Below are 101,913 nucleotides of genomic sequence, written 5' to 3'. Positions count from 1 at the left end.
CATGGGTAAGTTGGCAGATGGATTGATGGGTAAAAAGATGGCTGGGTGGATGGATAGCTGGATGAGAAGATGGATAGATGGATGGATGGATGGACAGAAGATGGATAATCATCATGAATAGATAATGCTACAAATTTCAAAAATGAATAAATACTTGGATAACTGAATTTTGATCTCCACCAGGAACTGTTTCCGGAGTTGGAAATATAAAATGCTTGTGAAAACTAGGCAGGTATTACCAAATTATAAGCACCTAGACACTAGAGAAGTCAAGATAGAGCTGGCAGCAGCACACAGGACATCAGTAACTCTCACCTCCCTCCCCCGCCCCGCCCTGCGCTCAGTCACCAGCACCCACTTGTGGTAGAACAACTTCCATCACCAACGCAGAGCTCACACTTCTCCATGATCAAAGGGACACTTGTGGTCCCCAAAACGTTCCACCAGGAGGTGTTTGGGGGGCAACTAATGTGGTCCCCAAAACGTTCCACCAGGAGGTGTTTGGGGGGCAGCTAAGTAAGAGGGGGCTCTTCTAGCAGAGGGAGGAGTTGTCCCACGTGGTGGGACCGAGCGACTGGGTCCCCCTTCAAAAGGAAGGGCTCTCGATTTCCTTCAGGGTCTACAGGAAGCTGGCCGCGTCCCCTCCCCTCCCACCATGTGGCTGGTCGTCCTCAGCGCGCTGTTTTGGTTCCCCTTACAAGGTAAGCGCTCAGAGCCAATGTTTTTCTTGCTCAGCTGAATCTACCTGTGGGTCAGGCAGCAGCATTCACACAGCTGGAGCGGCTAATGCGCTTAGAACCATGCCCAGACCACGCATCAAAGGGAAGTTACTGCCTTTGTGTCTCCTCTGGTTCAACTGCTAAAGGACACAGGAGAGGAAAGAACTGTGTGTGTGTGTGTGTGTGTGTGTCTGTGTGTGTGTCTGTGTCTGTGTCTGTGTCTGTGGAATCTATGGTGGCAAACGGTAAAAGGTTTCCTAGGGGTTCTTGTTAGGATTTACCAATTAAGGGCTCCAATTTACCAATTAAAAGATTTTAAAACTTCTTTCTGTGTATGTCTTAGCTAAATAATTTGTGGGGGGGTTCCCCCTAAAAACCAATTTTTGTATCTTAAAGAAGATGGTAACAAATATGATTTGCTCAAGCAAACATCCAGATTATGATAAGGATCAAGTTTCAGATGTGAAAGTGCTTTCAAAATGTTAATATTCTTACTGTGTTCTTCCTTCCTTCCTGTTTTCTTTTTTCTGCCAGTAATGGGACTTGAACTTGGGGCCTGGGCTCTGTCCCTTAGTTTTTCTGCTCAAGGCTGGCACTTTACCACTTGGGAAACAGCTCCACTTCTGACCTATTGGTGGTTAATTGGAATAATAGTTTCATAGCCTTTCCTGTCTGGACTGGCTTCCAACTGCAGTCCTCAGATCTCAGTCTCCTGAGTAGTAATGACTACAGCTATGAACCACCAGTGCCCACTGGGGCGTTTTCTGATTTCTAGAAGAAATATTAATAAATGGTTGAATGAGTGAAGTTGCGTTGAGAGCAAGTCCCTGCCACCTCCTCCACAGGACTCAGCCCCAGCAGGCTGACCGCCGCTGCCATGCTCTTTCCCCACAGAGGCCCTGATGATTCACCACACGGGCACCGTCACTGTGGAGGAAGGCCAGCCGCTCACCCTCAAGTGCTCCACCTCTCTCCAGAAGAATGCCTCTCTCCAGTGGCAGGCCCCCTCGGGGTTCACCATCTTCTTCAATGAGCATCCTGGTAAGAGGAAGAAGGAAGGGAGGAAGGGAGGAAGGAAGGAAGGAAGGAAGGAAGGAAGGAAGGAAGGAAGGAAGGAAGGAAGGAAGGAAGGAAGGAAGGAAGGGAGGGAGGGAGGGATGGAGGGAGGGAGGGAGGGAGGGAGGGAGGGAGGGAGGGAAAGAAATAAAGAAAGAGAGAAAGAACAGGAGAGAAAGAAAGAAGAGAAAGGGGCTGGGAGGGTAGCTCAGTGGGAGCTATGTAAAACAGCAGAAATCAAATATGCTTGCTCTTAAAAGGATTTTCATTTAGTTTGATACATAGTTTTTGAAAACTAAAACTTCAAACTTCACTTTGTTATTTTTTGTACAATTATCAAAGATCTGGATTGAGGGAGCTGGGCAGGTGGCTCAGTGGTAGAGTGCTTGCCTCGCATGTATGAGGCCCAGGGTTCGATTCCTCAGCACCACATAAGCAGAGAAAGCCAGAAGAGGCGCTGTGGCTCAAGTGGTAGAGCGCTCACCTTGAGTTGAAGAGCTGAGGGACAGTGTCCAGGCCCACAGTTCAAGCCCCACAACTGACAAAAGAAAAAAGAAAAGAAAAGAAAGGAAGAGAGACAGAGACAGAGACAGAGACAGAGAGACAGACAGAGACAGAGAGAGCTGGCAAGCTCTGGGGACTTCCAGCCAGGCAGGTAGTGGACGGAGAGTCCATGTGAGTCACACAAAGGTGGGCTCAGCCACCAACCACCGCACATGAGTCAGCCTGGTGAAGCCTGTGTCTGACACAGTCTGAACATGGTTGTTCTCGGGGGGCAAACAGTCTGGAATGGAAACCCCAGCAGGAGTATTAAAGGGGACTCAAAATACACTTTCCATGGCCCCACCCCACCCCCACATCGCCTTTTGACTCTCTGTGGCCAAGAAACAGCCTAGAGCAAAAGGGGGAGTAGGTAGCAGGCTGACTTGGGGGGCTTTGTCCTTGTGCAGCTCGTGACACCCCACAGCCACAGCCAGCTGCTGAGTTGGCCACCTGAGCCATCCCAAGTCACATGACAGAGCTCCTTTCCGGATATTGCTCTTCATATCAAGTCAGAATTTCTAAATGACCGAAATTGACAGGATGTATTTATTCCTTAAAGAAAGAAGACAATCCTTCCTTGCCTCATGATTGCACAGGAAGGAACTGTCTGATGTCTGAAATGGAAAGAAATTCTCAAACGTCTATTTCATTCATGTTGGACACTGGACGAGATTTTTACTAAGCATCTCCTTCATGATGAAACCATTTTACATCTCTAGTTAAAAAAATTCCTAATTGCTAAATGCTTAAAAAAGTCCAAGTCAGCATATTCTATTCCAGTTTACAAATCAGAGCCCTTAAAATATTGATAAGCTTTGCAAACATTATTAAATATTGATAGGTTACATATGAGATAACGCAATGCATTATTTCAAACTATGTCAAAGGGTGTTGGGGAGAAAGGCTATTGGCTGGTACTCTTTGGATCTTGCTTTTATGTTTGCTCGTCACTAAAAATCTGGAAAGACTCGGTCATAATCTATCTTCAACTAGTCATAAGAAATTAAAAATCAAAACCACCTAATAGATGCATTCATCAATGCATTCTTGACATTTATGGTAACAAGATGACCTCAGAGAAATCCACTTTCAAAGAGGTAACTCACAGGGAGACTTACCTACAGAAAATACAACTTTAAATCCTCTGTGGCTTGACTGTCTCCAGTGGAGCCATCTCTGTTTCCTACAAGGACGAGCAAAGGCCAGGTGCTCATTTCACAGATGCCAGGATGCAAATATTCCCTTCCGTAAGCCGCCTGCAGGCGCGGCCCCGCTGCCGGCGCCCGCGTTGGAAGGCAGTGCAGCTGAGGACGTGGCGAGCGTTTCTTCCAAGCGTGGGGAGTGAAAGCGAGGCCTGTGTGTGAGCAGCCCGCACTTGCGGGGTCTCTCTCCTCCTCACCCTTTCATTTCCCCCTTGGCAGCTTTGAAAGATTCCAGATACCAACTTCTTCACCACTCGGCCACGCAGCTGTACCTCCGGGTGCCCCGCGCAAGCCTGCAAGATGAGGGCGTGTACACCTGTCTGCGCTACAGCCACACCGTGAGCACTCAGAGCGTGCAGGTGGTGGTGCGTGGTAGGTATCCAGCAACATCACCTCTGGCGAGGGCCGTGTGGTTCGGTGCACGCGGCGCCAGTTTTGAAACCTGACATTTGGTTTTCAAATGTTACCTATCACGAGACCATTTCTTGAGGTTATCTCTACTCGCTTTTATTCAAAGAAAACAGAACACAGCATTCTATGTGGCGGGCTCTAGATTCAAATCTAAACTTGTGGATGTGCCTTTGGCATCAGTTAAATTTCTTTCCAAGAAACTAAGAGGAAAGAGGGGCGCAGGGGTGTGTGTGTGCACGCACACTAGGACTTGAATCCAGGGCCTAGGCTCTATCCCTTAGCTTTTTCAACTTGAGGCTGACATTCTAGCACTTGAGCCACAGCTCCACTTCTGACTTTTTGGCGTTTAATTGGAGATGAAAGTCTCACGGACTTTCTCGCCCATGTGGCTTTGAGCTTCTATCCTCAGATCTCAGCCTCCTCAGTAGATAGGATTAGGGATGTGAGACACTGGTGCCTGGCTCAAGGAAAGAGAATCAGTATGTGATAAGCAAATAGAATACACCCAGAACTAAGAGTTCAGAGCAGAAGCAGGCATTATCCATCGCAGGGTGCACATTGCTTAGGGAGGCAAAGCACAGGTAAGAATAAAATAGCCCCTGTGACAGCATGCCCAGGGAAGGGCACAGCGGATCAGCTCCCTTCCCGCATCCAGTGACAGCTCCCTTCCCACGCCCTGTGGCGCACTCGGCCCCTGCCTCCAGGCAGGCAGCATGTGCTCTGAGTGACAGCCTCTGATCATCAGGGACCCGCTCCGCTCCATAGCTGGGCAGTGATGTCCAGCCTCCGTCTTAATGTCTTGTTTTGCTTTTTATGGCAGAATAGATCGATTTAAAAAATGCTTTTTATTGATCGTTAAATGACATAATTGCATGAATGTTTCTCCTGGTTGCTGCACTGAAGTCAGCACTGAAGGCATGATGGGAAAGTGGCTGAGAGGGAGGGACTCTGAGGACCTACATGACTTCACCCGGGCCTGTCTGCTCTGTCTGCTCGGTCCTCTGAGGACCTACATGACTTCACCCGGGCCTGTCTGCTCTGTCTGCTCGGTCCTCTCCAGTGCAGCTCTTTGAACACCCCATTGTCTATCTCTACCACACCACTCAACACATGATCTTTTCTTTGTTTATGCCAGTATTGGAGCTTCAACTCAGGGCTTGGGCACTGTCCTTTAGCTTTTTCTATTCGAGACTAGCACTCTACCACCCGAGCCACAGCTTGACTTCCAGCTTTTTGCTGGTTCATTGGAGATAAGAGTCTGACAGACTTCCCTGCCCAGGCTGGCTTTGAACCATGATCCTAAGACTCAGCTTCCCAATGTGTTGCCAATGCCTGGAAACACATGATTTTGGGGGGATTGTGTGTGTGTGTGTGTGTGTGTGTGTGTGTGTGTGTGTGTTACTAACGATTGAACCCAGGGCCTTAAGCATGCTCAGCACAGACTCTACCACTAAGCTCCACCACCAGTCCTAATATGATATTTAACAGTTTGAAACTAAATATAGCACCAGTTGATTAGCTCCTAGCAGAGCCTAATCTTTTTTATCTTTATTTTGCCAAAGTAATGCATCTAGTCATACTTGAAGCGTAAACATGTTTCTGATATCTTGGCAGCACACAGCTGGGCTAATAGATATTGAAGAGTGTGGTTGTGGACTTGTATCAGGGAAGAATGGGGGAAAAGATGTATTTCCAAGACAGAACTACAGAGGAAAAGAAGACCAACAGGCCATTTACACCCTTTTGGTATTAGAGAGGGACAAATGTAACTGACTTGAGTTGAGTCAGACTTAAAAGTCTGCAAGCTGAAAAAGGCCACTTTATTGCCCACTCCTCCTTAGCATGGAAGAGGAAGCCCTGGCTATCCCAAGAAGCGGAGGGCTCCCCAGAGCTCCCCCAGCTAGCCCGCAGCAGCGGTGAGACCTGAGACCGGGAAGTCAGGTTTCTCCTAGGCCTAGCGCTCTACCAATCAAAGAATCGCCATATGCCAAGTCAAGCTGCTGCTGGGAGACTGCTGCTCAGGCATTTTCAAAGACATCACACAGCAGTCACGGCCATTCTGATTCAGCCGGAGTATCTTTGCAAGTATATGTAAGTCATTAACAACCCAGGATTCTGGGCAAAGTCGGGTCACAAACACCGCCCGCTCATTAGGCTGTGTGGGCCACTGAGCCCACGAGCTCTGAGCTGTGCTGAGCTGTGCAGCCCAACACAGGAAAAAAATAATCATTGTCTTCTAGCAACTCCTTTCAAGCCAACCCTGGAAGCGTCCGTTATCAGAAGGCCAAATGGAGACTCCCATCTGGTGCTCAGGTGCTCCACCAAGGGCAGCAAGCCCCCTCCGCAGATCACCTGGCTGCTGGGGAACCACCTGGAAATCGATGGTAGGTCAGGAAAACGGCTCTTTGTTTCCGTCTTAAATTTTCAAGGGATTTTTTAAGTGTTCTGGCGCCCTCTGGTGACAGGAAGTACCCAAAACACCACCAAATAACATCTGCAGAGAACTTATCCATATAGACCATCAAAACTCTTTCTCATATTGAAAGGATAATCGCAAATAATGACAGTTGAAACACAGCTAGTACACCTGGACATAAACTTTTTCATGGCATAAGAGTGAAAATACATTTTATATAGGAATATACACTGTGTAGTTGGTCATGTGTTACCTTGCAATGAGCTTACCAAAAAATTGAAGAGATCCCGACTATTATGCATTGTATATACCTAACAGTAAATATCCAAACAGCTTCACCTCCACTTAACATGCTTAAGGATTTACACTAGTCTATAGTTAAACTAACCCATATAACAGAAGGATATGTGTGTATGTGTGTGCGTGTACACTGACTCTTTTATGTAATGTATTGAATTTTGTACTGTCTGTGAACAGCACTCATGTGAACACACTTCCACATTGTTGTAAGCCATAAGACTGTAAAGGAAGAGATGAGATCTTCCTTAGATGATGTAAGACTGTGTTACCCCCAGGAGGACAAATTTTAAACATGGTAGGAATAAAGATACATTTTGAGGTTTTGCTTGAAACAATGTAACAAATATGATGGTTTGCTTCCATCTCACCAGGAATGCCTTCCCTATCTGTAGAATCACACATCTTTCAGAGCTGCAAGAGGCCGTATAGAGTTGAGAAAAGTGAGGGCCAAATGGAATTGTAGAGAGAAAAATCTATGCCTGAAACCCAGCCCGGCACCAATTGTACTTTAAGAGCAAGACTCCTATGTCAGGAGCAAGTAGCTCACGCTTGTAAGTCTAGCTACTCAGGAGGCTGAGACCTGAGGATCACAGTTCTAAGCCAGCTGAGGCAGGAAAGTCTCTAAGGCTTTTATCTTCAATGAATCACCAAAACGCCAGAATTAGAGCTATGGCTCAAGTGGTAAAGCACCAGCCTTGAGTGAAAAAGCTAAGACACAATACCCAGGCCCTGAGTTCAAGCCCAATACTGGCACTAAATAAAAGTGAACAAACAAAATCAAAACAAGATTCCTTTAACCTATCTAATTCATATAACCTGGGCAAGTTCCTGGTTCCAGTTATATGGATATAATCCAAGCCCTCCTTGCAGGACCCGCTACAAGCTTTGAATTTTGTCCCAATAACAAAGGATTTGAAGAAACCTAGCTATTCTCTCCTTCACCCACTTGCTTTTATGGCCACATCCTGCATAGGAGAGGCCACCCGCTGAGGTCAGAGAAACTTAGAAAACTATTCTTTGCCATGATGTCAAAGCCCTGGGTGACTAAAAGAACCGAGACCATGCAATATCACCAAGGAGCCAAACCCTTTTTGATCTCCTTGTATTGCTCCCTAGGGGCGACCCACCATGAATTTGGCCCGGACAGGAAGAAGTGTAACACCACCAGCACACTGGTAATCCACGCCGCAGACAAAAGCTCACAGGTGAGCTGCGTTGTCCAGCACGAAGGGCTGCGGGGGAGAAAGCTGGTCACGCCCTTCCGGTTTGAAGACTGGGGTAAGAACCCGCCATTGTCTCTGTTTTTAATTGACCTTAATCCTGTGCTATCAGATGAAACCCAGTGACTTGAGTATAGTCCTTCAGGGTGCGATTACAGGGAAGCCAGCTTTCCCTAACAGCAGGTCCCTGCAGTGAGTTCCAGTGGCAACGCAGTGGTAGAGCAGGGCTGCAGCCACAGCCAGTCGGGAGTGAGGCCTAGCAGAATGCCGGAGCCTGGTGCCGGGCTTTCTTCTGGACGAAGACTGCCAGCGTCACGTGACTGCAAACAGCTCTGCCTGGGGGGCTATCAAATCAAGCACACTACCCCAAAGGAAACAACATGACCTGAAATACCTTTCAAGGTGTCGATATTATTTTAGGTCCTTAAAAAAAAAGAAAACTCATGCAATTGCATTAGACGTGATTGCTCTTTTTAGATCTGCTTTGTTGTGACTGTTTTGAAGATTCCCCCCAGAGCCCAAGCTATAATTTAAAAACTATAAATAACTCTTCGAGTCAAGATGGATCTTTAAGAAGCTGCGTGAACCGTGGGTCTAATTAGCAGAGCCGTGAGTCTCGTTTCCCAAAGAATGTCTGGGTGTAAAACAGTACAAGGGTATCACCTCAGCAGAAAGGTTGGATGACAGAATTAACTGGAAACCTTCTTTTATCAAAGGTTAGAATAGCCTGCAAGGAGAGACGTCTGCAAAGGGTGAGCTGGCACAGGAAACTCTGGCCCCAAGGGCAGCGGCTGTGGCGGTCAGGGTCCCTGGCACTGCCAAATGCTTCCCATAGGACCCTCCCTCAGCCAACCAAAAGAAGTTTATGGAGACGCTGCCATCAGTAGAAGACACGGGGCCCCAGAGACTGGTGTGCCTTGTAATGTCTCCCGCACACATCCCACACCACACCTCTACCTGCCCGGGAGAGACAGGAACGCAGGGCAGGCGAGGATGAGACCTGAGACGGAGGCTTACTAGAGTCAGAGGGCCACCAGCCAGAGGCCCACGCCTACCATCCTAGCTACTCAGGCGGCTGAGAGCTGAAGATTGTGGTTCAAAACCAGCCCAGGCAGGAAAGTCCTTGAGACTCTTCATGTCCAATGAACCACCAGAAAACCAGAAGTGGTGCTGAAGTTCAAAATGGTAGAGTGCTAGCAAAAATGCTCAGGGACAGCATCCAGGCCCTGAGTTCAAGCCCCATGACCAACAAAAAACAAAAAAACATAGAGGGGCGGGCACTGTACTCACCTAGCTAGTTGGTAGGAAGTCTCATTTCATTGTTTTTCTTCTCTTTCTTTTTTTCTTCTTTCTTCCTTCCTTTCTTTCTTTCTTCCTTTCTTCCTTCCTTCCTTCTTTCCTTTTTCTTTCTTTCTTTCTTTCTTCCTTTCTTTCTTTCTTTCTTCCTTCCTTTCTTCCTTTCTTCCTTTCTTTCTCTCTTCCTTTCTTCCTTCCTTCCTTCCTTCTTTCCTTTTTCTTTCTTCCATTCTTTCTTTCTTTCCTTTCTTTCTTTCTTTCTTCCTTTCTTCCTTTCTTTCTTTCTTTCTTTCTTCCTTCCTTTCATCCTTTCTTTCTTTCTTTCTTTCTTTCTTTCTTTCTTTCTTTCTTTCTTTCTTTCTTCCTTCCTTCCTTCCTTCCTTTCTTTCTTTCTTTCTTTCTTTTGAGACAAAGTCTCATAGCCCAGGCTGGCCTTGAACTCTCAACCCTCTTGCCTCACTGCTGGGATTACTGGCATGTACCACCCAACTAGCTTGATATTCAGATCCTTAAGTAAGAAAACCAACCATGTTAAGGGAAATGTGCTTTTTTTATTGTTGGGTTATTTTTTGTTTTTGTTGTTGTTTACATGGCTGAAAAGTAGCAATGTTGCAAACACCCCCTCTCTTCTGTGGCTATAGATCCACATCTCATGTTTAGTAACAAGACAGATAGAAATAAGTTAAAACACCTGTCTCCTCTATAGCCACCTGTGGGCTGTTTAGTATTTATTAACTTTTTTTTTCTGTTGAGCAGCTAGGTTGATATAACACATTGAAAAAATTGTGTTTATTCACTTGGTTTACAGTGTTGATTATCTGAGGTGGCTGTGACACACAGTTACAAATAAGAGCTCTAAACCTTTGTGGGTACACTCTGTGGGGCAGGATCCTGAGACTCTCCCCAAAGGAGGGCCAAGACTAGGACAGAGAAGGGAGAGGAAGAGCAGGGGAGTCTGCTGTTATTGGGGTGATGGATTGCATTCTCTAGTCTCTCAATGAGAAAGAGCCATGTCCTGTTACTAACCTGTGGCTGGGAGTTTCACAAAGTTGAGCAACAGTTCTCAAGCTTTTCGATTTTAGTGAACACACACACCCACCCACCCACCCACCCACCCACACACACACACACACACACACACACACACACACACACACACACACACACACACACACACACACACACACACCACTTATTTAAGTTTACATGGACCATGTGAATTCATGGATCCCATTCTGACCACCAGGGAGATCCATCTCAGACTGGCCGGCATCCATCCATCCAAAGTAATATGTAGTCTAAATATGACTACTTAGCAGCTGGTTGGGAGGATAAATTAAAGTATGTGCGAACTCTAGTTTTAACCATACGTAATTAGTCTAAATGCATACAACTGGTTTTGTACTTAAACACGTAATTATCTGAATTCATGTGAACGTGATGATGGAAGACTGTCATCGTTCAAGAGCTCTCAATATCCCCCAGATTCTGCACCTCATCATTTCTATGTGATTCACTTTTGAGGTTTTCTCTCTTTCCGTTACCACTAGCCGTTCCTCTTCCTTCAACTTTCTCTGTGGTCACTAGCCTTCGTGGTTTTAAAAACAAAACCTGTTTTGTTTTTCCTTTTCTTTTTTTTTTTTGGGGGGGGGGTCTGGTCATGGGGCCTGAACTCTGGGCCTGGGCGCTGTCCCTCAGCTCTTCAGCTCAAGGCTAGCGCTCTACCACTTGAGCCACAGCACCACTTCTGGCTTTTTCTTCTTATGTGGTGCTGAGGAATCAAACCCAGGGCCTCATGCCTGCAAGGCAAGCGCTCTACCACTGAGCCACCTTCCCAAGCCCAACTTTTTAAAATCATTCATTGTTTTTACCAGTCCTGGGGCTTGAACACAGGGCACTGTTCCTGGACTCCTTTTGCTCAAGTCCAGCACTCTCACTTGAGCCACAGTGGCTCACGTGACTAGCTTTTTCAGTGGCTAATTGGAGATAAGAGTGTCACTGACTTTCCTGCCTTGGCTGGCTTTGGATCACAATCCTCAGATCTCAGCCTCCTGAGTAGCTAGGATTCCAGGCGTGAGCCATCGGCACCCGGGTAACTTTGACTTTTATATTGTTGTGATTTTATCAGCACTTTTTCTTGTTCATCTTTTACTGCAGCTAATTTATTCATTTAACTTTACCAAGCAGAGCTGTGTGCACCCAGCAGTTAATAAGCTGTAGAGGCGGGGCTGCTGGGGCCGAAACACACCTGAGCGTGTGAGCGTCTCCTAATGCTTCCTGTGATCCTTCCTCCTCTCCTCAGCGTTTTTACCCACAATTCAGGCATATTCCTTCGTACTTTTCAAATTGTTCATGTTCAATGAGTAAAATAAGGTTTTGCTTAATTAGGTAAGAGAAATCTTTCATTAAAGGGGTGTCCAAGCAGCCCTTGGCATCTCGGCATGTCTCAAAGGCCTGGGGCACATTCCCAGGCCCAGCCGCCCCCTCCCCACGGCTGGCCTTGTCCCAGGCGGTGATCGCTGCTCGGGTCTCCATGCCATGACATTTTGTCAGCCCTGTGCTGAATAACCAGCCAGGCTCTATGCTAAACATTCTATGAATAAACTCATTCGTGCTCTCCAAAAGAAACACAAAGAAGAAAATGCCATCAGTGCCCCCCAATCCACAGACAAGGAAACGCATGAGGTTGGATGAGTCAGGCCTCCTGCGCAGGCCCAAGCAAAGAGCGTCACTGGAACTCAGCACCGCCCAAGGCTGGCTCTAGAGCTGCCTAGCTGACGGACAGATGGGCAGGGTGGACGGATCTGGAAAGGAACGGTGAGTGGCTTTTGCCCACTACCGCAGAGGCCCAGCCTGCAGGCCTGTCACGCTGGCCAGCGGCAGATGGCGGTCTGCAGGATGCCAACACAAACGCCAGGCTGGGAGCTGCACACGCGGCATTCTGGAGATTCACACACAGTCTCCACACACCACCAAATGCCCCACCACCGAGCCCAACGTGGGGAAAACTGCGCTCCACCATTGCAGAATTCTGTCTTTCCCTTTCCTAGTTGCTGACCAAGGGACAACAGCAGAGACCCTGCAGAGAAACCCCCTCTCCTCCCACACGTCCCAGCGCACCACGGCTGCCGGTCAGTGTCCAGCTCCTCTAATGCTACAGTTTAAGAGTATTTTTTTAATGTTATTATTCTGTGTGTGCGTGCATGCACACGCTGGTACTGGGGCTTGAACTCAGGGCCTGGGCACTGTCCCTTAGCTTCTTCTATGCTTGAGACAGGGCTCCACTTCTGGATGTTTTGGTGGTTAATTGGAGGGTCATTTTATGGACTTTCCTGCCCAAGCTGGCTTCAAATTGTGATGCTCAGATCTCAGCCTCCTGAGTAGCGAGGAGGACAGGCGTGAGCCTCTGGTGCCTGGTACTGAACACCTCTGAAAAGTCCCACCCCTCGGCACCATCCCCTGGAAAGCTGCTATCAGCCAGAGTTTGGGGGTGACCAGGGGTTACCCATGAGTCATGTGCATGTGATAGCTCATTTCCTTTCACTTTAGTCTCAGTGATGGAAAATTCCACTACACCAGAGCCCACCCAGGAAGAGGAGGAGCAGCCCACTCTGGACTCCGGCTTGACCACCGGTAAGCGTCACCTACTGAAATGAAATCAAACACTTGACATTATAACCTCTTAGTCGATAAAAAAAAAAACCAGTGACCTTTTTCGGCTCTCCTTTTTTCTTGACCTTTCTTCCTTTTCTGACATGATTGGCTAATTGCTCCCTTGCCCCCCCTGACGTCCTTTGCCGGCTGCTCTCCTTGACCTACTTTGCCTGTCCTGTTATTTTTCTCTAACCGCTGCTTCTCTATATCCATTAGCTAATTACACATCCTCCCTAACTTCTTAAATGAGATGTACTTCTGATTTCACTGCCTTATCTCCCTCCCTCCCTCCCTCCCTTTCCTCTTTGCCTCCTTCCTTCCTTCTTTCCTCCTCTCCCCTTCCTTCCTTTATTCCTTCTTTCCTCCCTCCCTCCTCCCCTCTCTCTTTCTCTCTCACCTTCCCTTCCTCTTCCCTCCCTTCCTCTGTCTTTCCTCTCTTTCACTTTGCTTTTCTCTTTTCCTTTTTGGTAGTGCTGAATATTGTACCCCAGCTTCCCACGTTAGGCCAGGACTTTCCCATGGAGCAGCCTCCCCGGCCCAGGGCACCTCAATTCAAACAAACAAGTTTAACCCGCTTCCGACATTGTTCTGGCTGTCCTAGCCATGCCAGAATAGCTCTAGAAGATCTCACTGTTTCCAGGATGTTCTGTGAGCATTAGAATATCCTACTTACTGCTCATTCCACTTTCTACATATCGCTAGCAGAATTTCCTGCCAACTCTTCAAACTGACACTGCTCGAAACGAGAGCTCCTCCCCCCACAAAATCCGCTCTCCCAGAATTGGGCTCCCTCGGCAGCATGCACCCGCAGACACCCCTCATCCACACGCACCCGCAAACACCCCTCATCCACACGCACCTGCAGACCGCCCCTCATCCACACGCACCCGCAGACCACCCCTCATCCACATGCACCTGCAGACACCCCTCATCCACACACACCCACAGACCGCCCCTCATCCACACGCACCCGCAGACACCCCTCATCCACACCCCTCATCCACATGCACCCGCAGACACCCCTCATCCACACCCCTCATCCACACCCCTCATCCACACCCCTCATCCACACGCACCCGCAGACACCCCTCATCCACACTCACCCGCAGACCACCCCCATCCACATGCACCTGCAGACACCCCTCATCCACACGCACCCGCAGACACCCCTCATCCACATGCACCTGCAGACACCCCTCATCCACACCCCTCATCCACACGCACCCGCAGACCACCCCTCATCCACACGCACCTGCAGACACCCCTCATCCACACGCACCCGCAGACACCCCTCATCCACACGCACCCGCAGACACCCCTCATCCACATGCACCCGCAGACACCCCTCATCCACACGCACCTGCAGACACCCCTCATCCACATGCACCTGCAGACACCCCTCATCCACACGCACTTCCACAGCTTATATGTGGAAGGGCTCCGGTTCCTCTCTGTCAGGCACTTGTCCAGCTCTGCAGTCACCCACCTGATGCAGACCCGCCATCTCCCATGTGGAACATCACAACTCCGGTCCTTCTTTCTGATCCACTTTAGCACCTGCCAATCAAAGTATCCCTTTGCACACTGCACACTTAGGAAAGCTTCCTGTTTCCCATGGTCCACAACTAAGAACAGGACCCCCCTCATTATTCCCCCCATGAGGTGCAGCTCACCCCTCCCTCCACAACCCTACCTCTAAAAAGTCCCCATGAAATTCCAGATCTCCACGGAAAACTTAGTGGACAAATTCAGCCCTCAGGGACCCCTGTGTCTGAGTCCCTCTGTGTCAGTGTATAAATACGTGTGGTTCTAGAATTTGACATCCTGTCTCTTGCTTCTGTTTGCCTTTATTAGTATGTTGCTTTTCTTAGTTTTCTTGCTCAGCTGGTGCTCTACCACCTGAGTCATGCCTCCAGCCCCACTTTTGGTTGGCCCCTTTGAAGATGGAGTCTCACACACGTTCCTTGCCTGAGCTAGCTTTGATCCACAGTTCTCTGGATCTCAGCCTCCTGGATAGGTAGAGTTACAGGTGTGAGCCACTGGTACCCAGCAAGAAATACGTGTAAGCTCATTTGGTTTATCCTCAAATGCCTTCCCATTAGAGCCACTTTGAACCAAGTCGAGATCGGTGAATTTTCATGTTATTTGGATATTTTCCAAACTCCTTGGTCATTTCTTTTACTACTTGAACTACATGTTGCTAAAAGGCATGGCTTACAGCTAACTTGGATCCCCTGACTATAATTGAGTATTTATGATTCAATATTCTTTCATGCTTTCTCTAGCAATGAATAATAATGGCTTTCATGTCTCTGTCATTAGAAAAATAGCCTTTTGGATTTTTTTCTGCCAAGGTTCTCGCTTTGGTTGTTTCTATGCCTATCTCATTTTCAGAGAAAGGACTTGGAGGAGTGACCTCTGGCCCTTTCCTTCCCAAGGGCCATCTCTGAGCCCGACCGAGCACGGATGTGTAGTACATGTCCTCACCAGAGCCTCCTCCTTCTCCCTCCAGAGACAGACCCTCAGCAGGCGGGGCTGATGCGGAGAAAAAGTGGGATTCTACTGCTCAGCCTTGTGTCTCTCCTCATCTTCATCCTCTTCGTCATCGTCCAGCTCTTCATCATGAAGCTGCGCAAGGCCCACGTCATCTGGAAAAGGGGTGAGCGGGGAGCCATGCCATCCGCTGGACCACCATTCCCACACACGGCTGCACAAGCTAGGCAATCCAGGCAACTGGTCACCCTCAGAACCACTGGCCTTCGAGTCATGTGGGTTGTGTCTCTCCAGACACTGTGACCCAAAGACAAGTGAGCAGCAGAAAACAGAGCAGCTCTTGGTTTTTGTTTTGTTTTGTTTTTTTGGGTCCAGTCGTGGGGCCTGAACTCTGGGCCTGGGTGCTGTCCCTCAGCTCTTCAGCTCAAGGCTAGCGCTCTACCACTTGAGCCACAGCGCCACTTCCAGCTTTTTTCTTTTTGCTTATGTGGTGCTGAGGAATCGAACCCAGGGCCTCAGGCATGCAAGGCAAGCGCTCTACCACTGAGCCACCTTCCCAGCCCAGCTCTTGGTTTTTGTGCTGCAGGACAGACAGGACAGTCACAGGAGGGCGCAAAATGCAGAGCTCAGTCTCCCTGTAAGCATTTGCTGAGTGTCTGCTGCGTGCCGGGCACCACCTCCGGCTGCTAGGGGCTCACCTGTCAACCAAGCGACGAGCAGATCCCTGCCGTCCAGGGGTTCGGGCTCTCACTGAGACTGTATTGGCCCCGTTGGTGCTCAGCACCAATGCGCGCAGCCTCACTCATCTACCATAGATTTGCCATTTTTCCCTGAGCACACCAACAAGAAGAGTTGCTAAAAAACAAAAAGAAAATTATACAGCTAGTGTCGGAGGTGCCTAAGTTAACAGCAGCCTCGGCGGGGCGTCGGGCGAAGGGACGTCAGGAGGGACACAGAGCAGCGTCGCATCAGTTCACTCTGGGGTTTGAACCTGGGGCTTTGCACTTACTAGGCAGGTGCTCTACAACTTGAGCCGCTCCTCCAGTCCTTTTTCAGATAGGGCCACATGCTTTGGCCCATGGCTGACCTTGGACAGAGGTCCCCCTACCTTTGCCTCCTACTTAACTTACAGAGGGATCCCTCATGCCCTGCTTATTTGTTGAGATGGAGTCTTGCTCGCTTTTTAGTCTCAGAATGGCTTGAAGTGCAATCCTCCCAAGCAGCTGGGATTGTAGGCAGAAGCTGTAGCAGTCAGCTCTACAATACTTTAAATTACACATATAACTTAATCGTGGTCATCTGTGGTAATTGTGGTGCTGATCTGTTACATATGGGTCAAACAGCTCCAGGGGTAGAGAACCATTGACCTCTCAAGACAAAACACTAGATCCTCTAATGGCTTTGAGTAGCATTGCTCTTAATTGTTCAGTATCTGTCTCTACACAGTCAGATGCACTAACATCCTCATTATACATCAACCTAGAGACAAGGTCTGATAGTTTTCAGGTGTGTCTGCCTGCAGCCTGGTGAATATCTATTTCAAAAATCTTCCACTAATGACTCAGCCCCACTCTCCCATTGTTCTTTTAGAACTATTGCAAATGAATAGCTATGTCCATCCTGCCTTTAAAGCTCCTGTGGTAGCATGCAGAGAGCATGCAGAACTGGGTCCTCATAGTGTTAAACTGATGAGGGCTGGAAATACAGGAGGGTAGGAACACACGGCTACAGTGCAGTAAGGTAACGAGGTACCATCTTATTAAACACAGCTTCCTGTGTATAAATGATGTCTGTGGCACCAGAGATCAGTGTGTGAACTTGCTTTTCTTGCAGAAAATGAAATTTCAGAACACACCCTAGAAAGTTACAGATCAAGGTCAAATAATGAAGAAACATCTTCTCAAGAGAAAAATGACCAAAGTAAGTCAATCTGCAGACTTGTAGTTTGGGGTATTTTGATTTAATGTGCACAATATTTCTTCCAGCAGTGAATAATTTGATTTAGTCTGTATCCTGAGATCCTAAGGTCTTAGCACAAAAAAAATTGATATTTGTATTAAATAAATGAATGTGAAGCTTTCCATTCAAAAAGAAATATTTCAGGTCTTTTGAATGGCTTCATTGTTATTTTTCAAGTGAAATAATAAAGAAAATGAAAAGAAGCTAAATGAGAAAGAGTAGGGAGAGATAGTGTGTGTGTATGCCTGAGTGTGTTCACGTATGTATATATGTGTGAACATGTGCATGTGTGTATGCCTGAGTATGTTTGTGTATGTATATATGTGTGAACATATGCATGTGTGTATGCCTGAGGGTGTTCATGTGTGTGTGAACATGTGCATGTGTATGTGTGTGTCTCAGTGTGTGTTATGAATGTGAGTGTATGCCTAAGTGTGAGTGTATATGTGTATGTGTGTGTAATTGTGTGTGTGTGTGTGTGTGTGTGTGTGTGTGTGTGTGTGTGTGTGCTGGTCCTGGGGCTTGATCTCAGGGCCTGGAAGTTATCCCTGAGATTTTTCACTCAAGGCTGGCACTCTACCACTTGAGCCACAGCTTCACTTCTGCCTTTTTGCTGGATAATTAAAGAGCCTTACAGTTTTTCCTGCCTAGGCTGGCTTTGAACATCATTCCTCAGATCTCAGCCTCCTGAGTAGTGAGGATTACAGGTGTGAGCCACCAGCACCCAGTGTGTGTGTGTGTGTGTGTGTGTATGTGTGTGTGTGTGTGTTCTTGATCATCATTCACTAGGCAGAAACTGAGTCTATAAAAAATAGGAATTGTTTTTCTTTTTAACTGTTTCATATCCAATATGGACATAGATTTCTTCTTACTGCTGGGAGTTGTGCAGAGTGAAATGAACTTTGCTGCTTGATTCTCCTGGTTTGCTGGAAATAAGAAGCTGATCCTTTGTAACACCCCTGCATTTTTGTTTTAATCTCCTAGGATGTGCAATGGAAAGAGAGAATAGATGCACTGACATATACACACAGACACAGACACACAGACACACACGGAGTGAGCTGGCTATGTGAAAACTGTAAAAAGGGAGAGAAGAAGATAGGGAAGGGGTGACATGGCTCAAAAAGAAATGTACTCATTACCTGCCATGTAACTGAACCCCTCTGTCCATCACCTCTACGACAATGATCAACGAGGGGGCTGCAGTCTGGCGGGGGACCAGCCAAGGCAAGGCTGTCAGCTCTGTGTGCCTTGGGCTGCTCCGGTGTGGATCCGGCACAGCGGAGCTGACACCGTGAGAGTCCAGTTCTAATACTTAGCAGGGAAAGAAAAGCCCTCAGCTCAGATGCTAAACAAGTGGGAGTTCCTACAGTTCAACTTAAAGGAAATCCAACGTGAGGACTGGGATTCAGGACCCATCCTCAGAAAGGGGGCTGGGAAGGTGGCTCAGTGGTAGAGCACTTGCCTTGCATGCCTGAGGCCCTGGGTTCGATTCCCAGCACCACATAAGCAAAAAGAAAAAAGCCGGAAGTGGCGCTGTGGCTCAAGTGGTAGAGCGCTAGCCTTGAGCTGAAGAGCTGAGGGACAGTGCCCAGGCCCAGAGTTCAGGCTCCACGACCGGACCCAAAAAAAAGAAAAAGAAAAAGAAAGGGACGGGCGGGCGGTCGCCAGGCCAGCAGGAAGTTGCATCTTCTCACACCTCTCCTCCATCTGTGTTGCCTCTGCACCTCACATCCAGCTGTACAGCCATATTCTGAACAATTAAACGATGACTCTTGCCGGGCATGGTGATGTGTGCCTGTGAGTCCAGCCCTTGAGAGGCTGAGTGAGGAAGTTTGAGGCCACCCTATGCTACATAGCAAGTACCTGTCTCAAAAATAGATGATCCAGGCACCTGTGGCTCGTGCCTGTAATCCTAGCCACCCTGGAAGCTGAAATCTGGAGGATCTTGGTTTGAGTCCACCCCAGAAAGAAAATTCTATGACATTTCATCTACAACTAACAAGGAAAAAGCCAGACTGGAGACCTGGCTCAACTGGTAGAGCACCAGCCAAGCAAGCAAGGCCAGCCAATGCAAGACCCCATATGGATGACATAGGTAGACAGACAGACAGACAGATAATTCTCTGCAGCTGTTTCTAGTCTTTGTGTGCCTTTTCATAGTCTTTGAGTGGTCTGTCCATAAACCCTACTATGTTTTTGTGCTTTTTCTGGAGTTGGAACTCAGGGCCTTGCACCTGCTAGGCAAGTGTTCTACCACTTGAGCCACCATTATTTTTTAGTATTTAATTTTCTGAAGGCCATATAGTGTTTTCTGTAGTACATGTAACGGAACTGTCTCTGAATTTTATTTCAGACTCATTTGCATGTTGCTTATGTAACAAGATGGTTGTTGTTTTTTTTTAGTCTAGGGTGTAACAATACATCCCAACTGTTCATACAAGTCGGGGAATTTTAGGTCCAGTGTTATAAGACATTAACAGAGGGGCTTCAGCCACCATGTCCAAGTGAGTGGATGCAGTGTTGGTCAGAGTTGATACTCACGCTGTTTGCCTTTCAGCATCCCTGTCTTGGGGCTGCCTGGGTCACCTCTTGCATTGGTGTTCAGAAGCTAAAACAGACAGGAAGGGAACTATCCAGCCCCTGTGCCTGGAGGCAAAGCCGGCTCGGGTCCCAGTGAGCATCGTGTAGCTGTCTGCTTGTGGAGGTAGGCCTGCAGCGTGACCTCTGGGCACAGCTTGGGGAACAGAGCCACATCCGGGCACGGGGGGGGGGGGGGGGAGCGGATGGGGGGGCGGGAAGAGCACAAGGTTCTCTGAGACAGGGCAGCAGCAACCAGGGGAGACCAAGTCATGCTCAGAAAGCTCATAGGAAAAAAAGAGAGAGGAAGGGAGGGAAACAGGGAAGAAAGGAGAGGGAGGGAAGAAAAGAGAGGGAGGAAAAGGAGGGAGGGAAGAAAGGGGAGGGAGAGAGAGGAGGAAGGAAGGAAGGAAGGAAGGAAGGAAGGAAGGAAGGAAGGAAGGAAAGAAGGAGTCAGCCTTGACAGGGTAGAGCATGTGACCTACTAAGCCTGTGTGACCAGCTAATGTCCTCTCTCCAAGGGAACAGGGGGTCTTAGATAAGAGACTAGAGTGAAACTACTTAAGAAAAAACAGCAGGGCGCTGGTGGCTCATGCTCATAATCCTAGCTACTCAGGAGGCTGAGATCTGAGGATCGAGGTTGGAAGCCAACCTCAGCAGGAAAGGCCATGAGACTCTTATCTCCAATAAACCACTAGAAAACCAGAAGTGGTGCTGTGGCTCAAGCAGTGGAGCATAGGCTTTGAGCTGAAGAGCTGAAGGACAGTGCCCAGGCCCAGAGTTCAAGCCCCACGACCAATGAAAGAAAGAAAGGAAGAAAGAAAGAAAGCAGCATTATATTTATTTTTTGATATTTTTTCCCTTTCGATCATGAAGGAACTTTGGGATGAATGGGACCTTACAGACCAATCCTAGGAAATTCCTTCCCAGTTGGACTTTCAGAAGGTGACACAGGTACTGAGGAGGTGGAGGCTGGAAGAGCCCAGATTTGAAGCTGGCCTGGGCAGAAAAGTGTGAGTTTCATCACCAACCAACAAGCAAAATGCTGGGCTGGAGATGTGGCTCAAATGATCAAATAACAGCTGAGTGAAGAAAGGCTCTGCGTTCTAATCCCAGTACCAGCACCCAAAAGAAGGTGATGCCCGTGTGGGTGTGGAGACAAACCAGTACACATGATGGAGGGCAGAGAGGAAGGCCCTGACCCACGGCCTGGAACAGGATGGGGATCCAGAGAGGCTCCACCATTCCCATCGACGACTTCTGGCCTAACGAATGGCTTCTTCCGTTCTTCAGCAAAGGGCAGGGTGTACATCTGAGGTTCTAGAGCCTGTCACCCTAGTTGCGCCTCAGAGTTTTGCATGTGAGTGACATGGAGCGTGTCTTTATTTCCTTCCATCAGTTTATGTCTGTCCAGCAAGCTCGCGTTGCTTGGATCGGAACAAACCCCTTCTCAGATGACACGGGTATGCGTTTTCGTCAGCACGCGTTAGCTGCACACACGTCCACATGCGTATACAGTGTGTCTCAATCACTCCTTCTCCTCATCCCACCCCCTCCTGAAAACAATTTCCACGGGTTTCATGGTTGTTTTCATACGTGCAAATAAAGTGTGTCACCATATTCATCAGTGACTCTCTTCATTAGCCCAACCCCCTTCCCTGGGATTCACCCTCCCCGCCCCCCCAACAACAAAATCTATTTTACTTTCCTGTCGGTTTTTTTCAATGTATACTAATTATGCCAAGAGGTTTCACTCAGACTAACTTCCCCTCAGCCTGCCCTCCTAATCTATTGACCACCAACTTTGAGGTTCCTTACACATCTTCATATGTATGTGAACTGCATTCCAAAATTATTCGCTCTTGGGGCTGGGAAGGTGGCTCAGTGGTAGAGTGCTTGCCTTGCATGCCTGAGGCCCTGGGTTAAATTCCTCAGAACCACATAAGCAAAAAGAAAAAAGCTGGAAGTGGTGCTGTGGCTCAAGTGGTAGAGCACTAGTCTTGAGCTGAAGAGCTGAGGGACAGCGCCCAGGCCCAGAGTTCAGGGCCCACGACTGGACCCAAAAAAAAAAAAAAAAAAAGACAAAACTGTTCACTCTCCATATTTCCTCTTCCCTCTCTCCGTGGTGAGAATCCTGCTGCAATCACATTAAAGTCACAGCCCTGCCATGTAGAAGCCCTTGGGTGGGTGGGGGTGTTGACTCATGCACATGTACATGCACAAATATGTTCATGCACACACACTGCCCTTCCCCCAAATGTTAAAACTGCTAATGATACCCAGCGCCATCAAGGGATCTGAGCGGTTGCCACGGAACTCGGGCAGAGTGGGTTTGTCCTTGGTGGTCTTGTTCAACTACTGCGTGTTCCACAACTTGGTCCAGGATCCCTCACTGCTGTTCAGTCCAGGCAAACTGGATTTCTAATTACCTTCAACAACCCTGCAAAGCACGTTTTAAGTGATCATGTGACAAACTATGATTCTAGGAAACACACTTTGTCCAACATTGATTTGGAGCAATGCGTTTTATAGATGAAGGAGCAAAGGCTCAGAGAGGCTGAAGACTGCAAAGCTAATGAGCAGCCAGGATTAGAACCTACCACTCTGAGATACCAAGGCAGCTCCTGCTTTTTTTGGGGGGGGGATGGTATTGGGTCTTATGCCAGTCCTGGGCCTTGAACTCAGGGCCTGGGCTCTGTCCCTGGGCTTTTTTGCTCAAAGCTCATGCTTTACCATTTGAGCCACAGTGCCATTTCCAGCTTTTTGTTAATGAATTGGAGATTAGAGTCTCACAGACTTTCCTGACTGGGCTGGCTTCAAACTGCAGCTCTCAGACTTCAGCATCCTGAGTAGCTCAGATTATAGGTGTGAGCCACTCCATTTTTTCTTACATGCAGCCTTAGACCTAGAGGAATCCATTCATGCTCACTTCCTCTTACTTATTGCAAGATGGAGCCAAAGAGCCACTGGCACATCTCTATTTACTGATTCTATTTGTTGTCTTTTAGGAACTAAGTTTTAACATGTTTACATTACTCTCATGTTACTTTAAAAAATTTGTCTGGCTCCAAGCACCAACTGTAGTATCTACCTATCATTAGGTGAAAATATCAAACAGCAAAGATTATAGCACGGAGACCAAGCGCCCTGTAGATGAAGAGCGAGGTTTGAACTACCAATCGTTAATGAACCCATTAATTTAACCCAACAACATAATCTCCTGGTACTTCCCCTGGCTGAAGTAGTGGTGATTTTATATTTATAAGGGAGTTTTGATCTAGATGAAATATAGCTCTATTTTTATAATCTTGTACCTTCTAAAGGAGAAGCCAGCTTCCTTCCAGTAATATATTCACAGATTTATCACCACTGCTCATTATCTAGATCTGTGCAAATATGTTAACTTTTTCCCCTACATTTTTTTTTTGCTCCAGAATTTAGACAGCAAAAACCTCTTACATTTTCCCCAATGCCTCACACTTACTTGTAAAAAGATTCCTTGCCTAATGTCTATGGAGGCCTAACCATAGTGAAAAACCTGTATTGACTTTTAGAAAATAATTCTACTAGGTCCTTTTACAGTTTAATGAGACAATGGGTCATTTTATCTATTTTGTTAACAGCATCTCCCCAAGTAGCTCCGGCTGGCTTCAAACTTGCTGTAACCAAAGCAATCTCCATCGTGCAACCCTCCTGTTTCCAGCTCTTGATTGCTGAGATTACAGGTGTGTACCACCATGCTCAACAAGGCAACAATTTTTAGTTCAGACAGGAAACAGATTTGAATTAGGTTCTGATTTGTGGGACAAAGTATGTCCCCGTAGAAAAAGGAAAATTCCCAGTAGTGACAAGCTATATGCAACTTCCCTTCACACGTTGTGTGAGGGAGACCAGTAAGCCTAGAGATCCAGACCCAAATTTCAACCTGTTACCCCACTTTGGATAGTATTATTGCATAAGTATGTAAACAATGGTAGTGTTTCTTTCCTCCACCTGGACCAGCCTCAGGGTGACTGGATTTATTTATTGAGAATTGCCTGATCATATGCCGAATTTTTAACTTCAAAATTAGTACAGCATACGCTAGGCATAGTGATACATACCCATAGTCCCAGTACTAGTGATACACACCCGTAGTCCCAGCACTTGAGAAGAAGGGCTGTGAGTTGAAGGGCAGCCTGGGCTGTCATTTGAAGGACAGCCACATAAACTAAGCTTTTCATAGAAAATGAAATCCAAGAACTCCAAAGACAAATAGAAAAGATGAAAGCTTTTTAAAATAAGATGCTAGGAAAAATATTTGGACATTTTACTAGTGATAAGCAGGAAATCATATTTTAGTGTAACTGTAATTTTGTTAACTTTTCCTTCTTTTTGTACTGTTAACAACTTTAAGAGCTGTATTTTTTCACTGTCTTTTTCCATGATCTTTCTTCTTCATTTTAATGCATCTTGCATATGTTAGAGACTTGACCCTTTGAGATTTAAGTTGAAATCTGGACATTTCTATTGTACTGGTGAGTCCCTGGCAACGGGAGCAAGATTAGCGGTTGCCAAGGCCTGAAGGTCGCCGGGAATGGAGATGAAGACCGGTGTTCACTGGCGCCCGGGAGGTGGAGAGGACCGGATCCCACAGGAATGGTTACACGACCTCACGCATGTACTGCATGCCACTTATGTCCTTTTGTTACTGTTTATTAATTCAGTAGATATTTATCTAATGAGCAGCTTTGAGTAATGGGGGGTGGGGGTTATGTAATGTGAAAGAGCAAATTGTGTGACATGAAAAATTATTCTCAGTAAGGCTGTTTTCTTGTTCTTTTGGATACTAGGCCACTGGGGCTTGAACTCAGGGCCTGGGTACTGCCTTTCACATTTTTTTTTGCTCAAGGTGGGAGCTCTACCATTTGAGCCACAGCTCCACTTCCAGCTTTTTGGTAGTTAATTGTAGGTAAGAATTTCACAGACTTTCCTGCCTAGGCTGGCTTGGACCCTAGATCCTCACCTCTCAGCCTCCTGAGTAGCTAGGATTACAGGTGTGAGCCTGTAGGACTAACCTATGTGTTTTTTTTTGTTGTTGTTTAAAAAACCAAAACTTCTTTTCCTCATTCTTGTGTGTGCTTGTGTTAAATCAGGGTCAGGCTGAACTCAGAACACATAATATATGCAAAAGCATTCTGCAAATCCTGAGAGGTGCTATTCATATGTAAAGTATCTGGTATTTCCATGACATCAGGTGGAAACAAAGCACTTGATAGCTTTTTCTGTGCACTCTCTCTACCCTGCTAGGATGCTGAAGAACAGAGCATGACAGCATCACTGACTAAGCTACTGTCTCTGCTTTAAACACATGCTCCTCCTGGGCTGACAGACTGAGCCCGGCCTCCTTCGCCTGCGCCAGCCGGCTCTGCCAGTCGGGGGCAGTAGAGGGAGACAGTGAGGCCTGGGAAGGGGAAGGGCTTGCTCCTTCCTCTGCTTCCCACTCCTCTCAGGGTCCCCTTGGCAATGCTTCCTCATCCCAGCAGCGAAATTTGGTTCCTAGCTTCAACTGATTTCAGTTTTTCTAACACTCCCAGAACCAGCACCTTCAGATTGTTTTCAAGGACACAGCGGCCACCAGGCCTGGGCTCTCACACTCCTCAGAGGCCTGGATTCTAGCTCTGACGGTCCCTGCTCAGAGCTTAAGAATTGCAGATTCCCCCGGGTTCTGCCATGTCAGGCAAGCATCCTTGCCACCGAAAGAGTGTTGTTTACATCCAACACTACTGAAAATCAGAAATGACAAAGGGAGTAGTGAGGATATTTTCTGTGTGTCTTATCATTCCAGAAGCAACTGGTACGGAAGCATTCTTGTGGTTTTAATGATGTCATAATGTGCATATAATTCCCGATGATTTGCTCCTCTTCTTTTTTCTTGAACTCAAGGTCTGGGTGCTGTCCCGTAGCTTTTTCTCTCAAGCCTAGTGTTCTGCCACTGGAGCCATTGGAGATGAGAGTCTTACAAACATTCCTGTCCCAGCTGACTTCCAACCATGACCCTCAGACCTCAGCCTGCTGAGAAGCTAGGATTACATGTGCGGGAGTCATTGCACCCAGCTCTCTTTGCTCGTCATAAAAAATCTTACGATAGTGAATTAACCTATACATACATGACTGTCCACCTTAATGCCGTCTTGTGCGATGAACACGTGGGTAGCTGTGCTTAAGATCAGATCGGCCCACCCGTGTACAGCGCCAGCCCGGGGCCGCGCGGGGGTTGCATTTCGCTCCTCTTTCCTGCGCTCCGGTTGTCCGGGCCGTGCAAGACCACGCTTAGCGGCGATCCCCATTTCCTTCGGTCTGCCCGCGTGGGGCACGCCCCCCAGCGGCCCGGCCTGCGCCTCCCGGGCAGGGGGCCCCCGGACCCTGCCGCCTGCGGACTGACGGAACCCCGGCGGTCTCCACCGCTCCCCTGAGCGCTGACCACACGCCTTTCCAATAAGCCACGCGTTGGTCGGCCACTTCCCGCCCCGAGGGCCTGCCTTTCCTTGGCCCTCCACCTCTAGGAGGTCGGGATGGCGGACTGCACCCTCTGTGAGCCCCGGGGGCCGTGGACGCGGCCGTTTCCAGCCTCGGCATCGTCCCCACGCGGGACTGAGCCGGGAGACAGCGGCTCGCGCGGGCCTCGGGTCTCCGGGCAACGCGGAGTGGGCGGGGCTTTGGGGCGCGGTGTCGTGGGCGGGGCCGATGGTGGGCGTGGCGCTGTTTGTGGGCGTGGTCGGTGTAGTGGGCGTGGCGGGGTCGTGAGCGGGGGCCTTGGTGTGGGGCGGGGCCGGTGTTCTAGGAGCGGTGTAGTGGGCGGGGGCCTGTGGGGGTGGGCGGGGGCCTGTAGGGGTGGGCGGGGGCCTGTGGGGGTGGGCGGGGCCGGCGGCGGGTGGGCGGGGCCGGCGGCGGGTGGGCGGGGCCGGCGGCGGGTGGGCGGGGCGGCAGCCCGGGCGGCAGCCGTGCTGAGGCGGATGCGGGGCCGGGGTCACGGCCGGGAGCGCCGGGCAGGTGACGGGAGCCGCGTCCGGGGAGGGCAGAGGACGGTCAGGACCGCGGGGAGGGCCGCGGGGAGGGCCGCGGGAAGCCAGCTGCGGGACCTGGATCGGGGCCGAGCCCTCAGGCAGGCGGGAGGACCGGGAGGCCGAGGCGGGGCCGGGGCCCGGGGGCCGGGCCGGTGCGGCCGGTGAGGACCTCGGACTCCCGGCCGGTCGTTTTCGTGGACGTTAAAACAGTCCCCGGGGACGGCGGTGAGGGAAACCGAGCGTCGCTCCTGGCAGCTGCCTCCCGGCAACTCGCCTTTGCCCGGCGTCCTGTGAGCGGGCCCGGCTCCTCGTCACCCGGAGTGGGCTCGGGGCCCGAGGTCGGGCCGGACCCGAGGCCCGGGGTCCCCGGACCCGAGGTCGGGCCGGACCCGAGGCCCGGGGTCCCCGGACCCGAGGACGGGCCGGACCCGAGGCCCGGGGCCGGAGGTCGGGGTCCCCGGGGCCCCCGGGGCCGAGGCCGTCACAGCCGTGTCTTGGTCCCCAGACACTATTAGGTGGCAAGAAGGAGCCGAATTATTTTATGAAAGGACAGGCGAAGCCACGAGTTCGTTCTTTGTGGTGCTGGGAATTGAACCCAGAGCCCCCCATGCTCTACCACTGAACCACACACACCTCACTCTCCAAGCTGATTATTTTACGCTTGTTTTTCAAGATCTCTACGGCAGTGGCATTTAATTTTTATGGTAAAACTGGTGTGCATGGAGACTTTCAGTTAAGACGTGTTTGTATTTACCCCTTTCTAAAAAAACACCCTAAAAGGCAAGTTAATCAGCTTATTGGTATTAAAATAAATCGGCGGAGTGTAATATGTGTTTGTTAAAATGAGAGACTACAGCAAACCAGCTTGCAAAATTAGGCAATGATGTGTTAATCTATTAACAGCTCATGTGTGCTTGTGAACATTCCCTTTTGTCTGTGATGTTGTTAGTCTGTTTCCCTCAAGGAGTGTTCCTTAGCATCCTTAGCAACAAGGTCAACATACCAAGTAATGCTAGGGAAAGTTAGGCTTTGCCAAAAGTACATGAGCAAGCCAATGAAACCAATTTTACAGTAATCTCTAACGGTAAAGTTTCTGTGACCTGATTTATGGGGGAGGGGGAATTGGCATAAAGGTGATGAGATAAAAATAAACTGAAGTAGAAATATTAGGTAGAAGCCGGGCGCTGGTGGCTCACGCCTGTAATCCTAGCTACTCAGGAGGCTGAGATCTCAAAGCCAGCCCGGGCAGGAGAGACCGTGAGACTCCTATCTCCAATAAACCACCAGAAAACCAGAAGTGGCGCTGTAGCTCAAGTGGTAGAGCGCTCGTTTTGAGCTGAAGAGCTGAGGGACAGCGCCCAGGCCCAGAGTTCAAGCCCCATGACCGACAAAAAAAAAAAAAAGAAAAGAAATATCAGGTAGACATGCAAGGACACACGATCTAAACAATCATCTTTCAATCCTATGTGAACCCAAAGCATCTTTTCCATAAAGCATCTGAGGGGTCATGGGAATAACCCTTTGAAACATATAGCAAGATTTACTAGGAACCAAACTCTTAATTTAGGGGGTCCAATTAACTCTTAGGTTTGACTCAAGCCAAATCTCCCCCACTCCAGTTTTCCCAAGATGGCATCCGTTAGGTGGTCAGCTAGCCTTGCTGTGAGTTGCTCGGTGGCAAGATTCACATTGCCACCAAATCTTTTGTTGACCGGTTTTTATTCTTGTTTAGTACTGAGCAAAGATTGGTCTTCCTATAATGTCAACTAAAATATGTTCCTCTTCCAGTAGCACTCTTTGTATCAAAGAAGTCATTTGTCTTTTTATCTTTTTCAGTAGTAGGGCTTGAACTCAGGGCCTGGGTGCTGTCCCTGAGCTCTTTGAGCCACAGCACCACTTCCAGTTTTCTGGTGGTTAATTGGAGTCTCATGGACTTTCCTGCGCAGGCTGGCTTTGAACTGCAATCTTCACGTCTCAGCGTCCCAAGTATCTAGGATGACAGGTGTGAGCCACCAGCACCTGGCAAAGAAGTCAGTCGTTTTTCAAATTTTATAGCTGCCCAAGATAAGATCTAGGAACAAACACAACCCCCGTTTACAATTCTAGCTCTGAAAAACACTCTCTTCTCTCTCCTTCCTTTACTTTCCAAAAGGTGGACTCTGAACCTGTTTTATTCTACCCATGGCTCCTACTGAGCAGGATAATAGGAGGCAGGTAGGTAGATAGATAGGTAGGTAGGTGGATATTCAGAGGAACGGACAGAAAGATAGACGATAGATAGATAGGTAGATTCATCCATCCCTGCACATCTGAAATACAGCCATCAAAGTACTGTCCATAATTATCCCCTATTTGGCTTTATCCTGGCTTGTTTATAACAAGCCCTTGGAACCTGGAAATAAGAATCTGCTTTCAAGCAGCCATTTGATTTCCTCAATAAGCTGCATTCAATTACTCAGGCTGTTTATGAGCTCTAAATCAGATGTATTTCTGTACAGAGAAAAGCAATCATTTGTCCAATTGGCCTTGCTCATACACACAAAAGGATGCAGTAAGAGCCTGCAGATAATATAACAAGGTTCTTACTTGTTGAAATTTTTGATAAACAGCAATGTCAAGATTTCAGTAGTCACAAAAATAACAGAAATGTAATTTTTTTAGGTCATGCTTTTGCAAGTCACACGTGTAAATATCAGCCAACTGCTTCTATTAACAAGAGTATCCCCTGTTAACTTTTATATTTTTTCAAGATGAATAATAATAAACTAATTCCCAAGCTTTCCGTTCACTCTCCTGTCCATCATGCCAACTTAAGCATCCAGTCTTCAGATCCACCTTCTAAGAAAGACTTAAATCAGATTTCAAAAGACTCCTTAGAATCAGATTCAGAAAGCCTCACCCAAGAGATTAAGTCCCAGTCTGAAGTTGAGGGTCAAGACCAGAGCAAAGATATGGAGCCTGACAGCTTAGAGGAAGACAACCCTGGCCAGGAAAGCCTGAGTGAGACAGAAGAGGAAGCAAGCAGAAAAGCAGCTCAGATGGCCAAAGAGAGAGACTTCCACCTTGGGGACAGGTAAGGAACTGGCTTGTGTTCGGCCGTGTTCAATAGTTGCTGGCACTGTTGCTGATGCTCTCCCAGAGTGTGTGACACAGCTCTCCAAGCATCTAGGGACAATGTGGCTCTCTGTTTTATGCCACATTCTTTTACTTCTTAACTTAAAAAGTAGAAGCTGGGTTCTGGTGGCTCAAGCCTATAGTCCTAGCTACTCAGGAGGCTGAGATCTGAGAACTGAGGTTCAAAACCAGCTTAGGCAGAAAACTCTTATCTCCAACTGACCACCAAAAAAAAAAATCCAAAGGTAGAGCCATGGCTCAGGTGGTAGAACACATTGCTGTGGATGTCAAAAAGTACAAATAATTGGGGGCAGAATCCTACCTCACTCCCTTCTTCAGGCTAGTGGAAGTCCATCTCCAGGTCTTGTCTGATCATACACAGATTTATTTTAATAATCAAGATGCATGTATGAGACTTAACTTTATGCCATGAGCTGCCTAACAATGGAAGGGAATATAAAATAATGCAGCAATATCTCTTTGTTTTAATAAAGTGCTAGATGATATGATAACGTGCAGAAGGTATTAAAAACTATTGGCTAGAAAAGGGGAGAGAAGTGTGTAGAATATGAGGCATACCTTATGAGTTTAAATACTGCTTCTGCAACTTACTAGCTGTGTGGCCTTAGCCAACAGCACTTAATGCCATTGCGTCTGTTTCCTTGTCAGTAAATATGGGGTCCTGATTACCTTACACATGTAACTGTAACCCCTCTGTACATCACCGTTACAATAAAAAATGGGAACAATAATAATAATAACATTTATAGAGATACCATAAGGAAACACACACACACACACACACAGAGTTGTGCACACCTTTTGTGGCCCTTAGAAACAGAGTTTCATTAAGGTGTGTGCATCTAGATGTTTGCAGGCTGATTCCCAGGAGAACAAGCATCTTCCACAGCACCCACAGTACCTGGGAGTTCCCATGCCTCACAATTCCCCAGACTTTTTGACATCTGCTACTCTGTCAAGCTAGAAAATCCTGTCTTTTCTCTGACAACTTACACTCATGTGTATAGTCAGAGGAGATCAATATATCCACATTCTTTGGCTACTGGTTCATTTTAGTTAACAAAATATTGTGGGTTTATTTTCTTTCTGTATTTGTAAGTGAATTTGCATTGTGCTACAGTATTCCACTGCCTAGAATATGCCATGATGTGATCATCCAGTTGCCCAGGCTGGACATTGTAATATTGGAATACCCCCAGTTGTGTTTTGTGGGGTGTGCTTTAACTTTGGTACTCATGAAGAGATTGGCAGAGCCTGATTAAATGTGAAAGTTGAAGGAATAAACCAAAGACGGCATAGGCCTAGCCTGGCGCCCGTGGCTCACGCCTGTAATCCTCGATACTCAGGAGGCTGAGATCTGAGGATTGCGGTATAAAGCCAGCCCAGGCAGGAAAGTCCATGAGACTCTTATCTCCAGTTAACCTCCAGAAAACTAGAAGTGGCACTGTGGCTCAAGTGGTAGAGCACTTGCCTTGAGCTGAAGAGCTGAGGGGCAGTGCCCAGGCCCAGAGTTCAAGCCCCACAATCAACCAACAACAATAACAGAATGTCTGTCAGGATGTCATCTCTGTGCTGAACACCACAGGTATTATCTCATTTAATCCTTATGCCCCAGCCGGGGAAGGAAGATACTGCGACAATCCCATCTGAGAGGTTTCAAATGAGGTTTCAAGAGGTTGTATTAATGCCCACCCCTTGCATCTACTGAGGGCCCAGGCGGAAAGCTCAGGTGGTCTGACTCATGCTCTCAACCTGTTTTCATCCTGGCTCTAACCAAAGAGCTTCATCATCTCCTCCGTAGTAAATGGTAGTCGCTTTATTTACAGAAATGGGAGCATGAGAAAGAAAAAAAATCCCCTGCCTTGTACAAAGTATTTCTTATCTGTACTTTTAAAATGAAGAAACCAAAGCAGGAATCCATTAAATGACTTTACTTCCCCAGGAGTTCAGAATGGTTTTCTTTTGTGTATTGCTAAGGGACCCGACTTTAGTCCTGTCCTTTACCAAAGGTCAATTTACTACTTAATGTTTCCAAAATAGAGACTAATGCTTACAGAAATAAAATTTCCAATTAGATTCTTAGTCTTCTGATTCAGAGGTCCTTGGATAATGCTGTTTTCTTCCTCCTGACTTGCCTTGGAAGTGTTTAATGATAGCCTTTACGCCACAGGGCAGGGTTAAAGTGGATTTTTAACTCTAATCATTGTTAAAGGGTCGTGCTTTATTCATTGGACTTGGGAGGGTCAGCTCCATATGAGGAAGGGACACAGAAGCAAAGCATTTGGCCAAATACTGAACGTCTCACAAATGTAATTCAGATGCAGTTAGATATTGGCCTTTTTCTCTGCCTTAAGTCTAAGGAACCTTAGGTGTATTGTTCATGTCTGAGTAGTTATGAGCTGTGATACAAATAAATTGATCTCAAGCTCTCAACGTGAAATTCAAGTAGGCTTTCATTTCTGTAAGGGTAGGTGGCATTCTGGGGATTGTAGTTCAAAAAGAATTAGTCAAAGCCTGGCCTTAAACCCAACAAATCTCTTTCTTCTTGCTTTTATAAGCAATAATTTTAAAAGCTGCCTGGCAATTCACTTAGTCCTACTCTTGTGTTTTGATGTTACCAGAACCTCCCAAAGTGAAAGCTATAGTTCGGTGTATATGGATTATAGAAAACCTTTTACTTAATAGAAATTGGATCAGCCTGGACACTACTGAATGAGGGAAGAGTGGAGAGAGGATCTTCATGTGACAGTCCTTAACCCACTCCAGAACAAGCCTTATGACACTCAGCACTCATGAAGAAAGAGCTCCATGTAGTGCCTAGGGCACCAAAATAACCTCTTCAGATCTGGAGCCATCTGAAGGCTTCTACTTTGGGTTCTTGTTGTTTTGGGGTTTTTTTTGGGGGGGGGGGTCCAGTCGTGGGGCCTGAACTCTGGGCCTGGGCACCGTCCCTCAGCATTTCAGCTCAAGGCTAGTGCTCTACCACTTGAGCCACAGCACCACTTCCCAGCTTTTTTCTTTTTGCTTATGAGGTGCTGAGGAATTGAACCCAGGGCCTCAGGCATGCAAGGCAAGTGCTCTACCACTGAGCCACCTTCCCAGCCCCACCTTGGTTTCTTTTTATCAGCAGCAATTCACTGCCCAGGGTGTGTCTAAGGCATCTTGTCAATAGAAATACATATATAATTACTAATATTTGTAAGACAGTTTATACTACATATACAATCTTGTTCTCCTTCCACAAGTCTCTGAGAAAGGTACATGCAGAGTATGCACTCTACCACTGAACCCTGAGCCATTACTAACCCCTTTCTATACATAATGAACTAAGACTTCAATACGATGTAGTACATGTAGTTGCAAAATGGCAAAGCCAGACATTGAATTGAATTCTGTCCTAACCCCAAAGCCTGAACTTCTAAGTATCAAAGTAGGTAGTCGTGGATTGAGCTCATAAAGGATTTTTTTTTTTTTTTTGGCCACTCAGGGCCTGGGCACTGTCTGTGAGCTTCTTTTGCTCAAGCCTAATGCTCTACCACTTGAGCCACAGCACCACTTCCGGTTTTTTCTGTGTGTATGGTACTGAGGAATCGAACCCAGGGCTTCACACATGCTAGACAAGCACTCTACCACTAAGCCACATTCCCAGCGTAAAGGATTCTTGTGCTCTCTTGTAAAGATTAAAGCTACAACAACCCCAGTGCCAACTAAATATGCATGTGATATTAAATCTTGGTGAAGAAATGCAATTGTTTGAAGGATACCATGTCCTCACAGTAGACATTCATGCCATTTCACATGAGTGCTGACGTCCTGCTAGCCTTTGTCCTTCAGCCCCTCCCACAGGAAGCAGACCCATTGGCTTCCAGTGGGCTCTGCCAGGGTCCACAGAGGGCCTTATCCTTTCCAATAAACCTCCTCATGCTAGAAATTGATGGGAGAAGGGACAGGAAGGAGGAGAAGGAAATTATGGAAGGTGAATGATACCTAAACTCATTGCATCTGTGTATGTGAAACAAGAAATGGGAGGTGGATAGATACAGTGAAGAATTGTTTGCTAAATTGAATCTATGAGCATTGTCTGAAAGTAAAAAAAAAAAAAAAAAAGATGGTAACAGTAATTTGCATTTTTATTGTTTTATTTGTTCCTCTCAAATGCTTTTAGAATGTGTTTCTGATTAATCATGTGAGATGATTTATGGGCCTTGAGGAGGAGTGCTGGAGAATAAACTCCTGTCGCGATTCTGAGCAGGGCTTCCTGAGCACTGAAGCTCAAGGGTTACATTCCTTCCCAAGTTTCCCAGGAAGTTTAGTAGAACATTTTGAACATTTAACATTTAAACTCAGGATAGATCACTACCCTTTACAGGTATTGTAGATTTGTCTTTGTTTCATTTTTGTTTTGAGAGAGAGCAAATAAGGAAAGGCAGTTGAGGCCAGTTCTAATACTCTAGGCCATATTATTACCTTGAGAAAATTATTATATCTGTTGTTGTTATTAAGAACATTCTAGTAACTTCCAGAAGTCAGCTTTCATTCTTGTTGATTCTTCCATGTTGATCTCTCATTCCTGTTATTGCCTGTAGATTTTCGACTTAAGGCCATTGTTGGCTAAGCTTTTCTAATACATGAGGTGCCATGTTCCAGGAGATTCCATACAGTATTTGGGGAATAGCTGCTAGCCTTTAGATTATCTATTCATGTCACATGAAAATACTCAAAGTGACTTTTGGCCTAGGTTTTGGGTATTTCTGCTTTATGTTCATTCTGCATTATGTTCCTTGCAAACGACGCCTTAGTTAAACCCTGGCACCTCCTTGGGGCAGGCGTGGTGCCACTGTGACAGATGAGCAGTCGTGGGGAAGGAAACGGTGTGCGTGGGCATGAGTTGAGTCTATTAAAGGCAGAGTCCCAGCCAGAAATGCTAAGGCCATGGTGACTCCTGGGGCTTGCTGCCCCCAGGGACAGCCACTAGCTCCTTATTTATTGCAAAACTAGGTTGCTTGTTTTTTTCCTTTCCTGTTCCTGAGGCTTAGACTAGGCCTGGGTGCTGTCCCTGAGCTCCTTTTACTCAAGGCTAGCACTCTACCACTTGAGCTACAGTACTACTTCTAGATTTCTCTGTGGTTAATTGTAGATAGGAGTCTCCTGGACTTTCTTGCCCAGGCTGGCTTTGAACCACGATCCTTAGATCTCAGCCACCTGAGTAGCCAGGATTACAGACATGAGCCACTAGTGCCCAGCAGGTTGCATTTTGTGTGTGTGTTAAAATAAGAAAACAGTACTGAACCTCACAACCTATAAATTTATTTCACCTATGGGTTGGAAGAACGCCTAACAAACACAAGGTTGTGAGTTAAACCCCACTGCAGCCAAAACAAAAACAAACACCCACAACAATTTACAGCACCCACAACACCGTGAGTTTACAAGAGGAAAGAGAAGATTGTAAAGAAGTTCCTAAAGGAATCATTTAATGTATGATCTTTACATCTTTATTTAGTTTCATACCCTGACAAGTTAGAAAAACTGGACTGGTATAATTTTTTTGATGTGTTCAATTGAACCTGAATGACTTTCTAAACATGTACTGACATTGAGGAGTTTTTCGTGAAGGACCCAATCCAGTTAATAAAGTAAGGGTTTCTTAGAGTGGTTCAGGCCTTTCCAGGTCAGCCCACTTCCTTATGGGCCAGACCTGTCCATTGCATTTCCTATGGTGTTGCAGTGGAGTTTCAAAGCCGTTCATCTGACCTTTAAAGCATGAGAAACTCTAATGAAAGGGAGTGTGACCACCTGTAAGTTTTAGAAATGGAGATCTCCATGTCTTTGCCATTGCTTAGTAGAGCAAAGGGAACTCCAGCGCCTTCTGTGTGTGTGGAATGAGAGGGATTATACTGTAAATACCGCGTTACCCTGCACTTCTTCATGAAGACACAGCCTTGGGGTTGCAGCACGTAACTTAATACAAGCGCGGCATTAAGTTTTTCATTTGCCATAACTAACACATGCTCTTTAGATAATTCTTTTTGTTGTTGTTGTTTTGTTGTTTTGTAAATCACACATTGTCCTTGAATCAAGATTGATCCTAAAGAGAATTTGGGACGAATATCTCATTATTTTGCAGTCAAAATTCTGTTGTTGAAGAAAAAGAAAGGATTTTTGTTGCAATTTTCAACAAGATGTAATTATTGTAAACAAAATTCACTGAGTAACGGTTCGGTCCCTTCACTGCAGTGTGCCTCTGTAGGCAGACTTTGCTCTCCAGTTCATAAACCATCTTTTTTTCTATTAAACTGTTTTAATTTTTAAATCAAAACTCATGCCTTCATTAAATGAAATTTTCTTTCTAGATTGCAAATAATTTCCACAAAGCATTTCAGTATACTTTTGGAACTGTTTTATTTCACACTTATAAAAGTGAATTTTTAATCTTTTGGATGTATTGCATTTTATTTACTTAAAAAGCCATTGATAGGAAGATTAAGATGAGCATAGAATTCAGAAATCCTTGGAAACAATTGTCAGTTTTCTTGTTCCTTAGGGAAGCACTAAAAACTTTACACTTAAACAGAAATTGAGTTTGCTGCTCATATGCATAAAAGATTTAATGGCATATAAATTAAGAATAATTGTTCTTTTTAAAAGGATTAAATTAAACCTAAATCAGTAATAACATGTGCAGTTTCAATCTAACTGCCTACTTAAAATAAAGTGGCAAATAAATAACAGCTAAATGATTAATAGCAATGCTTTTATTCACCTCCTCAACAGGCAAAATGGCCAGTTATTGAATATTTTATCGTGAGTGCAAAGGATGTTAATTGTACGAGAAGCATGCTCTAATTTTACTAATTTTTTGATTGCATACAAAACTGAGTATGAGGCTCTTCATTAAGCGGAGATTTGATTTTATTTTGTTTGAAGTTATCACAGTGAGTACTCAACTCGGGTCCATTAAAGCCAGCAAATATCCTGGCGTGGGCTTGTGAGACTGCCCCCGCCCCCAGCCCACACCCTCACTCTCTGCATCCATTTCTAACCCAGGCCTCTGAAGAGGATACCCGGCATCTGTTGTCTGAGCTGTAACAAAAGGGTTGTGGACTCATTGTCTGGGTAACCTTTCTATCAAATGGGGAGGAAAGAGGCGCGTGCTTTGTGTGTGGATGATTATGGATGAAAAGGCTCTTCACACTCATTGTGTCCCCCAGGGTTGACCTGGACCACACAACACAATTGAGCTGCTTAGCACACAAGCCCAGGACAATGGGGTTCTTTAGTATCATGTTCTGTTTCAACCCTTAGATTTGTTCCTGTGAAGTGTTACAGTTTTCCATACTCACAGTTTTGCAAAACATCACCTCCCATTTGCTCCAATATGTCTTCCATCTAGACAGGATTATGGAAGGTTTTAAGACAGTCATCTTACTTAGAGTCCAGCATTGTTAAAGCCTTCCTAGAAGCCATGTTTTCAAACTCTGTCCTTGTATGTAGTCATTTATAGGCCTTCTCCTCCAGCAAGCCATTCAAAAACTCTTTTTTTTTTTTTTTTTGGTCGTGGGGGCTGAACTCTGGGCCTGGGCACTGTCCCTCAGCTCTACCACTTGAGCCACAGCACCACTTCCGTTGTTTGTTTGTTTGTTTTTCTGCTTATGTGGTGCTGAGGAATCAAACCCAGGGCCTCATGCATGCAAGGCAAGCGCTCTACCACTGAGCTACCTTCCCAGCCCACAAAAACTTTTTTTTTTTTGCCAGTCCCGGGGCTTGAACTCGGCTTAGGTGCTATCCCTGAGCTTCTTTTGCTCAAGGCTAGCACTCTACCACATGAACCACAGCACCACTTCCAGCTTTTTCTGCTTTTGTGGTACAGAGGAATTGAACCTAGGGTTTCATGCATGCTAGGCGAGCACTCTACCACTGAGCCACATTCCCAGCCCTCAAAAAACATTTTTTCTCAGCCAAAAGCAACTCGTGGTGTTTGGTTTGTTTTCAAATCTTCTCTTTTATCTAGTTCCCACTCAAACTGTCATTCTATGTAATGTGTGAATGTTTCAGAAGCTACCTAAGAAAGGATATTGGTTGAGGCTAGGTAGTACAGTTTTTGGTGTTTGTTTTTGAAGATCTAAAGTAATTTAATTCCCCCAATTATATCTTCCTCATCCTCTTCCAACAGTTGTTAAACTACTTGAACAGGTAAGAATGCTGACATTTCTCAGCTCCATCCCCTAAATTATGGCCCAGAGATTCCTCACACAGGCCAAGTCAAGATTCAAATTGAGGGTTCAGAAAATGGGCCTCTAGGTTACCATCCAGATCACCACAAAGCAACTCAGTGCCCTTGAAATAACTTCAGCCCTGGGGAGAGAGGAGTCTCCTGAGTTCTCTCAGCAGGAAGCGTGGTCCACACATGGGAGGGCGAGCCATGACAACAGAGTAACACAGCAGGCAGAGACTGGGGACAGAGCTGGCTGACTACCTCCACTTTAGGTCCCTATTCTGAGGCATAGTATTCCATTCTAGGACACTAACCTGGGCTTGCCTGGAACTACTGCTCTTCCTTGTAGCAGGGTCAACACTACCATACATGGCTACTAGTTGAGATGTGGGTCTCACTAACCTCTTGCCCAAGTCAGCATCAAACTACGATCCTTCTGATTTCCTCTTCCCAAGTAGCAGGAATTGTAGCGCGAGCTTCATGAGTCGTGATTTGTTTTGTGCTCTGTTGGTTTGTTCTTTATTTTCAATACTAGGGATTGATCTCGGTGCCTCACAAACAAACACTGTACCACTTGAACAACTACCCCCCAACACCAGTCCTTAGTATTGGTTTTAATAAATACCTAATACTATGTTTGTGTTGATGGGTGGTTTTTTTCTTTTTTAGAAATATAGTTATTTTCTAGAAGCATCTATTCATTTGTTGCTTCTTGTGCCTATGGCAGGCACATTGCAGAGTTTGGAACATGACCTGGTGCTGCGGCCCAGTCAGGAGAGAAGATCACAGTACAAAGTTAAGTAAGTGTGAAGCAGGTCCCTAAGACATGCTGCCTTGTGTGGGTCATCGTGCAGCCTTAAGAAACAAGCAGCGCCAATCAAGATGCATTGTACTTACCAACTCCTGAGCTGAAGCTCTCGTACAGCTACTTAAAGATAACTTAAAAGAAAAAAAGAAATAAAACCCATTTGAGGTACTCTATGCAAGTGAGACGAACTGGTTCAGAGAGAACATGATTGGCCAACTGAGGCTGCATCGGGAGTGACAGGTCCTCGCAAGAGCCCGGGCGTGCCCATCCAGTGTAGATTGTACCCTGCCAGCAACGCCTCGTGTCCCTTGGCTTTTTTTTTTTAATGTTTTTATTTATTGTAAAGATGTTGTACAGAGAGGTTATAGTTACATGAGTAAGATAATGAGTACATTTCTTGTAGAACATTGTTACCCCCTCCCATTATCTATTACCCCCCCCCACACACACACCATCCCTTGGCTCTTAAGAGTTCATGGGGTTGGTGACATGCAGGAGAATCCTCCTGACAAAAGCCCTGAAGGCAAGTCACCCGGGTGCCAGGGCAGGTCACCCGGGGACCAGGTCATCTGGGTGCCAGGGCAGGTTATCCAGGGTGGTAGGGCAGGGTGGGGCTCAGCTTGATGTCCTATTTCCTGACCATTCTCCTCCAGACATTTTGATGTTGAAAAACAGCATCTCAAAAAGTTTTCCATTTTAATATGCAAACTAAAATAATTCACAATAGCAATTTAGCAAGGCCTGGGACTTTTGGCTTTTTCTCCAGTTTTTTTTTCTCTCAAATCAAAGAAATCCAAGGGCCACATTAAGATGAGTAAATCAGCATTATGGGGACCATTAGTTTGTTTACCGGGCATAAAATTATGTCCTCTGCAAACAGGAATACCAAATAGCATAAAAAGCCAGGGGTGATTTACATTTTCTTTTTGATTAGAAGATTTCATCCACTGTAGTCAGGAAGGAAAATCTCTCCCATTTAGCTTTTGAAGATCAAAGAGGCTATTAAATATGCTATATTACCAGCATTTTTTTCTTCCTTCCTTTTTTTTTTTTTTTGTAAAGACTAGGGGATGCCACTTTTCAAATTGAAATTGTCGTGGGGGAAAAGAAGAGATTTGATTTGGGGTCATGAGGACAGGACTATATGTTTAACCTTTTATTCAAACAGGTCTTTCCTATAGCTCTCATGTCACAGTAGCCTGTCTAGTGAGTTTTATATGCATCTACTTGATGACCAGCAAACTCTAGGAATCATTCAGTGAACCACAGTCTGATTCTAAGCCTTGGGATCTTTCTGTAGCACATTTGATAACCTTTGATAACCTCTTCAAAGACAAAATAAAGTGAAAAAAAATTACTGGAAAGAAGGATGAGCCTATGTAGGCATTCAGTTGGGCTAGAGCCTGGCTTTCCTCCCAAAAGGAGCAGGCTGAGGTGAACGTTGCCTAGGCAACAGACCCCACTTCCCTTCCGAGATAAATAAGCAAATGTGCGTATTACTGGCTATACTTTCTTTCCTAGATAAATAAGCAAATGTGCATATTACCAGCTGGCATGGGAATTGCACTTCTATTTTCCCCAGCTGAAAGCCTGGGCCTTTGCTGATGGCAAGTACTAACACTCTTTGAACCACAGTGCTTCACTGGATTAATGTTGCAAACATCCATCCTCATCTGTTTTCTGGCATTTAGAATTCAACTGTCCTGCCAGGCACCGGTGGCTCATGCCTGTAACCCTAGCTACTCAGGAGGCTGAGATCTGAGGATTGCAGTTCAAAGCCAGCCCTGGCAGGGAAGTCCATAAGACTCTTAATTCCAATAAACCACTCAGAAAACAGGAAGTGGCGCTGTGGCTCAAGTGGTAGAGCGCTAGCCTTGAGCTGAAGAGCTCAGGGGCAGCGCCCAGGCCCAGAGTTCAAGTCCCACGACCAACAACAACAACAACAAAAGAATTCAACTGTCCTCTGTCTTATGGCATATTTCAAATGAACTTGAGGAATTAAAACTTACTCTGTATCTGTAATGCATGGGTTTCCTTTGAGTCTGAGATAGGTCCTTAGCCTGTAGATGGTAGGAAGAGTGAAGTCAGCAGCTGAATGCAGTCAGTGGATTGCTTTTGATTGAGGACTTGCCATTTCTTTTCTGCTTTGAGCAGTCAACAACCGACAGATGACAAATATTCAGACTTGCGATATGATCCGAATTGGAAGAAGAGGAAAGAGGCGGTGCAGTTGTTGGCAGTGGAGGGACTGCCCCGGTCTGCAGGGAGTTCTTCGGAAACCCTGCCCTCGGCTCCCCTCTACCCGTCCAAGGAGCCGTCCATGGAACTCTCGGGTGGAACCGACAAAGAGAAGAGAAGCTCTCAGAGCGCAGTCTCCTTACTCGGAAGTGAATTTTTAAGCCCAAACTATGAGCAGGGAGACCGTCGCAATGAGTCCTTTTTAGAGCTAAGTGACAGTGACCGGGAGGAATCCAGCAACCTCTCTCAGAACCTGAAGAGTTCAAGTTCACATAACGAGGTTTTCCTGCCAGGGACACGACATGGCCGTCGGAGAAGGAAGTCCAAACAATACTTTGTGGAAAAGAACAAGCTGACTTTGGGGTTACCCATTCCTAAAACAGATTCCTACCTTCAACTTCACAATAAGAAAATGGGGGAGCTTCACCTAGAGCAGGTAAGTCATGGCTACTTACACATCTCTTCCCAAATGCTGGACCTGAATTTGCCTTTGTTTGGAATGGCTTTCTGTTGGGATGATGTCATGGCAACCGCACTTCACTGCAGTCTTTATGTTGCCCCTGCTTGTACGACAAAATAAAAACTATCAACGGCTTCAGTGCTGAAACCAGTATCCCCACTCAAAAAAAAAAAAAATCATAGAGTTTGTCAGTGTTAAGATTTGAACTCAGGGTCTTGGACTTGCTTGCAGGTATTCTATAGCTTGAGCCAGGCCCCAGCTCTTTTTGCGTTAGTTATATTTGGAGTAAAAACATTTCTCAAGTTTATGACAGGACCAGCCTAGGTGGTAACCCTGCTAGGTACGCTTCTGAACAGGTTCAGGACACCATAGCCAGCTTTTTAAATTGGCTGATGTGGAATCTCAAGAACTTTTTACTCAAGCTGGCTTCAAATTATGATCCTCTTGCTCTCTTCCTCACAAGTGGCTAGGATTACAGGAGTAACCAGTACACCCACCTATTTATTTGGGCAGTACTGAGATTTGCACTCAGGGCAACTAAGTTGCATAATTTTGCTTGTATGTGTGTGGACCACAGTGGAATCATTTGGTTCTGTGTTCAATAGTTGCACAGTCTTTTTGCTGTTCTTCATAGCTCTGTTGATTATACATGAAAAAGCCCTTGGAATAAATATGATGCCAGTCTCATGACGTGTGAAGCCAGGAACTGATGTTCAAGGCAAAACCACTAGAGGGCAGCTGATCATCGCGGTCGGACCCAGCCTTGCTCTTACTGTTGGCTGGGGAGCCAAAAGTATTTGTCTGGACTCATTAGCATTTGAGTCAAACTTATGATCTGCCATTAAAGGAAATTGTATTTTGAAAAATGAGCCACCCTTCTATCTTTATTGTAACATTTCTTTGAAGATGAAATTTAGTTTGGGTTCAGAAGAGCTTTAAGTGCTTTATACATGTTATTCTGCTCCTTCCTAGTAATTTCTTGGAAAGAAATTGCAGATATTTTGCAAATATAAATATAGAAAAGGTTATTCAATCATCTATAGAGACAAGAGAAGGCTCTAAATGGAGTCCACCATCTACCCAGGGGGTCCAGAGTAGGCAGCCACCATGTGGCTCTTACAGAGACAATAGACCAACCAGGGATCAAGCATGATTGGGCACTACCCTTGTGCGGGGTGCCCTGCTCTACAGCCAGGATTTAACAACATAAGACAGCCTGAGCTCCCACTAGGCATTTACCTTCCAGACCTGGGGTGCAGACAAGAAGCAGGTAACCATTTCAGATGCTGATCAATACTTCAAAGGAGAATGAGAAACTTGATTCACTAAATTACTATGAAATATAACTAAGTAGCTAAGTACCTGGGGAAGGTCTCTTTGGAAGTATCCTTTCAAGTTGAGATGTGAATGGCTGAGAAGAGAAACTCACAATCTGGCAGGAGCTTTGGCCCAGCCCACCGTGGTGGCTGCACTCTACAGGAAGCATCGCAGTATGGGGCAGGTGGAGAGAAAAATCCAAGCCAAGTACTGGCTGGGGAGTCAACTCTGCCTCTTCCACATAGATATTTGATATATCACTAGATATTTGAGGAAGTGGCTTCCGAACCTTATCTTCCTCGTCTATTATATGCACCAACTTCTGTCTTGGAAAGCTGCTTGAAGAATCTACACAAAGCTCCTGACAGGTGTCAGACCCTAGGGAAAGGGAAGCTATGACCATGAGAAACAAGAGGAATCTACCAAATGACTAGGCCCTTCTGAGCAGCTTGTCTGTCTGTCCTTGTACAGTGGCCTGCCGTGTCACTCCCACGGTGGCATGGCTCCTCAGAGACTGTGTACGAACAGGATCCGCTTCCTCAGCTTTCATCATTGTGATCAAACACCTAGCAAAGCCCTTGAGGGAGGGGAGGAGAAGCTCGTGGTGGCTCATCCTTTCAGCCCTCTCAGCCTACCGCTGAGAGGGAAGAACAGCAGCTCACCTCCTGGTCACCTGGGAGAAAGAGAGAGAGAGAGACAGAGAGGGACAGGGACAGGGAGAGAGAGAGGCCTATGCTAGTTGCCTGCATTTATGGCTTCTTTTTCTGTCTGGGCCTACAGCCTGTGGTTCAGGCAGAGATTATCGGGGTTAATCTCTACAGATGCCCTCAAAGATATGCCTAAAGAGACACCAAATGGGCTTTACTGGTCCCAGGTGTTTCGACTCCAAGTTGGCAAGATTCACTAAGCACACTTCCCATTGGTGCTGCTGTCCCCAGGGTTACCATATGCCAACTAGTTGACATATTTGTTTCAACGTCTGTTCAGGTGCTGTAATCAAGCCTGTAATCCTAGCTACTCAGGAGGCTGAGATCTGAGGATGGCAGTTTGAAGCCAGCCCAGGCAGAAGAGTCTATGAGACTCTCATCTGCATTTAACCACTGAGAGATAGACAGAAGTAGAACTGTGGCTAAGTAGTAGAGCACTAGTCTTGAGCATAAAAACTCAGGTACAGCACCTCAGCCCTGAGTTCAGGTCTCAGGACCAGCACCCCAGCCCCCCCCCCCCAAAAAAAACAGTTATTCAGATACAGCTTTAAACATTTGTAATTCATAATTAAGTTACTTATATGTAACTTGGATTGCACACACACAGAATTTGGTGCTTTGGTTTTGAAGTACAATTAGAGAGTCTCAGCTCAAATGTCTCTAGTTTATGAAGATGTAAAGTTTACCTCTTTCATACTTGAACATCTGCCATGGAAGCTAAATACTTGATGAAGAAATGTCATTTAAAATATTTTTCTTTAGTCCAGAAATAAAAAAGATCTTGTGCTATTAATTTAAACAATGGAATTTGTAGTTAAAGACTTTGTTTTGAGCCTCATTTATTAGAACTATATATTAGAACTCACACAGTCTTGTAGACAGTGATGGCTCACACTTACAATCCTTAGATCTCAGGAGGCTGAGATCTGAGAATCGAAGTTGAAGGACAGACAAATCCATGAGACTTTTCTCCAAATAGCCAGCAAAAACAAAATTGGAAATGGAGATATAGCTCAACTGATGAGCAGAAAAAGGCCAGCGATAGAATGAGGACCCAAGTTCAGGCCCAGGTACTGTTACACACACACACACACACACACACACACACACACACACACACACATACACGCACACACACATGTCATACTGTTACACACACACACACATGTCATACTGTTACACACACACACACACACACACACACACATCATATAATCCTAAGCCGTATATTTCCTTATTTAAGTAAACATTTGCTTCAGAATTATTAAGAACAACACAGGAGATGCTATATGTAGAAGCTTTTCATAATCGTATAGCTTTAGTTAAGTATGCATTACATTCATCGTTGAATGTTTGGCTTGAATTTGTAGCCTCTTACTGGATAAGATTAGTTTCTAAGTAGCTATTCTTTCTCATCATTTTGAATTTACTAGAACTTTGGATGGTCCATAAGTTAAGCTGTACCTTTATTTAAATTATCATCCTTTTGTAATTATATTTGATTAGAAACAGAGTTCCTTTTTATGTAGATCTTCCAGCTTGATGGTGCTTTTCAGTTCTACCTTTATTACACTTGTAAAAATTATTCTTCACCAGAGTGGGAACTCCGTAGATGCTCATTGATTGATAGATTTTCTTATTTTGTTCAGTGCTACCACAAGAGCACTTATGATAGTGTAATTTCAATTGAACTTTATGGTTTTTTCAATACCAGACATTTCTTAAGGCATCTTTATGAGCACTGTCTGGTACTTATTTGCTTCAACTACCCATTTGTATGACTTACAGACTTAGAGAGTGACACTTCGTTAAATCCCCATTACTGAAGAGGGTTCCATGGAAAGAAAACTTCCCATGGAACTAAAGCATGCCCTTTCACAAACTGGACATTTCACATCATTAATCACTTTTCTTCTGTGCTGGTCCTGAGGCCTGAACTCAGGGCATGGTCTCTGTCCCTAAGCTTTTCTGCTCAAGGCTAGTACCCCACCCCTTGAGCCACAGCTCTACTTTTGGCTTTTGGGGGCAGTTAATTGGAGATAAGAATCTCATGGACTTTCTTATCTTCAAACCATAGTCCTTACTCAGCCAGCTGAATAGCTAGGATTACAGGTGTGAGTCACTGGCACCAGCAAAAGGAAGTATTTTTAAGAAGGTAACTGCTGTTATTATGGGAGGGAGGTTGTGAAATGCTTAGGATTCTTAGGCTGAAAACAAATTGTGTGCGTGTGTGTGTGTGTGTGTGTGTGTGTGTGTGTGTGTGTGTGTGTGTGTACCTTGAGCCTCCAAAGGTTCCACTGTTCTCAACTTCTTACTGAGCTCACACAGGCTAATTACATTCTTAGTAGCTAGTCGTAGAGTCAAATAGGTCATGTGTGTTGTCCCCAAACATCTGTGTGATACAAGCCCATCAATAATTAGGACAGCTGAGCTTGCTGGGCACCAGCGGCTCACGCCTGTAATCCTAGCTATTCAGAAGGCTGAGGATCACAGTTCAAAGCCAGCCCGGGCAGAAAGTCCAGGAGACTCTTATCTCCAATAAAGTACCAGAAGACTGGAAGTGGCTCAAGTGGTAGAGTATTAGTTAGCCTTTAGCTGAAGAGCTGAGGGACAGCGCCCAGGCCCAGAGTTCACGCCTGATTACTTAAATAAATACAGCTGAGCTCAATATCAGCAGTGGTAGAATAATTTTTTGAAAGATTTAGGAATGATTTATCTTAGTCTAACAGGATTAACGTGGGGAGAATTTTCCTGTGCAGGAAAAGGGAGTTAAAGACTCAACATGGCTGCTCCTATCTGGCTTTTACACTCCCTGACTGGCGATTACTCGAGGCCGGGCCTGTCTAGTGACTGCCAGTCTGTAGACCTCGGTGGGGGGGGGGGGGGGGGGCGGGAGGAGGGGGATAGGTGAGTTCCACCCAGCCCCACGTAACCGGTAGGACTTCCTTCCCCCTGCTGTGTCTTTCTTTCATTCTGCCTTTGCCCATTCAGGAAGTTCCCAGAATTTTACCATTTCAAAGGTGATGGTAAATTGAGATGACACTCATCCTTTTGTGTTGGCTCTTTTTTGCTGACCCTGTATAAATACAGCTGGCAGGTTAGCTGACACTGACGAGCATAAAGGTATTAGAGAGATGTACTAGAAAATAAAACAGATAGGGGCTTGGAAGGTAGCTCAGTGGCAGAGCACTTGCCTTGCATGCCTGAGGCCCTGGTTCGATTCCTCAGCACTACATAAGCAGAAAAAGCCAAAAGTGGTGCTGTGACTCACTCAAGTGGTAGAGTGCTAACCTTGAGCTGAAGAGCTCAGTGACAGTGCCCAGGCCCAGGCCAACAACAACAACAAAAAAAATAGCAAAATGTATTAGAAATAAGTGGCTCATGCCTGTAATCCTAGCTACTCAGGAGGCTGAGATCTGAGGATCAAAGCCAGCCTAGACAGGAAAGTCCCTGAAACTCTTATTTCCAATAAACCACCAGAAAACCAGAAGTGGCGCCATAGCTCAAGTGGTAGAGCGCTCACCTTAAGCTGAAGAGCTGAGGGACAGCGCCCAGGCCCAGAGTTCAAGCCCCACGACCAACAAAAAAGAAATAAGAAAAATAAATACTTTCTATCACTCATTAGCCAAGTGAATAAAGAAGCGCTCATTGTATCCACTGACTGTCCCAGAGAGAGAGAGAGAGACTCCCTCGAGTGCACTTATTTACCTTGGGCATGTGTAAGTAGTCAATGCATACCATCAAGGAATAACATCAAGCCTAACAAAGAACCTACATAAAGTCAGGAATAAAACCAAAATGTAGGGGAAAATGGGGGCCAGGCACACACACACACACACACACACACACACACACACACACACACAGTAAGTTTGAGTGTGTACACCTAACACACACACACACACACAGTAAGTTTGAGTGTGTACACCTAACACACACACACACACACACAGTAAGTTTGAGTGTGTACACCTAACTCACTTGCATGACAGCTCTGGGGAAAGCATGAACTGTTTTCTGTGGCTCTGTCTGATTCTCTAAGAACCCGAGTTTCTTTGAGAGAAGTGGGAGTCCAGTCTAGCTCAGCTGTACTCAATCTGAGTTGCTTTTCCTACCTACAAACCCTCACTTCAAAGCAAGGAACATAATGTACAATTTTTTAATGGCTCTAGACCCAGGCACTCCGACTCTCTGCTCTGCGCCTTACCTCAGTGTAAACACCTAATCAAGATTGCCTGCGCTTCAACAATAGCAGCCAAATGCAATTCGAGAACCGCAAGCCTTTGAAGTCCTCCCGGCAAAGGCCGGTTTTCTAGTCTGGGATAATGGCATGCCATGATTGCTGTCTTTGTTGTATCTTTTCAGTAGAGAAGCAATTATAGGCCCCAATTTAACAGAATAGACATTACACAGCTTATGATGCTCAAAATGCAATTTCATTTGATCATTTTCTCGATTTGATTGGTATTAATAGAATGGTTCACAAAAAAAAAAGTATATAGCTGGCAGAGGTTGTGTCCCATTCCACTTTCAAAGAGATAATGTAGAAGTATGCTTTACCTGCCCAGCAAGTCCCCTGGGGAGCTCCAGCTACAAGTTCCACCAAAACAGCCTGTGGATGGAAATATCCAACTTCCTCTGTCCCCAGCAAAGGACATGTCAGATACTCCATTTTTAATTTGTAAACTTTATGGCAGAACTATATGAGATCTCCCGGTTGTGAGTGTACAAATTTACGGCACTAGTGGGAGACTGAATTAATAAACCAAACCCTCTTTATTTCTATGGCCTAGACGCAGATCTATAGAAGAGCTCAACTTCTGCCGCCTCCCTTCCTCTCCCTCTTCCCCTCTCTCTTCTTTCTCTTTCACCACTTCTTTAAGGTTGGAAAGGGATTTTTCCTGGCCTGCTTAGTTAGCCTAGTTATATTTTTTCACTCTCTTGACCGTCATTTCTCCTCCAGGGCACAGCTGATTTTTCTTTCTTTTTTCTTTTTCTTTTTTTTTTTTCAGGTAAGGGGTAGGTTTATTCATCGTTCCGGCTGGCACCAGGCCATCTTGGTCCTGATTTTTCTTTTAAGTGAATGATGTGTCTGTTTTAACATTGTGGCAGGAATTGGACCAAACCTTTGCAACTCCCGTGAAACCTAGCGTTTGGTAACTGTAGGTAGGTTTTTCTGGGACTGCTGAGAGGCAGTTCCTAGCCTGGAACACCAGCATCCATTCTAAAATTTCTTCTCAACACAAGTTAGACGGTTGAGTGGTGTGAGGGCTTCCATTTGCAGAGGAGGCTGTGCATTGCAAACCTAGTGATTCCCTCTGCTCAATTTCAGAATAAGTCCATGATCAAATAGTACTTTCTTGTTTCCTTCTTTTAGCAGTGAAAATTCAAGCAAAACCCCTGTTTTCCTCCCACATTCAGTCCAACTTTTAAATCTTGAAACATCTGCCAGATCTACCTGTAGTACCTCCATATGTGCAGTAACAGTGAGTTATCTCAGCAATTGTTCACAGACAAATAAGATAGCACTTGAGATAAAGGACAGACAACTTGTCTGTTTTGTGCCAGGGAAGCTGTGTTGAATGGTATTTACTTATCACTTCGTATTTAATGAATACTTTTTGCCCTTTCTGTATTGAACACCAGGCTCCATTACTAAAAGTAAACAGTAGAGGGAAAATGTGAGCAAAAGCGTAACAGAGTCCAAATTCCAGATTCTTTCCAGTTGCACATCTGGCTGCTTCTCAGCCTACCCAGAAATTTAACAAAATAAGAGCAAAGCCCTAAAGCTACACTTACAAACTAATTTCACCAGCTCAAAAAGGGAGAGACTGGACTGAGTCACACATCACAGGAAGGATGGTAGAGAAACCTTGAAACAGGCCCTCTCAATAAGAGACCCCAAGTCAGAAGCTGCAGGTGTTTTCTGTTTTCTGTTGTGTGGTTCTCCAGAGAGCAAAGAGACAGGGAATGTGGGGAGACACACTCATGTTCCCACAGGAAGAACTTTCTGGCATTTAGGTTGCTCAGTGGTGGGACACTGCACATGGTGCATGAAACAGAGATCCTTTCTCTCTTTTTTTTTTTTTTTTGGGTCCGGTCCTGAGGCCTGAACTCTGGGCCTGGGCGCTGTCCCTCAGCTCTTCAGCTCAAGGCTAGCACTCTACCACTTGAGCCACAGCACCACTTCAGTTTTTTTCTTTTTGCTTATGTGATGCTGAGGAATCGAACCCAGGGCCTCAGGCATGCAAGGCAAGTGCTCTTCCACTGAGCCACCTTCCCAACCCAGATCCTTTCTCTTACCGTGGCTTTTCTTTGTTTCTCTTCTCCTTCATTGGAGGAAGTACGTTGTACCGTACCCTCGAAGAGATCCTGATCCCAGGCCCTTCCTGTGTCTCTCTTTGCTTTTTTTTTTCAATTATTATCTACTTTATTGTTACTCTAAAGGTGATGTACAGAGAGATTGTAATGACATGAATCAGGGTGTGAGTACATTTCCTTTTGTACAGTGTCTTCCCTTCCCTCATTCTCTCTCAGCTCCTCCCTCCCGTCTCTTCGCTTTCTGTCTGCCAGGAAGTGAGCATCTTTGTCCCCATGTCCCCTCCCCAACACCACACACCACACATGCAAGAGTTCCCCACCATGCTAGATTGCCTCTTCACAGGCCCAAAACAATAGGGTCAAGTGACCTTGGACTGAAAGCTCAGAAGCCATGAGCCTCTTATTAGTTGTTTATTTAAAGTATGTTCCTACCGCACTGGGAAGCTGAGGACTGAAGAGATCCAATAAACTAGCCATAGAACCTTCCCTTACAGGACTTCTTCCTAGAGGACAGAGCCCTGAGCCTGTGACTCTTATGCTGTATATGTTTTACCCTCTCAGGTCTCCTACCCCATCAGAGTCGCTGGCAAGATGACTATTGAGCACGCCAAAGAGACTGAAAACACTGCCATCGATGCAGAGGACAAATGGCATCAAAGAGCCAGGCAGCTAAAGGTTACTTGCTAGATTGCATGCTAAGTGTGTTTCAAGTGATTCTGCTTGAATATAAGTAATGTCAGTGAGTTCTTGTCACTTATGGGTTTATTTTTATGTCTGAGAATAGCTACCCACCATTGTGTGAAAGAGACTGACTTCTGCCAGAGAAACCAGGGCTTTCTCAGCAGCCGCCTTTCCTGTGTTCCCAGAGGTTCTGCTTTCTTGAAGAACATCATCCTAGCACACTTGCAACACAGACTGCAAACCTCGCCCAGAAGGAAGGCCTGGGGACACACAGGGAAAGGCGAACCTCAGCTCCAGGGTGCCCACAGGGCTGTCCTTGTCAGAGCTGTCAGCCGCTCTCCATGATGGGGACACCTTCCCCAGCAGGGGGTCCCCAGAGCCCGGCCTGAACGCTCACCGGCAGAACACAAAAGCTGCTCAGCTGGCAGCACCCTTTCCCTCCATGGTTTACTACTCTTGAAATCATCATCGTAATATTGAGGGGAACATTTCTGAAATCGTTTCTCTAGGAAAACAAACCAACAGTAAAAGCCTGTAGCAGCTGACGTAGTTCCTGAGCCGGGGTGTGGGGGTTTTGTGGAGTCAGTCCTGCTTCAGATTTCATCCTTATTTAGAAAGGATAAGATCATGAAAGCCACCAAGCCTGTAGAGCTGTTGGCGTCATCTGCTCAACTCATATACACGGCAACAAGAAACTGGAGAAATTTGGAAATACCCTAAATCGTTTCCTTTTTCCCCAGTGGCCGCCAGGCTGCCCTCACACTTGAACATTTAATTAATTAAATTATTTAATTAATTAATAGCGTTCTTTAGAGCTTCCTAAATGCTGAAGCCAGGGATACCTGGAGCCGACAAGGTAGAGTGAACTCTCCTGGCACAGGGCTGTGGAGGACAGGATCTGATAGCACATCGGATACAGAGCTAGGGCATGGCAGAGAGCACTTTAAGGCATGTCTCGCATTCTGGGCACTGGACCAGGTCATAAGGAGAATTCTGGGGCTCCACCTGCCATGCACTTGATGCATGACCTTGGCAAATGGCAACTTCACCTATAAGCCTTAAGTTTCCTTGTTATGAAAAAAAGAGTTGGTCTAAATGACCTTCAAGGTAAATTACAGTTGCTAAATCTTATGATTCTATGGCCCTGTATTCCTAAATCATTTAAATAATCATAGAATGCCCGTTTGAAACATGTTGTGACCCAGAGCTCTTTTAACTGTCACTAAAATGGAACAAAATAAGAAGAAAGGTAAGAGAATGCTTTCTGTTGTCCAGGCATACTAAGTATCATGTCTGTAACTCTCCTGAATGAAGACAAAACAGCACAGGACATTTAAAGTCATTTTACACAAAACACAGCAACACAGAGGCCCCAGGAATGGTTCCCTTTCCTGATTCCATTTTTACCTGGTGCCCTGGAAGAAGCGATTAGCAAAGTGTGCACTGGTGGATGGCATAATCCACCTTGCCTGCCTGTGAGAAAAACAGCTCTGTGAATGGGACTAAGGGAGAGTCCCATTCTCCTTTTTCAGAGGAGAGATTAGCACATTTACATGCTAGACAGAATACAGGTGGATCCATTGTAACAATGAGATGTACAAGACACTATGTTGAAAAACGAACTTCATAGCTTTCGCGGGGAGTGGGGGGAAGGCAGGGAGTTGGGGAGAGGTGGGGAGGGAAGGGATAGTAGGGGGAAAACAAAGGAGGGGGTAATAGTGCTTGATAGGAAATGTACTCATTACCTTACTCACGTAACTGTAACCCCTCTCTGTACAGTATCTTTATGATAAAAATATTTAGAAAAGAAAGAGAAACTATAACTAGAGGAGGGAAGAGAGAAAATAGGCCAGGTGCAATTAAAAAACCCACACATCTTCTCTCTTAAAATTTTGGGAATGGTAATGAGCGGGTCACTGAGTGGTACGAACCAGCAGGGGAAAGGCACTGGGTTCCAGCCTAGCAACATTGGGAAGACAAAACCTTAAACAGATGATCATTTGTGATGTGAGTCTCCCAGTGCCCATGCTGCTCCAATTCATCATACCAACAGCAGAAAATAGAGCCATACTCCACATTTTCCTAATATCATAGGATGCAGTTTACAACCCAAGTTCAACAGACTCGTTTTTAATTGTCAGTGAGCTGTTTAGCAGGGGGGGGGGGAAAGGAAAGAAAGAAAGAGGGAGAAAGAGAGGAAGGAAGGAAGGAGGGAGGGAGGGAGGGAGGGAGGGAAGGAAGGAAGGAAGGAAAGCAAAGAAAGCGCAACAGAAACGTCTTCCTATCAGAGCTGACCCTGGAGCTCAGGGCCAAGTCTGGGTAGCTGAAAGCAAGGTGGCTTTTGTGTTGAAGCCAGGGAGCGCCTGCTTAGGATCAGAGCGTGAAGTCTGCCTTGGGCTTGTGATTTGTAAGCAGGAGAGCTGCAAGAGAGAAGCAGCCAGCCCCTACCTTTCACAGGGATGGCGCAGACATCCTTGGATGGCGCAGTATGAATGAACATTAATGACTAAGGACGGGCCTTGCTGAGAAATTGTCATCCCGGCATTAGGCACGAAGACTCCCCAGGGCTAACACACCGCATGTGACGCATGTGACGTGAAAACCTATTGCCATTAAGCAGTGTGGGTAACAAAAGAACCCCAGCGAGAGCAGGATGAAATAGCGGATTTCAGTGCTGATGCAGGAGATTAAACAGCCTGAGAATGGCTTTGTATATTAACTTCTGGGAACTCAGATCTTGCCACCTAAAGCGTGACACCTGAGGCCTCAATTGTAGGGTAATAAATCTTCCATAAACCACAGATCTCAAGTAGGCTGCCTGCAAGGTGAGAGAAATCACATCAAGCCCCATAAATGTCCTTTCTGGGGACTGAAATGCCATCTCCAGGCACTCGGGTTTGGGTGAATGGCGGATTTAACACTTGAGACAATTGAAGTTTCATCAAATGATGAGTCCTTGCCCTGTTGACAAAGCCCCCTGTGAGGGCCATTGTGAACACAATTGTTGGGCAGCAGAGGTAAGGACACAGCAGCGGAAATCAAGTGCTAACCCAGGACTTCGGATTTGTTTCTTCTTTCTTTGGTGAGGAAGAGGAGAGGAAGTGAGGAAGATCAGTCAGCAGAAAAAGTGCCTTGTCACTTTTTTTCTGCCAAGAGTTAATGGTGGGACTGAGGGGGATGACCTTGTCAGCACTGATCATGGTTGTAGATTATAGCAAAGGGCACACTCACTTGACCTTCCTGCTCAGTAACAGCAGCCAGGCAGAGAACAATTTCTTCCCCCTTTCCTCCAAAGCGGGAGGCTTCAGGCCCAACTCAATATACTGCATGGAACAAAGAACCTTTTCTTACCTCAGGATAGACAAGTTTTGTTGTTGTTGCTTTGCTTTGTTGGCTTGTTTTTGTTTTTGAGGGGGACTATTTTGGCAGGAGTGGAGTGTGAACTCAGATAGGGTCTCAGCTTTTTGCCTGGCCCAGCCCTGACCGTGATCCTCTTGTCTAACCCTCCGGTGTGGCTGTACAGGCTCCCAGGTGGGCCCATCATGCCCACTTGTTGATCAGGATAGGATCTCATTAACCTTTCCCAGGCTGGCCTCAAACCCTGATCCTCTCTATAGCTACTCTCTAAATAGCTGAGATTACCGATGGGCACCACGCTACCCAGACAAGAAAGATTTTTTTTTCTTTTTTTCAGAGCAAAGTAAAAAAATAAAAATTGAGCAAAACTAATCTTGGCATGGCCTCCGTAGCCCCAGAAAATCCAAATTCCAGAGGGAACATAGTCTACCTTTCAAATTAGAAGTGATGCTTTACTTACAAGTCTGAAACAAGGAATACTAAACCATTTCTGTGTTAATTTCAACACCCTCAACCTTATTATAATGCGGTTTCATTAGAAGTAGAATAGCACTTCCCATTATGTAGGAATACAATGCAGCTTGAGAATCACATCAGAAAAAAATCTAAATAAAAGCTGATACTTTTTCCTAAGGTCCTTCATAACAAGGTGAAACAAACATACCTCATTCACTTCCAGGTATTTTTCTCTCCAGTGATCTAGCTAATTGTTGCATTTTTCAATTAATGTTGCATAGATACTGGATGTAGGAAGGTTTTAGCTTTATTTATTTTTTTGTAATCTGTGAGCTTAGAAAAGGAGAAATACCTTGCCATTATTGATGCATATGTCACTGTTTTCAGTAAGCACTTAATCATTCTTTCCAAAAGCCTCTTAACTCAGCCAGGTTTTCACAAAGTAATGAGTGTGCTTTTTCCTTGGAAAATATTCCTAAATGGCTCTAGCACAAGATAGTTACATCGTGTATCTATTATACAGGGAGTACATCTTGTTGTTACTAGACTCTGAAAAGCATAAAGACTGCTCTGAAATTGAAATCTTCCCCCTTCCCCCCCCCTCCACCTTTTGATTGCCTTCAGTCCAGGCTGTATTAAGGAGCAGAAGGAAAACAGCCCTTTGGTTTTGTGATGTCTATCACAGCTCTGGCTCTCTCAGGATCTGCTGAATAAAATCTAATTTGTTTCATCTGGTGAAGAGGTCATCCCTAGCTTCTAACCTGTATGAGCAGGAAGAGCTGGTGCTCTGAACTGTATTTCATATTAAACTTGTACTTGGTTGGGAAAGCAATTCATCAATGTTTTCTGGTTAGGGTTTTTTTTTTTTTTAATAGCAATTTAGTTAAAGTAAGATTGTGTTCTCTGAGATGGATCTTTGGTCTCTTTTTCTGTGTACCACCTTGGAGGTGAAGCTGGCCTCTGCCCCACCTGCCGTGTGGTGCCGCTTCCCCTTCCAGACTGTAAAAGGTTTGTCTTTAACACAAAGCAAGTTGGAGCTCGCCACCTCTTTCTAAGCTCACAATCTAAAGCCTTTCACCGAGACTTCCCCCAGGTGTCTGGAGTGAGGAAAGGGTCTCCGTAGCATTCACGTCCTTGATCACCTTTCTAGCTTCAACTCACAGTTGAAAATAAAGAAAACAAGCCGGGCGCTGGTGGCTCACGCCTGTAATCCTAGCTGCTCAGGAGGCTGAGATCTGAGGATCTCGGTTCAAAGCCAGCCCCGGGAAGGAGAGACTGTGAAACTCCTATCTCCAATAAACCACCAGAAAACCGGAAGTGGCGCTGTAGCTCAAGTGGCAGAGCGCTCGCCTTGAGCTAAAGAGCTGAGGGACAGCACCCAGGCCCAGAGTTCAAGCCCCACGACCGACCAAAAAAAAAAAAAAAAAAAAAAAAAGGAAATAAAACACTAATGTATAACCATCATATCTTTTCAGGATTACCAGGAACGCTGGTCTCAGCAGTCTAGCAGCCTCCCAAGAGGTCAGTCCTCTGAAACAACCGAGGGACAACAGCCCTGGCGAAGGCCAGCCAGACCCAAGGTTCACAAAGAGCGCAAACGCCAGGGCCTCCTGCCTCCTTTCAGGGAAGAGGAGCTCAGGGTCAGTCACGGAAGCCAGAGCGCCCCCTGGCAGCAACAACACCCAGACAGCGACCTACCAGACAGGAGGGCACTTAGGGTCCAGAACCCCAGAGTCACTTCCAACATCTTTGTTCCACCAAGTCAGGCTTTTGACAAGGTGTTACATATAAACTCTACTGGCTATCACTCCATGCTGAACCTTAATAGAGAACGAGGACTCAGACATGAGGAGAAGAAAAGGTTTTCCTACCAACAGCTACCCAGCTACACTCCTGCTGCTATGGATCTGAACAACCTTAGTGAACTGTCTAAGACACACGGGCCCCTAAGCCAGAAAGGGCCTTCAGCTGTTCATGACACGAACGTCCACAGGCCGACAAAGCATAAGAAAGCACCCACACAGCCTTCTCCAGAGATGAAATATAAGAACTTAGAAATGTTATGGTAAGAATTCCTTTTGCTCAGCTGGTTTCCCCGAGGAGAAAGACAGGAGAGGGAGAAGGAAATGGAGGAGACACTGGGTATGGTCAGCTACAAGGGAAAATCCAATGTAAGGCTCTCATCTGACTAACGTAGACCACTCTTAATGTGTTTCTTTTCTTCTTCCCTGTCCTCTCTCCTTTTCCTGCTATAGTTAAAGTAGCAATCAGAGGGAGAGAAGGACATGGAATCCAATGTGCTGCAAGGATGTAATGAATGGAGAGAACCAATTATCTCCAACACTGTCACGGCCTAGCCTAAGAAAATAACCTAAAGTATAGAAGAAATGCGTACATAAAAAAAGTCATTTCCAGACAGGACCTAGAAATCTAACAGTGGGGAAAGGTCTGGGTAAATTACGATATTTAATGTCATATAACCACTACAAATTATGAGAACAAGAAAGAGTGTCTATAAAAAGAAACCAGTAAGGTGCAAGATTCTGTTCAATTATGAGCTCTGCTAAGATACCAATCATGTCATCTGGCCAGGGAGAGTGAGGTGATTGTAATTCCTCCTCTCTAGTTTCTAAATTATCCAGGAGGCCCGCATTGTAGACACATTGCCTCTCCCTCTATAGACAGGGAAAAGGAAGTTATTTTTAAAACCACTTCTGGGGGCTGGGAAGGTGGCTCAGTGGTAGAGCGCTTGCCTTGCATGCATGAGGCCCTGGGTTCGATTCCTCAGCACCACATAAGCAAAAAGAAAAAAGCCAGAAGTGGCGCTGCGGCTCAAGTGGTAAAGCACTAGCCTTGAGCTGAAGAGCTGAGGGACAGCGCCCAGGCCCAGAGTTCAGCCCCACAACCGGACCCAAAAAATAATAATAATTAAAAAAAAAATAAAACCACTTCCAGGGACCTTTGCGAAAGGCTTGAGTTTTCCTGCCTGTCACCAGCTTTGTCTGGATGTTATACAGGCCTATATCCACCCTGGGAAGTGAGTTGAGTACTGCCCTCTTTTTACATCCTCTGGGGCACTTCATAGACAGCTGCAGTTAGATCTTACTTAAAGTTCAGTAGAAAACCAGGCGCTGGTGGCTCACACCTGTGGTCCTAGTTACTGGAGAGGTTGAGATATGGAGGATCTCAATTTGAGGCCAGTGCAGGCAGCAAAAATTGACTCAATTCCATCTCCAAAATAACCAGGGAATCACTAGGATTTGCTCTAATAATTCTAAGTCTTCCCAGTCTGTTTTTTCGTCAGTCTGATAAATTATACTTATTAGGAAAGAAATTAACATTTTGCTAAGTTTTAAAATGTACTGTCATAAAACTTTTCACAGTATCTACATATACTTTTGTATTATTCAAGTTTTGTAATCATGCTTTCATTTTTAATATTGTATATGCTATCTTTCTTGTTTTTAATTTATTTTTTCAATTAAGGTGTTGGTATATATATATATATATATACCACAAGCCTTGATTATGAATAATAATCTGTTGGCATAAGGATTCTGAGTAGGGGGTTGGAGGCATGGCTCAGTTGGTAGAGCACCATCCAATGAGCGAAAGGGCCAGGTACTGAATTCAAATTCCAGTTTCCAACCTAAAAATAAAAGGAATTCTGGGTAGCAACAACCTCTTTTTTGGCATTTTTACATTTTTCTGTATTTGTTATGATTCTTGGTTATATTGGTCTGTTGCAGTATTTTGCTGCATCAGTGTTAGCTATTTTATTGACTTCCTATTCTGGGAAGATGAGAATTTACCTCCTCTCCCTCACCATCACCACAGCCATTAACCCTCCAAAAGTCATAGGTAGGTTTCCATTGAAAAAAAGAACAATACTCAGTTACTTTTATGATCATGTCAATGCAACCATAATTCATACTCTAGCATTGAAGACTATAGCTGTGCTTTATTATTATTTCCCAAAAGTTTAGATTGCCTTGCTATTTTTTTTCTTTTTGTACTTGTGGCTATTTTTACCCCATATTTCCCAGTGGCCTCTGAGTACAGCATTTCACCAGGACAAAAACCCCAGGCTCTTCTTTCTTACGAAGACCTTTCGTGGCTTCCTCTTGCTAGACCCACTCCGCAGCCGGTCTGAGGACTCCCTTTTCCAGACACTCACACTTCGTCTTGTTGGAGCGCAGCCTCTGATACATCCTCAGACTGGAAGCAAGGCATAATGGCAGAGGTGGGGCAGCAGGCGGTCCTCAACCTGCTGTGTTCCTGCTCATGGTTGCCCGGGGTTGACCTTCATTCCACCATGGAAGTTCCCTTCTCCGCCCCACGTCCCCTCCACCCCTTCATCCCCTCTCTCATCTTGGTAGAGAACATCCCACCACCAGGAGGAAGACTGTTTTGAGACACTGCATGCCTGGACGTGACCCCTGACTGACAGCTGACCAACTATTGCCGAATTCTAGCCTGGAAATCTTTTCCCTCCGACTTCTATCCTTGTTATCCTTCTATCCTTGTTAAGAGGTCAGAGGCTTCCTCTTTCTGCATCCTTTGTACAAGGCCCTTTTTTGTTTCTGAAGCTGTAGGGTCTTTTCTTTTTCTCCAACAAAATAAGGAGATACCACAATGTGCCTTTGTGAGGGTCTGTTTTCGTAGGTTGTGCTGAGCCTTTTAACCTGGGAATATGCGTCCTTCATTTCTGGGAAACTGTCTTGAATCATCTCCTGGCTTCTGGCTTCCAACCATCTTGTCTGTTTGCCCTTTCTCAAACCTCCTGTTATTCACATGTGTTCTTTCTTCTAGGACTGTTCTTATGATTTTTTTTCTCTCTTGTTCTTTATTCCTTTGTGATTTTGTCCTACTTTCTGTGAGATTTTGTATCCAACCTTTCTACTGCTCTTTTTTAAAATTTATTTCCAAGAGCATTATTTTTTGCTTCTGTGATTTTTCTGAATATTCCTTTTGCCATGGACGTGACATCATTTCTTCTCAGCATCTTACATCTCAGTAAGTGAGAATGGAGAGTGAGGGCCATGGTGATCATGGTTAAGTATCTTTGATTTCCTATTTAGGTTCTCTTTCCTCAAGTTATTGTTGGTGGTGGTGTGTTCAGTTTCCCTTCACTTGCTTTCCTATTTCCTCTGTGAGGCTGGTCTCACTCATCTGGCACTTGAGTTCCTGTTCGTAATTACGTGGGAGGGACTGGCCATCTCACTGGGTGCTGAGAGACAAGCTTTGTTGAAGTTCGGTGTGTGTAGGAAGCGCCTCTTGTCTGTTCGGGATCATCTTCTTCATGTGGTCCGATGATTTCTACACCTTCCCTAGGATACAAGTCCCCAGGGTACTGTGGAGGTGGAGAAGAGACATGAACCTCATTGTACAAAATGGGGAAGAAAATAGGTAGATTTCCCCACTTCCTAAACAGACTTTCAACCGCTTTTCGACTGACATAGATGTCCCCTTTCAGACAGGAATCCATTCTGCCTGCTCACCCCACAAGTACCCATTAGAGTTCACTGGCATTTTCTCGTGTTTGTTTTGTTAAGCAGTGTTTCACTTGTCATCTTGAAAACAATTTGGGGCATATTATTCCTCTCTGTTTTTCTCTTCTATTTCATCAATCTGTGTATTTTTGTTGTTGTCTGGAAGCTTCACTTTACGATATGCAGGCATGATATTTTCAGTTCTACTTGACACTCCTCTGTGATTCCTAGATCCTGACTGTTATAAGTTCAGAAAAATTTCCCATTGGATAATATGCTTGCTTCTTTCTCATGGCTACAGATCCTCATCCGGGTCATTTTAGCCTTAATTTCTTGGTTGGATTTCCATGATTGTATGGAAATTCAGAGCAAAGACCAAGTTAGACTTGCTCTGCTGTTGCTAGAAGCCAGTGAATGCATTTTCTTAATCCATTATTATACTGAGGATTTGCCCTTGAAGGGTGGTCATCCTCATCCAAGGATCTCAGTCAGATCCCCTGTCACATGTAAAGCCACAGTCTCCCATGTCCTGGGCCAGCGTTAACTTAAACAGTCTTAGAGCCAGACTTCCCCCAAGGAAAGTCATAGCTGCAGCTAAAACAAAAGCCGCTTTGGCTTTAGTTCCATGTTGATTTTCATCCCTAGAGATTTTCTGCTTCTCTTAAGAATTTAGCTATATATTTGGCTATAATTAAAAGCAACATTTGAAGCCAGGCGCTGGTGGCTCATGCCTATAATCCTAGCTAGTCAAGAGGCTAAGATCTGAGGATTGTGGTTCAAAACCAGCCCAGGCAGGTAGAAGTAGAGCTATGGTAGAAGTGGTAGAGCACTAGCCATGAGCAACAAAGCTCAGGGACAGCATCCAGGCTCTTGAGTTCAAGCCCCAGCCCCAGCACCAAAAGAAAAAAACAAAACCATTCTCAGATGTTTGGATTTTCTAAATGGTGTTTCCCTGTTCTGGATGCACTAAGTTAAAGTTGTAAAGAAGAATAATTAGAATGTCCTAAGGAAGAAAAAGAAGATTTGAAGATAGGAGAAGTGTATGCTGAAGGCCATTCACTTGATTTTGGAACTGATACGTCATTATTTGTATGCTAGAAGTCTTGTTTGTGTAAGTTTTATTGACGCATATGGTTTCCCCCCCAGGAAATTCCACTCTTCCGTGGAGAGTGAACCTAACAGAGCCTCCCCGGACTCCCGGCTCACACACATCATGGATCAGCACCAGCAGGCCCTGGTGCAGCTGGCCGAGGTGCAGCCCCGCAAGGGGTCCCTACCCAGCCTCCTCACCTTCCCTCCCATCCTACCCAGGGTGGAGAGCGAATCCCAGCTCAGCTCAAAACGAAGCCACAGGCACCAGATGATGAAACTCAACCGTAGCAATTCAGAAGGCTATCTGTCTCAGCTGGAGAGGGCGGGGAAGCCCAGGAAAAGGAACAGCATTAAGGTAATACACACGTCATGTCCCGTCAGCTCACATTCTTGCTTTGGCAAGACAGACGGACCTGCATCCCCCACCCCTTGTGAGTCAGAGCCCAGGGATAGGAGCAGTGGTTACCAAGCCCCTGTGGTCCAGCTGCCACCGCTGCGTGCCCTGGGAGCCCAGGAATGCCCACTGCTACATCTTTCTAGCTGTAGTTGCTGCCATTTGCTTTCCAGGTCGTTTGGGGAAGGGAGTGCCAGTGTGGAGAGTAGATGATAATTCTCCTCCGTCCCCAGCTGGGGCATCATCGCTTCCTGGGAGAAGCTTGCCCACACAGTCCCCTCCTCCCCCACGGTAAGCTGGGCCTCCACACCCATTGGCCTGTCCAGAAGAGAAGAGCATAGGGTTGAGTCTCTCAAAGCCCTGTTGCCGCTGGTCCTCACCACCCACCAATGGCTCCTCACAACTGAAACGGTCCCTTGGTGCTCACCTCACCTCAGCTCCTGTAGCCAAATGCCCAGGCCGGCCAGCAGCTGAACTTTCCCCTGCAGTTGTGACCCGTCTATACTGAACTCCTTATCTGTAGTAAGATTTGCCCTCACTGGACCTCTGTGCACCACCTTCTATGTCCTGTGTGTTTCTCCACTGTTAAAAAGCAAAAAAAAAAAAAAAAAAAAAACAAACCTCCTTAGGAGGGCTGGGAAGGTGGCTCAGTGGTAGCGAGCTTGTCTTGCATGCACGAGGCCCTGGGTTCAATTCCTCAGTACCACATAAGCAGGAAGTGGCACTGTGTAGCTCAAGTGGTAGAACGCTAGCCTTGAGCTGAAGAGCTGAGGGACAGCGCCCAGACCCAGAGTTCAGGCCCCACGACTGGCAAAAAAAAAAAAAACTCTTTAGGAAAGATCTCTTGCTTCTAGTGCCAAACTTCTTTTTTATTAGTGTAATGAAATACTCGTAGCAGACAACTTTACAAAGAAGAAAAGAGGTTTTTTTAATTTTTTAACTTAGTTAATATGCATCATTGCTTTTTGTTTGTTTTTTGAGATGTTTTTGCCTTTTCTTTTCTGGCACTGGGGATTGACCCCAGGATGTTGTGCTTGCTAGGCAAGTGCTTTGCCACTGAGTGACATCCTAGTCCATATACATTCATTGTACAAAGGTGTTTCCTTATGGTATCTCCATAAACATATATAATATACTTTGGTCAAATTCCTCCCTCTGTTAGTCCTTCTTGTCCTCCTTCCCCTTTGAGATCAATGTGGCTCAAAATTCTGAACATTCAAGAGCATGTGGGCGTCAGTGGCTCACACCTATAATCCTAGCTACTCAGGAGGCTAAGATCTGAGGATCCTGGCTCAAAGCCAGCCCAAACAGAGAGTCCATAAGTCTCTTCTCTCCAATGAACCACCAGAAAACTGGAAGTAAAGCTGTGGCTCACAGTAGTAGAGCGCTAGACTTACATGAAGGGTTGAGGGACAGTGCCCCACGACAGGCCAAAACAAACTAACCAAAAGAATCATCAAATGGTCTTTACTCCTCTGGCCTTCACAATTAAGTCTTGCTTCTCTGAATGAAAAACAAGATTCTCTAAGATTGTCCCACCTTCCTCTCTACCACATGTCTCCACACCCTGTGCCCTCTGGTCTAGTCCTGGCACTGTGAGGAGCTGTTTCATTGCTAGCATGTGCTATAGCGGTCTCCTGAGGCTCAGCTCCATCAGTGCCCACCCACAGTGCTCCCACAGCCCATCAGACCTCCACTGACCTGGGCACACACACTCAGAAGAGAGCTTTGCTGCATGGTTCTGACCAACTCTGGACCTCTGTTAAACATTCGGACTTTCTGGGCTGGGAAGGTGGCTCAGTGGTAGAGTGCTTGCCTAGCATGCATGAAGCCCTGGATTCGATTCCTCAGTACCACATACACAGAAAAAGCCCGAAGTGGCACTGTGTGGCTCAAGTGGTAGAGTGCTAACCTTGAGCAAAAGAAGCTCAGGGACAGAGCCCAGGCCTGAGTTCAAGCCCCAGGACTGGAAAAACAAAACAAAAAAACAAACAAAAGCAACATTCAGACTTTAAACTGAGCGTTCAGTCTGCAGGGCTGTCACTCAGTCCCACGCGCTGACCTCAGCCAGTGCCTGCTGTCTCTGTGACTTGGGCAAGTATGGATGAACCATCAGAATTATTCTCTTTGGAGACTCAGTATGATAGTAAATGAAATAATGCATTAAAACTTTAGCTTATTCCCTATAAATTGTTATATTCCTTTTCCTTCTTCCTTCTCTTACTAATTTGAATTCCTGTCTTACTGAACAAAGATAGAGGAAAGTGCATTACCAGGACTCAAAGTGCATGGGAAAGTGAGGAAGAGGAGGGAGAGCTTCAGGCCCTGCTTCCCAACTGGGAAAGTCCTTCCCCTGCTGCCTTCCTGTCAGGACCGTTCCAATCCAGTCCACATCCCACAAACACGCAGAGGCGCTCTGTCCAGAAGCTAAAGTGACTGAGAGCTGTGCTGTTTGTAGAGCACCGTGAGTTCAAATCCTGCAATCTCCTGAACCATATTTTTAAAAGAAAAAAATTGAGCCAGGCATCAGTGGCTCACGCCTGTAACAATAGTTACTCAGGACACTGAGATGTGAGGATCGATGTTCAAAGCCAGCCCAGGCAGGAAAGTCCGTGAGACTCTTTTTTTTTTTTTTTTTTTTTTGGTTCCGGTTGTGGGGCCTGAACTCTGGGCCTCGGCGCTGTCCCTCAGCTCTTCAGCTCAAGGCTAGCGCTCTACCACTTGAGCCACAGCCCCACTTGTGGCTTTTTTCTTTTTGCTTATGTGGTGCTGAGGAATCGAACCCAGGGCCTCAGGCATGCAAGGCAAGCGCTCTACCACTGAGCCACCTTCCCAGCCCCGTCCATAAGACTCTTATCTCCAATTAATCACAGAAAGAGCTGGAAGTGGTACTGTGGCTCAAGTGGTAGAGTGCTTAGACTTGAGCTAAAGAAGCTTAGGGACAGTGCCCAGGCCCAGAGTTAAAGCTCCAGGACTGAGCTCCAGGACTGGCAAAAAGAAAAAAAGAGGAAGAAAGAGAGAAAGAAAAGGAAGGAAGGAAGGAAGGAAGCAAGCAAGCAAGCAAGGAAGGAAGGAAAGGCAGGCAGACAGGAAGGAAGGAAGGAAGGAAGGAAGGAAGGAAGGAAGGAAGGAAGGAAGGAAGGAAAAAAAAATGAGGATTTGTGAAAGAGAATAGTCCTCGGCCCTTTCCTCATCTGACCAGTTCAGGAATACTGGGTGTTGTCCAGCCATTAAATCAGACAGGGGCGTGGAGCAGTGGAAAGCCCACACACTTGTGATGTCCGCTCCCCACACGTGACCAGAGCGCAGTCATTAGGTGGTGTGTTTGCTGTCGTAGCCCGGCGTGGCTAGCGGGAGGCAGGTTTGGGTTCCGTTCAGCCACCGCGGGCAGATTTCCTTCACTCACTGTTCCGCAGCGTGTGAAGTGCTGCTTCCTGTTCTTCAGTAACTGTCTCACACTTACCGCATCTGAGGACTGTTCTGGAACAGCTCTGAGCACTCCCCACACCCCAGTTCAGCCCTGCCCTGCACTTGAGATGAGTGCTTTGCAGAGCAGTCAGTGTCCTCTCAGTCCAGGCACGCTGTGTTCCAAGTTGACAGCACAAATGGGCTGTGTGGCTTGAGAAGGATCGTGCCTAATTACTGATGGAAACCCGCTGTCCGCAGTCCTGTGCCATGGCCTGCTGGGCCAGCGGAGGGAACGGCGGCTCAGAGGGGCCTGGCAGCACCGGGCTGGGCAGGTGGCAGTGGACCAGTGGCTAATGTGAGACCAGCAGAGATGCAGGGCCCCGGAATGCGCACAGGGAGGCGGGGCTTGGGCAAGGGCATGCTTGTATTTTCTAATTCATTTTCCTTGAGCTCAGAATGCATAATAGGAAGATCACTGTTGGTTTATGATTGTTGTTATTACTATTACATTTTTTACATTGTGGTACTACAACCTTTTAGTCTGGTAATAAGAACCAAAGGAAGGTACACCAAAGTCGATTGTGGGGATTACTCTACTAGAAAGGACTTTGGAAGAGTGAGAAAGTAGATTAGTGGTTGCCTGGAGCTGGGAGCTGGGGGAGCTTGGAGCTTCTATTTGCAGGGTGATAAATTGGATCATGGTAATGTTTACACACTCTGAATATCCAAAAGGACCAAAAGATATTAAATGATACAACCTCAAGTAGGTGAGTTTGACATATGTGAATGATAAATAACTTGGTAATGCAGTAATAATGCTGCCTTTAAAAAGACTCCAGATGGAGACCTCCGACAGAATGGCACGGCTGAGGAGCAGCGCACAATGACGTGAGCCAAACTTGAGCCAGTTCAGATTTTCATCTCCAGTCACCCAGAACAAACTCCGTTAGGAGCTAGGGCTATTCCTGCTGGAAGCAGCTTCTCCCGAGAAGAGCCTTCCGGAGCTGGCCTTGGGGCCACAAGCTCTCTCTTCACTCTGAGATGCTAGACCCTTCACTCTGGTTTTTTTTCTGTGCTGACCAAGGTGTTTATTTGAGGCAATTGTGAGAACTGTGGCCAGAGACCAATGAGCAATTATTCATGTCTTTTGTGAGTCAGTGGGATGATGAGAAGTTAAGCTGCTTCAGGCTAAGGATGAGATTTCTGGGCGCTGATCATTTCTTTCTCATCATCTTTGGCAAATTGGATTTATGACTTAGATATGAGTAAGGCTTGATTTTTTTATCCCCTCCTTTTCATTATTGATTTATGCTGGCAAACAGACTATAATTTGGTGATTGTGAGACAAAAACAAATTTGTTTTTGCAAGTTGTCTGAGTTCACTCACCTATTCAAAATGATTGCAAGTTTTTAAATGTGATGAGAGCCGATGCGCCCCATCACCAGGAGAAAAGCTGACTGAGGACCTTACGTGTCCCTTTGTTCTCAGTAGTTGGCACATGAAGAAATCAGCGGAGCAGCTCACAAATAATGCTTATCCCAGAACATCTTGAGCATTCCACATTTAGAGAAATAGCTAGAAGTTGAACTATAACTAGATAATACAACACCGGGCTCTAAGAAAGTCACAATTCTCATATTTGTATTGAAATGAACCCCAAGAATGGACCCAAGAGTTCTCTCTTTTGTAGCTGTTGTTGGTTCTGTTTTCTTTTCTCTCTGCGGGGTTCACTCCTGCGTCTGTCTTTGGGAGGGAAGAGCTGGGCACAGAACTCGAGAAGAAAAGTGTGAAAAAGTGAAGCGGTGGCGCTCACTAGACACTGATGAACGTGAACTTCACAACTCGTGAGTGGAGACAGGAGGGCGGGACTGAGAGGGTGAGGGAGGGAAAGACACTTAGACTGATCACCTGACTCACATGGCCGTAACCCCTCTGTATGTCACCTTTATAATAATAAAATAATTGTTTTTCAATCACATTTAAAAAAACATTTAGTTACAAGAGAAGAGGATGTAATGCTAAAATGTTTATTGAAAAAATAAAATAACTGGATGGATAATTTTTTTTTTAATTTTTTTTATTGTAGAGATACTATACAGAGGGTTACAGTTACATGAGTGAGGTAATGAGTACACTTCCACTTCCTCTTGAACATTGTTACCCCCTCCATTGTTTTCCCCCTACCATCCCCTCCCTCCCTCCCTTCCCCAAGGTTCTTTTTTTTTTTTTTTTGATCGTGATTAAGTGATTACTTAATTTCCGGAAATTCACAGTATTGTGGAATAATGATGCTCATTTAAAGTCACAAGTTCATTCTAACTTTCCTGGAGCAAATTGTCTATCACAGTCTGTAATATATAACGGTGCTCATATGTTATATACCATATATGTGATCAGCAGCATGGGGATATTTAGTAGTGGTTCAACCAGATGAGTGGGAGTTCTTTGTTTCTTAAGTCCTGTTAGTTTTGTCATATCACCTAACATTTTGGATTCATCATCCACTTATCAGGGAGACCATGTACTGTTTGTCTCTTCGTTCTTGGCTTACCTCGCTCAACATGATTCCTTCTAGCTCCATCCATTTCCCTGCAAATGCCATTATTTTGTCATTTCTAATGGCTGCATAATATTCCATTGTGTATAGATACCACAATTTTTGGATCCATTCATCTGTGGTGGGGCATCTAGGTTGTTTCCATATCCTAGCTATTGCGAACAGTGCTGCAATAAACATGGAGGTGCACGTGTCCTTGTATATTGGTTCCTGTTGTTCAGGGTAGATGCCTAGAAGTGGTATGACTGGGTCGTAAGGGAGGTCAATCTTTAGCTTTCTGAGGACCCTCCAGACTGCTTTCCAAAGTGGTTGTATGAGTGTACATTCCCACCAGCAGTGTAATAGCGTTCCTCGTTCTCCACATCCCCTCCAGCATTTGTCGTTGGCTGATTTGTGGATGTGGGACATTCTGACTGGGGTAAGGTGGTATCTCAGGGTTGTCTTTATTTGCATTTCCTTCACCACCAGGGATGATGAACATTTCCTCATGTGTTTCTTTGCCATTTTTATTTCTTCATTTGAGAAGTCCCTCTTTAGTTCCCTTGCCCATTTAGTAATTGGTGTGTTGGGTTTGGGAGGGATTAGTTTCTTGAGTTCCCTGTATATACAGGATGTTAACCCCTTGTCTGATATATTGCTGGTAAATATTTTTTCCCAATTAGTTGGTTGTCTTTCTAGCTTGGTTGCGATAGCTTTATCTGTGCAGAAGCTTTTTATTTTAAGGTAGTCCCATTTGTCGAGTCTCTCTCCAATTTGTTGTGACCCTGGGACTCTGTTCAGGAAGTTCCTTCCTGTGCCTATTAGTTCAAGTGTCTCTCCTACTCTGTCCTGCAGTAGTTTCAGAGATTCAGGTTTAATGTTAAGGTCTTTAATCCATTTTGAGTTGATGTTGGTGCATGGTGATAGGCTGGGGTCCACTTTTAGTTTTCTGCATGTGGCTGCCCAGTTTTCCCAGCACCAGCGGTTGAAGAGGCTGTGTTTCTTCCATTGTATGTCTTTGGCTCCTTTGTCGAATATCAGCTGGCTGTAGGCCTGTGGATTTATTTCTGGATCTTCTATTCTGTTCCATTGGTCTTCGGGTCTGTTTTTGTGCCAGTACCATGCTGTCTTTGTTATTATAGCTCTGTAGTAGAGTTTGAAGTTCGGCATGGATAGCCCTCCCATATTGTCTTTATCCCCTAGAATTGTTTTGGCTATTCTAGGTCTTTTGTTGTTCCATATGAATTTTTGGACTGTTTTCTGTATTTCAGTGATGTACGTCATTGGGATTTTAATAGGAATTGCGTTGAATTTGTATATTAGTTTTGGAAGTATTACCATCTTTACTATATTAAGTCGGCCTATCCAGGAGCATGGGAGGTCTTTCCATTTCCTAGTGTCTTCTGCAATTTCTTTCTTTAACTTTTTATAGTTCTCATTAAATAGTTCTTTTACATCTTTGGTTAGGTTAATTCCTAAATATTTTATTTTTCGGGAGGTTATTGTGAATGGGGTTGCTCCCTTTATTTCCCTCTCTTCCTGTACATTATCAGTGTATAGGAAGGCAACTGATTTTTGTGGGTTTATTTTGTATCCTGCTATTTTGCCAAAGTGATTTATGATTTCTAAGAGTTTGGGGATGGAGTTTTTGGGATCGTGGAGGTATAGTATCATGTCGTCTGCAAAAAGGGATAGTTTAACTTCTTCTTTTCCTATGAGGATCCCTTTAATATCTTTTTCTTGGATGGATAATTTTTACAAAAGTATGAACAGCCTGACAGAAGAGACCGGAAGCCGCTGCTATGGTGGCTTTGCTTGGTGCTGACTTCTGGATTTTTCTTTTAAAAGAGACGTATGGTTTTGAAATGCCCTTCATGGGCACTGTTTTGTCTACCTTAGGGTTATTATTTGTGATTTTAGTCTAAAGGTTGCCTTTAGACCAGATGCCCTGAAGAGTTTTTTTTGTTTGTTTGTTTTTGTTTTTTGGGGGGGTCCGGTCGTGAGGCCTGAACTCTGGACCTGGGCGCTGTCCCTCAGCTCTTCAGCTCAAGGCTAGCGCTCTACCACTTGAGCCACAGCGCCACTTCCAGCTTTTTTCTTTTTGCTTATGTGGTGCTGAGGAATCGAACCCAGGGCCTCAGGCATGCAAGGCAAGCACTCTACCACTGAGCCACCTTCCCAGCCCCGCCCTGGAGAGTTTTGACCCTAGGTGTTCAGCTTTGTAATGGAGCCAGTTCCATGGACAGAATGGTTCATCCTGGTGGTGTGTCATGCCACGCCTGTGGCAGCCTCAGCGTGGCCCTTTTGAATTAGGACACCGAGACAGAGGTGTTAGAAGCATTTCCTTCCACAGCAAGAAGCACAGACCAGCGGCGTCAAACATCCGATGAAGCCACACGCGCAGGTGGCGCTTGGCCAGGCTGGGCCTCCCGCAGCTCTGTGCATCAGTGACCTGCTCTTCTCACTCTGCCAGCTGCACCTTGGCTGCTCCTGCTGTATGAGTCAATCTACTTTCCAGAAAAGGAAAAGGGGAAAGGGAGAACCCATGCTGGTTGCATGAAGACACACCCTCTGCTCAGCAAACCTTCAGTCCCAGCCACAAGTCTGGAAGTCCTCAACAACCCCAGCTTCAGCACCCACAGATTTAACCAACATGGGTCCAACAATATTCTAAAGATATTACTTCTAAGTCAGGCAGCAGTGGCTCACGCCTGTAATCCTAGCCACTGAGGAGGCTTGAGATCCTGAGGATCATGATTCAAAGCCTATTACCAAAAGAACCAGCAAAAAGCTGGGCTGGAAGCATGGCTCATGTGGTAGAGCACCAGTCAAGCAAGCAGAAGACTCTGAGTTCAAATCTCAGTACTGCCACATCTACATCTATACTGAACATGCACAGACTTTTATTTTTGTTCTTGTCATCATTCCCTGAAGAATCTCAAAAACTATTTCCATAACATTCCTGTTGGATTAGGTATTCTAAACAATAGGGTGATTTAAGGCATAAAAAGTGATGTGTAACCTATCGGCAAATGCAGCTGCAGATTTTATTATCTTCAGGGTGTCCTGGAAGCCTGATGTTCATGGGCAACAGGGACACGTGATTTTGACTTCTGAGCCTCTATCATGGCAGCCAACTGGAATGACCACTGGGGAATCAGCCATGTCCTGCGAGAGGACCCACAGTGGTCGTGGTTGGTACAGTAGGCAGATGTATATGCATTGTTAAGCTTGTAAGAGCTTTATTCAAGAGTTAGGGTTAATATGCCAAGAATCCCTCTTTCATCTGGACCCCCTTTGCCAAATTCGATGTTAGAAGAGGGCTAGGTAGATGGACAGAAGCTCTCAAAATGGGTGAAAACATGGTGCCTTGAGTAGGCTTGGTAGTGCCCATCTGCAGTCACATCCACCACTAGGCAGAAGCAGGAGCACTGGAAATTCAAGAGTAGCCTGGGCAAAGTTAGGAAAATCCCAGCTCAGAAGCGAAATATAAACAAAAGGGATGGGGTCATCGCTTATTAGCAAGCTAGAAGACCTGGGTTTATTCCCCAGTACTGAAAACAACAACAACAACAACAACCAATACTGTCTTGACACTAACAGCACTCGACACAAACGGAACAGCGCACTGGTGTTACTATACTGGGGCTCTTTCTCCACTCCAAGCATGAACTTAGATGCGCGCTAACACGATTACTCTCCTCCTAGCTATTTCCTTGTTATTTGTCTTTTCCCCTTCTCTTGGTAAAGGGGACCACATTAATTAAGACATCGAAAGGTAAAAGGATTTGGTGTCTTCACAATGGGAAATAGTGTGTCTGAACTTAAGTTTTAATGCTGAAAGCTGCCATTTGGAGAGTGTCTTAATCTGGCCTGTGATCAGCAGAGGATTAGGGTTTCTTCCTGTGGACTATTTTGGCTCCAGTGTCATAATCTAATAAACTTCCTCACTATTGCTTGGTAATACCCATACTAATAAATCACACTGACTGAACAAAACCAATTTCTCAGTGGATTTTGTCAAGACTCTTCAATGCTTACTTTCTTTTGAGTATTATGAATGGATTACAGTTGAATTGTTATTTATTTTGCTTTACTTTGCTTGAAGTTACCTTTTTTTTTTTCCCTCCCCAACAATCAAGAGCAAAATTTTTTGTGCCTGTACTGGAAATAGAACTAGAACTTAAGACCTTTATTTTTGCTCATCTGGTGTTCTACTTCTGGCTTTTTATTGGTTAATTAGAGATAAGAGTCTCACAGACTTTTTTACCTGGGCTAGCTTCAAACCATGATCCTCAAATCACAGCCTCTCGAGTAGCAAGGATTACAGGCATGAGCTACCAGCGCCCCGCCAAGAGCAAAATTTTAAAGTTACTATCTTCTGATTCTTTTCTGTTTTGTGATGTCTCTAAAAGGCACCGTTATACCTCGCTGGACCTTTTGGAACAATGTGCTCAGATTGCCTCTTTAAAAGAAGTCATTTTATTTAGCAAACTTCACAAAGTTGGCCCTCATAGCCCACAGCATAGACAACGTGGCAAGGTCTATGTTATCGTGGAAGTGTTCATAGAAACACAGCACATTGTTAGCTTGAAAGTTTTAATTTGCAATTTTCAGAATTTCCATTTCTCTTATTACAGAAATGGAGAAGTCAGAACGTGTTAGCTAACTACACACACACACACACACACACACACACACACACACACACACACACACACACACACACACACACACACACACACACACACACACACACACACACACACACACACACAAACAGATCGACCATTATCAATATTACCACTGAACTGGAAGAATGGCCAGTGAGGAAATGCACCCCCCAGGCTGCCCTTCCTCTTTCTCTGCCTGTGCTTGGGCACGTGTGACTACCTGTGGGCCCACAGGGCCCTGAGCGACGATGTTTCTCTGCTTGTTCTTTCAGAGTTCTAAGCTGAAAGGCTATCAGAAAAGGGACGTGACGCTGGGAGGCCTGGGACCCGACCTGGAGTCCGTCAGAGACAAAGTGAGTGAAATGCACACGGTGTTTTCCTTCCTGACTCGGCCCATCCGCATCGCCCTGTAGCGACACTGACCCAAGATGGTCCTCAGCGTCAAGCTCCCTGTCACTGTCCTCCCCGAACAGACCCTAAGCAATTCCTACTGCAAAATAATCATGCCTAGCCAGTATCCTTTCATGCACGCACCTTTCCGTTACACGTGAGAGCCTGCAGTGGAGAGTCGGCACACGCAGGTGGACTCGGATGCGTGGGTTCGTGCGGTTTGGGTCTCTCCTGATAGTGTTCTTGATGGGTCTGAAGTAGCCACAGAACGGACCTTTCCGGAGCAAGTTCCCCAGCCCCTGAGCGGGGCAGCCTCTTCATCGCTCTGCTCGAGCAGAAGGAGACCCCCCCTTTAATGTGTTCTAACTGCAGCTGCTTCAGGCATACAGAGTGTGCAAGCAAACATGGAAATAAATTGAGTAAATACAACCCACAAAAGGGAGGTGAATGGGATTTAGCTTCGGTCCAGGGGACACGGCACACGCCCCGGGGTGCGGCCCTCAGCGCAGGGGACCGCGGCAAGGCTGCTGCTGTCTCCTCACTCCCGGCCAGGGACCTCTCCTGGGCCGCTGATGTAGCGTGCAGAGAGAGCCGACCAGGACCTGTGACTCCTCATAGCTGTGTTTCTCTGAACAGATGCAGAAGTTGGTGCAGCAGAAGGAATATGCGAGGCAAGTGAAGGAGTACAACATGAAGACATTCCCTGCTCCGTCCAAACCGCAGACCGCGAAGACGGAAAACAAGCCAGCTCCCCCCCGGCACAAGGTCAGAAGGTCTCATCAGTCAGCGCGAGCGGGCGATGGCTGTCACCTCTTACCCCGTGTATTTGGAAGGCAGGGATACTTCAGTAACTGCCATGTCTGTGCTCACTATCACCAGATGGTGAGGGAATTGCCCCCCCCACACACACACAGACTATTCTGCAAAGTTAACTTGCTTATTTTCCCCAAGTTCATGATCTGTACTTCCAAGTACAGAATTTTAGGAAATCACACATAAAAGCAACAGAGTGATTTCTTAGAAGAAACTAGCAATCCTGATTGACTACCCATTCCACTCCCTGTCATTCACTAAGTTTCAAGGAAATTAATGTCTCCTGGCTGTTCACGTCCAGAAGGTCCTTGCTGTTCCGCTCACGTTCACCCCCTCCTTCCCTGTGGAGCTCGCGGTATAAAGGCTTCTCTAGTGAAGATAAGATTTCAAGAAATACAGAATGTTCTTCCTCTCAGATGTCATCTGTCCTACCCAGGGAGGTGAAGGAAACATGTCCTGTGGAGACAGGGCTCTGCCACAGTCTGTCCATACCACTGTGGGCACGGGAGTCTCTCCGTCAGGGATGAGTGGCCCTGGGGTCTCTCCATCAGGATGAGTGGCGCTGGGGTCTCTCCATCAGGATGAGTGGCCCTGGGGTCTCTCCATCAGGATGAGTGGCGCTGGGGTATCTCCGTCAGGGATGAGTGGCCCTGGGGTCTCTCCATCAGGATGAGTGGCGCTGGGGTCTCTCCATCAGGATGAGTGGCCCTGGGGTCTCTCCGTCAGGATGAGTGGCCCTGGGGTCTCTCCGTCAGGGATGAGTGGCACTGGGGTCTCTCCATCAGGATGAGTGGCGCTGGGGTCTCTCCATCAGGGATGAGTGGCGCTGGGGTCTCTCCGTCAGGATGAGTGGCCCTGGGGTCTCTCCGTCAGGATGAGTGGCCCTGGGGTCTCTCCGTCAGGATGAGTGGCGCTGGGGTCTCTCCGTCAGGATGAGTGGCGCTGGGGTATCTCCGTCAGGATGAGTGGCGCTGGGGTATCTCCGTCAGGATGAGTGGCGCTGGGGTCTCTCCGTCAGGATGAGTGGCCCTGGGGTCTCTCCGTCAGGATGAGGGGACCTGGGGTCTCTCCGTCAGGGATGAGTGGCGCTGGGGTCTCTCCATCAGGATGAGTGGCGCTGGGGTCTCTCCGTCAGGATGAGTGGTGCTGGGGTCTTGGAGTGTGGGCTTCGCATCCCTCTCACAGCCACGCACATCTTCTTCCTCAGACCTGAAGACCTCAGTCCTCCCCGCTGAGTTTCCATCCTGTCACTTTTCCTTTTTCCCTCTATTCCATTATATTTTCAGAAGAACATCAAGGCAACAAGTACACTATTAGACATTACTATACAGGGCTGGGAAGGTGGCTCAGTGGCAGAGCACTTGCCTTGCATGCATGAGGCCCTGGGTTCGATTCCTCAGCACCACATAAGCAGAAAAAACTGAAAGTGGTGCTGTAGAGCGCTAGCCTTGAGCTGAAGAGCTGAGGGACAGCACCCAGGCCCAGAGTGCAGGCCCCATGACTGACAAAAAAAAAAGAAAGAAAAGAAATTACTATACATTTCACCTATGCACTGAAAAGTTTGGACTCTTTCCCTATGTTTTAGAGTTTTTTTCTATCTATTTATTCTATTTACTCTATTTACTATCTAGTCCTACTTCAGTTATAGACAAATGCTTATTAAAATATAAAACTCAGCTGGGCATTGGTAGCTCACACCTGTGATCCTAGCTACTCAGGAGGCTGAGATCTGAGGATTGCAGTGCAAAGCCAGGCCAACAGAAAAGTCCCCATGAGACTCATCTCAAAAAACCAGGAGCGGCACTGTGGCTCAAGTGGTAGAGTGCTAGCCTTGAGCACAGAGAGGCTCAGGGACAGTGCCCAGGCCCCAAGTTCAACTGCCAAAATATTATATATATATACAATAAATATAAATATTAATGTTTATCACATATAAATATTTATGTATCTATCAATCTCATATAAAGGCAGATTAGACATCGTATTTAGTGGTCCCGTTTGCATGCATACACATTGTTGAGAGCCGGAGTCTCAGGAACAGGAGGCAAGCGCTGTCCAGCCCGCTGGTCTTGTTCTGTCATGAATGAGACAGCCCTCAAAAACAGACTGACTTTTTTTCAGCATTTAGATTTCTTCTTTTTTTTTGTTCTACTCTTCTTTTTTAAATAAGTTTTTTATTGTGAAAAATAGAGGGGTTACAGTTACATGAGCAAGCTAATGAGTACATTTCTTATCCAGCATTATTGCCTCCTGCTTTGTTTTTCCCCTACCATCCCACCTCTCCTACCTCCTCAACTACACCCCCCACCCCCACCCCCAGCATTTAGGTTTCTATAGATAGACTAAAGAAGAAAAAAAAAATCAACTTCTTTTTCTGGAGTTCTAAGAGCTTGGGAACAATAAAACACAAGTTCACCCATTGCAGTGATGTCTTCTATCTCCAGCTATCCCAAGTCCTCTTTGGGTAAAAAAGTCTGTTGATAGCTCATCAGAACAAGTGTGGCTTTAATAAGACTGTCAAAAACTAAGTAAATACGTAAGAAATCTACTTCCTAACAATGAAGGAAATTCAGTCTTATGAAGAAGATATCCAAAGGGCCTATCTATCATTCTGACTCCTTTTTCTCCACAATGTATTGTCTAGAGGCTAATCAATTCTGTTCAAACTGTGCACTGTACCTCACTATTTGCATTTTCCATTTGACTTGTTCCCACCTTCATCCCAGCACCATCTCCATTTATATTCTAAACATTTCCTAAGACCAGCTTTAGCTTGAGGAATCCAAGACTTGGCTGCCATTTTCAATGAAAGTTTCTCTGTATGCTTCTAGGCACTGGAATATGCAAAGACCATCCCCAAACCCAAACCTCCAAATCTGACAGACCAGGGAAGCAAGAAAAAGACGAAAGCAACCCATGGCGAGAAAGAAGAAGGTCTCCCTGAAATCTCACTGCTGGAGATCCTGCAGAGCAGGCATGAGAGAGAAAAGCAGGCCGTGGCTGCCTTCAAAGTCCTCCACATTGTCTAGACACCATTTGGTGGGAACCAAAGGTGCTCTGAGCCCCGACATGGAGAGAAGTGCCAGCCACGCCCCCTGTGGTGAGAGTGGCGATGGGTCCTGTCCTCCACCCAGCCACAGCCCTGCGTGCTTTGTGTAGGATTTCATACTGGGGTCTGGTCAGAGAATGGTACCATGCTTTATTTCCTGGGGAAAGAGCATTTTTATTTATTTTTCAGGCCAGTTAAAATTTGGGCTGATAACCAGAAAATAAAGCCATTGATTTTATACTGGATCTGTCAATGTCTTAAATTATCTCCACCCTTTCCTAGTCCCTGAAAAATAAATTTACCTACTTGTGTCCCTTTCCTACATCCCTGATAAACACTTCTATTTCCCTTAAGATGATCTCATCTGGGACCAACCACCAGTGAATTCTGAGATAACATTTCAAAATTATTACTTGAATCTCCAAGTTCAGCAAGAAACATATATGTACAATTGAAAGAAATGCAAATGCATCTAGATGTCCCTTCTGAAATGGAACACATCAAATGTTGCTCTAATAGAGCATCAAGACATTTGTTACGCATCCTCCAACACACCAAGAAACTCTCACCACAGACAGCCGTGAGAGAGACACCTCTACCAAGCCTCGGGCCAGTGTGTGTGCCGACTGGCATCTCCCATCACCACCACAGCCTAACACAAGCAAAACGTTACATAAGCTAAGTCTATATCTTGGTGTATTACTACGTTTAAATATTCATCAAAATTTTTCTTATTACCTTTAGAAATAGTGTTACAACTCCCAGCCTTCATGACCAGAAGACTTCCTTCTATGGGCGTATCCAGAAATGGTTCATTTTAACAACCATTTGTGGCATATCTGCTTCTCTTTGTACATGAAACAGGAGAACTTGCTTTGGAAACTCACTTCTGTGTTGTGTACCTTCGTCGTGATGTGATAGAAAGCTCCCTGCACCTAACTTTGTCTGAAAATTAGAAGCCGTGAGAACTGGTGGTCCAGGAACTGTTTGGTCATTTGTCTATGGAATGAGGATGTTCTTATTTTTCTGGGCTGGTAAGGAACATGGAATTATTGTGGATTTCAACGTGGGACCTACATTTCCACTGTTTAATTTTTGGAAGTATGTGTGGCCATGTGCCTGACACATGCCTGCACACACTGACATAGAAAGAAGAATGTTCAGCAATAAAACATTTTTTTACAGGATATTTAGAAAAACTTGCCATCGCAAGCTTTTTGGCAAACCTGTACCGGGTTAATCTTCCCAGCTCTGTGACACGCAGTACCTTCAAAGCCCAGCACTCAGCTGAAGCAGTTGAAGTGAGCTGATGTCACACAACTCTTCCGCAGAACCCTTCCCCAAAGCCACACCCAGACATGAAATCCTAAGCATCCCCACGCCTTATACAGTGCCAGGTGGTATCTAAAACGACTTTAGCTAAAGAAAGACATTTACTAGTTGAGAGCCTGTGGTTAACAGGCTATTCAGGCTGACACCTGGATACGCACAGCTGGTAGCCAGCCCAGATAGAAAAGTCCAAGAAACTTGGACTTGCTAGACTAGAGGCATGGCCCAAGTGGTAGAGCACCATTTTGAGCAAGAAAATTGAGCAAGCACAAGTGCCATAAGTTGAAGCCTACATATTGGCATATGCTTGCATGTGTGCATGCATCTGCACACACACACACACACACACACACACACACACACACACACACACACAAATTGCTCTAACTTAGGGATTGAAATTAAAGAATGAATCAAAATGGCTCTTTGTGAGGCTCCAAGATATTTTACAATAGAATATTCTTTTTCTTTCTTTCTTTCTTTTTTTTTTGCCAGTCCTGGGGCTTTGAACTCAGGGCCTGGGCCTTGTCTCTGAGCTTCTTTTGCTCAAGGTTAGCACTCTACCACTTGAGCCACACAGTGCCACTTCTGGCTTTTTCTGTTTATAGGTACTGAGGAATTGAACCCAGGGCCTCATGCATGCTAGGCAAGCACTCTACCACTGAGCCACCTTCCCAGCCCCAATACAATGATCTTGAATAATGTCACAAGCTACCATATATATCCCCAAGATCAGGATATTCTGCATAGCAAATGGAAAATACTTTTTTGCTTCTTTAAATTGTACTTAATGACAACAACATGGATCTGTTACAAACCCAGCTTTATGACATTTCTGTTTGAGATACTCAGCAAAGTATGATGAGGAAAGGCTTGTCTCGGTCCCAATGTTATCTAAGCCATTGAAAGCCATAGGGTAAAGTCCACCTAATCTCTATGAGTTGGTACAAATAAAGGTCCTTTAAGCCATGTATGCTCTCTTATTACCGTCTCCTTTTACAGTGATGTTTCTATCTTGAGTTTTCAACAAGAGCATCCTCTTAAAAGGAGCTTTTATTTCCCTTTTTTACAAGTAGCTGAATTTAATGACAGCTGTCTTCTTGATTTTGTTTTCTATAGTAAGGAGTCTCTTGGGAGTTATCCAGAAACCAAGTCAAGCAAAGACAATATTGAGGAACAAAATAAAAGGTAAGCCTAGCAAAGGCAGAGATGCCTAATGGTTCCAATTGGGGCCTTATTATTGGTTAATGAATCATTGTCAAAACATCACGGCAAGCACGAGCGTGCCCAGTCCAGTCTATAGTGAGAAAATGACTCTTCATCCCAACAGTTATTAACTGGGAGTTGTTTGAAAACACGTCCAGTAATTATAACAACACTGTAGCTAATTGAGAACTTGGAGTTGATAGCAAATGGCTTACAATAGCAGACTACATCAACTCAGGAGGGGATTCTTTTCTAATTACTTATTGAAAAATAGCAGAAAAATGAAATTGAATTTGAGTGATAGTCTTCAGGTATCAAGACAAGTATAGCTAGTATAAAATATCTTAGAGAGATTTAGCATATATATTGTTTTACCTTATTAGAAGTGACATTTGACAATAAAAAGGTTTTAAGGAAACACCAAGGTTACTCTCCAAAATACCTTTTTTTTTTTTTTTTAATGCTGGTCCTGGAGCTTGAACTCGGGTCCTAGGCACTGTCCTTGAGCCTCTCTGTGCTCAAGGCTAGTGCTTATCCTTGAGCCAAGCGCCACTTCCAGCCTTTTCTGTGTATGCAGTGCTGAGGAATGGAACCCAGGGCTTCATGCATGCTAGGAAAGCACTCTACCCCGAAGCCACATTCCCAGCCCCAAATGTCTCAATTTCTTAAGCGATTATTTGGCCAATGGGAAACCAAAGGCTTTTTTGATGCCAAACTTTCCTCCTTTCCCTCACTTATTCACTCCCTAAATCACTCCCCGGTTTGAAAGGATCCCATTATTCATGTTAGGTTATGTAATGTTGGCTCAGTAATATAAGCAGAAAGTTGCTAGGCCTTCCTAAAGTGTTATAAAGGCAATACAGTGCAAAATGCAATACGAAGCGAAATGAGTAGTGTTTTCCCCAGACCTCTTTCTTTGGCCATACGGAGGCTCTATGGAGAGCATGGAAGGGCGGTCAGGCTCACCTCCCCTGCCGCCTCTCCCTAGCTGCTTCATCTCCCCCTGGCAAACCTGGGCAATATAAGCAATTCATTTTCAATAAGCGTGAATAAATGGTCCTCTGCTATTAAGTAACTCTAATGGGTTGTGAGGGTCAGAGCCATGTGTGCAGTCCAGGCACATGGGAGTCTCGAAGACCTGGAAATTTCTGATAAGATTTCAGCATGCCTTCTATTAAAGTGGGAATCACAGAGCAGCCTGATCCTCAGGCACCCTTGGTCACCCGGCTCCAGACTTCCACAACAGGTGTTTCAAGAACTCACTGTACGTATGATACAGACGGGATAGTCAGGAAAACCACTGCCAGAAAATTAAAGTGCAGAATGTATCATTATTAGTCTTTCGGGAAGCTGTCCACACAGAAAATCACCATGGAAAAAACCAGTAGAAGTCTCTGGATAGTACATAATAATAAATCTTTTGGACCTTAAATGTACTTTCTCTCTTGGTCAGCTCACCTCCCAGCTGAATCTTACACCATATTTTCCAGCAACCATACATTTATCAAAACTAATATCAGGAAGCCCATCCATTCCTCCTCCTACCCACTCCCCCACGCCGGGGCCCCCGGCAGCGAGGCCTGCCCCATCTCCCCTGAATCCACACAATAGTGACACTTTGAAGTCGGACAGATGAGGTCCCTAAATTTGTTTCCTCTGCTTAAAATTGATCATCCTTGTGTTACAAACCTCGAGCACCTATTTTGAATAAAAGCTTTAGATGAATATCAAAGAATTATTTAGCCACATCTAATATTTTAATTAGATTATAGTCTCAATTTAACCCATTAAGTCTCCTTTGATGATCCCGTACTTAGTGGTTAGCCTCAGATGCACGAGGTAATGGATACTGGACCTTTTGATTTAATGAGAATTTCGGCTGTTCCAGCCTGCACCTCTTTGTGTACCTTTTATTTTGCTGGCCATAGAATCCTGTTAATTGAAGGGGTCTCTCACCGTCACGCATTAAGGAGTATAAATTAGCATCCCTATTCTAATTGGAAAATGCAAGCAGACGGTTCTGCTTTGATGTGAGGGTTGAGCTGAGGAAGGCAGCAGCCCCCTGAAAATGAGCTGATGGCCTTGTTATGGGGCAAAATACAACTGTGTCCATGTGTCACAAAACACTTAATGTCTTAATTGGTCACCTTCCAGTTCTGCCCTTCCTGCTCGCGTCCTGTCTCTGCCAGCCCGTCCATAATGTGCGTATGTAAATGTCGAGGGGCACAGTGCAGGGGCGTTGGCTGCTTGTCTGTTTTTCCTTTCTCTGTTTCTCCCCTCGCCTCCATCAGGTGCCCGGGTTTTAAATTCATCTGAGTCCAAGGAAAATGAAATGTAGCTACCCCTCAGAATCAAAGAGGGGGTGGGTCCAGACCACCCACCTATGTGCACCCCAATCCATAGCTACGTAAGTCCTTCCCCTACATGGCCAAGTATTCATGTACAGCCACTGTGCAGCCTCTCATACACTGTGAATCATCTCTAGATCACTATAATACCAACCGAAAGGTGAATGCTCTGTGAATAGTTGCTACATTGTGTTGTTTAGAGAACAATGGCAAGAAAATAAGGCCTGCGTAGTACAGAAGCACTGTGGGTTTGTTTTTTTCCCATTATTTTCAGTAGGCAGTTAGTTGAATTCATAGATACAAAACACTTGCCTGCTCTGGCTGATAGAGAGCCAGTGATAACCTCAGTTCCCTCACCTGGAAATTCTTGTTGAGGGCCCCCGTGCAGATAAAGATGCTTAAAGACCAAACCTGACCACCCACGCCCTCGACCCAGGAGCTCCACTGGGTGCTGGGCGTTCTGTGGCCCTCTCCTCTGCTGGAGGAAGGGGAGAACGCGCCTCCTGGAGCCAGCGGAGGTCTCTCTGCTGTGTTCTTTGGGTCTCATATGTACTCTTTCCCTGGGGGCAAATTCATCTTCCACACCAATCTTGCACTTTATTTTTGCCACTCAGACAATTATCAAACTCACTCTGCAAAGGAGGTGTAGCTGACCCTCCCGCTGGCCTGCCCACACCTCTCCACTTCCCCTTTTAATCTGTTCTGATGATAATGAGTTCTACTGAACTCAACAGCTTCCGTTTCATAAAAGTAAATGTGAAACTAACTCAACACCTCCATTGTTCACTATAAATGTCAGCTTAAATTAGGAGATTAGGAGCTCTGCTCTTCTCGCACTTGGCTGTCAGGTTGCTGGGACTTGTTGGACAAGCAGGAGTTTGGAGAAGCAGGGAGGAGGAAGAGCAGCAAGGAGGAAGGGCCATGACAGAGGCCGTGTGCACACACGGGCATGGCAAAACGTGACCGCTGTAGACAACTAATGGCTGCTAGTTAAAAGACCAGAGACAGAGAGATGGAGACAGAGAGTCTGGAAATTTCTGAGGAATTTGGCCAGCCTAAAATAGAAGACTTAAAAATTCTGACTTCAGAATTTATTGAGTTCTTCCGCCATGGTATCTCACAGTAAAGCTTACAGTTAGCAGACTTCTAGTTCCCTGCAAGACTTTTTTTTTTTCATTTCTCACTTAAACATAACCAGACAATTGGAATTTCCAAACAGCTGAGCAAATTAAACAAGATGACTTTAAAAAGAAGAAGGAAACTGGAGAGTTCCTGGGAATTCAAATTGTGATCAAGAAAAATTAAAATCTCAAAAATAAGTTCTGAAACTAACAAAGGAATTGTCATAGAAACGAGCAAAACAAAAAGGATAAAGGATAGGAAAAAATGAGAAGAAAAATGAGAAGTTTAAAGAATCAACCTAGTAGGCTAAAAAAGAAAAAGCAAGGAATAGTAGTCTCACAATGCACACAGAGAAAGGCTCATCAAGGAACTAATTCAAGAAAATTGACTACAAGTGGGGGAAAAATGAGTTTTCCAACTAAAAGGCCTATTGAGTATCCAGAACAACAGGCAAAAGTGGACCTAAAGCAAGGCACATAATTGTACATTTTCAGTACACTGGCTACAAAAAAAAAAAAAAAAGCATTCTACTAGCTGCCAAAAAGGATAAGTAAATGCATAAATAAAATAGCACACAACAATCATGAATCAAAGTAGGTTGAGACTTCCCAGTTGAAATTGGAAGCTAAAAATGGAGTGGAACATTCAAAATTATTCATAAATGATTTCCAATTTAGAATTCTATACTTAGCCAATAAAGCATGAGATTAGAATAAAGATTTGCTTGAGCAAAGGGTGATCACATGACATCTTCAGGCATCAATGCTCAGAAAGCACAATCAACTGTGAGCCCTGGACAGGAGGGGGAAACTGAGCTGGCCGTGGAGCTTAGTGGCAGAGCTTCTGCACAAAGACCTGGGTTTGATCCCTGGTATTACACGTGTGTGTGTGCGCGCACACACACACACACACACACACACACACACATGCATGAGGGGGGGGAGATACAGGGAAGAAGAATAAAAGAAAAGAAAAGGAATCCCGGGGATGGCAGCAATGCACTGACAGGAAATCCAGAGTGTGGAGCAGATCGGGAACATGTTCCAGATCCTCTTTTATTCTGGGCTTATCAATCCTTCCTCAGCACAAAAGATAAGGAAGCCACATAAAGAAACACTTCTTCTGAGACATGAGGATGAGATGAAGCCCACACATCACCTTGTAGTTAACCTGTGATACCAGCTGTAGTCCCATGATGCTCAGGGTGAGGATGCTCTGATCCACACTGCAGGTCCCATGATGCTTGGGGTGAGGATGCTCTGACCCTCGCTGCAGGTCCCATGATGCTCAGGGCCAGGATGCTCTGACCCTCGCTGCAGGTCCCATGATGCTCAGGGCCAGGATGCTCTGACCCTCGCTGCAGGTCCCATGATGCTCAGGGCCAGGATGCTCTGACCCTCGCTGCAGGTCCCATGATGCTCAGGGCCAGGATGCTCTGACCCTCGCTGCAGGTCCCATGATGCTCAGGGCCAGGATGCTCTGACCCTCACTGCAGGTCCCATGATGCTCAGGGTGAGGATGCTCTGGTCACGCTGCAGGTCCCATGATGCTCAGGGTGAAGATGCTCTGGTCCATGCTGCAGGTCCCATGATGCTCAGGGCGAGGATGCTCTGACCCTCGCTGCAGGTTCTTACCTTCCTCTAGTTGTTTGCACCCAAAGCATCACCATAGGTACATTTGTAGCTCTTATCTCACATTCCTTGCCTTTCTTACCTGATTTATTGGACACACACATTTGTAGTGGCCAAGTAGGCAATAATTTTAATATTGGCAAAACCAAACTTAAAATGTAAACCTCTCTGGTGAGCCACCTAGCCAACAGCTGTGATGCAAGATCTGACTGGGTTCTTCTGTACTACAGAGTGTGCCACTCGAAGAGAAGGATCATGGGATGCTTATAACAGAAATCATGGAGGAAAGGTTATCTAGTGTACACAGCAGGAATTCTGAGAAGGAAGGAATGAATAAAATGAAGGAGAAAAGGAACTACAACCAGAATATACTTGGGAGCAGGCATGGTGGCCCACCTGTAATCTCAGAACTAGAGAAAGGGGATGAACGGGAGGGTAGCAAGTTCAAGGCCATCCTGGGCTACATAGGAAGATTCTACTTGTGAATAAATGAATGTGTAAGTAAAATGAAATGAAGAGAGTACATGGGAATGACTTTGAATTTTCATCCCTACATATTTACTGGAATTATCTCTGACCACCAGATATACAAATTCTGTAATCCTTCTAAAGTAACAGGCCATGAAACACAGACACCCATTTCATCTGAGACTTGATTTCTTCCAGGTATAAAATGAAGGGCATCAATTTTATCTAATGTTTCTTCTTAAGACTCTTTGTCCTTCATGTATTACACCACTCTGTTTCCACTTACTTTCTAAAACAGAGTGCTGGGATTTCTCCTTTCTTCCTTCCTTCCTCCCTCCCTCCCTCCCTTCCTTTTCTTTTTCTTTCTTCCTTCCTTTCCTTCCTTCCTTCCTTTCTTCCTTTCCCTCCCTCCCTCCATCCCTTCCTTCTTTCCATCCCATCTTCCCTTCCTTCCTCTCTCCCTCCCTCCCTTCCTTCCTCCTTCCTTCCTTCTTCCCTCCCTCCCTCCCTCCCTTATCTTTCTTTCCCTTCCTTCCTTCCTTCTTTCCTTCCTTCCTTCTTCCCTCCCTCCCTTCCTTCCTTCCTTCCTTCCTTCCTTCCTTCCTTGCTTCTTTCCTTCCTTCCTTCCTGCCTCCCCTCTTCCTTCCTCTTTCTTTCCCTTCCTTCCTCTCTCTCTCTCTCTCTCTCTCTCTCTCTCTCTCTCTCTCTCTCTCTCTCTCTCTCTCTCTCTCTCTCTCTCTCTCTCCTCTCATTATTATTTCTTTTTTTTTTTGCCAGTCATGGTGCCTGAACTCTGGGCCTGGGCACTGTTCCTCATCTCTTCAGCTCAAGGCTGGTGCTCTACCACTTGAGCCACAGCACCACTTCCAGCTTTTTCTGCTTATGTGGTGCTGAGGAATGGAACCCAGGGCCTCATGCATGCAAGGCAAGCACTCTACCACTGAGCCACCTTCCCAGCCCCTCATTATTATTATTTCTGAGACAAGGTTTCACCATGCAGTGTGTTCTGGCCACTAAGCCACCGGTCCTCCACTGCAGCCTCAGGAGCTGGGATTGCAGGTGAACTTTGACACTTAATCCCACTGCAGCCATCCAAATGACTCCCGTGACTGCCTTCCTCTCCACTCATTCCAGAGCTTTCCTCCTCTAAAATTAAAAGCTCCCAATCCTTTATTTGTTCTTTTCCACACTCATAACTGTCCAGCTTTCTGCACACAAGGTGACTTTTAGGTGGTCAACTCCTCTTTAAAACACGATGCCAAAAATATATACTACACACAAAGTTCAACTAACTCATTGTTTTTCTGTGTAAATTTAGGAAGGCCAAGGAACCACCGACTCAACTAAGCCTGTGTATTGCAGGATTTTCTTAGCACCAGAAAGCATTTTGCTTGCTCTGTCTCTCCAATGACCACATCCATCCCAAGACGAAGCTCCTCTCTCGTGGAGTGGGGTCGTGGATTCTAGTGAGGTACTCCTTAATGGCACTGTCGGTGAACACTAGGCTGGCTGGTGTATTGTTTATTTCTTATTTCTTATGTCATAATCAGACAATTACCAAAACTCTCTCTCAAAAGTCTATGGAATCCATGTTTTGTGATGTTTCTTTTGTCAATAAACAACATTTTTTCAAAAAAATCTATGGAATCTAAACCATCTGAAATAGAGCATTGGGGACAAACATGAAAAATGAAATTATGACATTTGGGGTTAGAAGTGGTATGACTTGCCTACCCTGGTTATTTGAAGATGCCTTAGTTCCTTTCCAAACCAGACCTGCATGTGTCTTTCTGTAGTACGTCATCACGAGCAAACTTTTGTCAGACCTTCAATCCGAGTGAAACTGAGTTGGGGCAAAGCCTGGGGCATTCTCAGCCTGTGGAGGCTTCGATCAAAGCCAAAAAGTGCTATCACGTGACATTGAATTGAGACTCAATTGTGTCTGTTCCCCAGCTCCACCAATCTTAAGGGTGTGTGTGTGTGTGTGTGTGTGTGTGTGTGTGTGTGTGTGTGTGTGTGTGTGTGTGTGTGTGTGTGTATTGTGTCACGGTCAGCAAGTCTGGTGTTGCAGTGGAAGCTTTTCCCTTCCCATTCATTCGAGCGAGGAACTGCCACTAAGGGAAGAGCAAGGTGAGCAGGAACTGGCATCTCACCACGCTTGGTGTTCATGAGGCACACCTGAGTTCCCGCAGCTTCCAAACCCACTGCCTGCGATGGAGCCCAGCACTGCTCACGCCGCTGCGGCTCCTGTTTACCTGCTGCTTCGAGATGAAGCTCAGGAGATGCACCTGAGGGGCTCCTTGCAGGCTTAGACTAAACCCGGGCATCTTGGGAAGGCAGGAGAAGGAGATCAACGCCAGGTCGTTTTGCGTTTGTGTTCACCCCCCCAAATACACACTATTTCGACTTTAAAGATTCTTTCCAAATCCTTTTAGCAGTTCTTCTTGAGATTAGAAAAATGTGAACATTTCCCCCTTAGCTCCACGTTCTTGTGTGATAGTTTCTACTTTCCCTTCTAGGACATTCCTATTCACAAATCACATTTTTCTCTCCAAGCAAATCATTTGTTCTGCTGTAAAGCATTTGCTGTCAATTCTTTTCTTGAAGTGACACTGAGGATGGATAGGGCTCGGTGGCAGATTACTTGCCTAGCAATTAAGGGGCCCTGGGTTTGATCTCCAGAACAGGGAGGAGGAAGAGGAGGGGGGGAGGAGGAGGAGGAAGAGGAGGAGGGTAGGAGGGGGGAATGGGGGAAGGAGAGGGGCTGTCATTCTGAACAGAGGAGAAATCTGGGCCTGGATTTTGTGTGTGTGCCAGTCCTGGAGCTTGAACTCGAGGCCTGGGTGCTGTCCCTGAGCATTTTTGCTCCAGGCTAGCCCTCTACCACTTGAACCACAGCTCTGCTTCTAGCTTTTTGGTGGTTAATTGGAGATTAAGAGTCTCGCAGATTTTCCTGCCCAAGCTGGCTTTGAACCCTGATCATCAAATCTCAGCCTCCTGAGTAGCTCGGATTGCAAGTGTGAGCCACCAGCACCCAGCTTGTAATTGTTTTTGAATAAACACATCTACACAATCTAAAGAAATGAGATGTTGGTACCCTGTGTCTTGTATATACATTTATCTGATTTGGGGAAAGGAAAGGGAACAAGAAAATGATGAAACAAAGGACAAAGGGTGAATGGATGCAGCAGTGATCGTCACAAGACACTGTGCTGGAAGTGAACTTTACAACGGGGGGGGGGGCACAGGGGGAGGGAAAGGGGGAGAAAATGAGGGAGGGGTAACAATGGTTGGTAAGAAATGTACTCATTACCTTACTTATGTAACTGCAACCCTTCGTACATCTCCCTTACAATAAAATAAAATAAAAGAAGAAATGAGAGCAATGTGTATAAAGTGAGAAGTAAAAATACCAAAACGGAAAAAAAAACGCTTACGAAAAACAAAGTGACCAAGCAGTGATTTTTTTTAAAAACTCCACCTTGGTGTTATTAGCTAGCCTGGACTTGGTGAGTACGTGCATCAGCCGACGCAGCCTCGGTTTCCTGTCTGTGAATGGAAAGAAGTAGCATTTCTCAGCGGGACTCACAATCTCTCCGACTATGAATCAAATCCTTCGGACAATCCCAAAGGCTCTACGATGCTGGTGTTTTGAAAGCAGTGGTTAGTTGTTTTCTTTTTGTTTTTGTTTTGTTGGGTTTTTTGCCTCTGAAAGATAAAATTAAGTGGCGCGCTCTCACTGACATTTAGGTTCGTCTTGGAAACCCCAAAAGCCTCTTGTTTTGTTTGGGGGGGATCTAGGCTACCTATATAAAAATCATAGACCTTAGACCTAGAAGGATCTGTCCCATCTGCGCCCTTACTAGGGGAGCAAGGGCACGGAAAGATGGCGCGCAACCCAAGCCCCAAGCCCTGTGTGCCTGCTGAGGCTGCGGGTTGAGCTTTTCCAATCTTCCAGAAAGAGGGGGGGAGGGGAGCACGAGGGGGCGTGGCCGAGGGGATGGGGAATGGGGGGCAGAGGGGATGGGGGGCACCCCCTCCCGCGGCTCTTTGCTACATGTCCGGAGGAGGAAGTGTTCATTTCCAATTCCAAACGTCCGAAAAGAGCCCTTCCGCCTTGGGAAGCCCCGAGGCACCGTTTGCGGTGACCCTTTCCCGGCCCTCGGTGCGGGGCCAGCTCCCGGACGGCCAAGGTCACGGCCAAGGTCACCGCCCCGGCCCCGCCTGCGGCGCGCGCGCGCGCGGAAACAACAAACGGCCGGAGAGGAGACGCAGGGTCCGTCCCGGCTCTGCCCCGCGAGCCCTTTATTCGCCTGCGTCCGCGAGCCCAGTAGGGGGACAGAAGATGGGGGCAGGGAGGGCGCTGGGCCCCGCCCTGCCGCCGCGAGCCGCCCCACGGAGCCGCCCCACGGAGCCGCCCGCGCCCGCGCGCCGCGTCGTGGGATTGAATCCGTCCTTCGGCCTCGTCTGTTGCTAAAACTTTGCTTCCAGCAGGCGGGGGCCGGGGCCGCTTCCACGCGCGGCGGCTCACGAGACGCCGGGGCCTCGGGACGGAGGCGCCTCACGTCTGGGGAAAGCGCTCCCGTGGGTTTTCCGCGCCCGCATCTGCCTCCCCGCCACCGCGTGCGCTCCGGCGCGAGCGCGCGCCTGGACTGCGGTCCTCCCGTCTTCCGTGCGCGCTGGGCCGGGCCGGGCCGGGCCGGGGAGGGGGTCGCCCAGGGGCGCGGACCGGGTGCGGGTGGGGGCTGCGCGGTGCGCGCCGTACGGGCCGAGCTCCGGGAGGCTCCAACCCCGGTCCTCACCTGTGGCCAACCTGCACGCCATTCCGCCTTGGGGAGGCCCGGGCGCGGCGGGGAGGGCGACGCGGGACCAGGGCCGGCAGGGGTTGGGCGAAGGGCGGGCGAGGCCCGCGTGGGCAGCGGGGGGAACCGGTGCCGAGCAGGGCGGGCCCGGGCCCGCGGCCGCCCCGCAGCCTCCTCCCGCAAGCACGAGGTGGGATCCGGGCCGGGGACGCCGCGTCTGCGCGGGCCGGAGCGCGGACGGCCGAGGGCGGACGGCGTGGGTCTCCGAGGCCCGGCGGAGCCTCGGTCTTGTCTGCGGCGAGCCCCGCGCCCGGCCCCGGCCCGGCTCGGCCCGGCCCGCACACTCAGAGCGCCGCCGGCCGAGAGCCCGGCTCCGCCTCGTCCCCGATGTCCACCTCGTCCTCGGGCTCGGCCAGCGCGAAGGCGCCGGCGGGCAGGCCGCGCCGCGCCGCCTCCGCGCCCCGCGGGCTGCCCCCGGGGCTCTCGGGCCCGTCCGGGGCCTTGGGCTCGTCCTGGCTCTTCCTCAGCTGCTTTTTGTGCTTCATCCGCCGGTTCTGGAACCACGTTTTCACCTGATTTCCGGGGTCGGGGATGGGGGCAAGGAGAGGGGCAGAGGGGGATAAAAACAAAATCAAGTCGGTTCTCGGGACAGTGACCCAGCTGAGGTCCGAGCCGGGACCCAAACCCGCTGCGATCCGTGGAACCGTTGGGTCGGGGCGCAGGTGCTCAGGGCGCAGAGAACCCCGCGCGTCCCAGAGCTCACTGTCCCCCAAGAACCTGAGGCTGGAGCGGTGCGGCCAGCCGTGCCCGGCGCGGTGACCGGTCCGCCGCGGGCGGCGTGGAGGGGGCGGCGTGGAGGGGGCGCCGCGGCGCGCGCTGTACCTTCCGCCGAATCCCACCCGGCCTCGAAAGACCCGCCGCGCGCCCGGCCCGCCGCGCAAGGAGACGGAGAGAGAGCGAGCTGAGTTTTCGTCGGGGAGGAAAACCAGGGCCAGGACAGGCAGGGAAAGTAATTCCCTGGAGCTCCAGAGGAACAGACAGACAGACAGACACGGCCTCGGAGCCGAGGTCGGAGGCGTCCTGCCCCGACCTGGCGCTGCGGGTGACTTGGAGCAAGAAGAGAGAGATGGAAACTAATTTTTTCCACCCTGGATAGGGGAATGAGAGGGAGTTTTAGCGTCTCTCTCTCTCTCTCTCTCTCTCTCTCTCTCTCTCTCTCTCTCTCTCTCTCTCTCTCTCTCTCTCTCTCTCTCTCTCTCTCTCTCTCTGTTGACGGTGGGATGTGACACTCAGGAAGAAGACTGGGGACTGTAAGAATGAAATCAGGGAAGCAAACCACACATCTCCCGCGAGTGTCTCCGCGTGGGACCCAGCGTCCGTCTGCCTGGCCACCGGTCCGCCCCGGCCCGGCCCGGCCCGGAGGGGGGTCTGGGAACTGTCGGGGAGGACCGCGGGGAGGGGCGGGCCTCTCGGGGGAGCGTCTCCTTTTTGTAGAGCCGCTGGAGGAGGCTCGTCTGCCCCCGTCTGACATCGTGCCATGTTGGTCGTGCGCATTTCTTGCGGGAAAAATAAACTACGTCCACTCGCTTTTGAGCTGACGTCTGGAGCGCGTGGGGGACTGGCGTGAAGCGTGAAATGAGCGGGGCTCATCGTGATGAAAGTCTCTCGTTTGGCCTCAAAGGGAACCCTAAATCGGCCTGGCATGAATTCGGGGTGTCGGTGGTTTTAGTAAGATTCCTAGGGAAAGCTTAGGGGGGAAAAAAGGAGGGAGCCCGCACATCGCCCCGCGGCGCCCTCCTCCGTGGGCCCGGGGTGTTGGAGTGGTGGGGACCCCGCGCGCGGGCATCGCCGCCGCCCCCGCCCCGCACCTGCGTCTCGGACAGGCTGAGCGCCGTGGCCAGCTCCACGCGCTCCGGCGTGGACAGGTAGCGCTGGATCTCGAACCTCTTCTCCAAGCCGGACAGCTGCGAGTCAGAAAACACCGTGCGAGCTTTGCGGCGACGGCAGTGCTTGCCGGGCAGCTCGGCGTGCTGGGCGTGCGGGAAGAGCGCGGGGACCGGGACGCCTGCGGAGAGAAGAGCGGAGCGGCCTGCTGGGCACCGCCCGGGGACGCGCGTGCGCCGGTCTCCTGTGGCCCCCCAAAACCACCCGCCCCCTTCCCCCGGGAATCCTAGGGTCCAGGACGCACGGAGGAAGCGTGGCGCTCGGAAATCGTCTCTAAGGCCCCAAATGATAGTGGAGGACTTTTTTTTTGGGGGGGGGGAGGCGGCTCCGAGCGGCCCCCTGCAAGGCGACACAGCGCTGCCCGGGAGAGATGGGCGATTTGACCTCGCTTTCTAAACTCGCTTCTCTTTCCGGGGTCATCCCCATCCTCCAAAAGAAAGGAGCAAAACTCTCACCGAGACGCCCCGGCCTCGCACTTTTCCTTGTCAGTTTCCAGACAGCACTGGAGACCCCCCCCCTTCCTGCTCCCCTCTCTCCCCTCCGACTCTCAGTCTGGAGAAGCGGAGAGCTCCCGTTGCTCCTTCCTCGCCCGGTCAGGGGAGACTTCTCTGTCCCGCCCGACGCTGGGTTTTATCCCGTAACCCGGCAGAGCAGAGCTGGGCGGACACCAAATCTGCCCATCCCAGGGAGGAAAAAAGGAAAAGGAAAGCAAGCAGCACAGAACGCAGGAGGGAGCAGCACCGGGCGGAGAAGAGAACGTTGCCAGAATGTTCAGCCCGAGGTGAAGCGGGTGTGTGGTGCAGCCCCAGAGCAGATCACCCACACCCCGGCCCGGCCCCGCGCCAGGACGCCCGGGTTCGTCTCTTTGCTAGCGCTTTTAGCTTTTGTCCCAGGTTTCAGAGCCCGCACTGCACGACCTGCCCCGTCTCCCCGTTCAACGCCTTGCCTGCATGCGCTGCCGAAACTCAGCAAGTGGACTAGACCTATTCTTCCATGTTGTTTTGAAAACATACGCGTGTGGCCTCTCCCCCAAAGATAGGAACGCATCTAGGCATTTCCCCACATTTTTCTGTCCAGATCAGTTTGCCAGTCCGCACTTCCTGCCACGCTGTGGAAATCAAATTCCTCGCGTGCCCTGATGCAGCCACTCCAACAGTGAGCCGAGGAAGAGCCTCAGTCCCGTGCGGAACGGTGCGGGCGAAGAGGGGAAAGGCCCGCATTGCTCTCCCTTTCCTTCTTACCCCTCTTTGCCCTTCTTTGGGCCAATCCAAACCTTTCTTCCTCACAGTATTGCAAACCCTTGTCCATTCATGTCTGTGCTCTCGCAGAGTCTGCCACAGCCAAGGAGAGTGCGGGTGTTTCCAGTTTCTGAGCTGCAAAGTTGAGTTCAGCTCCAAGGGACTGGGGTGCCCGGGCTCTCCCTCTGAGGGGGGTGGGGGAGAGGCTATGGATCCCTTGGGATTGGGAAATGGACCAAAATGGCCAGGAAGAGCCGGTGCGGTTGGGCACTGCCCCACATAAATACCAGCTCTGGCCACCTCCGCCTGCCTGGTGGTTAGACAGACATCTCCCCGTTATAAAACGGTGCAGAGCAGGCACCAGCTAGCCCCATGGGGTGCAAATTGGGGTGCCTAGAGGGAGATGTTCTGTTCTCTACTGTATCCCCAGCCCTCCCCTGCCCCTTAGCGAGGGACGCCCCATCCAGGCCGAGTCTGATGCAGCTTTCCCTTCGCTCCATCCGTCTTGGAGGCTGAGCGCCCAAGCCTCGAGGCCCCTGCTACTTACCCGAAGCGGTGAGGAAGTAAGGCTGGTGGTGGTCTCCCTTGTGCAGAGGGTGGTGGGCGTGCGGGGCGAGGAGGGTGGGTGTGGGCATGAGGGGGTAACCATAGTCTAGCAGGGGCACGCGCGAGGCCAGGGAGCCGGCGAAGTGGTCGGGAGCCACCTCCCTCAGTGGCTTGGGCTTGTGCAGCAGGATGTCCTCGATGAAGAAGGACGTGGGCCTCTGAGAAGACGCAGGGTGCAGAGGTGAGGTGAAATTGAGATTCATCTCGAGGCGGGGGCTGAGGGCGTGAGAAGCAGGCAGCTCTTCGGGCAGGTCTGGTGGAGAGGCGAAAGCCCCTCTCCACGGCTCCAATTCCCGCCGCTTCCTCCTGGACCTGGGCTATCCCGGCGCTGGAGAGGCGAGGAGACGAGCGCGCGCCCGGGTAGGTTGAGACTGTGTGGGGGGAACGGGCGGCTTGGAGAGGGTGGCCGAGGGAGCCAATGGCGAGGCTGCCAGAGGCAGGGGGAGGGTGCGGGGGGCTCTGGGCGGGGCGGGGATCTGTCCGCGGTGCTGAAGACGCTTGGAAAGAGCGGAGCCCAATGGGTTTAAGTTCCTACCAGGCTCCTCCGTCTCCACGTCTGCCTTTTGGCTGCACGCGCCGCTTTCTTCAGCCCTGTTTTCTTTTCAAGAACGCTAAAGGGAGGGGCAAACTCCTTTTGAAAGAGAAGACATCAAAAGGGACCCAGTGCAATAGACATAAAGTACTTTCTCCCTCGGTTGGGCCTGGGTTTAATAGGTGACCCAGAAGGAGAGAGTGTCCACCGCTTTAAAGTTGCTAGACTTAACGTCCATTCGTGGGAGGAAGAACTGGATTCTTGAAGTAAGTAAAGAAAACGACGACCGTCCAAATCACATCCTTTATCCTAGCTGCAGGGAGCGGGTGGGTAGAAGTGTAGATGAGCATTGAATGCCTCGGTCACTTTAAATACTGTCTACAGCCATCCCTTGCTGTGGCCCTCCGTCCTCCCTCCCATTTACCTTCTCTCACACGGATGATTGCTTCTGCCCTGCCACTGTTTCCCACATCAGCCTCCCGAATAATTGTCCTAGCTTTGGTCTCCTGGTCCTTTGCCCTGCCTCTTTCCTTTCTCTGTCCCAATCTTTTGTTTTTGTTTTCTGTTTGTTTCTGTTTTCTGTTTGTCTTCTCCCCCCCCCAATCTGTCACATTTATTTCCCTGGAGTCAATTTGCTAAAATTAAGGTGATCGTCTACCACAGAGCAGGGATAATTTTGGCTCGCATCTCCGAAAATTGCTCTAATTATTGATGTTAAACTCGGGGAAATTAAAAGAAGCCACTTCTCTTCCATCTCCCCATTTTTAAGCTCTAATTTGTTGAAATCTAGTCATCATCACAATTCCAATCACTACTGCTAATAGCAAAAGTGTTTTAATAGAGACTGAGTCCTTGCAACCCATGCTATTAGATAATTAGAGGAGGCGTTAGGAAGCCCGGCGCTCATCCTTGGGCACTGGGGTAGGATTTCCATCTGATCCAGCAGGTAGTACAAATTAATTACCAGAATCAATTAGGCCCCAAACAACAGAGCTCTGAGAAGTGGGACACACACACACACACACACACACACACACGCTGGGAGATGCTAAAGAGAGGTGCAGAGGAAGAAGTATAGTGGAGAGTTTAAAATAAGGTCTTGCCAAGTAGGCGTCGAAGAGAAGTCAGGAGGCTTTGTCTTGGAGTCTGAAAGGCACGTTTTATTCTTAAAGTTGATAGCAGTAAGAACTGAAGACACCAGGAGGGAGACAGTGCTTTTCAAAGTTGTTGCTTGCCAGCCAGGAGTCCCCGGCCAGCCGTCTTCTACAGGGCTGCAGGGAGACAGAGACCTCGCGGCTGCAGGATGCCCACACTGGGCACGGCCGCTCCACCTCGGGGCCACTGTGGCCTCCATCTGCAGCTTTCTGTCTCCAGGTGCCAGCCCTGTCCTGTATGTGAACATGCCCTGCGCTTCACTCCACAGAGTGCGTAGAGAGCTGCTGGCTCATGCCTGTTAAATCCTAGCTACACCGGAGGCTGAGATGTGAGGATCGTGGTTCAAAGCCAGCCCAGGCTGAAACGTCCGTGAGACTCTTGTCTCCAGTGAACCAGCAGCCTCCCTAACCCCCCCCCCAAAAAAAGCCAGAAGTGGAGGTGTGGCTCAAGTGGTAGAGTGCCAGCCATGGGCAAAAAGCCAACGAGTGTGAGGCCCTGAATTCAAGCCCCATTACTGTCCCGTCCCTCCCCCTTCCCATCCCCCCCCCCCGCCTCCCCCCAGTAAAAAAGAAAAAGGAAAGAGGAAAAAAGGGAAGGTGCACGGATTGCACCCCCGCCGCGGGGCGGGATTTCCTCTTCCTTGGGGGCGGAGACTAAGTCCACTGCAGAAGCCAAATTGATTATTGGATGACCCTCTGGAGCAGGGCAGTCCGAACGCATTTGGAGTCCAGTCCTCGAGCCAAGGCCGGCCAATCCTCGCGTGCGAGGTCGCAGGGGGGAAGGCGGGGACGGGGAGCGCGTGTCGCGGGGAGGGACGGGGGGGACGGGGGAGGGACGGGGGGGACGGGGGAGGGACGGGGGGGACGGGGGAGGGACGGGGGGGACGGGGAGCGCGTGTCGGGGGGAGGGACGGGGGGACGGGGAGCGGGGGGGGGAGACAGGAGGGGACGGGGGAGTGGAACCGGGGGGAGGGACGGGGGCGGGGAGCGGGCCCGCGTCGCCTCCTCGTTCTGCAGACCCTGAGCTGGGCGCTCCGCCGAAGCCGGAGCGGACCCGCGGCCGCCCGCGCGCCGCCCCTCCTCCGGGTCTCTCGCTGGGACCGGCCGCGCCGCCCGGAGTTTCCGGGGACAGGGCCCCGCCTTTGGGGCGCAGCAGGAGCCGTCCCGGGACGGGCGAGACCGGGGGCCCGAGCGCGTTTCCTCTCCTCCGTCCCCTGGGCCCCCCCTCCACCCCGAGAAGACGAGGGGGGCGGCGCCCTCCGGGGCGCGCGGGGCCCGAAACGTCCCCGGCGCCGTCTCGGCTCGCGCTCCCGTCAGACCCCCGGGGAGGCTGCGGCCGCCGGGAGGTTCCTCCGCCTCGGCCGGGACTCCGGAGCGGAGCCCCCGAGGAAAACGCGAGCGCGTGGGACCCGCAGAGCCGGCCGTCGGGGTGCGCACCCGGGAGAGCCGGCCCGACCGTCGGGGCGCGCACCCGGGAGAGCCGGCCCGGCCGTCGGGGCGCGCACCCGGGAGAGCCGGCCCGGCCGTCGGGGCGCGCACCCGGGAGAGCCGGCCCGGCCGTCGGGGCGCGCACCCGGGAGAGCCGGCCCGGCCGTCGGGGCGCGCACCCGGGAGAGCCGATCTGACCGTCGGGGCGCGCACCCGGGAGAGGCCCTGGCAGAGCCGGCCCACCACCCCCCCCCCGCCCCGCCCCGCTTTCCCTCCCCAGCAGAGGCGCGCGCTGGGCTCGGCCTCCCGGCCCAGGGTCGGTGTTCTAATTCTGCATCTTGCTGGGAGATGGTGAGCAGCAGGCGAGAAGGGAGACGTGCCCTTGACCAGAGCCGGCCGGTCACAGCACTCAGTTCTCGTTGGCAATGTTAAATTTTCTATCGATCAATTTTAAAACCAAAGATGTCACGTCTTTAAACGTAGGAAGAATCAGGTGATGTGTTGACCGACATGGTTCTTACTTCGGTAAGAAACAGGCCTATTGTGGACGGATGTTTTAGTACTAAATCTCCAAGCACAAGCGCCCAGTGTTCCCCGCTGCGCTTCCCAATGCACACCAGCAGCCGCTCAAGTGCTCCATGACTACCCACCCCAGGGCACAGCACATGGACCACACCTCTAGTTGACTGTCATAGTCTCTACCCTTCAGACTTGACACAGGTGGAAAATGGAAAGGGTTTTTTTGACACCAGCTCAGGTCTTCTCAGTCCAAGACCCAGCCAAGTGCTGCACTGATTGAAGCGTTCACTGATCACGTACTATATGCTAGAACCCTGGCCACACACTTTGCTAGGTTTTATTCAAGCCTCGGGAGATTAAATAGATGCACTCACATTCCATTTAGTTTTGATTTTCACTTCGCTAACCATCTGCCACCCAGAGCCAGACCACACATCCTTAATGCTGACACCTGAAGCTAGATCCTACACAGAGGCAGGCAAAATAAAACAGAAATAAAGATCAAATGAGTTCTCTCCCTGTGCAAGCCTGGAAGACGGATGCCACGCCTGCTTGTGCTTCAGAGAGAGAATTATGAATTTAAAGAGAGAGAAGACATGGTTTTCAGGGAGCTGGTAATTAAACAGCCCCTCTCCCTTTTATGTCAGCTTCAACTAAACCTGTCATCTGAGCTGGGACTTAGTTTCCCAAAAAGATAACCATACTGATGATCAAAGGAAGGGACACTGTTCCATTAGCCACCTTGCTTATACCCTGGCCTTCAAAATAAAGGGAGAGTGTATTTTAGAAGGATCTGAGCGACACTCTTTACTCATAGCATTCCGTATTATATTGCTTGTTGTCTGCTTCAACTTGCCTTCTATCTGAGTACTTTATTTTAAGCACTGCCGAAGTGGAGACATGTCTCTAGGAAGAATAGGAGTTGCTGGTTGCTGCGAGCAAATGCATCTTCAAAAAGTAATCCCTTTGCCCTGGAAATTAGGCTGGGGTCGCTCCACAAGGATGCACTCAAGGATGTGATGTTTGAACCAGAGTGCCCAACACAGAGTGGACTGAACCCTCCCACATGCGCATTTCAAGCTGAGTCAGTCTGTAGAGTTAAGTTTGTTTGTTTGTTTTGGGTACAGTTCTGGGGGTTGAACTCAGGGTCTGGGAACTGTCCCTGAGTTGTTGTTGTTTTTCACCCAAGACTAATGCTCAAACAGTGACCCTCAGATCTCAGCCTCCTGAATATCTAGGATTACAGGGGCATGCCACAGGCACCCAAGCTCAATTCTTTCCAAAACTGCTTTCATCTGTCTCCTTTCCAGAAGCTTCTTCCTTACCACCTCTCTGCCTACATAGGTCATCTTTCCTTTTTCTTTTTTGTGGTACTGAGATTTGAACTCAGGGCCTCAGGCTTGCTAGGCAAGCTGTCTGCTTCTGGAACCAGGCTTCTAGCCCAGGATAGATAATCCTCATACAAATCTCAACCCAGTTTGTTTCTTTCTTCCCAAGGAAAAAAAATGCACCTGTTCACAGTAGCCATAGAGAGGTGAGCTTTCACAGTTGGATGTTAGGGGTGACTTATACTTTATTTTTTTTTAGAAATTTCCATTATGATAAAAAAAAAAAAGGAATGAAATAATATTCAATCTCAGAAAGCTGAATGAGGGTAAAAGATAGTTTATGCTGAGTACTTAAGTGCCCAGAAAGCATTATAGAACAAAAACCCTGTGGAAGTCTTGGATATAGATATACATACATATATGTACAGGAAGCTGGGCACTGGTGGCCTACACCTGTAAAAATGAATTAAATCAGGAAGAACCATGGTCCCAGGACAAAAAGTTCTCAAGATCCCATCTTAATGGAAGACACTGGATGTGGTGCTTCATCTCTGTCACCCAAGCTAAATAAGCATACCACTGTCCAGACTCACCCTGGGCAAAGGTGAGACCTTGCCTTAAAAAAAAAAAAAGAGAGAAAGAAAGAAAAGACCTTGAGGTGTGGCTCAGGGGCAGCGCTCCTGTCTAACAAATACCAAGTCCTGAGTTCAAACCCTAGTACTACAAAAGAAAAGAAATCTCTTGGCTAGAGGCAGGAGAGGACAAGTCCTTGAGAAGGCTTTGAAGGAATGAACTCAAATGAGCCTTGGCAGACCCAGGCCTTATCTGTCACAGAGTCACGTGTTAAAGAACTCCCCCACCCCCACCCCAGTGGGCCGTGGTAAATCTAACCGTAGGCCTCCTTGCCTAATTTGATATTGAAAGTCTCCTCACCATCAGCCCGCACAAACCCAGCGCCTGACCTCCCATGATGCACAGCTATAAGCTCCCAGATGAATAATCAAAGCTAATCAGGAACACAAAGCGATGCTCATTTGCAAAGACCTGGCCCTCCACTACTTGTTGCACCCGCCGGGGGTCAACTCAGTACAACCCAATTAGTACTTTCCCAGGGGATTCCTGTGACCCCTGTTTGGGTCGCTGCCACTGCCACCAAATCACCTAGAAGGCTCTGACAGGCAGGAGACCGCCTTTCCTCTCAAGCCCAGGGCGGATTCTCTTGAAGCACAGATCGAGCGAGTCCACATTAAACAACTCAGCAGCCCCGCGGATGAGGCGGCCATTTAGAAGCTCGAACTAAATGTAGCTCTGGATTTCCCTTCCAAATTAAATGCATTGCGCTTAGTACATTTTCAACAGACGTTGCTCATCTGCTCGGTTAATGAGTTCGCTGCGAGTGTGTACTTTGGTAGCTATTTGAAACAAAAGAGCCTCCATGTGACTTGGCTTGCCAGCCTTGCGCCTCCCAGCCTCACCTCCTCCCTTGGCCTCCCCACTCCCCGGGATAAATGCATCCCACAGCCAGCCCAGGGTTCTCTTCTCTGTCACTACACTACATTAGGAATAAAACCTTCCACTTAAACACTTAAATGAAAACATCGAGAAACTAATTGACTATTTGCAATCACATGATTTAAAGCCGAAGCTGCCTTAATTTCCTTCCCATTTTGCTTCATCTTCAATGCGAGCGCACCCTAGATTGGTCTATGAAAAGGCGGTCTTGGAAGCACAACACTTAAGACCTCTTTCATTTTCTTTTTGATTAAATAATTGAAATTCCTGTCAGGGCCTGCACTTTGCGGCTGCACAGATTTGGTGTGAGGACCAAGACCCTCCCCCCTTCTTTTTTTTATAGTTTATTTTTTTTTATCTTTTTCTTTCCCACTAACTCACTGGGTCTTAAAAGCCTGTGGGCTTTACTTCATTAAGGGGCTGGAGAAATGGATTCATGCTATTCACCCATTTCCCAGAAATTTCCTGTGCCCATTAAGTGATTGTTGGAGACAAATGGTGGGAAGCGTGGCTTTTCACTTAGCTGTTCTCGGGCATCTGGAAGCTTCTGCCTGCTGGAAGGAGGTCAGCTTCCCCACTGCCAACAGCCTCCATTAGGAAAACAAGACTACCGCAAGTACACATACACACGCACGCGTGCGCACAACACAGAACATACCAATACCACTCACATGTGGTGAGTGGCTTTGGGCACTCAACAATCTGAAGTTGTTTCCAGTGCTCTGCAGGCCTTGGGCAGGAAGCCCTGGGTTTGCTCATGCCTCCTCTTGGCTCAAGGCTCTTTGGGGCTAAGCCAAGTGGATTCCAAAGGAAAAAAGAGCACCAGTGTGGTGACTCGTGACTGTAATCCCAGCTACTCAGAAGACAGCTATCAGGAAGATCTACAGTTGAGGACAGCCTGGAGGAAAAAATTGGCAAGGTAAGGAACAATCTGAGCAGGGTGGATCATGTTTATAATCTCAGCCACTTTGGCTCCACTTGAGAGACAAAGGTAAGAGGATCACCTTCTGAGGCTGGCCTGGAAATGTGAGACTTTATCTGAAACAGTAGCTCACACCTGCAAGCCTACTCAACACCTGTAATCCTACTCACACCTGTAATCTACTCACACCTGTAATCCTCCTCCGGAGGCTGATATCTGAGGACTGGGAGTCAACACCAACCTGGGCAGGAAAGTCTCTGAGACTTTTATCTCCAATTTACTACCAAAAAGTCAGAAGTAGGGCCATGGCACAAGTGGTAGAGTGCTAGCTTTGAGCAAAAAAAGCTAAATGACAGCACCCAGGCTCCAAGTTCAAGCCCCACTACTCACACACACACACACACACACACACACACACACACACACACACACACACACACACACAAATGGTGGGTCAAGTGGTAGAGTCCCAACAGTGAGTGGGAAAAAACTGAGCTAAAGTCTTTGAATTCTAGCCTCAATACCAACACACAAATAGAACGAAATAGAATTAAAGGCAAGTTAATAGGCTCAGTAGAATAGCTATTTAGGGCAACCTCTATTATTATTGTTGTTGTTGAGATTTTTTATCAGACTTCCTTGTTGTGAGTCTGTGCAGGAGACAGCAAGGCCCTGTGGAGGATGCTCACGTTCACGCTGCGCCTGCCTGTGATCTGCAGCTCAATCGAAATGAAAACCAGTGTCCCCAGTCCCTCCTCCCCGCCGACAGCGAAGCTGGATGGACTGCAGAAGCCAACTCACAGTCCATCTGGGGGTGGGGGGAGATGAATCGTATGATTGCCAGGCAGAGTTTAGTTGTTTTTTTTCTTCTTCTGAGTTTGTGTGTATAAGAATGCACAAGTTGCAATTAATTTCCAGCAAAGTCACTCCTCGAGTTAATTAGAAATGCAAAGTGTGAGTCTAAATGCTATGAGATTATAAAATGGCTTAATAATGGGAACAATGAGATTGAAGCATATGCATTCTGGCCATGTAAATATTTCATAACAGTGCCAATCTGATTTCATTTGCCTAATCATGCCATTGATATGCAGCCATCAGCCTGCAAATAGAAAAGCTGAGTCGCAGCAGATCACCCTTCTAATGTCATAATTATTAATATTGGAGGGAAATGGAGCTGCCACCTCCCATGGAGGCTTCTGGGCCTTTTGAATTGAGATGGAAGGAGGAGGAAGGCCACACGCCAGCCCCGCCACCCCCACATGCTTGTTGGCCAGGAGTATTTAGGTAATTAGGCAGCTCAACAAATTAAAGGGATGCGGATGCTGGAGAGAAGAGTTTCAGGGTCTCAATTCCCCAGCCCCGGTGGAAAGCGTAATGAAGCCA

General features: G+C 47.2%; 3 protein-coding genes across 10 annotated transcripts; 2 read left to right on the top strand and 1 right to left on the bottom strand.

The window, feature by feature from the left end:
- Nucleotides 1-628: 628 nt before the first annotated feature.
- LOC138809565 (cytotoxic and regulatory T-cell molecule-like) lies at nt 629-21,455 on the top strand. Of its 2 annotated transcripts, none has more exons than XM_069996229.1 (11): nt 629-701; nt 1,614-1,760; nt 3,740-3,892; nt 6,172-6,315; nt 7,764-7,925; nt 12,214-12,294; nt 12,713-12,796; nt 15,330-15,476; nt 17,144-17,230; nt 19,830-19,976; nt 20,726-21,455. In XM_069996229.1, exons 1-10 carry the CDS (start codon nt 656-658, stop codon nt 19,958-19,960), a joined length of 1,182 nt encoding a protein of 393 aa, XP_069852330.1. In that variant the 5' UTR covers nt 629-655; the 3' UTR covers nt 19,961-19,976; nt 20,726-21,455. The 2 variants fall into 2 exon arrangements, with proteins under 2 accessions (XP_069852330.1, XP_069852338.1); XM_069996237.1 differs by having other exon boundaries at nt 20,548-21,455.
- Nucleotides 21,456-26,810: 5,355 nt separating this feature from the next.
- LOC138810120 (jhy protein homolog) lies at nt 26,811-76,676 on the top strand. 7 transcript variants are annotated; one of them, XM_069997316.1, is made up of 10 exons: nt 26,811-26,881; nt 29,048-29,109; nt 29,711-29,968; nt 41,208-41,727; nt 50,658-50,771; nt 56,066-56,655; nt 61,229-61,529; nt 72,459-72,539; nt 73,213-73,341; nt 76,221-76,676. In XM_069997316.1, exons 3-10 carry the CDS (start codon nt 29,847-29,849, stop codon nt 76,416-76,418), a joined length of 2,055 nt encoding a protein of 684 aa, XP_069853417.1. In that variant the 5' UTR covers nt 26,811-26,881; nt 29,048-29,109; nt 29,711-29,846; the 3' UTR covers nt 76,419-76,676. The 7 variants fall into 7 exon arrangements, with proteins under 7 accessions (XP_069853417.1, XP_069853405.1, XP_069853397.1 ...); XM_069997304.1 differs by having other exon boundaries at nt 29,557-29,968; XM_069997296.1 differs by having other exon boundaries at nt 29,048-29,968.
- A 13,012-nt stretch (nt 76,677-89,688) lies between these two features.
- On the bottom strand, nt 89,689-93,335 carry LOC138809560 (brain-specific homeobox protein homolog). Its single transcript, XM_069996219.1, has 3 exons — nt 93,074-93,335; nt 91,213-91,409; nt 89,689-89,916 (listed from the first exon to the last, which is right to left on the bottom strand). Exons 1-3 carry the CDS (start codon nt 93,333-93,335, stop codon nt 89,689-89,691), a joined length of 687 nt encoding a protein of 228 aa, XP_069852320.1.
- Nucleotides 93,336-101,913: the final 8,578 nt, after the last annotated feature.

Source organism: Dipodomys merriami, unplaced genomic scaffold (genome assembly GCF_024711535.1).
Source record: "Dipodomys merriami isolate MVZ:Mamm:240054 unplaced genomic scaffold, mDipMer1.0.p SCAF_103, whole genome shotgun sequence".
Taxonomy (NCBI): Eukaryota; Metazoa; Chordata; class Mammalia; order Rodentia; family Heteromyidae; genus Dipodomys; species Dipodomys merriami.
The sequence above is the reverse complement of the archived record's forward strand: the minus strand, read 5'-3'. Positions and strand labels throughout refer to the sequence as shown.

Bases quoted from the DNA above. Each gene is read 5' to 3' on its own strand.
- LOC138809560 (XM_069996219.1), bottom strand. From the start codon at position 93,335: ATGAATCTCAATTTCACCTCACCTCTGCACCCTGCGTCTTCTCAGAGG. The intron at 91,410-93,073 runs GTAAGTAGCAGG...TTCTCTCCGCAG, and splicing joins TTACTTCCTCACCGCTTCGG to GCGTCCCGGTCCCCGCGCTC. The intron at 89,917-91,212 runs GTGCGGGGCGGG...CCCGGAAATCAG, and splicing joins TCAGCCTGTCCGAGACGCAG to GTGAAAACGTGGTTCCAGAA.
- LOC138809565 (XM_069996229.1), top strand. From the start codon at position 656: ATGTGGCTGGTCGTCCTCAGCGCGCTGTTTTGGTTCCCCTTACAAG. The intron at 702-1,613 runs GTAAGCGCTCAG...CTTTCCCCACAG, and splicing joins GTTTTGGTTCCCCTTACAAG to AGGCCCTGATGATTCACCAC. The intron at 1,761-3,739 runs GTAAGAGGAAGA...CCCCCTTGGCAG, and splicing joins CTTCTTCAATGAGCATCCTG to CTTTGAAAGATTCCAGATAC.
- LOC138810120 (XM_069997304.1), top strand. From the start codon at position 29,646: ATGAATAATAATAAACTAATTCCCAAGCTTTCCGTTCACTCTCCTGTC. The intron at 61,530-72,458 runs GTAATACACACG...TTGTTCTTTCAG, and splicing joins GGAAAAGGAACAGCATTAAG to AGTTCTAAGCTGAAAGGCTA. The intron at 72,540-73,212 runs GTGAGTGAAATG...TTCTCTGAACAG, and splicing joins TGGAGTCCGTCAGAGACAAA to ATGCAGAAGTTGGTGCAGCA.